A 144179-nucleotide genomic window follows, 5' to 3' on the forward strand; every position below is an offset into this window, starting at 1 on the left:
ACTCCAGCCTGGGGAACAGAGGAAAAAAAAAGTTTGTCTAATTGATATTTCAATTGGACCCATATGTCCCAGGCCTCACCAGACCATGACTTTGGCTAATAATGCTTTTCCTTTTTATATCAGATGATTCCATCGCAAGCTTCTAATAGCTGGAAATGAGCCCACCTCAATGTGGCATTTTCTCTCCCCCACCCCCATCTTCTGTTTTTTGGAGACATTCTCAGGGAATGCTTTGAGTGTTCCATGCACTCTACAATATCTCTTGGGTTTTCTCATCTTCCTCAGCTATTGTTGCCCCTCAAGACCAGCACACAGCAGCCCCCCGCTGCTGACCGCCAACTGCCAGGGGCTCCCCACCTGCTCTGCCTTCCACCATGGGTCTTCCCCACAAAGCAGGGCACAGGCCCTCGGCAGACCCTGGAAATGGCTCCGTGTGAGACTACAGGCCATGCCTAACCCGAGGGTTCCCCACCCCTAGCCCCCATTCATGTAGGCCTTCATGGCTCAGGGCCAGCCCTCTTTCCCTCCACCAGGAATCTCCAAGTACCCAAGAAGCCAGACCTGATGGATTCCACTGGGCCCAAGTCTTTTCTCAAGAACTTAACTTACATCTCCTTTCCCAAAGAGCCCAACACAGCTGGCCCTCCCAAAGAGAGGCAACTCAAGTCTTCACCCTTAAAGTCAGAAAATATTTCAGGCCAGGCAAGGTGGCTCATGCCTGTAATCCCAGCACTTTGGAAGGCTGAGGCGGGAAGATCACTTGAGGTCCGGAATTTGAGACCAGCCTGGGCAACATAGTGAGACCCTGTTTCTATAAAAACTACTCAGGTATGGTGGCCCAGGTATGGTGGCTCACACCCATAGTCCCAGCTACCAGAGAGGTTGAGGTGGGAGGATAGCTAGAGCCCAGGAGTTGGAGATAAAGTGAGCTATGATTACACCCCTGCACTCCAGCCTGGGCAACAGAGTGAGACTGTGTCTCAAAGAAAAAGAAAAAGAAAAAAAAAACATTTCAAATGGTAGATTATTTTCAGCCTCAGATTTTTTTTTGAGACAAAGTCCTGCTCCATTGCCCAGATTGGAGTGCAGTGATGCAATCGCAGCTCACTGCAACCTCTAACTCCTGGGCTCAAGCGATCCTCTAGAGTAGATAGGTGCTCAGCACCTTGCCTGCTAATTCTTAAATAATTTTAAACATTTTTTGTATAGGTGAGGTCTCCCTATGTTGCCCAGGCTGGTCTCAAACTCCTGGCCTCAAGTGATCTTCCCACAAAAGTGCTGGGATTACAGGTCTGAGCCATCACGCCCAGTCCAGAATTTTTATTCAGGTCTTCACCAAGTACCGCATTACCGTCGGAAAGGATGATGTCAATCCAGCCCCCCAAGCCACAGCAACATCAAGGCAAACGCTGGCAGCATTTGAAAACACTCAAGGGGCTGCATGTATTGCAGCAGGACCATTCACCATGATCTCTGGTTTGATGGCTTAGGTGGGCTTTCAGCATCATCTAGATCTTTTGGGATGCTGTCAGCAGCATAGGTGGAAGGAAGACCACGTGGCCTGTCAAATCAGAAGCACAGGGCAGGACACTGGGAGGCAGCACAGCATCATGGGAAAGGGAGCCAGGCTCTGGCGCTCACTCTGTGATAACCTTGAGAAAGTACATAACCCCTCCAGGCTTCTGTTTCCTCATTTGTAAAACTGGGATAGTAATACTGCCTTCCTTGTAGGTGTTTATAAGGACTGAATATAGAACAATCCCTGGCACATGGTAAGGCCTCAATAATGTTAGCTGTTAACTGTTTTTTGTTTGTTTGTTTGTTTGAGATGGTATCTTGCACTGTTGCCTGGACTGGAGTGCAGTGGTGTGATCTTGGCTCACTGCAACCTCCACTTCCCTTGTTCAAGCGATTCTCCTTGCCTCAGCCTCCCAAGTAACTGGGATTACAGGCGCCTGCCACCACACCCAGCTAATTTTTTGTTTGTTTTGTGTTTTGTTTTTTGTTTTTGAGATGCAGTCTCGCTCTGTCACCAGGTTGGAATGCAGTTGTGCTATCTCGACTCACTGCAACCTCCGCCTCCCAGGTTCAAGTGATTCTCCTTGCCTCAGCCTCCCAAAAGCTGAGATTACAGGCGCCCACCATCACACTTGGCTAATTTTTTTGTAATTCTGTAGAGACGGGGTTTCACTATGTTGGTCAGGTTGGTCTCGAACTCTTGACCTTGTGATCCACCCACCTCGTGATCCACTCACCTCAGCCTCCCAAAGTGCTGTGATTACAGGCGTGAGCCACTGTGCTCAGCCAATAAAGTTAGCTGTTGTTACCATGTTTCTTTAAGCCATGGAGCAGTGTAAGTACAGACGCAGCCACCAGGCCCAAGGCAAAGAGCATCATGCCTCCCTTGTAGCTTTCTGCATTTCATGTGGGTCTTGGGGCTACATTTTGAACACAACAGGGAGGGAGGGGGACTATGATTCCAAAGATATTGATCCACTTTTCGATGGCCATTTACAAGTTTAACTGTACCTCCAAATTGGTGGGTATTTTTTGAAGACCCCCTTGGGGCCTCTGAGATTACAAAACCAGTCTGATTCCTGCTGAAGGATAAAGCCTTCTTAGTTGCCAAGATGTTCATGTTCTCAAGCTGTTTTCTCTCAGCTCCAAACCTGCTGTTGACTTTGGGATGCTGGAGCTGGAACTCTCCATACCATCTCTCTGCTTTACCAGTTGCTCCCTGTTAGGGGCCTGTGGGGGAAACTGAGGCTGGAGGAGGAAGAAAGGACTTGCTCTTTCTTATCTACTTCCTGTTCCTACACACATCACCCCAGAAAGGCAACTTTGCTCTGGCGTAGCAGCAGCTGAATCTGGTTTTGCGGTTCTTTCGAATTCTTGCACAACCAGCTTCACAGAACCTCCCCCGACCCGAGACAACAGCTCTCCTTCCTCAGAGGTCTCTGTCCCAGCTCCACAGGGCCCCCTCCTCTTATCTTTCTTAAAAAAAAAACTGTTTTCTATGCATAATTCACATACTATACAATTCATTCATTTAAAGTGTGCAATCCAATGGTTTTAGCATGTCATAAATATATGCATCACCACAGCCAATTTTAGAATATTTTCATCACCTCAAAAGAATTCAGGAACAGAAAATAATGAGTGTTAGAGAAGATGAGCAGAAGCTGGGAGCTCTCCCACCGCTGGTGGGAACGAAATGATGCGGCCGCTGTGGAAAACAGTATGGTGGTTTCTTTAAAAATTAAAATTAGTCCGGACCCGGTGGCTCACGCCTGTAATCCGAGCACTTTGGGAGGCAGAGGCAGGCGGATCATGAGGTCAAGAGATCGAGACCATCCTAGACAACGTGGTGAAACCCCATCTCTACTAAAAATACAAAAATTAGCTGGGTGTGGTGGTGTGTGCCTGTAGTTGCAGCTATTCGGGAGGCTGAGGTAGGAGAATCGCTTGAACCTAGGAGGCGGAGGTTGCAGTGAGCTGAGATCAGGCCACTGCACTCCAGCCTGGGCAACAGAGTGAGACTCTGTCTATATATAAAAAAAAAAAAAATTAAAAATAGGCCAGTCGAGGTGGATCATGCCTGTAATTCCAGCACTTTGGGAGACCGAGGTGGGCAGATCACTCGAGGTCAAGAGTTCAAGACCAGCCTGGTCGACATGTTACACCCTGGCTCTACTAAAAAATACAAAAATTAGCCGGGCATGGTGGCACATGCCTGTAGTCCCAGCTACCCAGGAGGCTGAGACACAAGAATTACTTGAACCTGGAAGGCTGCAGTGAGCTGAGATTGCACCACTGCACTCCAGCCTGGGCAACAGAGCAAGACTCCATCTCAAAAATAATAAATAAATAAGTGCAAGTGTAAAAAAAAGTTAAAAATAGAATTTATCACATGATCCAGCAATTCTTCTTCTGAGTTATACACACACACACAAAAAGTGAAAGCAGGTGTTATCCGTCTGTTCTCGTGCTCTAATAAAGACATACCTGAGACTGGGTAATTTATAAAGGAAAGAGGTTTAATTGACTCACAGTTCCACATGGCTGGGGAGACCTCACAGTCATGGCAGAAGGCCAATGAAGAGCAAAGTCACATCTTACATGGTGGCAGGCAGGAGAGAGCGTGTGCAGGGAACTCTCATTTATAAAACCATCAGATCTCATGAGACTTATTCATTACCAGGAGAATGGCATGGGAAAGACCTGCCCCCATGATTCAATTACCTCCCACTGGGTCCCTCCCACGACACGTGGGAATTATGGGAGCTACAGTTCAAGATGAGATTTGGGTGGGGTCACAGCCAAACCATACCAGCAGGATCTCAAACAGATATTTGTACACCCACATTCGAAGCAGCATTATTCACGATTGCCAAAAGACAGAAGCAAGCTAAGTGCCCATCAGCTGATAAACAGAATGTGGTCTCTCCATACAATGGAATATCATTCAGCCTTAAGAATGAGGGAAATTCTGACACATGCTACCGCATAGATGAACCTTGACGATATTAAGCCAGTCCAATCAGCCAGTGTCAAGAGGACAAATATTATATGACTTCTTTTCTATGAGGTACCTAGAGTATCCAATTTATACAGACAGAAAGTAGAATAGCAGCTGCCAGAGGCTGGGGGAGAGGGAAGGGAAGTTAATGGGTCCAGGGTTTAATGGGTACAGAGTTAAAGGGTACAGTTTCATGGGTACAGTTTCTGTTTTGCAAGATGAAAAACGTTCTGGAGATGGATTGAGCTTGAGGTTGCAGTGACCTGTAATTGCACCACTGCACTGCAGCCTGGGCAACAGAGACCTCCTCTCAAAAAAGAAAACTGTTACCTAGACATAAAGTATTACCTAGGTAACTGAAGGGGTAAAAGCTCTAAAGAGTCCTGGAGGTAGCAACTATAGAGAGCTACGTCCATTCCTAGGACCAAGGGAACCAAGAAAGAGGCTGTAATTATTACATCAGGGCACATTGGTGAAAATGTACCTAATGCCACTGAATTGTGGGCTTAAAACTAGTGAAAATACGAGGTCAGGAGTTTGAGACCAGGCTGACCAACACGGTGAAACCCTGTCTCTACTAAAAATACAAAAAGTAGCGAGGTGTGGTGGTGCGTGCCTGTAATCCCAGCTACTCAGAGGCTGAGGCAGGAGAATCGCTTGAACCCGGGAGGTGGAGGTTGCGGTGAGCTGAGATTGCGCCACTGCACTCCAGCCTGGGTGACAGAGAGAAACTCCATCTCAAAAAAAAAAAAATAGTGAAAATAGTAAATTTGATGTTAGGGGTATTTAACCACAATTAAAAAAGAAACTCTGTGTGCTTTGTCACTTACCAGTACCCCCTAACTCCTAGCCCCTGGCAACCACCAATCTACCTTCTGTCTCTATAAAGTCACCTATTCTGGATTTTTCTATGAGTGAAATAATATTTGGGCTTTGGTGATTGGCTTTTTTGACTTAGCATAACACTTTCAAGGTTCATCCAAGTTGTAGCGTGTACTTCCTTTTCGTGTCTGAATCACCTCTTCTAAAGGTTAAATAGTTACAGCTGGGCGTGGTGGCTCACGCCTGTAATCCAAGCACTTTGGGAGGCTGAGGTGGGTGGATCACGAGGTCAGGAGTTGAAGACCAGCCTGGCCAAGATGGTGAAACCCATCTCTACTAAAAATACAAAAATTAGCTGAGCATGGTGATGGGCACCTGTAATCCAGCTACTCGGGAGGCTGAAGCAGAAAATTGCCTGAACCTGGGAGGCGGAAGTTGCAGTGAGCCAAGATCGCACCACTCTACTCCAGCCAGGACACAGAGTGAGACTCTGTCTCAAAAAATAATAACAAAAAAATAATAATTACAGCCTCTTCCTTTGGTTCCCTCATCCTAGGAATGGACATAGCTCTCTATAATTGCTACCTCCGTGATTCTTTAGAGCTTTTACCCACTCAGTTACTTAGGTAATAATTTTATGTGTAGGTAACAATTTCTTTTTTTTTCTTTTTTGAGAGGAGGTCTCACTTTGTTGCCCAGGCTGCATCGCAGTGGTACAATCACAGCTCACTGCAACTTCGAACTCCTAGGTTTACGAAATCCTCCTACCTCAGCCTACCGAATAGCCAGGACTAACAACACACGTCACCACAACCACACCCGGCTAATTAAAATTTTTTTTTCCATAGAGACAGAGTCTCTCTATGTTGCTGAGGCTGGTCTCAAACTCTTGGCCTTGAGGTATCCTTTTGCCTCAGTCTCCCAAAGTTCTGGGAGTACAGGCACAAGCTACTCCTTGCACAGTAGGGTGGGAGAGGGCCTGGGCCTGGAAGTACAGGCCTGGAAGCCGACAGTTCTTTATATTAAATTCTTTTTTTTTTGAGATGGAGTCTCACTCTGTCTCCAGGCTGGAGTGCAGTGGCACAATTTCAGCTCACTCCAACCTCTGCCTCCTGGGTTCAAGTGATTCTTCTGCCTTAGACTCCCGAGTAGCTGGGACTACAGGCATGCGCCACCATGCCCAGTTAATGTTTTTGTATTTTTAGTTGAGACGGGGTTTCACCATGTTGGCCAGGATGGTCCCGATCTCTTGACCTTGTGATCCGCCCACCTTGGCCTCCCAAAGTGCTGGGATTACAGGTGTGAGCCACTGCACCTGGCCTATATTAAATTCTTTCTGTTTAAGTCACTGATGTCATTTCTGTCTCTTGAGCAAACCCTGATGGATACTTAAGAAAACTCAGACTCATTTGGATCCCTGGGCTGCTCAAGCTGCGCCCATTTTTAATCTTCCATTTTCTCCTTTGCTCTCTGCCTGCCCCTTCTTCCTTCTGACTATAGCCATCTAGTTTTTATTTTTCACCATCTGCAGCTCAACTTAATCAGGAAATAATATCTCCTCCCCCTACATTCCAGGATTGCAACATTTAAAGAGCAGCTCCTTCCAGTGTGGAGGCATAGGTACTGGTGCCCTTGAAGGTAACAGAGCTGCAGTTAATTCAGCAGCTTCCAAATCTTCCGGCAAATGCAATCAATTCTTTCTAATTTAGAGCAACACTGCAAGATGAAACCTTCCCCAGCCTCGAGGCTTCCAAAGGTGCTGAAGACATATTTCCATACCCAATCCTCAAAATTATGCAGGAGTGTTTTTTTTTAAGATATGTTTCTTTTTATTTATTTATTTTGAGACAGAGTCTTGCTCTGCCACCCAGGCTGGCGTGTAGTGGCATGATCTTGGCTCACTGCAACTTCTGCCTCCCAAGTTCAAGCAGTTCTCCTGCCTCAGCCTCCTGAGCAGCTGGGACTACAGATGATGCATGCCACCACACCCAGCTAATTTTTGTATATTTAGTAGAGACAGAGTTTCACCATATTGGCCAGGTTGGTCTTGAACTCCTAACCTCGTGATCCACCTGCCTCAGCCTCCCAAAGTGCTGGGATTATAGCCACCGCACCCAGCCTCTTTTTAATAAAAATGCAATAGTTATTGATTGCCAACCTTGTTACTGAGAGTTTATACTTTCTTAGATGCTGTCGTAAACAGTTCATTTGAGCCTCCAAACCATCTTAGAAGGGCAGTACTTATTTCCACTGAGCTGAAGAGGAGCCAGGCTTAAAGAATGTGAGGTTTGCTCAGTGTTAAACAGCTACTTGTTAGTAGTGCAAGCAGGATGGGAGCCCAAGTGTTCTGAAGATGTGAAGACTTTTAAGTAAAATGCCTGCAGCTCTGGTGAGATTCTGGAAAAATGGGGCAGAGTGGGGCCGGGGGCGGGGGGCAGGAGAAGGCAGGTAGAAATTGGTATAACCTTCCTGAAAAGTATTTGGAAAGATGTGTACCAACATTCCCTTTCAGATAATAAAAACTACAATGATCGCCAGACGCGATGGCTCACGCTTATAATTCCAGCAGTTTAAGAGGCCCAGGTGGGCGGATCACTTGAGGTCAGGAGTTGAGACCAGCCTGACCAACATGGAGAAACCCCGTCTCTACTAAAAATACAAAATTAGCCAGATATGGTGGCACGCGCCTATAATCCCAGCTACTCAGGGGTCTGAGTCAGGAGAATCGTTTGAACCCAGGAGGCAGAAGTTGCAGTGAACTAAGATGGTGCCATTGCACTCCAGCCTAGGCAACAGAGCAAAACTCCATCTAAAAAAAAAAAATACCTAAAATGATCAAAACAGTTTCTATTAACAGCTTGATCAATGCAACGGAAGAAATCATCTGGAAATATATATGTAGTATGTTCTCATATATTAAGACAGTCCTCAATTTTCTTTTTTTTTAATTGAGACAGGGTCTCACTCCATCACCCAGGCTGGAGTGCAGTGGCACGATATCGGCTCCCTGCAACCCTCGCCTCCCCAGTCATCCTCCCACCTCAGCCTCCTAAGTAGCTGGGACCACAGGCACATGCTACCACGCCTGACTAGTTTTGTGTGTGTGTATTTTTGGTAGAGATGGGGTTTCACCATGTTACCCAAGTTGGTCTCAAACTCCTGGACTCAAGCAATCTGCCTGCCTCGGCCTCCCAAATTGCTGGGATTATAGGTGGGAGCCACCATGCCCTGCACGGGTCCCTAATTTTTGATAGTTCAACCTAACGATTTTCCACTTTGCGATGATGCGAAAGTGATACACATTCAGTAGAAACTGTACTTTGAGTACCCACACAAACATTCTGCTTTTACGTTCAGTACTGTCACCAATAAATTCCATGAGGTATCCAACACTTTATAAAATAAGCTTTGTGTTAGATGATTTTGCCCAACTGTGGGCTAATGTAAGCGCTGTGAGCATGCTTTGGGGTTGGCTATGCTATGCTATGATGTTCAGTAGGTTACATGTATGGTATTAAATACACTTATGGGTTGGGTGCGGTGGCTCACACCTGCAATCCCAGCACTTTGGGAGGCTGAGGCGGGTGGATCGCTTGAGGTCAGGAGTTCAAGGCCAGCTCGGCCAACATGGTGAAACCCCGTCTCTACCAAAAATACAAAAATTAGCCAGGTGTGATGGTATGAACCTGTAGTCCCAGCTACTCAGGAGGCTGAGTCAGGAGAATCACTCAGGAGGCGGAGGTTGCAGTGAGCCAAGATCGTGCCACTGCACTCCAGCCTGGGCAACAGAGCAAGACTCTGTCTCAAAACAAACAAACAGACAAACAAACAAACAAACAAACTTATGACTTAACAATATTTTCAACTTACAATGGCTTTATCAGGACATAACCCATCATAAATAAAGGAGCTTCTGTACTAAACTGTATATATATGAAGCAGTGGGTTCTTTAATTATAAATGTTAGAACCACTGGAAATAGTACTTAAGTTTGAGGCTTACCTCGACTTATGTTGGTGTTACATCTTGATAAACCCTGTCCCCAAAAAAAGAAAATAAAAGTCATGATTAATCAGACTTCAGCAAGCTAAGAGATCATAAAGCACAAGATCAATAAACTGCATATAAATAACCTTTTTTTTGAGGCAGGGTCTCACCCTGTCACCCAGGCTGGAGTGCAGGTGTGTGATCACAGCTCACTGCAGCCTCAACCTCCCTGGGCTCAAGTGATCCTCCTAGCTCAGCCTCTTGAGTAGCTGGGACCGCAGATGCCTGCCACTATACCCAGGTTAATTCTTTTTTTTTTTCTGTAGAGATGGGGTGTTGTCATGTTGCCCAGACTGGTCTTGAACCCCTGGGCTCAAGTGATCCTCCCTCCTGGACCTCCTAAACTGCTAGGATTACATGGGGTTTTTGTTTGGTTGTTTTGAGACAAGGTCGCACTCTGTCACCCAGGCTGGAGTACAGTGGTACAATCATGGCTCACTGCAGCCTTTACCTCCTGGGCTCAAGTGATGTTCCCACCTCAGCCTCCCGAGTAGCTGGGAACAAGGGTGCATGCCACCACACCCAGCTAATTTTTTTATTTTTTGTAGAAACAAGATTTCACTGTGTTTACCCAGGCTGATCTTGAACTCCTGGGCCCAAGCAGTCCTCTTGCCTCGGGCCCCCAAATTGTTGGGATTACAGGCATGAGCCACCACACCTGGCCAAATAAAATTTTAAAAACATCTTTATATATAAAAAAAGAAAATCTTCAAAAGGGAAATTATGAAGAGAAGTTTTTCAACAAATATAATCACAGGGTTACTATCCACCATGTATAAAATGCTCTTACAAACAATTAATGCTAATAACTCAGTGGAAAAAGGGACAGAGGACTTAGGCAGATCTCAAATGAAGCACATGTGAAAAATCACGATGTCACGTTTGGGGAGGTTTTTTTTTTTGTTGCCTATCAAACAGGAAAGGCATTTATAATTAAATATAGTAACAACCTTTTTGAAATGTATTTTGTCATTTTCCAATAAGAATTTTTTAAAATGTTCATGCCCCCTTTGCCTAGTAACCACTTCTGGGAATCTGTGCTGAGGAAATAATCATAAATGCAATAGCATATTTTACATATAAAGGTATTCATTGTATGGTTAATTATGTAAGAGAAAATTGGAATGAAACTTTGATTACAGTAAGTAAATGATTAGATAAATAACAGAACACACAATGCAATATTATGTAGTCATTAGAAATTTTTTAAAACAGTATTTTAAAGTACAAGATAATGTTAAGTAAAATAGATAGGAGATCCAAATTGGCTGATTCTAATGGTATACTAATCTTACCCAAAAGATTGGAGAGAAATACTGTACACTAAAATGTTGAATAGTGTCTGTAGACTCCAAAAGTCTAAGACAGGTCTCAGTTAATTTAGGAAGTTTATTTTGCCAAGGTTGAAACTGCATGCCCAAGACACAGCCCCAGGGGGTCCTGACAACATGTACCCAAGGCGGTCAGACAACAGTTTGGTTTTATACATTTTAGGGAGATATGAGACATCAATCAACATATGTAAGATGAACATCGGTTGGTCTGGAAAGGCGGGGCAACTTGAAGCAGGGAGGGGGCTTCCAGGTCATAGGTAGATAAGAGACAAATGGTGGCATTCTTTTAAGTTTCTGATTAGCCTCTCCAAAGCAGGCAATCAGATATGTATTTATCTCTGTAAGCAGAGGAGTGACTTTGAGTAGAATGGGGAGCAGGTTTGTTCTGAGCAGTCCCCAGCTTTATTTTTCCCTTTAGCTTAATGATTTGGGGGAATCAAGGTATTTTTCTTGCACATGACTATCTTTGGATCCTGGGATTGGATGTGATTTGAATTTTTTTTATTTATCTTTTTGTTTTCAAATTTCCATAAAGGCCGAGTCCAATTTTTATAATGAGAAATTTTTAAATATCAAAAATCGACATGACTCATCTCCCAACCAATCTTGGATGTGGTGCTGATAAGAAGTTTCACTCCTCCAGCAAGCTATTGGATCGTGTTGCAACTCTCTTCTTGGGGGAACGGCTGACTTGCCAGGAATGGGAGACAAATGAGGGTGTTACCAGGGAGGCAGGTTAATTTAAGGCTCTTCAGGAAAAGGTACCATCTGCGATGCAAATCCCATAGGAGATGTAGAGTGTGTGGCAGAACAAGAATTGAAATAGCCAGCACACCCAGATGCATATTAATGAGGCTGAGACAGGAGAGATCAATCGATTACTAGAGTTAAAGCAGGCAGGCTTCCAGCTTCCCCTTCTTTCTTTCTCACTGCGTGCTCTCTTATCTGGTGATTTCTCTCCTCATCAGAAACAGCTCCGTTTCTTCTCTCCCCTTCACTCCGCTACATTTATTGTGCACTTACTACCTACCAGAACTAGATGTTGTTATAGGAGCTGGGAATACATCTGTGAACAGACTAATCCCTGCCCCCATGGAACTGATATTCTACTTGGGCATTCACTCAGGCATTAAACAGGAATTGCATAATTATTAATTACAATTGTGATAGATGCTTTGAAAAATACTACAGGGAGCCATGGACTCATTTACAGTGAGTATCAGTTGGGATTATGTTTGGCTGCAACAGACACCTAACAAGATACAAGAATATTTCTTTACTATATGAAGGCATTATAGGTGGTGGAACCCAGGGCTGATATAGCTCTGGTGTCACAAGGGATACGGGTTTTTCGTCTTTTGGATTCACCATTCTGATATGTGGCTTCCATCTTCAAGGTTACCTCCTAGTCCAGAATGGCTGCTAGAGCTCCAGCCTTCATGTTCACTTTGCAGGCTAGAAGAAAGAACAGCAAAAGGCCAAGGGTACCTCTGCCAGCCAAGTCAGCCTCCCTCTGCTCATATTTCACTGGGCAAAAGTAAAATTTTACTTGTAAACTGATTATAAACCAGCTAATGTTTCCTGAGCATCTGCAATGTGTCTGGCACTTTACAAAACAACCTTGCAAGGCAGCTTGGGGAGGCTGAGATGGGAGGATCGCTTGAGCCTAGCAGTTTGAGACCAGCCTGGGGCAACAAAGTGAGATCTTGCTTGTAAATTATAAAAATAATAATAAAAAAATTCTGTTTAACAGATGAGAAAAGTAAGGCTTCATAGGGTTAAAGCACTTGTCCAAAAGTCACACAACCAGTCAGTGGTGGAGCTGACTTCCTGGAAGCCATTCTCTTTCCATTGTACGATTCTGCCTTCCCATCAGCAACTAAAAATGAAGCAAGAGCGTTCCTCAGATTTGTCATCGACTATATTTAAAGAAAGGCCACTTTTTTTTCCTATTTGAAAATGCATTAAACAATGCAACCAATTAAAAGAACTGAGATGGATTTGTATAAAAGCAGGGACTTGGTCTGTTTTGTCCACTGCTATATTCCCAACGTCTAGAACCGTGTCTGACAAACATACTGGCATGGAATGAACATTTCCGTAACCCTTGAATGTTCCTTTGTGCTCCTTTCCAATTAATCCCTACCCTCAGAAGCAACCACTATTCTGATGCTTCTTACCATACACTAGTTTTACCGCCTCTTGACTTTCCTATAAATGAAATCATACATCTATGCTCTTAGACTTTTTTTTTTTTTTGAGACAGAGTCTCACTCTGTCGCCAGGCTGGAGTGCAGTGGCGCCATCTCAGCTCACTGCAACCTCCACCTCCCGGGTTCAAGCGATTCTCCTGCCTCAGCCTCCAGAGTAGCTAGGATTACAGGCGCATGCCACCATGTCCAGCTAATTTTTGCATTTTTAGTAGAGACCGGGTTTCACCACCTTGGTCAGGCTGGTCTTGAACTCCTGACCTCGTGATCCACCTGCCTCAGCCTCCCAAAGTGCTGGGATTGCAGGTGTGAGCCACCGCGCCCAGCCGAGTTCTTTTGCTCAACAATTGTTTCTGAGATTTATCCGTTGTGTATGTGTATCAGTATTTCATGATTTTTTATTGCTGTGTAGTATTACATTGTTTGAATATACCGTGATTTTCGTATCCATTCCTTTTATGGGCCTTTGGGATATTCATGACTGGAGAATAGTATGAGTAAAAATTTTTGGCTTTGTTTTGTTTTGTTTGAGATGGAGTCTCACTGCGTTGTCCAGGCTTGAACGCAGTGGCATGATCTTGGCTCACCGCAACCTTTGCCTCTTGAGTTCAAGCCATTCTCCCACCTCAGCCTCCCAGGTAGCGGGGATTACAGGTGCCTGTCACCACGCCCAGCTAGTTTTTGTGTTTTTAGTAGAGACAGTTTTCATCATGTTGCTCAGGCTGGTCTCAAACCCCTGAGCTCAACTGATCCACCCACCTTGGTGTCCCAGTGCTGCGATTATAGGTGTGAGCCACCATGCCAGGCCAAGATGTTGAGCACATTCTTGTACCAGCTCCTTTTGGTAGACATTTTCCTACATTTCTCTTGAGTCTACATCTAGGAGTGGAATTTCGGGTCATAGGGTAGGTGTATGTTTAACTAGATAAACTGGCAGTTTCCAAAAACAGCTGCATCCTTTTACATTCCACCAGCAATGTATGAGTGTGAGATGGAGACCTTTTGCCGTTTGTATTATTTTCATAGCACAGACCCAATACAAACCTAATAAGGATTTGTTAGGATATTTACTGTTAAATCTACTCAAATAAGAATAAGAAAATCTGAAATGAAATCGCAGGTCTGGAAATTCTCCTGAAAGGCAAGAGCTGTGCTACTCGGGATCTGTGGCATCGTCGGAGAGGTTCTACTTAAGTTTTCCAGGACAATGAAACGCTTAGCAACCTTGGCATAGGTTTCAGCGGATTGAGCCATGGGGATCAATTTCTCTCTCTTTTTCGCGGCCTGTAACTCAAACCTTATGTGAGAAGGAGAGGGAGGGAGTGTTAGAAATGTGAAACTGTGTCAAGTTCATTCATAACAAGCATTTATTACCCCCGTGTGGCCATCACCTCGCTAGACAGGATGGTAAAGAGGAAGGATGTTGAAGAGTCCACTGCTGTTCTCAAGTTATCAAGTCATTCACAATCTAGACGATAGATACAAGATGGCAACTCTTCCTCTGTTCACTACGGAAAGGCTGGTGTTTGTTCTTCTAGATTCTGCTCTTTGTCCTTTTTGTGTTCTATTCTACATTTGCTCACTGGGTCATTTCATCTGAGCTTGTGGTTTCAGCTAACCACCGCGCCTCCCTCCCAAATCACTACAGCTGGTCTGAGCTCACTCCTAGGCTCCAGATGCATGTTTTCCAACTGCTTCCAACCTCCACTCCTCCCTACTGCTCGCAACTTACACACAATTCCTCAGTAAATTGTGTTACCGTTGCCTCTGAGATACAGCCAGAATCCTGCCATTTCTCATTGCTTCCCCCTTCACGACCCTGTCCAAGCCACAGTCGCCTCCTCTGCACGATGGTAATACTTCTTCCAAATCACTATCACTGCCTTAGTGCTGTTGCCTGCTCTTTATTCATTCTCCTTTCTTTTGGTAATAGCAACTTGAATCTCCTTTGGTGAATGTAACTATCGGCATCCCAGCAGATGATTAATCTAAGGAGGGTTTAGTTAAGGTTACATACAGATGTGTGGGCAGGGTTGAGGGAGAAAGCAGGACTGATGATGTGATACACTGTGGCAAGCAACAGAGGGGAGCCATTATCACCTCGAGGGTGAGAGAAGGGAGAATTTACTAGAACTAGGAGAGAGTACTTGTGTGAAGAAGGCCAGTTGACAGAAGCTTCAGTAAATACATGTAGCCAACCTGCAGCAACCTAGAAAGGCAGGGGCCAGAAGAATAATACCCTTACCTTCCTCCTCCTCCAACCCTCTGGTCTCATTTCCAGCGTCTTCTACTTGGTGAATTCAACTGTAAGTCAGAGGACAAGGGACCTGTGGCAGCGGTACCATGCAGGTTGGCCTCTTGAGGCTCATTAGGAAGGAAAAGGGTGGAGGTCAGGAAAGGCCAACAGAAATTATCTAGGACAGGACACCACCTCTCCCCGAACTTCAGTCCATGCGATTTGAGAGGAGATGTCAGAATGTTCCACGCCCCTTCTCAAGAGAGAGGTTTAGTGATGCACAAATAACACAGGTTAGACCAACGAGATGTAGTCTTGGGATTTTTTCGACAGCGTCAGGGAAAACTCTTTCTGCTGGTAAGGGTGTGATTTAAAGTTGTAAGCAGCCATTCTGCCATCTCATGGGGAAAAGGAAGCCTAAGAATGAAAAGTCAACAGGAAATAGAGTCAAGAAATGGAGAGAAAATACTTCATCCTGATGTCATAGGTTAAGCCTCTGGATCCAGACATGCCTGAAGCCCCAAACTTTTCTGTTATGTGAGTCGGCGCGTTCCATTTGCTGCTTAACCCAGTCTGATTGATGTATTCCATGAAAAAATAAAGATAATCTTGGATAATACTTGATAATGCTTACCCCAAAGACCTACCCAAAGATACAGCTATGTCTCTAAATATGCTGTTACTCGTATGGAATGCTCTTTTTCATCTTCTCCCCCTAAAAAACTCTTATGTAAATATCCTCTTAACTGCAAAGGCTTCCCTGACCCTTGCATGTCGGATTGCTCACTTCTTCTCCTTTGTCAGCACTTCGCAAATGTCTCAATTAGTGCACATCTACAATTGTATCACAGTCACTGTCTCCCCTACCTGTGAGCTCCTCAGGTGGCAGAGCTGTGTGGGCCTTACCCTTGCAAGCCCAGCACCTGCACAGGGCCTAATAACTAAGTTAAACAAGCTAACCTGGTTGTTTTTGACTTAGGATCTCTCAGGACCATTTTTGTGCAAACGTGCATCACACATCTCCAAGCAGGGCTATGGAATGAGGCCGTTTCCAAACTCATCTGATGTGAAAACTCAATTTTTTGGCCAGGTGCAGTGGCTCACGCCTATAACCCCAGCACTCTGGAGGCCGAGGCAGGAGGATTGCTCGAATTCAGTAGTCGAGACCAGCCTGGGCAACACAGTGAGACCTTGTCTCTACAAAAACAGAAAAATTAGCCAGGCATGGTGGCATGGGCTTGTAGTCCCAGCTATTCAGGAGGCTGAGATGGGAGGATCGCTTGAGCCTGGGTGGCTGAGGCTGTAATGGGCTATGATTGTGCCTCTGCATTCTAGCCTAGGCAACAGAGTGGATCCTATCTCAAAACAAACAAACACCAAAACAAACAAACAAACAAAAAAACCCTAAATTTTTGCAAAAGTTTCTGTGTTAGACGAATTTAGAGAAAAAAAAATTACTGCAGTTCTTAGGGTAACCTTGACAAAAGAAGCAGCTTGCAATCAATATTTATTAAATTAATGAAAGTGAAGAACTTAGTTAAGTCAAGAGCAATGGAGAGAGATCCAAGATGGCTGATGATTAGCAGCTCGGGCACGTACCTCCCAGTGAAAGAGCAAAGAACGAGAGGACGCCACACTTTCAGACGAATATTAGTTGCTCACGGACCACGAGATTCCCAGTGGAGGAGCTCCACGGGTCGCCAGGGCGACTCTTGTGGCCGGCGTGGCGGTTTTGCTGGTGCCTTAGCACGCCAGTTCTTGGTGCAGAGTCCGGATATTCCCGGGCAGAAAAGCACCATCAATCTTAACACCGCTCTTTTGGCCGGCTCAGTGGATTGCTCAGATTTCGGCGCAGGGAATCAACAAGTTGGACGTCAGAGACCCAGTTAGAAAGTCGGTAATTATAAAGACGACAGACGGACAAATATATAATGAAGGGAAGAAACCAGCGTAAAAAGGTAGAGAATACTCAAAATCAGAATGCCTCTCCCTCTATAGGGGATTGCAATTCCTCATCAGTAACGGAACAAGGCTTAATAGATTACACCGGTATTCCAATAACAGAAGCAGGTTTCCAAACGTGGGTGATAAGAAACTTCTGTGAATTAAAAGAACTTATTCTAACCCAATGCAAAGAAACTAAGAACCTTGAAAAAAGGTTTAACGAAATGTTAATGAGAATGGACAATTTAGAGAAGAATATAAGTGAATTGATGGAGCTGAAAAACACAACACGAGAACTTCGCGAAGCATGCACAAGTTTAAACAGTCGAATTGATCAAGCGGAAGGAAGGATATCAGAAGTCGAGGACCAGCTCAGTGAAATGAAACGAGAAGACAAAAATGCAGAAAAAAGGATGAAAAGGAATGAGCAAAGTCTCCAGGAAATATGGGACTATGTGAAAAGACCTAATTTACGTTTGATAGGTGTACCTGAATGTGATGAAGAGAATGAATCCAAGTTGGAAAATACTCTTCAGGATATCATTCAGGAAAATTTTCCCAACCTGGCAAGGCAGGGTAATATTCAACTCCAGGTAATACAGAGAACACCACAAAGATATTCTTCAAGAAGACCAACCCCAAGGCACATAATTGCCAGATTTATTAGGGTTGAAATGAAGGAGAAAATACTAAGGGCAGCTAGAGAGAAAGTTCAGGTTACCCATAAAGGGAAACCTATCAGACTTACAGCAGATCTCTCAGCAGAAACCCTACAAGCCAGAAAAGAGTGGGGACCAATATTTAACATCCTTAAAGAAAAGAACTTTCAACCCAGAATTTCCTATCCAGCCAAACTAAGCTTTATGTGCGAAGGAAAAATTAAATCTTTTGCGAACAAACAAGTACTTAGAGAGTTCACCACCACCAGGCCTGCTTTACAAGAGCTTCTGAAAGAAGCACTATACATATAAAGGAACAACCAATATCAGCCTTTCCAAAAATATATCAAAAAGCAAAGAACTTTAACACAATAAAAAATTCACATCAACTAATGGGCAAAACAGCCAGCTAGCATCAAATGCTGGTATTAAACTTACATATATTTTAATTGGATAAAAAGCCAAAACCCATCGGTATGCTGCATCCGGGCCCATCTTACATGAAACAATACACAAAGACTCAGAGAGAAGGAGGAAGATTTACCAATTGAACAGAGAGTAAAAATAAACTAATAAACAAAAAGCAGCAGATGCAATTCTCACCTCTGATAAAGTAGACTTTAAAGCAACAAAGATCAAAAGAGGCGAGGAATGACATTACATAATGGCAAAAGGATCAATGCAACAAGAAGAGCTAACGATTCTATAGATCAACGAGATAGAAAATTAACAAGGATATTCAGAACTTGAACTCAGACCCGGAACAAGTAAACTTAATAAATATTTATAGTACTCTCCACTTCAAATACACAAAACATACATTACCACCTCACACCTATTCCAAAGGTGACTATATAATTGGAAGTAAATCACTCCTCAGTAATCGCATAGCATTTCATAGGTTTAAATTAAATATTGGTTGGCTGTTTGTTTGTTATCTTCTTCCCTTACTCCTTCCTGATTACATCATTAAGTATAATTATCAGTATAAAAGAGGTTTTCAATACCCATTACTAAATTGCATTCTAGCCTGGGCAAGAAAGCAATACTCCCATTCTCTCTCCCTCTTTCTTTTCCTTCTCCCTCCTCCCCATTCTCTCTCTCTCTTTCTCTTCCTTTTTTCTCCTTCCTATTCTCTCTCTCTCTTTAAAAAAATAAAAAATAAAAAAAAAATAAAAAAAAAAAGTCAAGAGCAGGAGGAGCAGGGTTGGAGGCAGCAAGAACAGAAGCATCGAGCAGGAAGCAGAAGGGGTGATCTGCTGGACGTTCGTCTGTGCCGGTGTTGGGCTCAACTGCTGGAGAGCCCTTGGGGTCATTATCCAATCCCAATTCCTCAGTTTACATCTAGCAGGGATTAGATGTGCTGTACACATTTTAGTCTATCTTTCTGCCCCATGATGCAGGCACTGGGTACCTTTGATGTTAACCTTCACTGTGCTAACTTTGCCTCTGAAAGGCCTTGAGTGGGTGATCAGAGCTGATTTTCTTCTTCTTCTGTTTGTTTGGTTTTTTTTTTCCTTTTTTTTTTGAGCTCTTGTGGCCCAGGCTGGAGTGCAGTGGCATGATCTCGGCTCACCGCAACCTCTGCCTCCTGGGTTTAAGCGATTCTCCTGCCTCAGCTTCCCGAGTAGCTGGGATTACAGGCATGCGCCACCACACCCGGCTCATTCTGTATTTTTAGTAGAGATGGGGTTTCTCCATGTTGGTCAGGCTGGTCAGGCTCCCGACCTCAGGTGATCCGCCCGCCTTGGCCTCCCAAAGTGCTGAGATTATAGGCGTGAGCCACCGCCCCCAGCCAGAGCTGATCTTCTTCTAACTGCACATTCCTTTTTTCTTGCTATGTTGTCCAGGCTGGTCTCAGACTCCTGGCCTCAACCGATCCTCCCGCCTCAGCCTCCTGAGTAGCTGGGACTACAGGTGCGCACCACCAGGCGGCTGCACATCCTTGCAAGTGGGAACTGAGCCAAGTTATTTTCCCTGCTCTGTGACCCTGCTTCCCTCTCTGCCGGCTAAGGGAAGAGATGCCTGCTGCCTTCCAAGTTGGGCTCTTGAGCTTTGTCATCATAATTATTGGTAATAATAATAACTGCCAATGTAAGCCCCAGTCCTACCACTGAAACTCGCTGAACAGCTTAGACTCCGGCTCTTCCCTTTGAGACATAGGCGTAATCATGTCCCGTGGTCTCCTAGGGCGTCAGAGACAGGCAAGCAAGACTGCGTGCAAGGGTTTTTACACGAAAAAGAAAAGCATTAAACGTGTGACTTGTATGACAATGGTAGACAGGGCATGGGGTGAAGAGGAGTGAGAGGAGGAGGGAGAGCGGGAGGAGGGAAGAGGGAGGAGAGGGGAGGGAAAGGCGTCGGGAGGGAAAGAGGGCTGTACCCGCCAGGGCTGGACCCAGCCTGGGCTGTCCCACACCTGGTGCTCGCGGCAGCTCAGCTACTTGCGGCCGCCTCTCCCAGGGCAACGAGGCGCCGGGAAGACCCCCGCATCACTGCATCTGAGAATATCCGGGCCGCCGGTTGCCGGGAGGTGAACCGAGGTAAACTCGCCGCGTGCGGGGCACAGTGTACATAGTAACTGGCCCTGAGTAAACGTTCGTCATAGTCTCTTGAGCTGTTCTGGGGACTGTCCTACTGGGCTAGCAGGAAAAGGAGATAGGCTCTCTCTGCTCCCTGTGGAAAACGAGAAGGTCGCCAGACGTCCTGCTTTCGGGGGAACTAAAGCCCCCGCGCCAGCCACAGCCCAGGCCACCCACAAGGCTGGGGACGAGGGACCGGAGGAGCTGGAGAAAGGCGCGCGCGCGCGCGCGGCGAGTCACCCCCCACCACCCCCGCCCCGGCCCCCGCGCGCCCCCGCCCCGGCCCCCGCCTCGTCCCGGCCTCGGGCGCCTGCGCCGCCGTGCGCGCGCCCTGCCAGAGCAGGAGGGTGCGAGGCGGGGCGCGCGGGGCCGGAAGCACGCGCGGCACCGGCAGCCTCCCCGGGCCCGGACACCGCCCTCGTCCCCGCCTAGGCGGCCGCTCTCGCCGGCGTCGAGGGCGTGGCGGCGAGACTGTTGCCGCCGACCGCTCCTGGCTCTGCCCTCTGCCCCCTGCCCCACCCGCCGCCCACCAGGCTCCTGGAGGCCCCGCAGCTCTCCGCGCCCGGCTCCCCGCAGCCCCGTCGAGCCTCCCGGGCCCGTCCGTCGCCCTCCCCGCTCCGGTCCTGCGGCGCCGGGGCGTGCAGGTGAGGCCCCTGGGCGCCTGGCCTCTCTGGCAGGATTGCACCCAGCGCGGGGCGGGGGTGGGGCTCGGGGCGGGAGCGGGGGCGTGAAAAGTTTAAAAAAAAAAAGGAAGAAGCCGCCTAGAGAAGCCCGGGAGGGAGGGCGCCCAGAGTCGCGGCACCCGGAGATGCTGCCGCGCGCGACCTCGCCTCCTGCCGCACCCGTCTCGCGCTCGGAGTCTAGTCTGGCAGCCTCGGGGGTGGTGTCCTGGAAAACAAAACAAAAATGTTTTCTCTTCTCCACCAACGATTTTCTCTCAGCAAGTGTTGAACTTTTTGAAAAGGCGACAGGCCCAGCCTGTCCCTGAAGGCAGGAGCGGTGCAGGGGCGCCCGGAAGGTGGAAGCCCCCCTGTCTTTCCCCCTCTCCTCGCTTCCCCCGCGGTGTCTGGGTCACCATCGCTTTAGTGACTCCCTAACTTCTTGAAACTTGTCTGTCTGCTTCTGTCCGCCGCCTGGACAGGTAGGGCAGCAGTGATCTGTGCCAGGGTGATTCGTCCAGCTTCCGTGCAAAATCTGATCATCTCCTGTAGAGATTAGTATTCCAGTGTAGGAAGCAATCCAGATCCGTGTTTCAGATACAAACAAGGATTATTTAAAGTGATGTTTTCCTGTAGTGCTGAAAGCCAGACATATTCGCTTCCACTTGTTGGAAGCCACCGAGTACACCACATTTATTTTAACTTTTCATAGAAGTCTCTGATGTACTATTTGGCAAAAGAAGCAATTGACTTATCTGTAGCTGTGATTACATATGATGTAATTTGTTTTAAGAATATTTCACTGGCTTTGGTTCAATATCTTAAACTCTGTAAACACATAATACAGGAGCTAGATGTGCATCACACAGATGTGTTCTTTTTGGTGGAGATTTAAATTGATCTTCTAGAAATGGGCTTTCCATGGAGAAAGACTGTGAAAAGCCTGAAAAGTCTCTTCTTTAGCCAGGTCATCAGCTTTACATTTTACTGCCTTGGAAAACCTTGCCTTTTCTTCTTCTCTTTTTTCTTTTCTTCTTTTTGAGACAAGGTCTCACTCTGTCACCCAGGCTGGGGTGCTGTGGTACAAACACAGCTCACTGCAGCCTCAGCTTCCCAGAATCAAGCGATCCTCCCACCTCTCTGCCTCCCGAGTAGCTGGGACTGCAGGTGCTGGCTAATTTTTTGTAGAGATTAGGTCTCATTGTGTTGCCCAGGCTGTTCTTGAACTCTGAACTCCTGGGCTCAAGCCATCTGCCCACCTGTGCCTCCCAAAGTGCTGGGATTACAGGCATGAGCCACTGCGCCTGACCCAAACCCTTTCTTTCTTAGCCTGGAAACAGATTTCAGTGCTTTTCGGGGAAACAAGATTTTTCCTGCTATTGAAATACAACGTTATGTTTGTAAAAGTTTAAAGCATTGTGAACATTAGGGTAACAGTCGAGAGCAGATTTTGTATGGTGTTAGAGTTGTTGGTTGAAAGACTTAAAACATGGAAAATAGTGTAACTTAGAAATCCATTAGCCTGAACCCTGTGAAATAATGGAAGCTCTGAAGTTCAACACCATTTGTTACTGAGAAAAAACACAGAAGGTGGAGGTCGGATGGCGATCTCCACTTTTCCCCTAGAATGTAGAGTTCTATCCAGGGAAAATGAATTATACACAGCAAAACAAATAGCATCAGTCTTGTATATCTTGACTTCAATTATCTTTAAAGCCTCTTGTTTTCCTATGTTCTGTAGGCTGGTTTTTGTTGTTATTTCTGTCTCTTGCTAACAAATTTCTGGTGGAGTGGAACCTCAGTTATAACAGGACCAATTCTAGGTTATCTGTGAAAACAGGACATGGGTCATTGAAACATACAAAATACAAAAATCAAATTTTCACCTATTTTTTTTTTTTTTTTTTTTTTTTTTGAGACGGAGTCTCGCTCTTGTTACCCAGGCTGGAGTGCAATGGCGCGATCTCGGCTCACCGCAACCTCCGCCTCCTGGGTTCAGGCAATTCTCCTGCCTCAGCCTCCTGAGTAGCTGGGATTACAGGCACGCGCCACCGTGCCCAGCTAATTTTTTTGTATTAGTAGAGACGGGGTTTCACAATGTTGACCAGGATGGTCTCGATCTCTTGACCTCGTGATCCACCCGCCTCGGCCTCCCAAAGTGCTGGGATTACATCACCTATTTTACTTTTCTGTTGCACCAAATTTTTCTTACCACAGCTACTAAAAAATAGTACCGTTGTACCTGAAAGTGGTAAATGAGTAGAGAATAGAAGGCAGGGCTTTGTGATAGCCGTTCAGAACCTCCCGTTGACAGTCTTAAGTGGCTTTTCGTGGTTATTGTTTTTGTTTTCTTTTCCTTTTTTTTTTTTTTTTTGGACATAAGGTCATCTGTTGTCCAGGCTGGAGTGCAGTGGTACAAACAGGTTCACAGCAGCCTTGGCCTCCCAGACTCAAGTATTCATCCCACCACAGCCTCCCCAGGAGCTGGGACTACAGGAGTGCACCATGTATTACCATGTATTTTTTTGTAGAGGGGGTTTCGCCATGTTGCCCAGGCTGGCCTCGAACTCTGGAGCTCTGGCAGTCTGCCTGCCTCCGCCTCCCAAAGTGCTGGGATTACAGGCATGAGCCACCGCACCAGTCCAAGTGTTCTTTGTTTTTTTTAACTTAGTTGAAATTTATAATTTAGAAGTTTAAAAAAGGAACTTAGTTGCCCAAAGCACCTGTGAGTGTTTATTTTCTATATTTTATGCATTTTATTTTGTTTATTTTATAAATACAAAAAAGCCAAGTGATTTGTCCCAAGGTTATTCAGCAGGGTACTTGTAGAGCTGAAAATGGAGCACTTATTTACTTCCAGTTTGTCTGGTAGCATTTTGAACACATAAAAAAAGTAAAAAGTGCATCTAGCTAAGATATTGAAATGTTTCACCAAGCTGGGAAGCCTATTAATTTGAAAAAAGTACTATTATTTTAATCCTGGAGGAGAAATAATTTACCTTTTCCTGATCAGAACGAAAAATGCAAGATCAATTCCATGTGCTTGACATTTTGCCTTGATAGATGACTTTTGTCACAGGCTTGTTGTGGCAGAGCAGATGGCCATGCTCCCTGGAGTTTTTCCACTTATTTGATATTTCCATGAAGAAACAATTTGCCAGAAGCCAGCTGCAGTTACAGTTGTGCTGGAGATGATGGGAAACCTGGATTAGCATAGACCTTTGCTTACAGGAGCTGGAGGATTTTGGTTCAGCCCTTTCTGCTAGGCCAGTCAAGATTTCCCTGGACTGGCAAACTGAGAAACGGTATAGTCTTGTGATAGTTGGAGCGGCACAAAGTTAGCAACACCTCCAGTTACACCACGTAGAACGAACGTACTTGTGTAATTTTTTTCTTTGCCGTAGTGAAACTGAGTTTACCTTTTAAGTACAAGCTGAGCTACTTTATAAAATCTCCTTACCTATATCTTTCTATTCAGATTTAACTGCACTTAACGATTTAACAGCTTCTGTTAAAAAGAAAATTATAAAATGGTTGACAATGTTAATTCAAACTCTATTTAAAAAACCCTCGTGGGCCGGGCGCGGTGGCTCAAGCCTGTAATCCCAGCACTTTGGGAGGCCGAGGCGGGTGGATCACGAGGTCAAGAGATCGAGACCATCCTGGTCAACATGGTGAAACCCTGTCTCTACTAAAAATACAAAAAATTAGCTGGGCATGGTGGCGCGTGCCTGTAATCCCAGCTACCCAGGAGGCTGAGGCAGGAGAATTGCCTGAACCCAGGAGGCGGAGGTTGCGGTGAGCCGAGATCGCGCCATTGCACTCCAGCCTGGGTATCAGGAGCGAAACTCCGTCTCAAAAAAAAAAAAAAAAAACCCTCCTGGCTTGTCTTTAGCAAGAGAACCATCCTCAGAATGATAATGTCTTTGCTACTGTATGCTTTGCATGACAGCATAACATTCTGTAAGGTTTATAAAAAGGCACCACAACCTTTTTACGTCTGGACGCACTTTTATTCTGGAGCCATATTACTGCCTCTAGTGGTTGCTCTGTAGCACACTTTTTAAAAATTATTTTCTTTTCCCTTTTCACAGGGAAAAGAAAAAATTCTGTTGTTGTAGCTCACTTTATTGACTCGTCTGCTACTGAATAGTTTTCATGAAATGATACAAAGTGTTTGTTTTATTTTTGTTGCCTTTCTGTTGCTTGGAACTAGATCCTTTGGGAATGAGTTTTTCTCATTTTATTATTTTAGTATCAGTTCCACCAATGGTTCTGATACTGTTGGGGTCCTTTCAACTCAACAATGCATTGACATAGATCGTGCCTATGTAAAAATAGTTATTGAGCACTAACTATATGCAAAGCATTCTTCTGAGCTCTTAGCATGGATTTCCTAATTTAATCCTCCTAACATCCTTTTGGGTAAGGATCGTTATTAGCCCTATTTTACAGTTGAGGAAATAGAAGCAAAGAGACAACATAATTTACATAAAGTACTGGAGGAACCAGAGTTCAGATCTAAAGTCTGATTATGGAGCTTGAATCTTTCTGGGGTATATGTAAGGACTGTTCAGACGCATTTACAGTTGCCGTGGTATTTCAGCAATCCATCCTTTTTAAGCTTATCAGATATACAGTGATGTGTAAGTGAAGAAAATATAGCAGTACTATAAAGATTATTAAAATATCTTGGGTCAGGCGTCACTACTCCCAGTGATTTGTGAAGCTGAGGCAGGAGGATTTGAGACTAGGAGTTCAAGACCAGCCTGGGCAACATAGGGAAGATGACTTGAGGCCAGGAATTTGAGATCAGCCTGGGGAATATAGTGAAATCCCATCTCTACAAAAAATTAGCCAGGCATGGCAGCGTGTACCCATTGTCTTACCTACTTGGAAGGCTGAGGCAGGAAGATCACTTGAGCCCAAGAGTTTGAGGTTGCAGTGAGCTATGACCATACCACTGCATACTAGCCTGGGTGACAGAGACCCTGTCTCTAAAATAGAAAAAAGAAAGAAACAAATATAGATATCTTGGGACAAAAGACAAATAATTTAACAATAAAAAAAATTGAAGGACTGGGCGCAGTGACTCACGCCTGTGATCCCAGCACTTTGGGAGGCCAAGGCAGGTGGATCATGAGGTCAGGAGTTCAAGACCAGCCTGGCCAAGATGGTGAAACACCATCCCTACTAAAAATACAAAAAAAATTAGCCAGGCATGGTGGTGGGTGCCCTCAGCTCCTTGGGAGGCTGAGGCAGAGAATTGCTTGAACCTGGGAGGTGGAGGTTGTAGTGAGCCGAGGTTGCTCCACTGCACTCCAGCCTGGGTGACAGGGTAATACTCTGTCTCAAAAAAAGAAGGAAAATAGCTAAGACATTATTAGGAAAATAGCTAAGACATTATTAGGATAACTGACAAAATTTGAATCCAGATTATGCATTTGATAAATTATGCATTAGATAATAGTGTTATATGGATGTTAAATTTTCTGTTTATGGTAATTATTCTGTGGGTTATGTAAGAAAATGATCTTGTTCTTATACACTGAAGTATTTGGAAGTAAAGAGGGTATGCTCCATCTTTCAATGGCTCAAGAAAATACACATCTATAAAAATAGAGAAAGATAAAGCAGATGGGCAAAACCGAAGGAATTGGTGACTCTGGGTAAAGGATATAGTGTACCCGAGTTCCTTGTGCTATTCTTATAACTTCTGTTTGAAGTTATATATACATATATATATAAACGGTACTCAAAATTGAAGGTAGAAAACAGGAAATGAAGGTGTAACATTCTAAGAATTTTTTTTTTAAGTCAAGTGAAGGATTATTTCCTGTGCTCTGTTTTTTAAAATCTTTTTATGAGTTAGACGGGGGAACTTGAAACAAAGAAAAAATCTTATCCAGAGTACGTTGACTTTCTCAAATTTCAAAATCTAGTCAGTCAGAGCTCCCCAACTTGCCAGCCACCAAAAAAGTGGGCACAGTATTTTCTTTACCTCTTTTTAATGGGTTGAGAATAGGGATAAAAACATTAGTGCCTCTGAGAGATAAGATATAAAGACAGCCCACTTTTAGAGATACTAAAAGTTAAAATGCATTTGGTTTTATAATTTCCCTGCCTAAAAACCCACAACGGCATGCTGATATTGACATGCCATTGACATGATTTTTATGGCAAAACTCTGTACCTCTACTTTCTTTGCAACCTGGCTCATACCTGCCTTTCTGACTGTCTCATGCGACCCCCACCAAACACCTTGCACCCCAGCGAGGCCAGATAACGTGACCTTTGTGCATGCTGGTCCTATTGTCTTCCTGCCTTTGTTCATGTCCTGCTGGCTTTGCATGGAATGCTCCCCATTCTTTTCCTGCTGAAATTCTGTTCATCCTTGAAGTCTCATCATCACCTCCTTTGGGAAGCTGTCTCCAGCCCTATGCAGAATTCAGTGTACATTTGTCTGTGCTGATATATCAGTGGGGAAACCACAATGCTACCTGCTTTTATTTAGCCACCCTTATTAAGCATACACTGTGAGCAGGAAACTGTGCCAGGACCTGGGACTTCACAGATACACACTGGTAGCTAGAAGTGATTTGTCAATAAATTATCACAATACAAGTGTATAACAGAAAAATGAATCAGGTGCTGTAAGAGCTACAAAGTCTATCCAACAACTTTGTCTTGAAGAAAAGACTGTAATGAAAGCCACAGTGAGGTACAGTATCACTCCCTGCCTCACACCCCCAGGGCCCGGTTTCAGATTGGAGATTTCTGGCACAATAAATGAATAAGTTAAAAACAGTTGTTGTACCTGTGGGCCACCTAGACAGATATATTCAATAGAAAGTGAAAAATATGGCTGGACACAGTGGCCTGTAATCCAAACACTTTGGGAGGCCGAGGTGGGTGGATCACCTGAGGTCAGGAGTTTGAGACCAGCCTGACCAACATGATGAAACCCCATCTCTGCTAAAAATACAAAAAATAATTTACAGACAATGGTGACTTAGGAAAAAAAATTACAGTGGTGACTTAGAAAAAAATACAAAAAATTAGTTGGGTGTGGTAGTGCGTGCCTACAGTCTCAGCTACTTAGGAGGCTGAGGCAGGAGAATCACCTGCACCCAGGAGGCAGAGGTTGCAGTGAGCTGAGATTGCGCCACTGCACTTTAGCCTGGGCAACAAGAGTGAAACTCTGTCTCAAAAAAAAACTAGAACTCGGGAGAGAGAGTGAATCTTGGTATATAAATTTGAACGTAGCCGTATAAGTCAGTGATTTTCAGGGGTATAAGTGGGAAAGACCAGCAGGCTGATCAGAGTCTCTTGGGGACATGGTACTTTTCCAAACTGCCCATCCTCCTTACTGCCCAAGGTTCTGCTCTGGCTTCCCTCCCAACTTTGGTGACATTCATCCTGTCTCAAAGTCATTGCATGAAACGAGAACCAGTATTGACACAGGTGTGTGTGACCCACAGGGAGGCAGGAACTTAGTTGAGAACCTCTGGTGGTTAAGTGGATAAAATCACCCAGGAGAGGAAGATGAAAAGAGGATGAGGATGTGGAGAAAAAAGAGGCAGTGAAAAAGACAGCGTTGTTAAGGAAGAAGGGCCAGGAAGAGCCAAGACCCAGAAGGCAGGGACACAGGGAGTTCAAGAATGAATGGAACAGGCAGCCCGGTCATGTGCTCCAGAGATAGGCTGAGACCTGAAACTGGGTTTCAACTACAGGCTTCTTTGGGGATATCATGGGTTTGGTTACAGACCACTGTAATAAAACCGGTCACACGAAGTTTGGTTTCCCAGTGCATATAAAAGTCTTGTTTATACTATTCTATAGTCTATTAAGTGTACCATAGCATATGTCATAAAACAATGTATATACCTTAATTTTAAAAATATTTTGTTGCTAAAAAATGCTAATGATTGGCTGGTGTGGTGGTTCACACCTATAGTCCCAGCACTTTAGGAGGATGAGGCGAGTAGATCACTTCAGACCACGAATTTAAGACCAGCCTGGGCAACATGGCGAAACCCTCTCTCTACAAAAATTACAAAAATTAACCAGGCGTGGTGGCGTGCGCTTGTAGTCCCAGATACTTGGAATGCTGAGGTGGGAGGATCACCTGAGCCTGGGAAAGTCAAGACTACAGCAAGCCATGATCACGCCACTGTACTAGAGTCTGGGCAACAGAGTGAGACCCCCATCTCAAAAAATAATGCTAACAATTGAGTCGTAATCTTTTTGTTGGTGGAAGGTCTTGCCTTGAGGTTGATGGCTGCTGGCTGATCAGGGTGGTGGTGCTGTAGTTTGGGGTGGCTGTGGCAATTATTAAAATAAGAACAGCATTTCACAAAAGATTCTCTGTAGCATGTGATGCTGTTTGATAGCATTTTATCTACAATAGAAGTTCTTTCAAAATTGCAGCCAATCCTCTAAACCTGCCATTGCTTTATCAACTACATTTATGGAATATTCTAAATCCTTTGTTGTCATTTCAACAATGTGTACAGCATCTTCCCCAGGAATAGGTCTTATCTCAAGAGACCACCTTCTTTGCTCATTCACAGGAAGCCAACTCCATCCATTCAAGTTTTGTTTGGGATTGCAGGAATCCAATTACATCTTTAGGCTCTTCTAATTCTAATTCTCTTGCTGTTTCTACCACATCTGCAGTTACGTCCTCCACTGATGTCTTGACTACCTCAGAGTCATCCAGGAGGGCTGGAATTAACTTCTTCCCAACTCTTGTTGCTGTTGTGATTTTGACCTCCTCCCATGAATCACGAATGTTCTGAATGGCATCTAGAATGGTGACTTCTTTCCAGATAGTTTTCCATTTACTTTGCCCAGATCCATCTGAGGAGTTGCTATCTCTGGCAGCTGTATACTTATGAAATGTGTTTCTTAAAATAGTAAGACTTGAAAGTCAAAGTAACTCCTTGATCATGGGCCACAGAATGGATATTGTGTTAGCAGCCATGAAAAAAACAATCATCTCTGTATTTATTTCTGTCAGAGCTCCTGGGTGACCAAGTGCATTGTCAGTGAGCAGTAGTAATATTTTGAAAAGAATCTTGTCTTTTTTCTTAGCAGTAGGTCTCAAGAATGGGCTTAAAACATACAGCACACCATGCTATTAACAGATGTGCTGTCAGCCAGGCTTTATTGTTCCATTCACAGAGCAGAGGCAGAGTAGATTGAGTACAATTCTTAAGAGCCATAGGATTTTTAGAATGGTGAATGAGCATTGGCTTCAACTGAGTCACCAGCTCTGTTTGCCCCTAACAAAAGAGCCAGCCTGTCCTTCGAAGCTTTGAAGCCAGGCATTGACTTCTAGCTATGAAAGTCGTAGATGGCATCTTCTTCTAATAGAAGGCTGTTTCGTCTATATTGAAAATCTGTTGTTGAGGGTAGCCACCGTCCAGACCAATGACCTTAGGTAGATCGTCTGGATAACTTGCTGCAGCTTCCACATCAGCGCTTGCTGCTTCATCTTGCGCTTCTATGTTACAGAGACAGTTCCTTTCCTTCAGTCTCATAAACCAGCCTCTGCTAGCGTCAGACTTTTCTTCTGCAGCTTCCTCACCTCTCTCATCTTTCATAGAAGTGAAGAGAGCCAGGGCCTTGCTCTGGATTAGAATTTGGTTTAAGGGAATGTTGTGGCTGGTTTTATCTTATATCTAGACCACTCAAAGTTCCCATATCAGAAATAAGGCTATTTTGGCCTCTTTTAACATTTGTGTGTTCACTGGAGTAGCACTTTTAATTTCTTTTGGGAACTTTTTGTTTGCCTTCACACCATGACTGATTGGTGCAAGAGACTTAGCTTTTGGCCTCTCAGGACATACCTTCCTCACTAGGCTTAATCATTGCTGGCTTTTGATTTAAAGCGAGAGACTGATGATGCTTCCTTTCACTTGAACACTTAGAGGCCATTGTAGGGTTATTAATTGGCATAATTTCAATATTGTCGTGTCTCAGGGAGTAGGGAGGCCCGAGAGAGGGAGAGAGTTGGGGGAATGACCCCAGTCAGTGGAGCAGTTAGAACACCCACAACGGGTACTGATTAAGGACACCTACAACACGTATTGATTAAGAACACTCACAACAGGTATTGATTAAGAACACCCACATAGGCTAGGCGCAATGGCTCATGCCTATAATCCCAGCACTTTGGGAGGACAAGGCAGGCGCATCACCTGAGGTCAGGAGTTCAAGATCAGCCTGACCAACATGGAGAAACCCCGTCTCTACTAAAAATACAAAATTAGCTGGATATGGTGGTACATGCCTGTAATTGCAGCTACTCAGGAGGCTCAGGCGGGAGAATCGCTTGAACCCAGGAGGTTCAGTGAGCTGAGATCGCACCATTGCACTCCAGCCTGGGCAACAAGAGCGAAACTCTGTCTAAAAAAAAAAAAAAACACCCATAACATGTATTGATTAAGTCCACCATCTTATACAAGTGCAGTTCGTGGTGCCCCAAAACAATTATAATGGTAACACCAAAGATCATTGATCACAGATCACCATAACAGATAAAATAATAATGAAAAAGTTTGAAATACTGTGAGAATTACCAGAACGTGACCCACACGAAGTGAGCACATGCTGTTGGAAAATGGCACTGATAGACTTGCTCAATCAGGGTTGCCACAGACCTTCACTTCGGAAAAAATGCAGTACAGTTGTGAGACAGTGACGCACGATAAAGTGCGAGGTGCCTGTTAGGAAGCCGTTGCTGTCCACGAGGAGGGCAGCTGCAGCCAAAAGGTAGTGCGGAGGCCAAACCGCACCGAACTCAGGAGTGACTAGAGCAGAGGGAGCCCAGCAAGAGGAGATCACGTTTCCCAGGAGCGGGTAGGAAGGTGAAGGAGAATCAGGGGCAGGGTGAGGGGAGGGTAGAATCCAGATCGTAGGGCTCCCAGGAACACACATGTTTGCTGAGAAAGAGGAACAAGTGGAGAAGGAGAAATTGAAAGTATAGCTGACACTTTTGGAGGTCAAGGTGGGCGAATAACTTAAGGTCAGAAGTTCGAGACCAGCCTGGCTAACACGCTGAAACCCTGTCTCTACTAAAAATACAAAAATTAGCCAGGCATGGTGGCACATGCCTGTAGTCCTAGCTACCTGGGAGGCTGAGGCAGGAGAATCACTTGAACCCAGGAGGTTGCAGTGAGCCGACGTTGCGATACTGCACTCTGGCCTTGGTGACAGTGAAATTCCATCTCAAAAAGGAAAAAAAAAAAGTATAGCTGAAAGCTGGTGGAATGGGGTTCTTTAGGAGAATGGGTGCTTAGCATTGTTGAGGAAGAGAAAGTCTGGCTCTGCTGGGAGTTGCCTTGAGGGCAGGAACCACGTCTTCTTCACTCCCCAGCATCAAGCAATAGGCCCTCAGAAAATGTTCATACAAATGAGTTAAGATTTTACTTCTTAGAAGTAGTCTTGACTGATATTGTAGAATACCAAAAAGCCTCACTATTTTTATTCCAGAATTACCTCCTGTATGGTACTGTATGTAAGCAATGTATTTGTGACCAGCACTGTGGGAGGCCGAGGTGGCAGATCACCTGAGGTCAGGAGTTTGAGACCAGCCTGGCCAACATGGTGAAATCCCATCTCTACCAAAAAATACAAAAAATTAGCTGGGCGTGGTGGTTCATGCCTGTAGTGGAGGCTGAGGCATGAAAATCACTTGAACCAGGGAGGCGGAGGTTGCAGTGAGCCAAGATCGCGCCACTGCACTCCAGCCTGGGTGACGAGACTCCATCTCAAAAACAAAAAACAAAAACCAAAAAACTCCACAAAAGTTCAGTGATTATAAGTATGAGCCACTGTACCTGGCCCTCTTTTTGATTTTCTGTGTTAAATTTTGCCTACTGCAAATATTTCTAATATTAACAAAGACTGAATTTGTAGACAACTTTTGATTCTGTATAACTTAATTCTTTCAGAGTATATTCAAAAAGAACAAATTGGTTAGGAGAGGTAGAGTCAGCTCATCACAGACCATATTTCAGGGTGCAGATGGTGAGGGAATTAGCGTGGGTTGTATCCTGCTGTGCCAGTTACAATGTTGTAGATGGAAAACCCCAAACAAATATGTGGAGACTCTTCTGGTTCACATTTTTCTTTCTACTGCTTGTAAACCGGAGCACATATTGATGAGATCTCATTTTATATTATCCTTTTTACCCCTAAGTTCACTAGAAAACATTTTGCCTTTTTTTCTTAATAAATCATTGCCAGTGAAATATGTTACATAAAATATGCTAAGCAAATCAAATGAGCATATCTAGAATTCACTTAGGACTGTAATGCGTTGTTTTAAATACTGATTTATCTTTCTAATCAAAATTGCTTCATTTGATGAATTGCTGCCTGGAGACATTGATTGATTGGAACATTATTTGGCCTCCAGAGTTTTATCTCTGCATCTTCTTTTTTTTTAACAGTGGGTGCCTGATAGACATCCTAGGATTATTCAGACGGAAAAGACCGGCTTTTGCAAAGCAATGCTGAGGGACACTATGAAATCCTGGAATGATAGCCAGTCAGATCTGTGTAGCACTGACCAAGAAGAGGAAGAAGAGATGATTTTTGGTGAAAATGAAGATGATTTGGATGAGATGATGGATTTCAGTGATCTGCCTACCTCACTTTTTGCTTGCAGCGTCCATGAAGCAGTGTTTGAGGCACAAGAGCAGAAGGTAGGCATCTGTCCTCCCTTTCCCTGCATCTGTTATCATGTTGAATGTGTGTGGATTTGGAAAAACAGCTTGACTGGTCCCTGACAAATAAGTACAGAAAGTGTATGCCCCCTTTTAGGCCGGGCTCGGTGCCTTATGCCTGTAATCCCAGCACTTGGGGAGGCTGAGGCAGGCAGATCACCTGAGGTCAGGAGTTCGAGACCAGCCTGGGCAACATGGAGAAACCTGTCTCTACTAAAAATACAAAAATTAGCTGGGTGTGGTGGTAACGTGCCTATAATCCCAGCTACTGACGGGGCTAAGGCAGGAGAATCACTTGAACCTGGGAGGCAGAGGTTGCAGTGAGCCAAGACCTCACCACTACACTGAGTGAGATTCTGTCTCAAAAAAAAAAAAAAAAAAAAGTGTATGTCCACTTTTAGATGTTACCACCAAGTTTTTATTGTATTTTCAGATGAGTATCAGTCTGCAACAGATAGGATATGTTTCAGAACCAGTCCTTCTCCATGGATACTTTGAGAAGCACTGGCATTAAGTATACTCTGAGTCAAGTCTTATTTAATCCATTCACTTATTTATTCATTTATTTATATTCAGAGACTGTAATTAAAGAAAACCTTGGGTTCTTTAGCCGGGGTTCCTATTACTTGGGAGTGCATTCACAAAAGCAGGAATTTTTCCTGGGGCTAATTTATATAAAACCTATTAGAGCCATTTATAATTTTGTTGTAATAAAATTGTTCATGTGGCTTATGCCTATAATCCTAGCACTTTGGGAGGCTGAGGTGGGCAGATCACTTGAGCCCAAGGGTTCGAGACCAGCCTGGACAACATAGTAAGACCCTCATCTCCATAAAATAAGAAAAATAATATTAAATTTAAAAGTGCATTGAGGTAAGAAAGGAGGAAGGATCACAGCCAGTGGAATAAAAGATCTCACAGGGAGGTGGCATTGGAGAAGGGCTGTTGAGAGCTGGGTAGGATTCTAGCAGGGAAGGGAAAGGGAATTTTGGCCAGAGGAAACAGAATGAGAAAAACTGCATCGGGAGAGTGTGGGCAATTTCAGGAGTGGCAAGCCATTCTGTGTGCTTAGCACATAGCTGATATGTGGCCAGAGTCAGGAGAAATCTGGCTCGAAGGGCGAGTATGGGGCCGCCCAGCAAAACGCCATGAATGTCCAGCTCAGGAGCTTGTTCTTTTGTGGGAAATGGTCTAGAGGGCTTCTGAGCAGAGCGGCCGTCATATCAGGAAGCTCAGCCCGCAGCACTTGGATGGCGGAGCGATGGGAGCAGAGGGCAGAGCAGAGAGGGAGCTCTCAGAGCACTCCGGCCTGGAGATGACCCACTCCGAAGCGGAGCAGGGAAGGGGGCTGTGGCCGCCACCTTTGTGTCTTTCAGGGTTGTTCTCATTTACAAATGCTATTTGCTTTCCCAAGTTCAGTCATAATTTAGACATTTTGAAATCATCCTTTTTTCTCATACTAAGAGCTCTAAGTTTTTACATTATAAATAAGTTAACCTTGTTTATTTGTTGTAAAAAACCACATGTATTGCCAATTTATTTTAAAACTATATACGGGCTGCGCGCAGTGGCTCACACCTGTAATCCCACCACTTTGGGAGGCAGAAGTGGGCGGATCGGGAGGTCAAGAGATAGAGACCATCCCACTCAACATGGTGAAACCCCGTCTCTACCAAAAGTACAAAAAGTAGCTGGGCATGGTGGCGCGCGCCTGTAGTCCCAGCTACTCGGGAGGCTGAGGCAGGAGAACTGCTTAAACCCCGGAGGCGGAGGTTGCGGTGAGCCGAGATCGCGCCGTTGCACTCCAGCCTGGGCAACAAGAGCGAAACTCCATCTCAAAAACAGACAAACAAACAAACAAACAAACAAAAAACACTGTATACGTAGGAATGCTCTCAGAAATCTCACAGTCTTTTCTATTTCAACCTTTTCTTTTTAACTGTAGCTTGGGAAATTTTTAACCTGCAAAAAGGGTGGGCTCTTGTTGGTTTTCATTTTTCAAACCATTTGGGGGTTACGTCTAACCTAAATTTATACCTGAAATCATCCTAGCAGAAATTCTAGTAAGAGCAGTTCAGCAGACTTCCTAGTAAATTTTATTTAATATGCCTAACAGTAATATCTGAAATGACAAAATATAAAATGTTTATATTATAGTTATCTATAGATTATCAATTGGATTTAAAATGTGGACAGAATCAAGGCCAGGCATGATGGCTCATGCTTGTAATCCCAGCACTTTGGGAGGCCAAGGCGAGAGGATCACTTAAAGCCAGGAGGTTGAGGCCAGCCTGGGCAACATAGTGAGACCCTATTTCTATTAAAGAAATATTTTTTTAAAATATGGGCAGAATCAAATGTTTCCTTTACATTTTTTTTCTATCAGTGTCTTATTTTGTTTTAATTTTTTCCTGAAATCACCTGTTTGTTCAGGTCATCTCTGTGCAAAAAACAGTTGCTTCTGTTGGATTATAGACAGAATAATCCTGTTTGCAATTATACACTTTAATTTCAAAAAATAATTTCTGGCTGGGCGCAGTGGCTCACACCTGTAGTCCCAGCACTTTGGGAGGCTGAGGCAGGTGGATCTCTTCAACCCAGGAGTTCGAGACCAGCCTGACCAACATAGTAAGACCCCATCTCTATTAAAACAATTTTTTTTTCTCACTTGAAAAAGTTTTTGTCTTTCTAAGTTTCTAACTATTGGAGTAAGCGTTTACATTCTTCTGAATAGTAGAATAAATAACACAGGTGCAATTATCATGTAAAGGTAAATCTTCACTTTAGATCATTGGATTTTGGCTCTGTGTTTTCATCAATATTTCTTAAGAATAGTGTCGGGGGGATAATAAATCATAGGAAAATAAACTATAAGAAAAATAAATGGAGAAAAAGACTTATCTTTCAATGTATATTCCTCAGCTGTAGGGTTGCTAATTTTATGCATGTGCTCTGCTGATGAGTAGCTCCATCAGGAGTGTGACAGGCAGTGCTTCGTTTTTCTTTGACGGATTTGGATTTGTCCCAATGTGATTGTGTTTGCTTGCTTGTTGTTTTTAACCCTAGTTTTTCCTCTCTCTCTTTTTTAAAAGTGACAGGGTCTTGCTCTGTCATCTAGGTTGGATTGTGGTGGCACGATCATAGGTCACTGTAACCTTGACCTCCTGGGCTTAAGCAATCCTCCTACCTCAGCCTCTCAAGTAGCTGGGACTGCAGGCATGCACCAACACACCTGGCTAATTTTTTTTTTTTTTTTTTTTGAGATGGTGTCTCTGTCACCCAGGCTTGAGTGCAGTGGTGCAGTCTCAGCTCACTGCAATCTCTGCCTCCTGGGTTCAAGCGATCCTCCCACCTCAGCCTCCCAAATAGCTAGGATTACAGGTGTGCACCACCATGCCTGGCTCATTTGTTTGTATTTTTAGTAGGGACAGGGTTTCACCATGTTGGCCAGGCTAGTTTTGAACTCCTGACCTCAGATGGTCTGCCTGCTTTGGTCTTCCAAAATGCTGGGACTACAGGTGCATGCCACCACACCCAGCTAATTTTTGTACTTTTAGTAGAGACAGGGTTTCACCATGTTGGCCAGGTTAGTCTCAAACTTCTGACTTCAAGTGATCTGCTGTCTCGGTCTCCCAAAGTGCTAGGATTACAGGTGAGCCACTGTGCCTGGCCTGTTTTTTGTTTGTTTCTTTGTTTGTTTTAAGAGGCAAGGTCTTGCTATATTATCCAGACTGGTTTCAAACTCCTGCGCTCAAGCGATCCTCCTACCTCTGCTTCCAAAAGTGCTGGGATTATAGGTGTGATCCACCATGCCTGGCCCCTCAAGAAGCAAATTAATCTTGCTTTTGAACATGAGCAGTTTTCAAAATATAGTTTAGATTTTTATAACATGAGAAATGGGACTGTTTTTTCTTCCTTAGGTCTTGATGTCTGAGGGGACTCGGTAGATGTTAGTGTCAGCAGTCTTCTCAACAGGACTTCCCATACAAAGAAATGCAGTGTTGCTTTTAGAATGTAGTCCCTTGCAAAGTACTGCCCTTTGTATATAAAACTGTTTCTGGCAGGTCGCAGTGGCTCAGCCTGCAATCCCAGCACTCTGGGAGGCCGAGGCAGGGGGATCACGAGGTCAGGAGGTCGAGACCATCCTGGTTAACACAGTGAAACCCTATCTACTAAAAATACAAAAGAAAATTTGGCCAGGCATGGTGACATGCACCTGTAGTCCCAGCTACTGGGGAGGCTGAGGCAGGAGAATCACTTGAACCCAGGAGGTGGAGGTTGCAGTGAGCCAAGATTGCACTACTGCACTCAGCCTGAGTGACAGAGTGAGACTGTCAAAAAAAAAAAAAAAAAAAACTGTCTGACCTCCTCACCGTAGAACATTTGATTTATGTTTCTGATTATGGTGGTTCGGGGATATTAAGACATCACTACTTGCTTTGCTGTCCTGCTCTTTAATGGGTGACACTGATCATCTCATTGAGTTCCCAGTCCAGAGCAGCACCTATTAAGTGCTTGTTGAATAAATGGATTCTGTAAGATGGTTGTTGAGGATTAGTGATATAGTACTATGATCAAGAAACAGAACTGTGAACTGAGTGAGGTAAAATAGTACATAGGAGATTTCATCTGAAATTATGCACAATTTAAATATTTCAAGCATTGATTCTGCACCTTCGATTTAAAGAAGAATCAAAAATATTATTTAAGAAAAGTAAATGATATTTGGAAGCTGAGTGAAGTGATCTTACGATTTTTAGACTAAATCAATTGCTTGTGTATTCTAGCATAGCCTTTAACTCAGAAAAAGTAGAATCCTTGGAGGAAAATGATGTTTTAACTTTGGGAATTAAAAAAGAGGATTCGAAGGAAGAATACCTCTGTTATAGTGGACTGTTTTTAACAGAGCATGAAACATCATAAGGTTTCAGTAAATGTTTGTTTAATTGGTTTTATATTGCTGTTCTGGCCAAGAATTAGTAATTTAGTTAGCTGCAAGGCTCAATTAAATACTAGAGAATCATAGAAGTTTAGAATTAAGAAATCCTGGGCCAGGTACGGTGGCTCACACCTGTAGTTCCAGCACTTTGGGAGGCTGAGGTGGGTGGATCACGAGGTCAGGAGATAGAGACCATCCTGGCCAACATGGTGAAACCCCATCTCTACTAAATATGCAGCAATTGACTGGGCATGGTGGCGCGCACCTGTGGTCCTGGCTACTCAGGAGGCTGAGGCAGGAGAGTTGCTTGAGCCTGGGAGGTGAAGGTTGTAGTGAGCCGAAATTGCACCACTGTACTCCAGCCTGGTGACAGAGCGAAACTCCATCTCAAAAAAAAAAAGAAAAACAACAAAAAACAACCTAGTCAAGTCTCTCAATCTTATGCAGTATAATCTGTATAATCTTACAGAGATTTAGAGTTATAGACATTGTTACTAAACGTTGTTGAAAGAAATTTAAAGAAGGCACAAATAAAGGGGAAGACATTTGTGTCTGTGGACTGGAAAACTTAATAACATTAAGATGTCAGTACTACCCAAAGTGCTCTACAGATTCAATTCAGTCCCTACCAAAATCCCAATGATGTTTTTTCCAGAAATAGAAAAGCTACTTTGAAATTCATATGGAACCTAAAGAATCCCAAATAGTCAAAACAATCTTGAAAACAAAGAACAAATTTGGACTCACACTTCCTAATTCCAAAAGTTAGTATAAAGCCATGGTAATCAAAACAGTGTGGTTTTGGCATAAAGACAAACATAGAGATCGATGGAATTGAATAGAGATCCCAGAAATGAACCTTTGTATATAAAACAGTGTGGTTTTGGCATAAAGACAAACATAGAGATCGATGGAATTGAATAGAGATCCCAGAAATGAACTTTGGTATATATGATCAAATTGTTTTCAACAAAGTTACCTAGACTGTTCTATAGGGGAAAGGACAGTTTCTTTTTAACAAAAGTTGTTGGGAAAACTGGAAATCCACATGCAGAAGAATGAAATTGCATCCTTATTTTATATCAGATAAAAAATTAACTCAAAATGGATCAAGCTACTCAGGAGGCTGAGGTTGCTTGAGCCCAGGAGTTTGAGGCCAACCTAGACAACGTAATGAGACCCCATCTCCTTAAAAAAAAAAAAAAAAAAAGACCAAAGACCTAAATGTTATAATTAAAACTATAAAACTCTTAGAAGAGGCTGGGCATCGTGGCTCACACCTGTAATCCCAGCACTTTGGGAGGCCGAGGCGGGTGGATCACTTGAGGTCAGGAGTTCGAGACCAACCTGACCAACATGGCAAAACCCCATCTCTACTAAAAATACAAAACATTAGCTGGGCGTGGTGGTGTGCGCCTGTAATCCCAGCTACTCGGGAGGCTGAAGCAGGAGAATCTCTTGAACCCAGGAGGCGAAGCCTGCAGTGAGCCGAGATTGTGCCACTGTGCTCCAGCCTGGGTGACAGAGTGAGAGTCTACCTCAACAACAACAACAAAAAATATATCCAGAATATATAAAGAACTCCTAAATAACGACAAAAAAACTCAAACAACCCAATTGAAAAATGGGTTAAGGACTTGATCAAAGCAGATATATAAATGGCCAGTAAGCTCAACATCAATAATTAGGGAAATGCAAATCAAAATCACAATGAGACACTACTTCACATCCATTGGGATGGCTTTTAGCATAAAAACAGAAACAAGTGTTGGCAGGGAGTGGAAAAAATAGAACCCATATGCATTGCAGTGAAAATGTGAAATGACACTGCTGCTGTGGAAAACAGTGTGACAGTTCTCAAAAAATTAAATGTAGCATTACAATATGATCCACCAATTCTACTTCTGGGTACAAAACAATTGAAATCAGGGGTTTGAACAGATATTTGTACAGCTGTGTTCATAGCAGCGTAATTCACAATAGCCAAAGATGGAAACAGACCAGATATTCTGCAGTTGTTGAATGGATGGAAACAGACCAGATATTCAGCAGTTGTTGAATGGATGGATAAAATGTGTTATATACATACAGTGGAATATCATTCAGCTTTCAAAAGGAGTACATTATGACACATGCTGCTACAGCATGGATGAATCTTGAAGACATTATATTAAGCCAGACACAAGAGGACAAATACTGTATGATTCCACTTTATATGGGATACATAGAATTGTCAAATTCATAGAGATAGAAAATAGAACAGGCCAGGTACAGTGGCTCACACTTGTAATCCCAGCACTTTGGGAGGCCGAGGCGGGTGGATCACTTGAGGTCAGGAGTTCGAGCCCAGCCTGGCCAACAGGATGAAACCCCATCACTACTAAAAATACAAAAACTAGCTGGTGTGGTGGTGTACGCCTGTAGTCCCAGCTACTCAGGAGGTTGAGACAGGAGAATCGCTTGAACCCAGAAAGTGGAGGTTACAGTGAGCCGAGATCGTACCATTGCACTCCAGCCTGGGTAACAAAGTTAGACTATTCAAACAAACAAAAAAATTAGAATATTGGTTTCTCAGGGGGTGGGGAAAAAGATTTATGGTTTAATGTATCGAGAGCTTGTTTGGGATGATGGAAAAGTTTGGGAGATGGATAGTGGTAATGGTCACACAGTATGACTGTACTTAATACCATTGACTTGTCATCTAAAAATGGTTAAAATGATATATTTTGTGTTTTGTATATTTGACCACAATAAAAATCATGCCAAAAAAAAGAAAAACAAAACTATTTTTCTTGAGTCTAGTGTCCTTGGTAATATGTTTTTATGTATTTAAATACATGCATACATATATTTATACACATCTGTGTGTGTGGCATGTATGTATTGGACACCTCTTTTGCCTCACTTTAATCCTCTTTTCACCCAGTTGTTGCTGGAGCAGCCAGCTATGTGCAGTGTGACCTCACACCTGGCCTGAGCTGCCCTGTCTTCCCGTCCCAGCATTTCTGTGCTGCCTGTACAAGGTTGCTCAGCCATATTGATGCATGTACAGACTCGAAAGCTTGAGGGAGTTAAAGTCCCATGTGGTAGCTCTCAAACCAGTGGGGAACTAAACCCAGTGAATAAGCTCCTCTGTGTTCTGACACCGAAGCCAGCAGTTCTCAGGTGGGTTCTTATTGGCTCCTCAGCAGATCAAGCCCCAGTTGTCCATAGAGGTGACCAGCTTGAAAATGTGACCTGGAAGGACAGAGAATGAGCTTGTCCTCCTTCCCTGTGCCACTCTTAGCATAAAAACAGACATGGTGGCACACACACTCGTAATCCCAGCTACTCGGGAGGCTGAGGCAGGAGAATTGCTTGAACCTGGGAGGCGGAGGTTGCAGTGAGCCGAGATCGTGCCACTGCACTCCAGCCTGGTGACAGAGCAAGACTCCGTCTAAAAAAAAAAAAAAGCTAGGTTACCCATATGTATATGTTCCTAATCTTTCCAAAGCAGATTGTTCCCATGGGTGGGGATGGGCTCATTCAGGAGTGAGGGAGCTCGGAATAGGCATGTGTTTCGCCTCCGCACTGCCTGCCACAGAGCCTGGCTTGTGAGCCTTGCTGTTCATTAAATAGGTGCCAGAAAAACAACTGGGAAAGTAATCTACGTGCCCCAACATTTGTGTTGAACCCTCATAAATTAGTTTCAGTAACCGTGTCTTTTCTATTTTTTTATTTCCTTACCCGATTTACATTTTTATTTTTGTAAGTTTTATGTCATATTTAGGACAGTACAACATGTTCATAATATATTTATATGTGTGTATAAATAAGTAAATAAGCCAGGCGTGGTGGCTCATACCTGTCATCCTAGCACTTTGGGAGGCTGAGGCAGGAGGATTTCTTGAGCCAAGGAATTAAAGGCAGCAGTAAGCTATGATATCACCACCATATCCCAGTCTGGGCAACAAAATGAGATCCCATCTCAAAAAAGAAAAACAAGATACTTTTAGTGGTTAGGTATACAGAGCACTTTGCTTTTCCTGAACCATTTTAAAACCTGAATTGCCAGCAATGATGGCGGTCACTCCTCAGTACTTAATACAATATGCATTTTCCTGGGAGAAAAAAAACAAACACCAGGAAATTAACGTTGTTACATTTCTGCTTCCTAATCCTCAGATCCCATTCAGGATTTGCCAGTGGTCCCAGTAATGTCCTTTATAGTGAAAATATGCAGCTGTTCATCACACATTGCATTTAGTCATCAGATGTCTTGAGTCCCTTTCAGTCTGAAGGAAGTCCGTGTCCCCTCACTGTTCATAGCGTCCCCACACTCTTGAAGATACAGCCCGGTTATTCTGTAGCATGGCTCTCACTTTGAGTTTGTGTGAGGTTTCCTCGGGATTCGATTCAGTGCATCTTTGGCCAGAACATTGCAGAAGTGACGCTGTTCTCCCTCTTCAGTTCCTGTCGGATGGTTCGGTTTCAATTTGTCCCTTTCTGCTCAGAGCCCTTGGTTAAGGTGGTGTCTGCCAGACTCCTCTGCGGTCAAGTTGCTCTTTTTCTCCTTGTAATTAATTAATAATTTGTGGGAGGTACTTTGAAACTGCAAATGGCCTGTTTCCTCATCCAACTTTCAGTGTATTCAGCTTATTTATACAGTAAGTTTCATGGTTTCCTATTTTATTCATTCATTATAATCTGTTCCTGTGATTATTTTGTTGCCCCAATGTGTCCAGATTTGGCCAGTGGTTGTCCCTTCAAGGTGGCTTCTGTATCTTTTTGACATGTGCCCGCCATTCTTTGAGTACTTCCTTACTTTCTAGCACAGGATGTTCCAGAATTATTTGGTACTTTCGCTGCCTTAGCCCTAGCAGTTGGGCTCCAACATACAGTTTTGATCTAGGAGTCAGCCTTGTTCCAAGGAGCCCTGATTGCTTTCAGTGAAGAGTGTATAGAAACCAGGATGTGAGAGTTGGCTGTGTCCATTGCTCTCAGAGTGCCCCTTTTCCTAGGCCCTTCAGTGGACAGGGCTAGGAAATATGCAGATACTTACATGTGTCTACATACATGCACATGCATACATGTATCTGCATGCATGCACATGCATACATGTATCTGCATGCATGCACATGCATGTATTTACACTTAACACATCCAGCTCCAGTCCAGTACTAAAGAGTTTTCTCCCTTCCCCTGTCTGTGGCTGGCACCACCTTTTTCCTGTGTGTGCTGGGCTGCCCCCTATACAGACACCCCCTCACCCCACAGGGCTCCACTGCCCCCTACTGAGTTCCCACACAACACCCCCTCACCTTCCCACTCTGCCTGGGCTCCGGCCCCCAGTCCATGTGCTCTGAAACTGGAATACCCTTCCCCTTAGCCTGTGTTAGGCAGCTCCTCATTGGGCACGCTGTCCTCATCCCTGTTGGGCTTCAACACCCCATCCTAGGTCACTCCAAGTGACTACCTGCCCTGCCCTACCTGGACCCCACACCTGGCTCCGGGCTGCTGCGGAGCCCCCACTGCCCAGCTGGGTGCACAGCTACCTACATGGCTCCATCCAACAGCTTCTGGACTCAACGTTCAGGAATAGAAAGGATGCCTTATTCATTATTATTAGTATTATTTTTGAGACAAGGTCTGGCTCTGTTGCCCAGGCTGGAGTGCAGTAGAGCAATCTCAGCTCATTGCAGCCTCTGCCGCCTGGGCTCAAATGATCCTCCCACTTCAACTTTCTGAGTACCTGGGACTACAGGCACACACCACCACACCCAGGCAGTTTTTGTACTTTTTTGTAGCGACAGAGTTTTGCCATCTTACCCAGGCTGGTTCAAATTTTTCTTTCTTTTTTTTTTTTTTGAGATGGAGTTTCACTCTTGTTTCCCAGGCTGGAGTGCAATGGCACGATCTCGGCTCACTGCAACCTCCGCCTCCTGGTTTCAGGCAGTTCTGCCTCAGCCTCCTGAGTAGCTGAGATTACAGGCACGTGCCACCATGCCCAGCTAATTTTTTGTATTTTTAGTAGAGACGAGGTTTCACCATGTTGACCAGGATGGTCTCGATCTCTTGACCTCGTGATCCACCTGCCACAGCCTCCCAGAGTGCTTGGATTACAGGCGTGAGCCACTGTGCCTGGCCAGGATGCCTTATTCTTTAAAACAACAACATAATACACTTCAGTTCCTTACCATGGTTGTCTCTATGTATATTCAGGTTTATGTGCCCGCAGAAAGATGGCCAGCACATAAAAATCTCCTCCACCCTCTAATGTCCATGAAGAAGGCACCACCAGGAGGAAAACAGACTTTTAGTCTGGAATAAACCCTGTCTGGCAGTGCAATTTGGATTTGTTCTTTGCTGTGAGCCCTTGGTTAATCAGCACCTAGGATGGTACCTGGGCTTCATGAGTGAGTGAGTGGAGGGACATTCAGAAAGGCTTGAACAAGGCACACACTGACCTCTAGATGGAGACCAGAGAAACAGTCCTCCAAGTCAATGTCAGTCACTAGGCACATGGGCAAGTCCAAGCATGAAGCTTTTTTTTTGTTTAATCTTTGTGTATAACTGACCTTCATGAAGAATCCTGTCTTGCTGCCCCACGTTTCCCTTACATACTTTGGTGACTTCCTGTCAGCCCCTTCCCTTCGTTTTAGGTGGCTCTTCATTCTCCCGTGCTAACTTGGCACCATCGATAACCTGCATAGCAAAGCATTGAAGGCCGTCACCAACAGTTGATTTTTAACGAGTAGGAAACAAAACAAAAAAAGTTAATAAGCAAGATTAAAAGTGAAGTGAAAGCTGCCGGGCACGGTGGCTCACGTCTGTAATCCTAGCACTTTGGGAGGCCGAGGCGGGCAAATCACGAGGTCAAGAGCTCGAGACCATCCTGGCCAACATGATGAAACCCCATCTCTACTAAAAATGCAAAAATTAGCCAGGCATGGTGGCGCGTGCCTGTAGTCCCAGCTACTCGAGAGACTGAGGAAGGAGAATCACTTGAACCCAGAAGGAAGAGGTTGCAGTGAGCTGAGATCACGTCACTGCTCTCCAGCCTGGCGACGGAGACTCTGTCTCAAAAAAAAAAAAAAAAAAAAGAGGGCCGGGCGCGGTGGTTCAAGCCTGTAATCCCAGCACTTTGGGAGGCCGAGGTGGGTGGATCACGAGGTCAAGAGATCGAGACCATCCTGGTCAACATGGTGAAACCCCATCTCTACTAATACAAAAAATTAGCTGGGCATGGTGGCGCGTGCCTGTAATCCCAGCTACTCAGGAGGCTGAGGCAGGAGAATTGCCTGAACCCAGGAGGCGGAGGTTGCAGTGAGCCGAGATCGCGCCATTGCACTCCAGCCTGGGTAACAAGAGCGAAACTCCGTCTCAAAAAAAAAGAAGTGAAAGCAGTGTGTGTGTGTGTGTGTGTGTGCACGCATGCACGTGCGCACACACACACGCGCGCGCACACTACGTAGGATTTGACTACAGCTACAGTTGAAAAAAAAAAAAATCCCTGTTCTCCTCTCCCTCAGTTCAAGTCAGAGTTCATAGCAGATTGAATCCCCAGTGTCAACCCAGAAGTAGTGTTCTCTTCTCCAGCTGTTGTGGGTCATAGGGCAGGTTCTGAGGAATGCTGCGTCACTGATTCCATTTCATTCTCACTCCCCATCCCCGATTGTCCTGGGGGGCGTGTCTCCTAGGGGACCACTCTAGCAGCGGGGCTGTTGGGAGGGGCAGGTGCTAACTTTTCACCAGCGCCCTCTGTAGAACCTGCTGTGTAGTGAATATTGTGTCATTGCCATGCATTCCCCTCCTTTCTGGGGATTTCACATTGTACAGAAGAGCAACTACTTTCATGCCCACAGAATAGAGAGTGGACGCTTGCAAAAGCTCTCCCCTGTTTGTGTTAGCTCTCTGTATTACAGCTGTCCTAGGAGCATTAAATATTCACTCTTTTTTTTTCTTTTGGAGACAGAGTTTCACTCTTGCTGCCCAGGCTGGAGCACAATGGCGTGATCTCAGCTCACCACAACCCCCACCTCCTGGGTTCAAGCAATTCCCCTGCCTCCGCCTCCTGAGTAGCTGGGATTACAGGCATGCACCACCACACCTGGCTAATTTTGTATTTTTAGTAGAGACATGGTTTCTCCATGTTGGTCAGGCTGGTCTCGAACTCTCGACCTCAGGTGATCCACCTGCCTTGGCCTCCCAAAGTGCTAGGATTACAGGCGTGAGCCACTGTGCCCAGCCATATTCACTCTTTATCCTCACAGCAGCCCAAAGAAGTGGGTCCATGTATTACCCTCCTCTAACAGGTAAGGTAACAATAGTCACAGCAATGGTAAGTAACTTGCCCGAGGCCACACAGTTATATGATAGAGGCAGGAGTCACACCCACCTCCAGAGTTCTGTTACTTGAGAAGATAAATAGCTGGTAGAAGCCATCAGGCCTTCCTGAAGCTACTTGCCCAGGTTGTGGATCCCTCTCAGGTCTCTTGTGGTCTCATGTGAAGAGGTGAACAGCCTCTGTTACTGGGTGCAGATAAGAGCATTTCATGGATGCTAAAGGCCTATGAATGGGGCCTCTGGTCCTCCTGGAATAGAAAACATCCATGTTCCCCTTCTCAGAGGCAGAGCGGCGTTTGTTGCTTTTTCATCACAGCCAGTGCTCACTCACAGAAGTCACGGAAGAGATCACCCGATAGACATTGTCTCTGATGGGGCCGTCGGAGCATCTGCACCTGGCCCATGCCATTCTGCTTCTGGCTGTAATGGAGCCCAAGGCCAGATGTGGAATTCAAGCTGAATTTGGACTTTCCAAATCTTTCGTACCTCCTGGACTGGGAGGACACGAAAGAGGGAGGGAAGATTCCAGTGGACGTCCCAGAGAGCAGTCATCAGTTTTCTCCAGCAGCTGGCATGGACCTGCTAATATACCGACCTTGAAAATGGAACCCGAAGTGCTTGAACAGCAGCCTGGGCAACAGAAACACTTTCCCTTGTTCCTAGGAAAATTTGCATGGTTTGCAGGGGAAGAACTCACCATGGTTTTTCTCGACTATGATGTCTTAGATCAAAACTGTATGTTTGAGCCCAAGTCCCTGGATAGGTTCGCAAACCTGAAGAGTTTTGTGGGCTACTTTCAGGCTTTGGGTTAGGTAATCACCTGCTTGAAATTTGACTACCTCTTTGAGATGCCCATCAACAGCAGAATAGCTCAGTGGGTTGCAAAGGACAGAAATCTCTGCGTTTCACAATTTGTGTGCTGTCTCCCTAGTTTGGGTCAATTTGCTGTTTCCTTCAGGGGGTCTAATAATCTGCTCCTCTATCTTCTTTATTCAGTAAATAACCAGACAACCTGTAGGCTTAAGGGTAAAAAGGCCAACGCTGCTGTCACAAGCTGGGATCCCGTCAGAAGTTCTCCCATTTGTGGTTTTGAAGATCGCACTTCTCCGATAGATGTTCCCCAAAAAAGCGAAATAAAAGTACTTTTCTTTACTGATAGGCTACAGGGTTTGAGTGTCATTGATTGAGTGGAATACATTCATATCTTGAAAGTGTGTGTGTGTGTGTGTGTGTGTGTGTGTGTAGACTGTTTCCGTAGAAACCCTGACAGCTGCCTAATCAGCTTAACTGTTAATGTTGTTGTAATTGGGTGGTAGCTGTGGCTATACATCTGTTCCTCTCCTTAGGTGGCAACCTGCATTTTTCTAGCTGTTTTGAGGCTAGCAACTGGCCACCAAACTGCTTGAAAATGATTTCTACATTGTGCACACATCTTCAGTATAAGCACAATTATAGATCTTTTCCAACTTAACTACAGAAGAGAGAAATTTTTATTTTTATTTTATTTTTTAATGTTTTTTAAGATAAGGTCTCCCTCTGTCACCCAGGCTGGAGTACACTGAACGATCTTGGCTCACTGCAGCTTCAACTTCCTGGGCTCAAGCAATCCTCCCACCTCAGCCTCCTGAGTAGCTGGGGCTACAGGCACACACCACCACAAATGCCTATTTGTTTTTTGTAGAGACAAGGTCTCGTTATGTTACTCAAGCTGGTCTCAGACTCCTGGCCTCAAGTGATCCTCCTGCATCAGCCTCCCATAGTGCTGAGATTACAGGCATAAGCCACTGTGCCCAGCTGGAGAAGTTTTTATAACCAGAATTACTCTTAACAACTAAGGATGTGTTGCTCTAATTAAAGATGGAAAATAGTTGTCGGCCAAAACCAGCCTTTTTGGGCCCACAGCCAGGTCCATGACAGACACTCATGAAGTAGGGCTCTGGCCCCCAACACCTGTGCTCAGTGATGGTGAGACCCAGGAGCTACCTCTGCCCTGGCAGCCACCTGCTATAGCCACTTCACCCTATTCTTTATCTTGTTTCCCCTTATACATTTTTTTTTTAATTTTGGTAAAACTCATAGTGAAATATACAGATCTTCCAAGTGTACAGTTTGGTGAGTTTTGATAGTATCTACCCTTGTAACTAACACAGCAATTAAAATATTTTAATGATCCCATCCTTATGCCAATCCATAGTTGGTTCAGATCAAAAATGATTAATCATCATGCTGACCACTTTTCTTGTACATGGTTTAAGGAATATTACAGATTTGAAAAAAAAAATCCTAGCCCTTTAAGAATTTATGTTCCAGAGTTGGGCACAGTGTGGCTCACGCCTGTAGTCCCAGCACTGTGGGAGACTGAGGCAGGCAGATCATTTGAGGTCAGAAGTTCAAGACTAGCCTGGCCAACATGGTGAAACCTCATCTCTACTAAAAATACAAAAATTAGTTAGACATGGTGGTGTGTGCCTGTAATTGCAGTTACTCAGGATGCAGGAGAATTACGTGAACCTGGGAGGCAGAGGTTTCAGCGAGCTGAGATTGCACCACTGCACTCCAGCCTAGGCAACAGAGTGAGACTCCATCTCAAAAAAAAACAAAAAACAAAAAAGAATTTATGTTGCAGTAAGTCAGAATGTGTTTATAAATACTTTAGCCATTAAAACATAAAAACCAGTCTTGAATATCTAGCATTCCATATTTTCTTGAATTTTAATTCAGTAACATGATTCTTTCTGATCTGAAAAAGTAATGATGGCAACATAAATAATAAAGGTTATCAAAGGTCTTTGCATTTTTTATATATTCTGCTCCCCTCTAGCACTTCTGACTTTAGGTTCCAGAATTTTACAAGTACTCAGATTATCAAAGTCAAGTTTTTAAATTCACCATGCCTAACTATATGTGTGCTTTTTTTTCTGGTTAGTAAAGTCCATTTCTCTGGCTCTTTTAGTCAGCAGTGATTGAGAACCAAGAGCACTTTGCCCAGGCAGAAATGGAGGGCTTGTCTTTGATATTAGTGGACCTGCAGGCTTTGGACACTGGAGAAATGGAATTTTCCATATTAGATTTACAGAAAGACGTAGAATAGAAATCTTTTGCCTTAGGACGCCAAAGATAATTTCACTGCTGAGTGGATCAAGCCATTACTTCTCAAGAGTGAAATCGTTCCTCCTACTCTTTTTTGTTTTGTTTTGTTTTGTTTAGTTTTTTGAGACGGGGTCTTGTTCTGTCGCCCAGGCTGGAGTGCAGTGGCACAATCACGGCTCTCTGCAACCTCTGCCTCCCAGGTTCAGGCAATCCTTGTGCCTCAGCCTCCCATCCTCCTACTGTATAACGTTCAGAAGTGGCGGGCTTCTTTTTTTTTTTCAGTCCAAAGCAAAGGGTTGTGGCAAAATCATGTTCCCAGTTTGTTCTTCAGTGAAACAGCTAAACCTTGCCTTCTGTGAGTTGGGATAGGGCAACGGAACAGAGCCGTGGTAGATCCAGAAAGGTCGGGAAATACACACTTGGCTGCCATCCTCATCTGTTGCTCCTTGAAACCTTCCTGGATGACTTTTCCACTTTTCTCCTTTACTGATGCCTGTTATCCCGCTACCAAGCACACTTTCTTCTGTTCCCAAGAAAGTCATTGGTTGCATGTTGTTTTTAGCTGTTTTAGCTACAAGGTGTGTGTTGCCATTGTGATAGCTGACTAATTGCACAGGTGATTTTAGCATAGGAAGGCAGCTTCTGGTCTGTTTTGTGGAAAACCTACTTACATAATGGGAGAAAGCCTCAGGCGTTGGTTTTTAGGCTGCATTATTTGTGTTATGCCTTTAGACGTTGTACTGCCAGAGGGGGATGCTAAGTGACTACAGAAAGAGTAAAGCGGTTAATGATGATTTTTTATTTTAATGGAATCCCCATTATCTGATCTGAAATAAATATGCAGCAATCACCCAAAAGGATGATGTTAATTTTATGTCATTAGAGAATTCAGAAATTTATAAACATAAGCTATTTCGGAAACAATTCTAAGGAGAAAAATAGTAATTTGGTTTTTGGATGAACAGCTGCACATCCTTCATGTTTATCAAACAAGTCATTTTCAGTCCATTTTCATAGATTATATCCTTCCCCTGCTGTCTGCAATCTTCTAAATCCCTTTCATGCTAATGTCAGGCTATCAGGGGCAGCCTCAGGAATCTACATGTGGATGTCTGTGGACTCATAGAAGGGCAAAGCTACCAGCTGAGGGCTCATAACCTTTTTTCTCAAATAGGAAACGGATGGTTTTGCCTCCAAGTTAATTCTTCATGCTTCTAAAGCACCTCCCAGCTAGAATCCAAAAATTTCGTAACAGTTTTTATACTACTTCAAGGAGAAAGTGGGTGTGAAGGAGATAGAAGGAACTCAAAACTCAGAAAAAGCTTACTAATCAGCTCTTGAATGGCTTCATCTTTGTGTAATTCTTTTTTTTAGAGAGAGAGTGACAGGGTCTCACCCTGTTGCCCAGGCTGGAGTACAGTGGTACAATAGTGGCCCACTGCAGCCTCGAACTCCTGGTTTCAAGCAATCTTCTCACCTTAGCCAGAAGAGTAGATAAGACTACAAGCGTGTGCCACCATGCCTAGCCAATTATTTAATTTGTTTTTAGAGATGGGGTCTTGCAGTGTTGCCCAGGCTGGTCTCAAGTTCCTGGCATCCCAAATTGCTGGGATTACAAGAATGAGCTACTGTGCCTGGCCATTTCATTATAATTCTTATCACAGGTATTGGAATTTAGAAGAGAGAGAGATAGAGAGGGCCATATGACCCATTGCTGTCATCTGCTGTTACATTCAGTTACAATGTATTTCTGGAATTTGAAAAAAAAATTATCTTGAAGGGAAATAGGAAGAAGGATATGATTATCAAGTAACTGTTTGCAAGATAGCTTCTGCCATACAATATATTGGTACAAGGAGAAAATTGTTGTGGGGGGCTAGGGATAATACATGGTCCTTTTACCTTGGGCAAGGAAAATGTTTAATGTACAGAATAATAATTATTATTATTTTTGAGATGGAGTCTCTCTCTGTTGCCCAGGCTGGAGTGCAGTGGCAAGATCTCAGCTCACTGTAACCTCCACCTCCCCGGTGTAAGCAGTTCTCTGCCTCAGCCTCCCGAGTAGCTGGGATTACAGGCGTGTGCCGCCACATCCTGCTAATCTTTGTATTTTTAGTAGAGACGGGTTTCACCATCTTGGACAGGCTGGTCTTGGACTTCTGACCTCATAGACACCCGCCTTGGCCTCCCAAAGTGCTGGGATTACAGGCGTGAGCCACTGCGCCCAACCTGCACAGAATTATTTTATAAGCTATTCTTCGTTCTTCCTTAATTTCCATTGTGTTCAGTGTTGATATTTCTTAACTGTCTCACTTAGGAATTTTAATATTTTCTTAGTGTTTAAAATACTTTTAAAATAACCTAATACCAAGAACTAAATGGGATGTGATTTTGCAAAATCTCAATTCTAATTCTCTTTAAAAGTGACAAAGCTAGCCAGCTTTGAAATGGATGCTGAAAAAACTTTGAAATGCATCTAGAAGCAATAATAATTATCAGCATTTAACATATTTACATATTCACCCTCCCTTTTAAGAACTGATATGCTATTTTAAAATTCTCACTGTATCTATATAATATTTTGTTATTTGTCCATATTACTTTTTTTTTTTTTGAGACAGAGTCTTGCTCTGTTGCTCAGAATGGAGTGTAGTGGCACAATTTTGGCTCGCTGCAGCCTCTGCCTCCCAGGCTCTACAAATTCTCATGTCTCAGCCTCTCGAGTAACTGGGACTACAGGTATGTAATTTTGTATTTTTAGTAGAGACGGGGTTTCACCACATTGGCCAGGCTGGTGTCAGACTCCTTGACTCAAGTCAGTCCTCCCACCTCAGACTCCCAGGCATGAGCTACCGTGCCTGGCTTTCTGTATTACTTTAATATATGGAAAATAGTAAATGAGAATAGGATTGATCTTAAAACTGCCCCCTGCTGGAAGAAGCTTGCAGTTCACTGAAAATCCAGACTGAATGCAAGGTCTGGGATGATACATATATTTTAAATAAATCGACAAAAAATTTAAAAAAGGTTGTGAGCCCTCAGCTTGTAGCTTTGCTCTTCTGTGAGTCCACAGACATCCACATGTAGCTTCCTGAGGCTGCCCCTGATAACCTGACATTAGCACGAATAGTTTTTAGGATAAATGACGTTTCCTCAATAATGAGGGTTATTTAAACACTGAAAGAATAAATATCAGAGCACAAATTATTTTGTATTTTATCCAATTGAAGAAATATTGCAAAGTGGCAGGTAAATGTTCAAATTGAGAGAAGTTAATAAATGAGGGAGTGTATAATTTGTACTTCATTGTCAACAGATCATTAGAAGATCTTTATGTAGGCCAAGCAAGAACAAAGCTAAGTTGTAGGTTCCATTTATTGTGCTACCATTGCCAGGCCTAAGGAATATTTCTAAAGGTACTGAGAAGTTTCTTAGATCTGTTTTATTGCATTTCACTTATTAAACCATTGCCTAAATTTCTGTAAAGAAGATTTAATATTGCTTTTCTTCTGGTGACTGAAATTAGGCTTTTCATTATCCCAATTCGTTAATAAATGGGAAAATAACAATTTTTTTCTCAGTCTCATGAATGACTCATATATTGCTCTTTCTTTTTCTCTAGTCCATCTCAAAATACTTAGGAGATATACACATATTACAAATTATATAAAATAATTTGTGCTCAGATATTCTTCCAGTGCTCTTTATCCCAAAATGCTATTTTTGTGGAATTACATAGTTCCAATAAGAATGTTAAGAAAAAGATTTGATTGTTTTGCCTTTGTGAAAGAGAAACTGTGGCTATAGGGAGTTAGGCATCTTTAAAAAAGTTGCTAAACGTATATTAGCATCTTTCATAGGAATTTCATTTGGGGAGGAAAATAGAGAAAGAGAAAAAATAGTTGGAAAGAAAGAAAAAAAAAAGAAAATGAACACAGGGAATCTAAAACAAACAGATAAAATAAGGTAGTAGACATCCCCAAATATCAGTAACCAACAATGGACTAGCTCCTCCAGTTAAAAGACACTGAGTGTCACGCTGCATTTATTTACATACAGGCACATACATGCATTATACACACACATACTCCTTTTTTTTTGAGATGGAGTCTCACTCTGTCGCTAGGCTGGAGTACAGTGGCACAATCTCAGTTCATTGCAACCTCCACCTCCCGGGTTCAAGCAATTCTCCTGCCTCAGCCTCTCAAGTAGCTGGGACTACAGGCACGTGCCACCACACCCAGCTAATTTTTGTATTTTTAGTAGAGACAGGGTTTCACCATGTTGGCCAGGATGGTCTCAATCTCTTGACCTCGTGATCCACCTGCCTTGGCCTCCCAAAGTGCTTGATTACAAGCGTGAGCCACTGCGCCCGGCCACACGCACATATTCTTTTTATGAGACATATCTAAAACGTAAGGATACATAAAGGTTAGAAGGCTGAAAATTGATTTCCATGCAGTACATAATCAAAAGAAAGCTACACCAGCGGTATTAATACCAGACAAAATAGGCTTTAAGGCGAAGGGCATTCCTCTATCTGGGAGATGAAGAGGGTCACTACCTAATGATTAAAAGTTCCATTCACCAGGAAGAGAAAAAAATGTATAAGCTTGTACACACATGATAGCCTTAAAATGTAGGAAGTGAAAGTGACCAAATTATACAGAAAAATAACACATCCACCTAATAGTGGGAGAATCTAACAGATCTCTCCTGATAATAGTTAAAACAGGCCATGCACAGTGGCTCATGCCTGTAATCCTAGCTCTTTGGGAGGCTGAGGCAGGCGGATCACCTGAGGTTGGAAGTTCAAGAGCAGCCTGAGCAACATAGTGAAACTCTGTCTCTACTAAAAATACAAAATTAGCCAGGCATGGGTGGCACATGCCTGTAATCCCAGCTACGCGGGAGACTGAGGCAGGAGAATCGCTTGAACTGGGGAGGCGGAGGTTGCAGTGAGCCGAGGTCACACCATTGCACTCCAACCTGGGCAACAAGAGTGAAACAAAATAAAGTTTTTAAAAAAGTTAAAACAAGCCTGTAATCCCAGCACTTTGGGAGGCCGAGGCGGGTGGATCACGAGGTCAGGAGATCGAGACCATCCTGGTCAACATGGTAAAACCCCGTCTCTACTAAAAATACAAAAAAATTAGCTGGGCATAGTGGCGCATGCCTGTAATCCCAGCTACTCAGGAGGCTGAGGCAAGAGAATTGCCTAAACCCAGGAGGCGGCGGTTACGGTGAGCCGAGATCGCGCCATTGCACTCCAGCCTGGGTAACAAGAGCGAAACTCCGTCTCAAAGAAAAAAAAAAAAAAGTTAAAACAGACCCCCAAAAAATCAGGATCTAGAACTTGTAAAGAACAGGAGCTGGATATACTGAACATGTTTATAATACTATACCAAACAGCTGCACAAACACATTCTTTTCAAGCACACGTCCAGATTTATGAAATTTGATGACATTGAACCAAAAGCAAGTCTCAAACTGTCAAAGGATTACTATCACTATGGACAGCCTACTCCGATCAGTGTGAAAATGAGTTAGACATTAAAAAGATTTAAAAAAACCCCTCTCATCTGTTTGCAATTTAAGAAACATACATCTAAACAATTCATGAGACAAGGAAGAGGTCAGACAGCAATTAGAAGGTATTTAGAATCAACTGGCAGTAACTCACATCTTTAATCCCAGCACTTTGGGAGGCTCAGGCAGAAGGACTGCTTGAACCGAGGATTTCCAGACCAGCCTGGGCAAGATAGTGAAACTCTGTACAAAAATAAAATAAAGATAGCCAGGTGTGGCCAGGCATGGTGCCTCATGCCTGTAATCCCAGCATGTTGGGAGGCCAAGGTAAGAGGATTACTTGAACTCAGGAGTTTGAGACCAGCCTGCAGAACATAGCAAGATCTCATCTCATTTAAAAAAAAAAAAATAGCCAGGTGTGGTGGTGCATGCTACTCAGGCAGCTGAAGTAGGAGGGTCGCTTGAGCCCAGGAGCTATGATAGCACCACTGCACTCCAGCCTGGGTGACAGACTGTCTTTTTTTTTTTTTTTTTTTTTTAAAGACAGCCTTGCTCTGTTGCTCAGGCTAGAGTGACTGCAACCTCCACCTCCCAGGTTCAAGCAATTCTCCTGCCTCAGTCGCCCGAGTAGGTAGGATTACAGGCGCCCACCACCATGCCCAGCTAATTTTTATATTTTTAGTAGAGACAGGGTTTCACCATGTTGGCCATGCTGGTCTCAAACTTCTGACCTCAAAGGATCCGCCTACTGCAGCCTCCCAAAGTGCTGGGATTATAGGCGTGAGCCACTGTGCCCGGCCCTCTATGTTAAAAAATAAATAAAAATAATAAAACATGTCAAAACTGTTCAAGTGCTGGGTGTGGTGGCAGATGCCTGTAGTCCCAGCTACTTGGGTAGGAGGATCACTTCAGCCTAACTTGGGAAATATAGCAAGACCGCATCTCAAAAAAAACACAAAAAACAAAATTAAACAAACTGGTGGGGAACAGCTGAAATAATACTTAGAAATGGATGTCTTGCTGGGTGCAGTGGCTCATACTTGTAATCCCAGCACTTCGGGAAGTCAAGGCGGGTGGATCACCTGAGCCCAAAAAGTTTGAGACCAGCTTGGGCAATGTGGTAAAACCCCATCTCTACAAAAAATACAAAACATTATCTGGATGTGGTGGCATGTGCCTTTAGTCCCAGCTACTCAAGAGGCCAAGGCAGGAGGATTGCCTGAACCCTAGAGGTTGGGGCTGCAGTGAGCCAAGATTGCACTACTGCACTCCATTCTGGGCGACAGAGTGAGACTCTGTCTCAAAAAAAAAAAAGACACACACAGCTGCAAGAGAGAATTTCAGGAGCAAGATCTAAGCAAAAAAAGCAAGGTGTGAAAGAATACATAGAACATGATAATATTTTTAGAGATATAAATAAATATTCTACACAATAAAGAAAAACAAGGGGCGGGCGAGGTGGCTCACGCCTATAATCCCAACACTTTGGGAGGCCAAAGCAGGGGGCGGATCACGAGGTGAGGAGTTTGAGACCAGCCTGGCCAGTATGGTGAAACCCTGTCTCTAATAAAAATACAAAAGTTAGCCGGGTGTGGTGGCACACCCCTGTAGTCCCAGCTACTCAGGAGGCTGAGGCAGAAGAATCGCTTGAACCTGGGAGACAGAGGTTGCAGTGAGCTGAGATCGAGCCATTGCGCTCCACTCCAGCCTGGGTGACAGAGCGAGACTTCATCTCAAAAAAGAAAGAAAAGAAAAATAAGGGAATGATAAAACTCCAGAAATGACAACTTTGAAGGAGGAAAGGAATGTGACAGAGGGAAAAACCAACCCTGTTGCACTGAAGACATCAGACAATAGCAGTGTTCTAGAATTGGGGATGTTTGTATCATTCTCTTATATCTTGCATTCATCTTATAACCTTTGAATGTGGACAATATTTAATAAAGTTAATTACATTTAAAATAAGTGCACAGCCCGGCATAGTGGCCCATGCCTGTAATCCTAGCACTTGGGGAGGCTGAGGTGGATGAATCACTTGAGGTCAGGAGTTCAAGACAATCCTGGCCAACATGGTGAAAACCCATCTCTACTAAAAATATAAAAATTAGCTGGGCTTGGTGGTGGGTGGCTATAATCCCAGCTACTTTGGAGGCTGAGGCAGGAAAATCGCTTGAACCCGCGAGGTGGAGGTTGCAGTGAGCTGAGACCACGCCACTGCACTCCAGCCTGGATGGGAGAGTGAGACTCCATCTCAAAAAAATATAAAAAATAAATGCAGTTGCTAAATTACAGGATACCTGTTCCTGTATATGTGCAAGAAAAGTATTAATTTTTTGGAGAAAAGGTTAACTTATAATGAGTTCTTAATTACTTAGGTTTCATGATTTAAATTTTCTCTTCTATAAAGGTGTTTCTTCCCCCACCCCCATTCTCTTTGCCTTGCTGCTCCTTAATTGCAGGAAAGATTTGAAGCACTCTTCACCATCTATGATGACCAAGTTACTTTTCAGCTGTTTAAAAGCTTTAGAAGAGTCAGAATAAATTTCAGCAAACCTGAAGCGGCAGCAAGGGCGCGAATAGAACTCCACGAAACAGACTTCAATGGGAAGAAGCTAAAGCTGTATTTTGCACAGGTACTTCTCAGTGAAAGAACGCTGTTCTCCAAACTTGTCTTTCTCCATCCAAAAATATTTTTAGTTCACCATTTTCTATTATTATTGTAGTAGAGGTGTGTGGAATGAACCATCTCAATCAGCGAATAATATAAAAATATTTTCCCTTCATTTTATAGATACATAATTTTATTTATTTATTTATTTATTTAACTTTTTTTGTGTTTTTTATTTTTTATTTTTTAATTAAAAAAAATTTTTTTAAAGACAGGGTTTCACCATGTTGGTCAGGCTGGTCTTGAACTCCTGACCTCAGATGATCCGCCCGCCTTGGCCTCCAAAGTGCTTGGATTACAGGCGTGAGCCACCACACCCGGCTTTATTTATTTATTAAGCACCTTTGCCTTCCTAACTTTATTTTGCTGAGAATAGTAGTTAATGGAGTTTATTTTTCTGGCAGCTTTGCTCAACTGGGATTCTGTGTGGGTACACCCCCTAGTGTTAGGGAACTAACTTCTCTCCTGTGCATCTAGAATGGCACATAGGAAATAGGACATTAAATCCTTGGGAAAATTGAGAAAATGGTTTCTTAAATCATTTTCTGTGTTCTGAATTCATATGAGGAACGAGGGAGGTGACATAGAACTGTACAAAAAGGCTTCTTTGACTCTGAAGTTGCTGAGGATCCTGTAGGGAACCAAAAATTGGCTGTGCTGAGTAGATTCTAATCCTGCATTGGTGTGACTCTCTGGGAATCCGATTTCTTCTGAGAAGAATTGGCAAAATAAAGGGATTACTTGTGTATTAAGTACACTGTTTTATTTTCAAAAAAGTAATTTTTTCAGTCTCACTTTCAAATTTTAATAAAAGATTTGTTGCCTTGTATTGCAAGTAAAAACCTAAATGAAAGAGATGTCTTGGCATTTCTTGATAGAGTCTCTTGAGATGGAGTACAAAATAAGTCATTAAAACCTAATCTCTTCTAAGGCTGGAATTTAGTAATTACTAAATTCCAGAGAAATGTCATTCATTTCTCTGTTCATCCATTATTTATTTATTTATTTTCTTTTTTTCTTTTTTAAAAATTATTTATTTATTTTTTTGAGATGGAGTCTCGCTCTGTCACCCAGGCTGGAGTGCAGTGGTGCAATCTCAGCTCGCCACAACTTCTGCCTCCCAGGTTCAAGTGATTCTCCTGTCTCAGCCTCACTAGTAGCTGGGACTACAGGCATGTGCCACCACATCTGGCTAATTTTTGTATTTTCAGTAGAGACAGAGTTTCACTATGTTTGTTGGCCAGGCTGGTCTTGAACTCCTGACCTCAGGTGATCCACTCTCCTCGGCCTCCCAAAGTGCTAGGAGTACAGGCGTGAGCCACTGCACCCAGCCCATCCATTTGTTTTTTATTTAGTTAATATTGATGAAGCACCTACCATGTGTGGCCATGTGCTGTGCACTGAGTGACCAGTGGTGAGCCAAACAGACCCAGTCCTACCCTCTTGGAGATTATAGACTGTTTAAGAGAAATTTTAATTTTCTACAAAAAGATGGAACAGTAAACATAAAGGTGAAAAATGAAGAAAACAGCCCAGTTTGCAAACTGGCTTTGAGCGTCTCGCTCCCTGCAGGTGCAGACGTCCAGCGAAGTGCGGGACAAGTCGTATCTCCTGCCGCCGCAGCCGGTCAAGCAGTTCCTCATCTCCCCTCCAGCCTCTCCCCCGGTGGGGTGGAAGCAGAGTGAAGATGCAATGCCTGTTATAAATTATGATTTACTCTGTGCTGTTTCCAAACTGGGACCAGGTAATATACTTCTCTTTTTCCTCTTTTCTTCCCCAAGAAACTTTTGTATTGAAGATCATATTCAGCAGTGCGCGTTGTGGCAGTATGGTTAGAGCAGAGGATGAAGTCACACACACCCGGGTTCAAATTCCAGCTGTGGCATCTGCTTGCTCTGTGATCTTGAGCAAGTTACTTAGCCTCCATTTTCTGAGCCTCTGCTTTTCCATCTATAAAGTGAGGAGAATCATATCCACCATTCACTGTGGTTATAAGTATTAAATGAGGGCCGGGTGTGATGGCTCATGCCTGTAATCCTAGCACTTTGGGAGGCTACAGCGGCCAGATTGCTTGAGGTCAGGAGTTCGAGACCAGCCTGGCCAACATGATGAAACCCCATCTCTACTAAAATACAAAAAATCAGTTAGGAGTGGTGGTGTGTGCAGTGCCTATAGTCCCACCTACTCCAGAGGCTGAGGCAGGAGAATTGCTTGAACCCAGGAGGCAGAGGTTGTGGTGAGCCGAAATTGTGCCACTGCACTCCAGCCTGGATGATGGAGTGAGACTCCATCTCCAAAAAAATAAAAATAAAAGGCTGGGCACAGTGGCTTATGCCTGTAATTCCAACACTTTGGGAGGCCTAGGTGGGCAGATTACGAAGTCAGGAGATGGAGACCATCCTGGCCAACATGGTGAAACCCTGTCTCTACTAAAAATACAAAAATTAGCTGGGCATGTTGGCATATGCCTGTAGTCCCCAGCTCGGGAGGCTGAGGCAGGAGAATTGCTTGGACCCAGGAGGCAGAGGTTGCAGAGAGCTGAGGTTGTACCACTGAACTCCAGCCTGGAGACAGAGCGAGACTGCGTCTCAAAAAAAAAAAAAAAAAAAGTAAATAAAAAATAAGTAGGAAATGACGTATATAATAATAAATGTAACTGCAATTTTTACTACTACAAATTTTGCTAGTACTTGATAGGCAGTTAGTGACTATTAGGTGCCACCAAGTATCAGATAGACAACTACTACTTTGAATATATTTCAAGGAATTGGTGGTGATATCATCTCATTCCTTCAATATTTTTGTCATTTCTTTTTCATTTCCTCTGTTCCTTCTGTTTACTTTCTCTACCTCTCTGATCCTTTTAAAATCATATAAGAAGCTGATGCGATGCTGGTTCAGACAGCTGTCTATCCAAGACAGAGCTATGTGTCTGATGGGGAATAAAAGAGGCATTTTGAGGAAGAAGTGACTCAGTACTGTTTTTAAACGTTGGAGCGGTATCTTGGATATCCAAGGTCCTATAATCAAGGGATTGCCTGTGCTGCCTGGAGCCTTACAATTATTTCCCAAAGGAAAACTGAAACCATTATGAAGTTAAACAGATTTACTTGGCCAGGCGTGGTGGCTCACACCTCCACTTTGGGAGGCCAAAGCAGGCAGATCACCTGGGGTCAGGAGTTCGAGACCAGCCTGGGCAACATGATAAAACCCCATCTCGACTAAAAATACAAAACTTAGCTGGGCCTAGTGGCACACACCTGGAGTCCAAACCACTAGGTGAGGCTGAGGCAGGAGAATCCCTTGAACCTGGGAGGAGGTTGCAGTGAGCTGAGATCACACCACTGCACTCTAGCCTGGGCAACAGAGTGAGACTCCATCTCAAATAAATAAACAAATAAAAAGAATAAACAGATTTACTCATATTATTCATAAAACAATAATTAGCATTTGCATTTTAGCTCCCAAGACCTCAGTACTGAAATAACTTAAGAGCCTTAAAGTATCAAATCTCTAACAACAAAACAAGATAAAATACTCTGACATAGGATTTAAAGATTTAAAAAGCAAGGATCACCCATTAAAATAGGGTAGAACAAAATATTGCAAGAAACAAAAGAGTTCTTTTTGCTGGAAGTGATGCTTTTGTCATGGTTCTCACTTGGTTTGCCTCCGCAGGAGAGAAGTACGAACTTCACGCGGGAACGGAGTCGACACCCAGCGTGGTGGTTCATGTCTGTGAAAGTGAAACTGAAGAGGAAGAAGAAACCAAAAACCCCAAACAGAAAATTACCCAGACGAGGCGCCCCGACCCTCCAACCGCAGCACTGAATGAGCCCCACACCTTCAATTGTGCGCTGTGAGGCCCTTGCTTGTGGTGCGAGGCGGCTGCCTTGGTGGGCTCCGGCCATGGTGATCTCTGCCCCGAGGCCGATGTGTTGCTGTGAACAGCGTAGGTGAGACTTTGCAGAGTGAGGTTTAGGTCTTCTCACCACACCTGGTGTAGAGTAGCAGCTGATTTGACCCGTCCCAGATTGTAAGTGATATTCCAGATGGCACTTTACATTAAAGGAAAAGCCCCCAAGATGTGGCCACCCTGAACCATTTTTAAATAGTGACAAATTAGGAAAACAGCTTCCCACCCCTCCAGCTGGGTAATTCCTCCTGCTTCTGTATCCCATGGGGTACCACAAACTGGAACTCTAGCCACACCCAGTACAGTACCATTTTTATGAATTTAAAAATAGTCACAATTTTAATCATCGTTTGTGGGTATTTTTGTACTGGTATAAATAGCTTCTAATTAATAAATCGATCAAAGTTGTTATTCTGTATACATGAAATTTTTTGCAGGAAAAGAAACCTGAAATACAGAATAATTTGTAGAAATCATGGTTCTTAAGTATTTGTTTCACTAGCTTTGGGTAAGAAATGCCAAATCCACTTTGAGGATCAGTGTTACGACACAGATCCACCCACGTGTTGCCCTTACCTGGAATTTGGGACAAAGCAATGGACAGGCCCCCATTCCTGATGCGGCGCCCTCCAGACATGGCTGCGGGGGAAGGATGGCCACTTTGGAAGTGGGACATATCACCAGTGAGCCTGAATGATTAGGATTGCAGGTGGCTACTGCATTGTGCTGTTCATGACCGTGTTCTAGCCTGTAGACCACCCAACTAACTTCATTCACCAGTTTTTATCCTTCACCTTTGCCAATGTCTGTCGTGTTAACCACTAGTTCTTGAGTTTTTGCTATGATGTGTATACTTATGTATGTCATTCATAGACTTTCAACTAGAAAAGGTAATGATAAGGTTTTCTGAAGACCATTTGTAAATTGTCCACTTAACCATTTTTCAGCTTGCCTTGAAAGAAGTCACACCTACTATTTTTCTATTAATCAGGCAATGAGAGGGAGATCATTCCGTTTTACTTTTCTTTTTGTTGAAATTTTTTACTCTGGATTGCATTTGGCGCTTTTCCTAAAACCGAATTGTTTCTCACTTCTGTGTCAGAATGTATATTTGAAGCTCTCTAAGAAGCAGCAGGATCTTTTTTACTCTTTCCGGTGTGTTTTGACTTTGAAGTCTCTTTTGTAGAAAAGTCTTGTAACTGAGAAGGCTTTGCCTTGGGCCGGGTGGGTCTGCTGGCCTCTCCTCACTGTGCTGTTTCCTTTGTGTGGCACACGTGGGAAGCTGCCTGGCATGTGAAGGAGCTGCAAACGTGAGAACTAGTGAACCCAGGTGGCTGCCACCACGAAGGAGCAGGACGCAGGCATTCAGTGATGATGTCCACACCGTGTGGTAACATGTCATTGCGGTTTAGTTCTCACTATGGTAAAATTTATTTCTGAGCACTTACACTGTGTTGCATACCCCTGAATTTTTGTTTCTATATTTTCCTTGCCCTCAAATACTCTGAGGTGATAAACCTTTCCATTTGTAGCCAACTGCCATTGCTAAGCCTCCATGTAAATTCAGTTGAAATTTGCAATTCTATCAGCAGTTAATGTATTGAATGCAGATCATCATTTGTCATCTTAATAAATGTACTTTGCAGTTCTGGACTCAGCTTTGTGCCTATTTTTTGTTGCAAGGTGGACCCTATATGTCAGGAGACATGTATTGTCAACAATTGGGAATTTTTAAAATTTCCTTTTAGGTAATAGTTATTCACTGTAATTTTCTAAGTGATCACACTCCATGATGTTTTCTTATTTGGTTTGGCTTTCCTTCTCTGCCTGCCAATTAAACAATATTCTATTCCTGGCCGGGCATGGTGGTTCAAGCCTGTAATCCTAGCACTGTGGGAGACCGAGGAGGGCGGATCACCAGAGGTCAGAAGTTTGAGGTCAGCCTGGCTAACATGGTGAAACCCTGTCTCTACTAAATATACAAAATCAGCTGGGTGTGGTGGCACGCGCCTGTAATCCCAGCTACTTAGGAGGCTAAGGCAGAAGAATCCTTTGAACCTGGGAGGCGGAGGTCGCAGTGAGCCGGGACCATGCCACTGCACTCCAGCCTGGGTGACAAAGTGAGACTTGGTCTCAAAAAAAAAAAGAATTCTATTATTTCTAACACATAAGACTTTACACTCAAGCAGTGCAAATTACCCAGTGCTTTTCTATTTTTCTGTTTTTGAGGGCATTGAATAAACTGAAGAAAACTTTAAACCAAAATTAGAGAGAGTCATTTAAACTTTTCTGAATGGAAAACATTAATATTTTCATTTTTCTAGTATAATGTAATAAAGTGAATTCTAAAAAAAGAAGCTACTAAGTACCCATCAACTTTTTCATGTTGTGAAATGAACCAGGATCTTAGCAGGTACTATCATCTCTGGTTTTTGGCTGTTTAATATCTAGGTCATGTAACCAGTTTACAAGAGATAAATCTCATGTTTTTTTTGTTGTTGTTGTTCTTTTAATAAGCTTTTCTACATTTTTAATTGAGTTATTTATTTAGTCCTGATAGGCCAGGCGTGGTGGCTCACACCATAATCCCAGCACTGTGGGAGGCCGAGGCAGGTGGATCACCTGAGGTCAGGAGTTCGAGGCCAGCGACCAACAAGGAAAAACCCTGTCTCTACTAAAAAAATACAAAATTAGCCAGGCGTGGTGGCGCATGCCTGTAATCTCACCTACTTGGGAGGCTGAGGCAGGAGAATTGCTTGAACCCAGGAGACGGAGGTTACAGTGAGCCAAGATCATGCCAGTGCACTCCAGCCTGGGCAACAAGAGCGAAACACTGTCTCAAAAAAAAAAATTTGACTGTGATAGTATAGTAGCCATGTTTTCTTTAGAAATTATAACCTCTTCATGGGAATCAAACTATGTAGAAAATTGTGAGGAAAGATAATGGTGTTTTATGTTGGGAAAAAACATTTGTGAAGGATGAGAAAACTCTAACACTTAACAAGGATAGTCAAAGAACCTGCACTGCATTGGCTCTTATGTTCTGATTTTTTTTAGTCTATCCACCTGATGAAACCTAAGATAAATCCATGTAAAAACTGTACCGGTGAGCATCTCTGAGGTTTAAGGTACTATGAGGCAGAAATGGATAAAACAGTTCCATTGCCTTCGAGAACTAAAAATCATCTGGAAAGCAAATTAATCTTTTCACATTCTGCTTCTTCAAAATGTTATGCTCAAAAACATATCAGTAAGGAAGAACCAAAGCAAAGCTTCAAGAAGTTCAACATAAGGGTTTAAATAAAACATTGTAGTCATTTATGGAGTGTTTGAATTGAAGAGATACCAGGAGATAGAGGTGAAATGCAATACTTTTATTCTTTAAGAATATAGTCTTTAGCCAGGTGCAGTGGTGCGTGCCTGTAGTCTCAGCTATTTAGGAGGCTGAGATGAGAGGATCATTTGAGTTTAGGAGTTCAAGACCAGCCGGGGCAACATAGCAAGTCCCTGGCTTTGAAAAAAAAAATTGTTTCCCATTCATATTACTAATTCCATCTTGCGGTGGCTCACACCTGTAATCATAACACTTTGGGAGGCCAAGGAGGGCAGATTGCCTGAGCTCAGGAGTTCGAGACCAGCCTAACATGGTGAAACCTCATCTCTGCTAAAATACAAAAGAAATTAGCCGGCTGTGGTGGCGTGTACCTGTAGTCACAGCTACTCAGGAGGCTGAGGCAGGAGAATTGCTTAAACCCAGGAGGTGGAGGTTGCGGTGAGCCAAGATCGTGCCACTGCACTCCAGCGTGGGCAAGAGAGTGAGACTCTTGGGGAAAAAAAAAAAAAATGTCATGATTACAAAGTGAAAAGGTTTGCCTTTCTTAGAGGCTCAGTCATAGAGGTGAAAGTGCCTTTGGAAATCATATACTCTATTCCTGTGTTTCACAGATTAGAAAACCTGAGGTTATGGTACTGACTTAAGCACCCTAGCAAGGCAACCCAGGGACTAGAACTGGTGATCCCCACTCCTGGGCTAGTGCTTTTTCTACCTTTTTTTTTTTTTGCATTGGCCTCTTAAAGAGGCAGTGAATACTAATTCCTGTCATCGGGGGGGAAAAAAGGCATGAAGTGGGAGGATTCTTTTTTCCCCAATGGGAAACAATGAATAAGACAAATCTCATCATGTGATGGAAGAGGTGACTTAGTAATATTAGTTAATGAATTTGATGTCCCATAGTTTGTGGTTTGTTATCATTGAAACATTGGGGTTGGAATCTGCCTAAATAACTTTATCTTGAGAGCCAGCAATTACATTGGCATTTTATGTGGCCTTTCCTAGATTTTCATATTAATGAAATTATTATTAATAGTCGTACTTAAGATGTAACTCTACTGAAGTAGAATGAGATCTGATATGATGTGGAAATAAAAGAGTTTGCAGTGGGATGATACTCTCACTCGTTGCTTGTCAAATTGAGTTCCATTCAAGACTGACCTGCTATGAGTGACCTATCCAAGGCTTCATGTTTTTATATGGACTATTTCACAGACCATAGATTTATTTTAAGAGGGAATATCTTAGACATAATTAAGCAATGGAAAATGCACTCAGTCCTGTGGTGCCTCAGGTCCTCTGCCTACTGGGTTTCTCCCCTTCCTACAGAGCTGTGGGCCTTGTACGTACCTTACGGGTGAACTTGGTCCATCTTTCCTTCTTCCTTTTTTGTACATTTGCATTTATATCTTCCTGTACTAAAAGACACAAATTATTTGTAATTGGGATAACAACATAAAGGAACAAAAGATGGGGAAATAGGCTGGGCGCGGTGGCCCACGCCTGTAATCCCAGCACTTTAGGAGGCTGAGGTGGGGGGATTATGAAGTCAGGAGTTTGAGACCAGCCTAACTAACGTGGTGAAACCCCGTCTCTACTAAAAAATACAAAAATTAGCCAGGCATGATGGCACGTGCCTTTAATCCCAGCTACTCAGGAGACGGAAGCAGGAGAAACACTTGAACCTGGGAGGCAGAGATGGCAGTGATCTGAGATCATGCCATTGCACTCCAGCCTGGGTGACAGAGCGAGACTCCATCTCAAAAAAAAAAAAAAATAGGGAAATAGTTGCTTCCGAGCCGGGACAGTAAGTCTATGTTACAGAAAACCACTATTTAAAAAGTTAAAAAACTTTAAAGAATAAGATTGATGAACGTCCTCCTACAATTCACTAAATACTTCTTTGTCTTTTAAACTTCCCTCGGTGGGTGGATCAGCCCGAACATCTTCGTCAGAATGCCATTGTTTAATTGTGAATCAGGGGAAAATGTGAATCATTCGGAGACTTTCTTATGACCAAATGTACAATCAATAAGACAACTGAAAGCAACAACCGCTGGGTTCACTGACAAAGATCATAAAAATCACCATGTTCGAAGTAGAGATTTTAGCCGAGGTTAAGAATAACTAACCTGGGGCTGAGTCAGTGTCTCTACGCGCTTCGGTAACAGTTTAAACGTCTTTCCCTAAATTCGTTATGTGGTCTGTCGTCTTGACGGAAGTCTGTATTTCCTTTTGAAACAGAATCATATCCTGCAAATGTTGGCACTCCTGCGTAGCTTTGACTGACTGAATGGTCACGCCCATCATAATGGAAGATTTCTATCTATGCAGATAATATGTGTTTTTTAATATTGTTTTCTGAGTCCCCAATTTTCCTAACTCAAACTGGGGACTGAGGAGAGAGAAAGGGGGCTATCCCTGTAAATGTGCCATATTCTTCATGCTGGTTTTCAACCCCACATGAGTATTAATGGACAGTTCTGCTATAATGTATGTGTCCTTCAAGTTTCAGAAAACTTTCCCAATAATCTCACTTCAATCTTACTTGAACCCAAGAGTTGAAGTTATTATTTTCTCTGAATGTGTTTGTGATCTGTTATAATTGGGGCATGTTATCTTTATGGTACTATAAGCTGTAGTGCATACTCTTTGTATTGCAAAAAACTGGTCAGTAATTTGTGTACATGTATTCCATATTTTAGTGTGTTTGGAGTGAGAATCTGTAGTTCGTAGTAGTTATTTGTCAACTCTAACTCCCCTGTGTTTTAAGGACATTTAAACATTCCTTGTCTTCTCAAGGTGACAAAAGCAGAATGTAATTTTTCTTTTTGGAAGCTTCGTGATGACCTATAACAAGTTCTGTTTTTAAAACAAATACAAATAAAGTTACTTTTTTAAATCGCTCCATTGAATTGAGTTTTTGTGTGTGTAGTGTTTTCAATGTGTATCATTGACATTTAGCTAATAAGGCAACACAGAGAAGTGCGATATTATGTCTGTTCCTTTAACAAGAGTCCTGTTAAATATTAATGCCGTGCAGTGCCAGAGTTCAAGGTGGTGAGTCACTGCCCATTCTGTAAATAACCGCTGCAGTTTCATCTCTTCCCCAAGAAATGTTTTTACCCTGGTTTCTTCTTTGGTTAAAAAAGATTTATTCCTGGTAAAGACTTACTTTTTGTCTTGCTTAAAAAAAAAAGAATATATCTCCAAAATGGAAAACTAAATGACACAGAAGTTATCGAGCACAGTGGGATTTTGAAGACTTACTTTTAAGTCATGGGACTGTGCTCTTTGTTCAAATGAAATCTGACACAAAGCCAATGTAAAACTGATAACAAAAAATACAGGTAAACAAAGCTGCTCCTTTTCAAGGGGCTGAGGGAGGAGTAGGGACCTTGTGAGAGCTCAGCAGAGCAGACCCAGACACACCCCTCTATTTCCCCTGCCTGCCTCCCTCCACTTCCTCCTCCATCCCCATCCCACCCCCAAAACACCTTTACAAGAAAGTGGCCCAGAGGCATTGCCAAATGCACACATCTGGATGGTCGTGGACCTGGGACTAGAACCCATTTCTTGACATTCTACCACACTCCACTACTTTGTTACACCAAAATCTTTAATTTTTCTGGATCAATGTATTTGGCTTCAAAGATTCTTGATATTGTTCTGTTTTTGAGACAAGGTCTTGCTCTATCGCCCAGGCTGGAGTGCAGTGGTTGGTGTGAACACAGCTCACTGCGGCCCTAACCTCCCGGGCTCAAGTGATCCTCCCAGTCTCTGAAGTAGCTGGGACCACAGGTGTGCGCCACCACACCCGGCTAATTTTCATATTTTCTGTAGAGACAGGGTTTCCCTATGTCGCCCAGGCTGGTCTGTTAACTCCTGATCTCAGGTGAGCTAACTGCCTAGGCCTCCCAAAGTGCTACTACAGGCATGCGCCACGGCACCTGGCCTTTGTTTTTAAAATACTAAAGTGGAGTCTCTGGGGACATTTCCACTTTAATAAATGCTTTTCCACGCTGTGTTCTGTAGGGCTCCCTCCAGGGGGCGCCATGATTCCAGGTTCCTGGGGCCTTGCACTCACTCCCGCTTCAACTTGCCTATTATTTGCTGTACCTGAAGGTCCTAGCATCAGGTTTCACTTGAGCTCAGGATTCCTTGGCTAAAACAGAAAATTGGAAAACCACCGCAAACAATTTAAGGCAAAAAAAAAAATTTTTTTTTTTTTTGAGACCAAGTTTCACTCTGTTGCCCAGGCTGGAGGGCAGTAATCTTGCCTCACTGCAGCCTCTGCCTCCTGAGTTCAAGCGATTCTCCTACCTCAGCCTCCCAAGTAGCTGGGACTACAGGCGCAGGCCACCATGCCTGGCTAATTTTTGTACTTTTAGTAGAGACAGGTTTCTACCATGTTTGCCAGGCTGGTCTCGAGCTCCTGACCTCAGGTGATCTGCCCACCTTGGCCTCCCAAAGGGCTGAGATTACAGACATGAGCCACTGCGCCCAGCCAAAAAGCAAAATTTTTAATGCAGAATAGAAAATACAAGAATCAAGATTTAAGTAATTCACCTAATAGACAGGCTTAAAGCTAAATGCATGCAATGTATGTATCAGATGTGTCCGAGTTCTGTCATCACTGAGAAGTATGTTAAAGGGGCGGGAGTGAGCAACCACTGTATTCCTGCCCTCAATGAGCACATTAAAATGTGGTTCTAATCTGGAAGAAGAAAATATTAAAATTCTTACACACATAGGAAAGATCCCATCTTGCAAGCTTCCCTGGGTCTTCTGAGACATAGAAGGTGTAAATGTAAGTGATTTGTAGATTAGATAGATATTTCAGTAAGGTATTTCAAAGTACATTACTTGGGAAAAGTTTGTGATCCAAAATGTTTGAGAAAGTTAAAAGTTAAAGACCTAAATCTAGAATGTAAAATTACTAACAGAACAAATCGTAGGAGAATATTATTGTGACCTAGAGACAGGGAAAGACTTGATAAAACTTTAAAAGCATAAGCTATAAAGTAAAAATTCTAATTGGTTACATCCAAAGTAATGACTAATGTTCAATGAAGAATGCCATGAAAATGTTGACACCGGGAGAAATATTTGCAGCCCTGATGTTACCACAAAGGGGCCCTGATTCGGACCCCTACGGAGTGTTTTTAGATCTCATGCAAGAAAGTATTCGGGATGAGCCCACAGAGTAGAGTGAAAGCAAGTTTATTAAGAAAGTAAAAAAAAATGAGCCGGTCACAGTGGCTTACACCTGTAATTCCAGCACTTTGGGAGGCTAAATTGGGTGGATCATTTGAGGTCGAGTTCGAGACCAGCCTGGCCAACATGGTGAAACTCCATCTCTACTAAAAAATACAAAACTTTGTCAGGCATGGTAGTGCGCACCTGTAGTCTTAGCTACTTGGGAGGCTGAAGCAGGAGAATCGCTTGAACCCAAGAGGCGGAGGTTGCAGGTGAGCCGAGATTGTGCCACTGCACTCCAGCCTGGGTGACAGAGTGAAACTGTGTCTTAAGAAAAAAAAAAGAAAGTAAAGGAATCAAAGAATAGATATTCCATAGAGTAGGGTATTCCTAAAAGCACAAGGGGGAACGTGCCTGCCTAAGGTACGATGCCTGTTTACACAGAAGCTAAAGCAAAAATCATGGCAGAGATGTGCTCTACTACAAAGGTTTGTGACAAAAGGTTGTTAATCTTTGTGTAACTACTGTCTTCCACAAGTATCTATATTATTATCTTTAAAGTGAAACATATTCTTAAACTAAAAATGCTTTTCTTCTTAAGATATTGGGACATCCGGACATTTCCTGGGTCTATTATTTCCCATTACTAACATGAACGTTATTAACTTGTTCCCTTAACTGTAAACATCCTGTGACTGGGACGCCTAACCTCCAAGGAATGCAGCCTGGTAGGTCTCAGCCTCATTTTACCCAGCCCCTATTCAAGATGGAGTCATTCTGGTTTGACACTAACACAGGGTAAATAACTATAAAATGCAAAGAGATTTTGCCATTGACAAGGAAAAGCAGCCCAATAGAAAAATAGGCTAAAAGAGATGAACAGTAATCGACAGAAAAGCAAAAAATGAGCCCATGAAGAAATACTAAAACCCAGTAAGCAGATAAAGTGCAAATTAAAATGACAAGATGCCATTTACACCTATTGGAGTCTTGAAAATGTAAAAGCAATTAATGCCAAGTATAGCCAGAGGGCAGGAATATAGAAAATCAGATATACAACTAGTAGAATAGACTAGTTTCGTCATTCTGAACAACAAACTGGCAGTCCTTGGTCATATAAATAAGAACAGTCTCTGACTCTGCAGTTCTGCTCCTGGAGATAGATGAGACAGAGAGAGAGAGAGATGTTCCAAGAATATCCCAAAGGAATTCTCACACCGGGCCATAACGCGATCTACTGAGGATGTTCGTTGCACCATAATTTATGGAGACAAACTGGTGTTTGCAACTGGAATATACACAGCCACATGGATATATCTTGAAAACAGCTGAGTGGCAAAAGGAGTAAGATGTATCTAACATTTGCATTATGTAAAGTAACACACAAAGATAGTAATGCACTTTGCAAGAATACATACAAATAAAAAGATACGCATTAGACATATACCTCCAGCCATAAGAGGCATCTTGCACGGATCAAGGATAACATGCCACGAACTGAGAAGTCTGATTTCCTATGAGACTTTATATCACCTTTTGATAGACTTTAAAGTTACATAGATTCTTTCTTTTTTATCTTATTACAATATGTAGATAAAGATTCTATATTAAATATATTCCCATATGGATGGAAAAAAATATACTGTATTATTTATTCTTCTCTGAACTACAAATGAAGAAGTGTTGTATGTGGTTTGACTCTAGATTCACCATTTCCTTTCGGTTCAAAGAAGTAATGAGATTAATTTGCGTCCTGGTGCTATCTTTCTTCAATATCTTTTGAATAATTGAGATCTTTAATGGGAAATTACACAGTCTTCTGTCCTGAGAGATTTGACTAGGCCCCTTCCCCTAAAGGAGGAAATTAAACAGAAAATGATTTCTCAGAAATTGCTTGAGTTAGCCCCTGTGAACGAAAGGTCTTTTATGGACCAAATGGACTCGTCTCCTCTGACTTATTTCCTTGATAACTTTAGTCACTTGGCAGGCTATTTATTCTATCCCATTAGACATTTCTAACAACTGTTGGAAAGTCTAGAATGGAGATTTGTCTCCATTCAAATGAGAAGCAGTCCTTGGGCGTCCTGCTCATTCTAGATGCCGTATACTAATGCGTTCTGTGAGAGGGCACAGAGCTGTCCTCCAGCTCAGCTCCTGTCTCCAGACTTCTCCAACTGTATGAATTGAACTCTTTAAGATGTGTTTTCCTGGAGAGAAGTTTACTAATTGTTCATGCTAGAGAAAAAGGAGACAATTAAACCGCAGGTTTAATACAAATCCATTGAGGGGTGTATTAGTTATCTTATCTCAAAATTTAGCAGCCTATAACAACAAAACATTTATTATCTCACAGTTTCTGAGGGTCAGGAATCTGGGAGTGGCTAAGTTGGACAGTGGTGGCTCAGGGTCGCTCAGAGGTTGCCATCAAGTTATTAGCAAGATTGTGATCAGGACAGGAGGCAGAGAAATTCTAGGCAGAAAAGGACAGGGACCCTGGCAAAGCCTCACCCTCAAGCCTGGAACCATGGCCCAAAGTGAGAGCACCCCCGTTTTCCCATTCAAATGTTGTCCTTTCCAAAACCAACCCTGGCTCACCCCACCCCACATCCTGTACCCATAAAAACCCCAGGCTCCCTTGGCAGAGAGCAGAGAAGGGGAGAAGAGAAGAAGCAGCTGGATGACAGAGAGAAGCAACTTGACTTCAGAGGGGCAGCTTGACAGTAGGACTTTGGAGAAAAATCCAGTCGGAGATGGTCGGACGTCAGGGGAAGACCGTTTTCCCACTCCAACTCCTTTCCAGCTTTCCTTTCCTCTGAGAGCCACTTCCATCAGCAATAAAATCCCCCATATTTACTATCCTTCAATTCATTCATGCAACTTGATTTTTCTAGATGCCAGACAAGAGCTCGGGATACAGAAGGCTGTCACACTGACCCTCTGCCCTCGCTGGTGGAAAGCAACCACCTCATGTGAAAAGGCAAAAGGCCCACTGAACTGTTTAACACTTAAGTTGTCGGTGTACAGCAAAAGCTAACAGAGTGTTCACTGTAACATGCCTCCAGTCTCTTGGGGAATCGCAGGTACTCCCCTCTAGATGCTGCCATAGGAGTTTTTCTCCTACCACTGCCCGAAAGCACACGCCCCTGCTCCTGCACCTGCTCACCTGTGCTCCCCCTCCCACGAGAGGTTGAGAGCTGCAGGTTGAGTAAGCGAGGCACCCCTGTCACAAGGCCCACAAAGGGGTCAAGGGAAATTTCCTGTTTCAGTTGGACAGTGTGCTTCCCTGCTCACTCACATACATGGCTGTTGGCAGGAGGCTTCAGTTCCTCACCACAGGAGCCTCTCCAGAAGTCTGCTCAGAGGACATGGATGCTGGCTTCCCCCAAGCAAGTGAGCAGAGAGACAGAAAGAGAGAGAGCCCAAGATGAAGTATTTTTATAACCTAATCTCAGAAATGACATACCATCACTTCTGTCATATGGTATTGGTCATAGACCAACCTGCTACAATGTGGGGGGAGAGAAAGGGGCTACAGGAGAAAGGAGAATGTATAGCTCTAAATGCCAATATTAAGAGCTCGGAAGGGCATGGGGTAAGAACTCTTTCCTCATCTCTCAGCTGTCTTTGTCTCTACCTCTCTTTGCGTGTCCACCAAATTCCTTCTTAATGCAAAGAGGATGTCCCCTCACAGCAGAGAACATGGTAGCCAACAACTCAGGTGGAAGGAGAGCTTCTTCTTCCTTTTTTTTTTTAAAAAAAAGATGGAGTTTCACCATGTTGGTCAGGCTGGTCTTGAACTCCCAGCCTCAGGTGATCCACCCGCCTCAGCCTCCCAGAATGCTGGGATTACAGGTGTGAGCCACCACGCCCGGCCCAGGAGAGCTTCTTTCTATGATTCCATATTACGGTAGGATTCTCATTGGCCAGATTGGTAATAGTTAAGTCAAGGTAGTTCCTTAAATTTTTTTTATTTTATAATTTGAACTTTTAGATTAGATTCGGGGGCACATGTGCAGGTCTGTCACATGGGTATATTGTGTGATGGGGAGGTTTGGGGCACAACTGATCCCCCCACCCAGGTAATGAGCATGGAACCCAATAGTTAGTTGCCTCTCTCCCTGCCTCCCCCTCCTATCAGTCCCCAGTGTCTGTTGTAATTCTCATTTACTTACAGGTCAGGCTTTACTACTGGATGGCAAACCTTTTAGAAGACATTAGTGGCCAGGCGTGGTGCCTCACGCCTGTAATCCTAGCACTTTGGGAAGCTGAGGCAGGTGGATCACTTGACAGAAGTGAAACTCACTTCTTTGTTTGAATACTTTATAAATACAGCAGTGCTAGTTATTAAGTTATTGTCTCTCAGCTCCAAAGTCACCCACATGTTCTCTACAGTGAGATACTGGAGCTGGGGCTTTGAAAATCACATTTTTGCTTTGACAGGCTCTGTGTTTGACTTTCCTAATAGGGGCCACGAGAGGGAGATAGTGAGGCCAGAGGAAGAAGAAGAGACTTTTTTTTTTTTTTTTTTTTTTTTGATACAGCGTTTCGCTCTCATCACCCAGGCTGGAATGCAGTGGTGCCCGATCTCGCCTGTCCCGTTCAAGCGATTCTCCTGCCTCAGCCTCCCAAGTACCTGAGACTACACGCGTTTGCCACCATGCCTGGCTAATTTTTGTAAGAGTCGGGGTTTCCGCCGCGTTGGCAAGGCTGGTCTCAAACTCCTGACCTCAGGTGATCCACCTGCCTCCGCCTCCCAAAGTGCTGGGATTACAGGCGTGAACCACCATGCCGGTCTCAGCCCATATTTCGTTATGATTGTTTTAAACACTTGTCCTCCTATCCTTGGAATGCTTTTAAACACACATTATTATATTTGATAGGAAAAGCCATACAATTTGTAAGGGAAGGTGTGGGCGAAGAGACAGAAGATGCAAGTGGCTGAGCTCCTTTCAATAAACGCCTTACCCTTTCCTGGCTTACCTTCGTTCATTTGTTCATTCATATAACAAGCGTCTTATGTGCCTTCTCCTTGGCATGGACTCTGTCCTTGAGCATGAATTCTAGTGGAGGAAGCAAGACCTGCAAACAGATGTTTCATTCTCAGACTAAGTTACTTCCCCCCTTTTTTAGGTCTCTTTACTAACACTAATGCATTAAGATCCCCACTAAGCTTTTTGTTTGTTTGTTGCTGTTTTGAGATGAAGTCTCACTCACCCTGTTGCCCAGGCTGGAGTGCGGTGGCACAATCTCGGCTCACTGCTATTTCTACCTCCTGGGTTCCAGCGATTCTCCTGCCTCAGCCTCCCGAGTAGCTGGGAGACAGGCACACACCGCCATGCCTGGCTAGTTTGTGTATTTTTTATAGAGAGGGTGTTTTTCCATGTTGACCAGGCTGGTCGCAAACTCCTGACCTCAGGTGATCCTCTCACCTCGGCTTCCCAAATTGCTGGGATTGCAGGCATGAGCTACCATGCCTGGCCCATGCTAAGCTTTAAAGCAAGTATAGTTATCTTAATAGCCTTTGGAAAAACTGATAAACATTATTTTTAGAGCAGTTTTAGGTTTATAGAAAAAATAAGCAGAAAGTAAGGAGTTTTCATATATTCTCTTCCCCTTTCCCCCAGTTTCCCTTATTATTGTTTCTTTAAAAATCTTATTTACCTACATGTCTATTCTACAAAATAAACATAAAGATATTCATAATTCTCATATTCATATATAACTATTAAAAACCTCTTAATATATGTATGCCCTTCCAATCTTTGCTCTCTCTGTAAATATGGCTGGTTTCTTTTATAAAAATGAAATCATACCTTCATATAATATTGTCATTTAAAGCTATTTCTATTGCACTGTTCGGTGTTTTTCTCTTATTACTGGAATTCTAATCTCTAATGTCTTGTATTTCTTTCAGACAGAGTCTCACTCTGTCACCCAGGCTGGCATGCAGTGGCACAGTCTCAGCTCACTGCAACCTCTGCCTTCCGGGTTCAAGCAAGTCTTGTGCCTCAGCCTCCCGAGTAGCTGGGATTACAGGTATGCACCACTACACTGGCTAATTTTTCTATATTTTTAGTAGACGTGGGATTTCACCATGTTGGCCAGGCTGGTCTCAAACTCCTGACCTCAAGTGATCCACCTGCCTCAGCTTCCCAAAGTGCTAGGATTACAGGCGTGAGGCACGACGCCTGGCCACTAATGTCTTCTAAAAGGTTTGCCATCCAGTAGTAAAGCCTGACCTGTAAGTAAATGAGAATTACAACAGACACTGGGGACTGATAGGAGGGGGAGGCAGGGAGAGAGGCAACTAACTATTGGGTTCAATGCTCATTACCTGGGTGGGGGGATCAGTTGTGCCCCAAACCTCCCCATCACACAATATACCCATGTGACAGACCTGCACATGTGCCCCCGAATCTAATCTAAAAGTTCAAATTATAAAATAAAAAAATTTAAGGGACTACCTTAACTATTACCAAATCAAAATGCAAAATATCATTTTTCCTGGATAAGAATGTCTTTCAAACAGAAATAGTCCATTGTTTTGTTGTCAGGCACCTTGGAGGGACCCTGACTTTAGTGTCAGCCGGCTCTGGTCAGCAGGTGCCCCGCGCTTGCAGGCTCTTTAGCGGAAGCGTGGGAAATGCAGCGGTTTATGGGATCCAAGCAGGTTAAAAGACAGCGTATTATAATACTTAGGCCATTCTTGCCTTGCTAGAAAGAAATACCTAAGACTGGGTCATTTATAAAGAAAAGAGGTTTAATTGGCTCATGGTTCTGCAGGCTTTACGGGAAGTGCGGTGCTGGCATCTGCTCGGTTTCTGGGGAAGCCTCGGGGAGCTTTCACTTACGGAAGAAGGTGAAGCAGGAGCTTCTCACACGGTGAGAGCAGGAGCAAGAGAGAGATGAGGAGGCTGCCACACACTTCAAACCAGCAAATGCCTCGAGAACTCACTCACTACGGAAGACAGCACCAAGACGAAGGCGCTAAACCATTCGTGAGAAATCCACCTCCAAGACCCAGTCACCTCCTACCAGGCCCCACCTCCAATAATTGGGATTGCAATTCAACATGAGGCTTGGGTGAGGACAAACATCCCAACTACATCCAACAGGCTCGCCAACTGGAACCTTGCTTTTTACCATTATATATTTTCTGATTATATTTTGGCCGTAAGACAGAAAATAAAGAATCAAGAAGTAAAAATACAAACCAATCTAAACTAAAAGAATTTTCACAGTGGGCGCAGTGGCTCATGCCTGTAATCCCAGCACTTTGAAGCCAAGGGGGCGCCAATCACTTGAGGCCAGGAGTTTGAGACCAGCCTGGACAACATGGCGAAACTCTGTCTCTACTAAAAATACAAAAATTAGCCAGGCATGGTGGCGGGTGCTTGTAATCCCAGCTACTTGGAAGGTTGAGGCATAAGAATTGCTTGAACTCAGGAAGCAGAGGTTGCAGTGAGCGGAGATCACACCATTGCACTCCAGCTTGGGTGACAGAGCAAAACCATCTCAAGAAAACAAACAAAAATCAGTGGAAGGAATTCTGTGTTTAAAAATGTAGTTTTCACATAGTTTAGAAAATAGAAAACATACAGTGGAAATCTCACAGTGGATAAAACACACGGAAGACTGTGGAACCTGGCAGGATGAGGAGAGAGGCCTGGTAAGGGAGCAAACACCTAAGAAAAAGCAGAGAATGCAGCCTCTGTGTCTCTCACAGAGCCCAGCTCAGCACCTTGCCCACTTAAGCTCTCAGGAAGTGTTTACTCAAATGAACTCACACGTGGCTAACTGAGGGAGCACCTGTATGTGCCAGAAAAAAGGTAACTTCCAGTCCCCATAGAATAAGTTTAATAAAAGTCAATCCTACAGCTCAGGAAGAACTTTCTAAAAGCAGGATGGTGGTTTTCCAAATGCCAGATATTTTCACAGAAATTGTGTTTTACTTTTCAGAATCGTAATCATTTGTTAGAAAAACCTAATCAGAGTGGTTTTTTTTTTTTTTTTTTTTTTTTTGAGACAGGGTCTTGCTCTGGCACCCAGGCTAGACGGAATGCAGTGGTGTGAACTCGGCTCACTGCAACCTCTGTCTCCTGGTTCCATGTGTCAGTCTCCCAAGTAGCTGGGATTACAGGCATATGTCACCATGCCCAGCTAATCTTTGTGTTTTTAGCAGAGATGGGGTTTCATCATGTTGGCCAGGCTGATCTCAAACTCCTGGCATTAAGTGATCCACCCAGTCAGCGTCCAAAAGTGCTGGGATTACAGGTGTGAGCCACTGCACCTGGCCATGTGATCAGAGATTTTTAATTGCCAGAGATGGCCCACTGGCCCCTTGTGGTTTTTTTCTTTTTCTTTTTTTTTTTTGTCTTAAACTAGCCTCAAAGCCCTTGCTGTTCTCCTGAAATCAACTGAGATGAGGAATCTACTTCCTAAGGCAAATGGCCAGAGCAGAGGATGCGATTAACTGGCTTTCCATCACTTTGACATATGATTATCTTTCATAACTGAGATTCTTTTGGATCATTAACAGTAGCCATGAGGTAGGAGGTGGGACTGGACTCTGGAGGTGGGGCTTGGACACCAGGCCAATCTGAGGAGTCATTAAAATAAGGACAGGGCAGAAGCAGCTTTCCCTGAGACACACCCACCAGTGTTCCACGTCAGCTTACGCAACACACAGGAGTTACCTCCCCTATCCATGGCAATGACCCAGTGACCCAGAAGTTACTAATCTTTTCCTAGAAACTTCTCATAAACCATCCCGTAATCTGCATGCAATTAAAAGTAGGTGTAAATGGCTGGGTGCAGTGGTTCACGCCTGTAATCCCAGCACTTTGGGAGGCCGAGAGGAGGGCGGATCACCTGAGGTCAGGAGTTTGAGACCAGTCTGGCCAACATGGTGAAACCCCATCTCTACTAAAAATACAAAATTAGCTGGGCATGGTAGCATGCACTGCAATCCCAGCTACTTGGGAGGCTGAGGCAGGAGAATCATTTGAACCCAGGAGGCAGAGGTTGGAGTGAGCCAAGATCGCACCACTGCACTCCAGCCTGGGTGACAGAGGATGACTCCGTCTCAAAAAAAAAACCAACAAAGTAGGTATAAACATGACTGCAGAATGCCCTGAGCTGCTACTCTCAGCGGCTGCCTGTCAGGGAGCCTTGCTCTGCAGGAAGAGCTGTAACACTGCTGGAACTGTGACACTGCCACTTCAGTAAAGATGCTTTCTTCTGCCACTGGCTAGCCCTTAAATTTGTTCCCAGGCAAAGTCAAGAACCCTCCTGGGCTAAGCCCCAACCTACGGCTTGCCTGCCCTGCATCAACCACAACACCCAATGCAGAGTCGTTGGAAATAAGGTCACTGGAGATGTCATTAGGTAGGACGAGCTCATTAGGGTGGGCTTCAATATAGTATGACTGGTGTCCAAAAGGAGAACTTTGGACACCAACACACACACACACATACACACATACATACACACACACATACACACACATACACACATACATACACATAAACATATACACACACATACATACACACACATACATAGACACACATACACACACACACATACACACACACACACGATAGAGAGAGAGGGAGGGAGGGAGAGAGAATGCCAGGTAAAGATAAAGACAGAGATAAAGGTGATGTTTCTACAGGCCGAGGAGCACTAAAGATTGCTAGCAAACCACTAGAAGCTGGTGTGAGGCATGAAACAGATCTTTCTCTCAGCCTTCTGGAGGATCCAGCTCTGCTGACACCTCGGTCTCAAACTTTGGGCCTCCAGAACTATGAGACAATACATTTCTATTGTTTGAGCCACCCAGATCATGTGACTTTGTTACAGTAGCCCTAGTATAGTCAACAGCACCCATTCACAGTCTGGAAGATGCAGAAGTCAGCCAGTCATACTTCTCACTCCATATGAAGATCTCCTGATGTCTGTACCATCTCTGGTCTTTCCTTTCTAGTCACTGCCTGGGCTTCCAGTGCAGCCTTCATGCCTTCACACGCTCTCTTTCCCTCTCTACCCCTGTGCCTCTTCCACCTTGCCACCAAAGGTACTGGAGCACTCCACCTCCCCACCAGGCCATGAGCTCCCCAGACCAGTGATCATGTTTCTGTTGTTTATTGCCATATTCCCATGGTGCTGGGCACACTGTCATCTCTTGAAATGGCCCAAGGCTGTTGAGTTGGATTGTAAGTATCTGTTCATAATTATGGAATTAGAACGCTGCCTATATCCCCAGATTCTGCACTGTGCCTGATAAAGATCAGCTCTGGATGATGAATGAATGGATGGATGGATGGATGGATGGATGGACAGATGGACAGCCAAGTGGATGATAGATGGATGGATGGATAGATGGATGGATGGAAAGATGAACGGACAGATAGATCATGGATGGATGGATGGATGGATGGATGAACAGACAGATGGATCATGGATGGATGGATGTCATAGATATTCTGAGTGTACAGTAATCACTTAGAGCTGAAATCAGCAAGAAGGTCCTCATGAAAGAGAAGGAGTGAAATGGGCTGTAAGGAAAGAGTAAGCCGCAGGGAAGCAGAGATAAAGGGGAAAGAGCCTGCAGAGAAGATGAAGAGCCTGAGCCAAGGAGCAGCAAAGAACAGCCATTGGATTGGCCCAGTGTAGAGTGTGCACAATTAATGAGTAGGAAATGAGGCTGGAGATAGGTGTTTGTGAAGGACAGGCAAGGCAGGGGAGTTTGGACTTTATCCTGTGAATGACTGTGGTTGGCAGGAAGGGTGAAAGTGAAGGTGGATTGAGCAGGTGGGGCCTCGGGACAATTGATCTGGCAGAAGTGGGTGGGATGCCTTGCAGCAGGGAGAGGGGGAGGCCAGAAGCCCAGGTAGCGGACTTCTCATAGATTGCAGGTGGTGAGGAGCTCTGCAGGAGGTCAATAGTGTCACTGGAAAAAAGTCCCGTTCCAGATCCCAGGAGAGGGTTCTTGGATCTGGAGCAAGAAAGAATTCTAGGCAAATCCATAGAGTCAAGTAAAAGCAAGTTTATTAAGAAAGTAAAGAAAGGCTGCTCCATAGACAGAGCAGTCCCAAGAGTTGCTGGTTGGCTATTTTTAGGATGATTTCTTGATTATATGCTAAACGAGGGGTGAATTATTCATGAGTTTTCCAGGAAAGGGGTGGGGAATTCCCAGAACTGAGAGTTCCTCCCCTTTTCAGACTATGTAAGGTAACTTCTGGGCATTGTCATGGTATTTGCAAACTGTCATGGTGCTGGTGGGAGTGTCTTTTAGTATGCTAATGAATTATAATTTGTGTATAATGAGCAGTGAGGACGTTCAGAGGTCACTTTCATCACCATCTTGATTTTGGTGGAGTTTGGCTGGCTTCTTTATTACATCCTGTTTTATCAGTGGCGTCTTTATGATCTATATCTTGTGATACCAGTCCTGTCAACCTCCTCTCCCACGCTGTGACTACGAATGCCTAACCTCCTGGGAATGCAGCCCAGCAGATCTCAGTCTTATTTTACCCAGCCCCTATTCAAGATGGAGTCACTCTTGTTCAAATGCCTCTGACGATAGAACCCAGGTTTTGAAGTCAGACAGACCCAGGGTCAGATGCTGACTCACCATTGTGTGACTTGGGGCAGTATTTCTAAATCTAACCTCTGTGAACCTCAGTATCTTCATCTGTAAAATGGAAATAAAACACCTTGCAGTAAGGGTTAGTGATAACATTTATAAATCACATAGCAGAGTTCAGTCATATAATATGCTCTAAATAAGCAATAACATTATGATGATGAATATTTTATGGCTGATTTGGTGGGAAGCAAAAAAACAGACCAACATTTTTTGGTTTTGTTTTTTTGAGTCAGAGTCTAGCTCTGTTGCCCATGCCCAGGCTGGAGTGCAGTGGCGTGATCTTGGCTCACCACAACTTCTGCCTCCCGGGCTCAAGTGATTCTCTGGCCTCAGCCTCCCCAGTAGCTGGGATTACAGGCATGTGCCACCACACTCAGCTAATTTTTGAATTTTTTAGTAAAGATGGGGTTTCACCATATTTGTCAGGCTAGTCTTGAATTCCTGACCTCAGGTGATCCACCCACCTCAGCCTCCCAAAGTCCTGGGATTATAGCATGAGCCACCGCACCGGTCCAGACCAACATTTTTATGTACTGCTTAGGGAGGATTACTCTCTCTGCCCCTTAAGATGGAAAGAAATGGCTTTTCCGGCTGGCTCGGCGGTTCATGCCTATAATCCCAGCACTTTGGGAGGCCAAGGCGGGTAGATCATGAGGTCAAGAGATCGAGACTGTCTTGGTCTTGGTCAATATGGTGAAACTCCATCTCTACTAAAAATACAAAAATTAGCTGGGCATGGTGGCACGTGCCTGTAGTCCCAGCTACTCAGGAGGCTGAGGCAGGAGAACTGCTTGAACCCAGGAGGTGGAGGTTGCGGTGAGCCGAGATCGCGCCATTGCACTCCAGCCTGGGTAACAAGAGCGAAACTCCGTCTCAATAAATAAATAAATAAATAAATGGCTTTTCCATGATGGGTTTATATTTCCTCACAATATAGAAACATTGAGGGTACCCATGAGGAAAATAATATCTTTGGTTGAAATCTAAACAAAGAGTCAGCAAGTTTTACAGACGAGAAGTAAAACCTTGAGAAATCTTCCAAAGGTTGCTTCTAGGAAGAGTTTCTGATTTCAAAATGCCATTCCACGATCAGTTGTATTAAAAAAGCTCCAAAGGATGTTTTGCTTTGTTTTTCTTTTCTTTTCTTTATCTTTTTCTTCTTCTTCTTTTTTTTTTTTTTTTTTAGAGAAAGGTTCTTGCTCTGTCACCCAGGCTGGAGTGCAACCCTGCAATCACAGCTCACTGCAGTCTTGACCTCCCAGGCCCAAGTGATCCTCACACCTCAGCCTCTTCAGTAGCTGGGACCACACAGGCATGCACCACCATGCCCCGCTAATTTATTTTTGTAGAGATGGCCTCTCGCTATGTTGCTCAGGCTGGTCTCAAACTCCAGCAATCCTCCTGCCTCAGCCTCCCAAAGTCCTGGGATTACCGACATGAGCCACCGTGCCTGGCCTGCTTTGTTTCTCAAGCAATCTGCAACCCTGACTTACAGTCACCTCTCCATTGCTGTTATTGGTTTCTGATAGTATTGCCCTATTCCCTACCGCAGATTCCATGGCATAGCACAATCTTGATGTTTTCTGTTCCAATCACCATAGATTTAATTGTTAATTTTTGTAATGAATTTGATATTTGTACCTCACCATTTTTAAAACATTTTCACATTCAGTATCTCCTTTGGATCTTCATAGACCTGAAGCAACCAGCTGAGTTTGCCAAGTAACCCAGGAGGTAAGTCAGGCATATATTATTACTATTTTATAGATAAAACCACAGTTGTCAAGTGCAATAGGAAGCCAAGGATGTACCAGAGGAAGGCATGAGGGAAAAGAAGAAGGCAACGTGGACCTCGGAGAACAGGTGGGCACCTGAGGATGGACGTGGGGAGCAATGGTGCTCCCTGCGTGAAGGGAAAGAGACACAGGAAGACAAAGCCACGTTTAAGACACTGTTGACTCAGAAAGCGCTCATCTTAGAGACAGCAGGCAGCTTTGAAGCAAAACCCGTCTGGAGCATATGGAGAAAGTTCATGGAGTAGATGGAACATGCGCAGGAAGGGGAGGTTTTAGTATATATCTTAAGAGACTATATAGACAAGAAATGAGCACAGATAGTAGAAATTTAAATAATAAACTAATCAAAGCAGGCACAGGGGCATGTGCCTATAATCCCAGCTACTTGGGAAGCTGAGGGAGGAGGATCACTTGGGTCTAGGAGTTCGAGTACAGCCTGGGCAACATAGCAAGACCATATCTTATTGAAAAAAAAAAAAAAAAAAAACCTGGCCAGGCACAGTGGCTCGTGCCTGTAATCCCAGGACTTTGGGAGGCTGAGGTGGGTGAATCACAAAGTCAGGAGTTCAAGACCAGCCTGTCCAACATAGTGAAACCCTGTCTCTACTAAAAATACAAAAATTAGCCAGGCATGGTGGCACATGCCTGTAGTTCCAACTACTTGGGAGGCTGAGGCAGGAGAATCGCTTGAACCCAGGAGGCGGAGGTTGTGGTGAGCCAAGATCGCGCCACTGCACTCCAGCGTGGGCAATGGAGCGAGACTCTGTCCCCTCCAAAAAAACCCCACAAAAACCTGACAGCTTAATTATATATTTTATATATACCATATTACATTATATTACACATATCTTATTATATAAAATATATAACACCATAATCTAATATCATGATACATAACTATATGATCTATTATATATAATAGATTAACTGTGTGTATATATACACACAAGCATCTATGTATATATATGTAAATAAATAAAACTGTTTCAGTTCATTTGGACTGTTATAACAGAATACCATAAACTGGGTGGCTTATAAACAACAGAAATGTATTTCTCACAGTTCTGGAGGCTGGGGAAGACCAAGATCAAGACACCAATAGATTCACTGATTGGTGAGCACCCACTTCCTGGTTCATAGTTGGTGTCTTCTGTGTCTTCACATGGTAGAAGAACTCTGGCCTCTTTAGCCCTTCATAAGGCCACTAATCCCGTCATGAGGTTCCACCCTCATGACCTAGTCACCTCCCAAAGGGCCCCACCTCCTAATACCAACATATTAAGGATTTGTTTTCAATATACGAATTTGAAGGGGAAATCTAAATAATGAATTAAGTAAGCACAGGCACAGGGCATGTTCCTATAGTCCCGGCTACTTGGGAAGCTGAGACAGGAGGATCACTTGAACCCAGGAGTTCGAGTACAGTCTGGGCAACATAGCAAGACCCTATCTCTTTAAAAAAACCATAATACGTATTGAGGATTCGTTTTCAATAAATGAATTTGAGGGGGACATAAACATTCAGACCATAACAAAAACTGTACCCTAAAAACAGCATTACATGTGATTTTTAAAGAATATATTAAACATCCCTAAAAGTCGTCAAGTATTAGATTACAAGGAAATTTGCAACAAATTACAAAAAAGCAGAAATCCTGTATGCCACATCCATTGACAACGATTTCATAAATTAGAAAATTACCAGAAAAGGATAGAAAAACAATCTAACCACTGGGAAATACAAAACGACTCTTCAAAATATCTCTTAAAGAGGAAAGCAAAACTGTTTCTGGAAAGCCTGGTTTGGGGAAGTGAGCATGAGCGCTCCCTATTGAGACCTGGGATCTGACCACAGCAGGGTCCACAGGGAAATATGTAGTAGCCTTAAACACATGTATCGGAAAACAGAAAGGACTGGCTGGGTACAGCGGCTCATGACTAAAATCCCAGGACTTTGGGAGGCCACGGCACGAGGATCACTTGAGGCCAAGAGTCTGAGGCTGTAAGCTATAATTGTACCACTTACTCCAGCCTGGGCCTGAGCAACAGAGCGAGACCCTGTCTCTAAAAAAAACAAAGAGGCCGGGAGTGGTGGCTCACGCCTGTAATCCCAGCACTGGGAGGCCAAGGCAGGTGGATGACCTGAGGTCAGGAGTTCAAGACTAGCCTGACCAACATGAAGAAACCCTGTCTCTACTAAAAATACAAAATTAGCCGGGCGTCGTGGTGCCTGCCTGTATTCCCAGCTACTTGGGAGGCTGAGGAAGGAGAACTGTTTGAACCCAGGAGGCGGAGGTTGTGATGAGCTGAGATCGCGCCATTGCACTCCAGCCTGGGCAATGAGAGCGAAACTCCATCTCAAAAAAAAAGGAACTCAGTCTAAATAATTAACACATTCCACTCAAGAAGCTAGAAAAAAAAAAAATATGAACCAGGGCTGCAGGAGGAATAGAATTCTGACAAAGCAGATTTGGAAGGGAATGGCTTTTTAGGCAGAAGAAACAAAAGTCTAAAGATAGAAAAGTATTCAACATTTTGGGGAACAAGTATAGTTTGGTTGAAGAATGGGCATAAATAGGCGCACAGCAGGAGATGATGCTGGAAGGACAGACTCATACCAACCCAAGGTGGGGCCTGAATCTGACCTGAGCATGCACTTGGTCCTGACAGTGGTGGCACGCACGGAGGTTGAAAAGTGATCCCATCAGCTGTGAGTTACATGATTTGGAATTACTCTGATTTTGTGCCAGGGCCTCTGAATTGAATCATTATAAATTCGACTGTGCTTTGCATTTGACAAATAGCAAAAGGAAAGGCACAGTCTTGAAAATAATTGTTAGTGTATTTCCTGTTTATGACCAGTGTTATGTTTGGGGCACCGCCACCAACTTCTCAGAGCTGGCTGCTTCTCTGGGACCCCAGCAGCTGTCCTCTCACAAGGCCACTCATTTGCTATCAGCCCCTTACTCTGTGAAATTATTTTTCTCTGCAGCAGGCTCTGGTTCCACTTGCCATAGGCTTTACACCTGATCCATGTAGGAAAGAGGCAGCCGGAAGTCCAAATCTTGACTCCTCCTAGCTCCACAGGTGACTGTGAGCAAGTCCTTTCCTTTCTCTGAAGAAGGACCCTTTCCCACCTGTGAAGCCAGAAGAGTGGAAATGACCAAGTCTGAGAAGACCCCTAGAAGGACGGCTGGCTCTCCTGAAACTCAGATGGCCTGTATTTTAAGGGGATTCTGGAGTCGGGGTGAGGAAGCAGCCTGGAGAATTTGTGTGTTTAAAATTTGGAATAAATTGGGATTTGCAGTTAAATTGCCGTGCTTAAAGACTCACCTCCAGCCGGGCACGGTGGCTCCCACCTGTAATCCCAGCACTTTGGGGGGCTGAGGCAGGTAGATCACCAGGTCAATAGATTGAGACCATCCTGGCCAACATGGTGAAACCCCTCCTCTACTAAAAAAAAAATACAAAAATTAGTTGGATGTGGTGGTGCACACCTGTAGTCTCAGTTACTGGGGAGGCTGAGGCAGGAGAATCGCTTGAAACCAGGAGGTGGAGGTTGCGGTGAGCCGAGATCTTGCCACTGCACTCCAGCCTGGTGACAGAGCAAGACTCTGTCTTCAAAAAAAAAAAAAAGACTCGCCTCCACATGACATCTTGGTGAATCATTTTGTATGTAAAACAAGAGCAATGATCCTGTTTTGAAGACTGCTTGTAAGAGTAAATGGCACAAGAAGTGAGAAAACACTTGGCAAGCTCAGCTGGTTGCTATCTGAGATGCTGAACCCAGCCCCACCTCCCGAATCCTCCACCTTTCCTGAGGACAGATGCAAGTCGTGTGAGCCTACAAGTGCCATAGAAGCAAAGCATATTGTCATTTTTTTTTCTTTTTTGAGAGAGAGTCTCGCTCTGTTGCCCAGGCTGGAGTGCAATGGTGCGATCTCAGCTCACCGCAACCTCCACCTCCCAGGTTCAAGTGATTCTCCTGCCTCAACCTCTCAAGTAGCTGGGATTACAGGTATATGCCACCATGCCTGACTAATTGTTGGATTTTTAGCAGAGACGGGGTTTCGCCATGTTGGCCAGGCTGGTCTCGAACCCCTGGTCTCAGGTGATTCACCTGCCTTGTCCTCCCAAAGTGCTGGGATTACAGGAATGAGCCACCGCTCCCAGCCACAAAGCATATTGTCATTTGAGCCATACCAGGCTGCACAGACATTGCTTTCCCTGCATCTGAACTCAGTTCACCTTGTAAGAGGGATTAAAAGGAAGATGAGTTGCCCAACCCTAACCTCCACACCCTGAAAACAGATCCCTGGTTACGCTAGTCTTTCCAGAAAAATCAGTGTCAGCCGGGTGTGGTGGCTCAAGCCTGTAATCCCAGCATTTTGGGAGGCTGAGGCGGGTAGATCACCTGAAGTCAGGAATTTGAAACAAGCCTGGCCAACATAGTGAAACCCGGTCTCTACTAAAAATACAAAACATTAGCTAGGCATGGTGGTGGGTGCCTGTAATCCCAACTACTAGGGAGGTTGAGGCAGGAGAATTGCTGGAACCTGGGAAGCGGAGGTTGCAGTGAGCCGAGATTACATCATTGCACTCCAGCCTGGGCAACAAGAGCAAAACTTTGTCTCAAGAAAAAAAGAAAGAAAGAAAGAAAAATCAGTGTCCAGGCTGGCAGGCAGCCAAGATTCTGTGTGCTTTAACAGCCTTAAGTGACAAAGGTGGGGGGACTCAGTCACTTCCACCTCAAATGTCTCAGGGTGCCTAAGTAGATCCCATAATAAAAAGCAAAGTCTTGGATTCTGGGAGCATTTAACCATAGACGTGGCTCCTCTCACTCCAGTGATGCTTTGGTATCCCTAGACAAAGCAACTGTAGGCAAAAAGACAGCCATTGGCAACTTCAGGAGTGGCCCTGGACATCCTACCCCTAACCTGCACCCTGGGTGAGCGGCTGTTCTGTATCGTCCACAGCTGGAAAGAAAGGCAGAGTCTGCCAAAGTAGGGGGCGCTATAAGGCAAATGAGCTCATTTTGCAAATCCAACAGTTTAAAACTTATTTAAATTAAGCACTCCAAGAAATAAAGTCCAGCCCTTGCCCTCCCAAAACAGGAGAGACGAATCAGCAAACACCTTGCCACAGTACAAGACAAAGAATCATAGCTATGATTCCGATGCAGGAGCAGTACAAGCGTTCCCCAAGAACAGGGACATTACTTTTGATGCGGGGGGGCATGTCAAAGGGCTTTATGTTTTCATGGCAGAATGTGGGATCCTGAAGGAGGCTATTTGTGGATGGGAGGGGTGGGAGAGCATGGGTGCCTCTCTCTGGAAGGAATGGCCTGGGCCCTGACACAGACACACGACGTTTGTTTGAGGAACAGGAGTCACCCACAGAGCTGTGGTGGTAGGGGTGAGAAGGGCGGAGGTCAGATACGGCTGGCTGGGAAGGATGGATAGGCCAGAGTGATTCCCAGGGCAGGAGTTGGACGAATGATCCAATGACAAGTGTTGGTGAAGTTGCTGCCCAGAGCCTGCAGCCCCTGAGGACCCAGCGCCATCTGGATCTCCAGACTCAGAAGCCTCTCTGGTTCAACTCCTGCCACAGTGCTACAGCCTTATAGTGGGTAAGCCCCAAAGCCCCGGGGCCAGGCTAGGTGACCTCGGGCAAGTTATAAGACCAAGCCAAACCTCAGTTTCTTTATGTATGAAATGCTGTAAGTAACAGTACTTATCTCCTAGAATTATCCAGACATTAAGGGAATTGTATGTAACACATGCTCCCTAAATATGACTCGTAATTTTAACTTGTATTATGCACTCACCCATATCTGAAGATCCAAGAAACCATGGCCGTGGAATTTATTTCATCTATTTATTCATGATCATTTGCTGGATATCTATTACGTTTAGGGAATTGTGCTTAATGCTATGGAAGATGCAAAGATGAATAGGACATGAGAAGCTCCCAACCTATTAGGAGAGGAAAAATAACCTCAACCGTATCTATAATATAAGGAAGTGAAAGGTAAGTCCTATTTAGGGTGTAAAATTACCCTGGATATATTCGTGCTTAGTCTTTGCTATGGTTCGAAGATGTACCCCAAAGTTCATGTGTTAGAAACTTAATCTTTAATGCAACAGCATTAAGAGGTGGGGCCTTATAAGAAGTGATTAGGTCTTATTAATACTATTATTTATTAAGAGATGAATGTCATTACTGAGGGAGTGAGTTAGTTATCCTGAGAGTGGGCTCCTGATAAAGCCAGTTTGGTCCCCGCTTGCTTTCTCTCACCCTCTTTTGCCCTGCCTCCTTTCACCACGTGATAATCAGCTAGCAGGCCCTCACCAGATGCCAGCACCTTGCTATTGGACTTGCCAGCCTCCAGATCTGTGAGAAATAAATTCCTTTTCTTCATACGTTACCCAGTTGGTGGCATTCTGTTATAACTACACAAATGTGCTAAGACAGAAAAATTGGTGCAGACATGTGGGGCTGTTTCCATAACAAATATCTGAACATGTGGAAGTGGCTTTGGAACTGGGTAATGGATAGAGGCTGGGAGAATTTGAAGGAGCAGGCTAGAAAAAGCCTAGGTTGTGGTGAATGGAGCATTAAGGGCAATTCTGGAGAAGGTTTAGAAGACAAAAACTGTTAAGGAAAGCCTAAATCTTGTTAGGGATTACTTAAGCGGTCATGACCCGAATGCTGGTAGAAATATGGTCAGTAAAGGCCGTTCTGATGGGTTCTCTGATGGAAATAAGAAACAACATATTGGAAACTGAAATAAAGGCATCCTTGTTACAAAGTCACAAAGAACTTGGCTGAATGGTGTCTATGCCTGAGGACCGTATGGAAGGCAGAATTTAAGGGTGATAAACTAGAATATCTGGCAGAAGAGATTTCTAAGCAAAAATGTTGAAGGAGCTGTGTGGCTACTTGAACCACATATAGTGAGATGAAAGTGGAGAGAAATTATTTAAAGATAGACTTTATAATTAAAGAGAAACGGAAGGTAGAAATTCGGAAAATTCGCAGGCTGGCCATGTAAAGAACTAAGAGGCATCTTTAGGAAAGCAAACTCAGAGTGTGGCCACGCAGCCTTTGTTTGCTAAAAAGATTAATACGACTAGAAGGGAGCCAGATGCTGTTCATCAAGACAGCGGGAGAATGAACCTAAGGGCATTCCCGAGATCTCTGAAGCTGCCCTCTCCATCATACACCCAGGACTGGTTTCCAGGTATGCCCAGGGGTGCCCTCCACTGGCTTAGTGCCAAGAGATACCTCAGGGCTTTGCTCCCCAAATTTCAACACGGCTCTCCTTGGGCACCTCAGCCGTGGCTCAAGTAGGCCCAGGTATGGGTTGGTCCATTACTCTGGTGGGCACAAGTTAGTCTTGGCAACGTCCACATGGCATTGACTCTGCAGACGCAGAATGCAAGAGATGTGGGGCCGTGGCAGCCTCTGCCTGGATTCTAAAGGAAGTTGCTGACAGCCTGGGGGCTAAGACAGAAACTTGAGGCAAGGGTAGAGCTGCCACAGAGAGCCCCCACTAGGGTAATGCTCGGTGAAACTATGAAAGGGGGGCCACCACTGAGACCCCAGAACTGTAGAGCTACCAGCATACAATGCCAGCTTGAGAAAGCTGCAGACACAAGACTCCAACCTGAGAGAGCTGAATCTCGAGCTGAGACCAGCAAAGCCATGGGGACAGGGCTGCCTGAGGCCGTGGGGGCCCAACCCCTGCCCCAGTATGCCCAGGATGTGGGACATGGAGTCAAAGGAGATTATTCTGGCATTTTAAGGGTTAACATTGTTTCCCTCTTGGGCTTTAGACTTACTCAGGGCCTGCTGCTCCATTCTTCTTGCCCATTTCTCCCTTTTGGAATGGGAATGTCTACTCTATGCCTGTCCCACCACTGTATTTTGGAAGCACTAACTTGCTAATTTCACAGGCTCATAACTGAAGGGAAATTTGCCTCAGAATCATGCCTTGAGTTTCACCTACATCTGATCTAAATGAATTTTTGGACTTTGAATTTTCAAGTTGGTGCTGAAATGAGGTAAGACTTTGGGGCTATTGGGGTAAAATGAATGTATTTTGCAAGTGAGAAGGACGTGGATTTTGGGGGCCATGAGCAGAATGCTACAGCTTGAATGTGACCCCTGAAGTTCATATGTTGGAAACTTAATCCCCAGTGCAAGCGTTGGGAGGTACAGCCTAATAATAAGTGACTTGGCCATAAGGCCTCTACCCCTATAACAGGTCAATGTTTTATTGTGGGAGTGGGTTAGTTATCCTGAGAGTGGGTTCCCTATCGAAGCGATTTTGGCCCCCTTCTTGCTCTCTCACATGTTTGATTGCCCTTCCACCTTCTGCCATTGGATAATGCAGCTAGAAGGTCCTTCCCAGACACCCGCACCTTGTCATTGGACTTCCCAGCCTCCAGAACTGTAAGAAATAAATGTCTTGTCTTTATAAATTACTCGGTGTGTGGTATTCTATAACAGTAACACAAAAAGGACCAGGACACTCATGAACCTTGAAGGTTGCATAAAGTTTACAGGCTACAAGGGGAATCAAATCAAGATGGCTTTAGGAGACCAGAAGCCCTGTGAAGTGACCAATTACAGGGCTATATTGCTTTGCTAAGGCTGCCATCACAAAATACCATAGACTGGTTGGCTTCAATGACAGCAATGTATTTCCTCATAAGTTCTGGAGAGTCTGAGATCAAAGTGCTGGCAAGGTTGGTTTCTTCTGAGGACCTCCCTTCTTGGCTTGAGATAGCTGTTTTCTTCCAGGGTCTTTGCGTGGTCTCCCTTCTGTGCCTGTCCTAATCCCCTCTTCCTATGAAAACACCATCCATACTGGACAAGGGTGCACTCAGATGACCTCATTTTACCTCCTTAAAGGCCTTATCTGCAAATACAGTTGCATACTGAAGTATTGGGGGTTAGCACTTTAATATATGTATTTGGGGGTGGGGAGAAGACAGTCCAACCCATACCAGAGGTGGAATGTGGCATGACCTGGTCAACACTGAAAAGAGTCACACCTCTGTTTGTCAAACACAGCCATCGACAGTTTTTTAGCTTTCAGATAAGAGAGACATCCCAGCCCGCAAGAAGGTGGGAGAGGGCACAATGCCATGACATCCTGGCGGGGGCTTCCAGCACTGAGGGGAATAATGTGCTGAGTGGCACACAGTGACACATTCTGCCGAGAGTGGAAAGACTTTAGGTCTAGGTGCCAAAAGCCCTGGGTGCCCACCCTGGAGCAAGTCACTCCCCCTCTCTGATCTTGGGCTCCTCAGTGGCTCCTAACGCTGGTCACACATTAGCATCCCCTGGGCACCTCATAAAAATCCATGACTGGTCTGGCCCCACTGCAGAGCCTCCAGCTCTATGGCTGTAAAATGTAACCTTAGCAGGAGTTTTCCAAAGCCTCCAAGGGATTCTGAGGGACACCAGGACTGAGACACCCAGGGCTGGGGGATGACCAAGTTCACCCAAACTGGCTTCTCACTCCCTAGACCACCACGTTTCCTGGGCCTTTAGAATGACTGTAAATGCTTTCATTTAACAAAATGTCCATCTATAATACTATAATTATTCTTGATATTTGCATAAGAGTGTGTGCAAATATCAAGAGTAATTACTCTTTGTGTGTGTGCATGTGTATGTTGTTGTTGTTGTTGAGACAGTCTCGCTCTGTTACACAGGCTGGAGTGCAATGGTGCAATCCCCACTCACTACAACCTCCGCCTCTCAAGTTCAAGCAATTCTCCTGCCTCAGCCTCCCAAATAGCTGGGATGGCAGGCACCCGCCACCACGCCTGGCTAATTTTTGTATTTTTAGTAGAGATGGGGTTTTAGTATGTTGCCTAGGCTGATCTCGAACTCCTGGGCTCAAGTGATCCTCCAGCCTCGGCCCCACAAAGTGCTGGGATTACAAATGTGAGCCCTTATGCCCAGCCTACTCTTTGAAAGTAAGGTTATAAACTCATTCATACTCTACACCTTTTGGGGTGGGCTGTAGGCAAATATCACTCTCCCAGCTTCCTTTTATTTTTCTCCAGAGCACGTCCTACTCTCCAACATGCCATATCATTGGCTTGCTTATTTCTTTATTTGAGACAGGGTCTCACCCTGTCACCCAGGCTGGAGAGCAGTGGCACAATCACAGGTCACTGTTGCCTTAAACTCCCAGACTCCCAGGCTCAGGTGATCCTTCCACCTCAGCCTCCGAGCAGTTGAGACTATAGGCGTGTGTCACTATGTCAGGCTAATTTTTGCATATTTTGTAGAGACGAGGTCTCTCAATGTTGCCCAGGCTGGTCTTGAACTCCTGGACTCAAGCAATCCACCCTCCTCGGCCTCCCAGATTGCTGGGATTACAGGTATGAGCTACCACGCCCAACCTGCCTTCTTCATTTTTGTTTTTCTCCCATCAGAATGCATGCTTCATCAGAGCAGGGATTGTCATCTCTTATTCATCACTGGCACATAGCAGGTTCTTGGTAAATATTCACTGAATGAATATAGAAGAGGAACTCATGTCCAGAGAGGTTAAGAGACCTGCCTGAAGTCACAGCACAAGTAAATGGCATAGCCATTGGATTGCATCTTTCCTCGCTGTGTTTTCTCTGCTCTCGCCCTGGGATTCCTAGAGTGACTGTGATTTTTAGTAGAGACGGGGTTTCACTGCTGAGGACTCAGCAGCTGAGAGCTGCGAATGGGCTGACTGCCACCAGGAGAGCACAGGTTCCCTGTCAACGTGAGGAGCAGTGGCTTCTGCTGATGGCAGAAGGACTTAAATTAATTTACAGCTTCCTATTTTCATTCTGGGAATAGAAGTTTTTCCCTTGTAATTGCCAACAAATGGTTTGTGCTAAAGCACATTTAAAAAAGCATAGCATAAAAAATGAGGAAGCTGTCAGGTAATTATGTGGGCTAGCTGTTTAAAGGTACACTCACGATGATCAGACTTACCATGGAACTGGGTGAGGTCTCAGAGACTAAGCCATCCAACCCGTCATTTCACAGATGAGAACACAGCAGCCCAGGGAGATCAGGTGGCTTGCAGAGAGACCAGTCATTGTCAGTCTTTTGTCTCCTCATCCTCTGTCGCCAAATGCTCCTAGAGGTAAGATGGGAATCAGCCCACATTCAGGACAGTGGCGCATGGGAAGAGGCACTGGCCCTCATCTGGACTTCACGTCCACCCAGCACACGTCCCTCTGGGGAACGGCCACATGACACACTGCACTGTGTGCCCTCTAGGTAATTTAGAACCTTGGCCTCTGTCTGTGGCTTTGCTGCTCCCTCTACCCCCTTAGTTGAGAGACAGGGAATTGTTTCAAAATCAACTGGCCTAGGTGTCTTTGTGCTCCCTCCCTCCCTTTCCCTCTCCCTCTCCCTCTCTCTCTCTCTCTCTCTCTCTCTCTCTCTCTGTGTCTGTACTAGGTTAAACAATGTAGACTTGGGGTTCTCTGGACTCATAATTCTCTGTGTCTCCTCCCCTGAGATTGCATTCTAATCCCACATGACATTTGACTGGTTTCCCCAGCAACCATCTCAAAAGCCATAAACAGCAGACTAAGGCTTTGAGGGGAGACATGAAAGACTGGACAACCCTGGCTGGGAGATGAAAACAGCCGCTCAAAGGCTAGTTTGTAGTTACATCTTCTGCTAATAAGAAAGGGAAGGATAACTGGTTGCATCTGAGTATTTTCCACGTGGAAGCAGCTGTTTTTTGTTATTTTAAAATCCCCAGCACCTGAGACTCCATATGGTACCAACTGAAACAGGAGTGGTTCGAAACAGAGTCTCATTCTGTCACAGGCTGGAGTGCAGCAGCTCAGTCTTGGCTCACTGCAACCTCCACCTCCTGGGTTTAAGTGATTCTCCTGCTTCAGCTTCCCGAGTAGCTGGGATCACAGGTGCATGCCACCACACTTAGCTAATTTTTTTTGTATTTTTAGTAGAGACAGGGTTTTGCTGTGTTGGCCAGACTGGTCTCAAACTCCTGATCTCAGGTGATCTTCCCGCCTCGGCCTCCCAAAGTGCTGGATGTTGGGTAATTTTACAAGCAATTTTCATTGACTTATAAAACTGATTTATATATACATCATCTTTATTTTAAAAATGGAAAATCACCACACTTGTTTTTTACATTCCATTAAATTTATTTCAAAACCTTTTTCTTTCCCTTTTATCTTTTTTTTTTTTTTTTTCTATTTTTGGAGAAAGGGTCTAGCTCTGTCCCCCAGGCTGGAGTGCAGTGGTGCAATCTCAGCTCACTGCATCCTCTACCTCCCAGGCCCAAGTGACCCTCCTACCTCAGCCTCTTAAGCAGCTGGGACTACAGGCATGCACCACTATGGCCAGCTAATTTTTAAAATTTGTTTTGTAGAGATGGGACCTTGCCATGTTGCCCAGGTTCATCTTGAACTCCTGGATTCAAGTAATCTTCCTGCCTCAGCCTCTCAAAGTTCTGGAATCACAAGCATGTGCCACCTCCCCCAGCCTGTTGCTTTTCTTAGTGGCAAGGGGGAACCCTCCATGGCTTTCCCAGTCCTTGGACTAAAATCCTTACTCTGACCTGAAGACCTCACATCTGACCTCTGTCTGCCTCTGACCTCATTCTGTCCTCTCTCCCGGAAACCAATTCTTGTGGTGGCCATACTGGTCCTAGGATCTTTGCAAAAACTAACCTTCTGCTTCCCCAACCCTGTCCCACCCTGTCCTCTTCTAGAATGCTCCCCAGCCCCAGCTCCAGCCCCTCCTCCCCTGCCTGCTTGTCCTTTGGGTCTCAGCTCCCGTGTCCTCCCCTGGCAGATGGGTTTTACCTTCTTCTCTGTTTCTGAGGGAGCCCCTGACCTCCCACCCATAATAATCAATGACACCATATTGTTCTTTCCGTTAGAACTTGTCAGATGGTCTTATTATCTTGTTACCATCTTTTGTGCTTGGGTCATCTGTCCCCCCAACCCCAGCCCTACTAAAAGGTGAGGTCTATAGGGCAGGGAGGGGACACCACTGACTCTGCCCCACCTTGCAAAGTGCCTGGCCTGTGTCCGTAGCACGTAATGAGTGAATACACTAAGTGGTGAAGGGCCTTTTCATGCTTCTGTCTCCTGGGCTCGGCTGGTGTGGCTGCCCCTGGTTATGGGAGGGCTGGTGAAGGAAGAGCTCCCTTCCCAAACCCCTAACTGTGGGTATGCACAAACTCATTCTGACATGGCAGGCATCCTGTAGCTTAGCTAGCCTGGATTAAGGGACAAAGCACAAGGTGGGCTTGAGCCGTGGTAACAGAAGGCTGAAGATCACCAAACCCCACAGAGAAGGAACTACCGGAGACCCCAAGGCCCCCCCTTCCCAGTTCCTGCCACTTGGCATAATCATTCTCCCACTCGCCTGGCAATTCACGAGCCTGACCTCATTTCTAATCCTTACCACAACTATACTGAAGTACATTATCTTCATTTTAGAGAAAGAAACAGTCTCAGAGAGTTTTAAAAACCGCTCCCATCTTGCAAGTAGTAAGCAGTGGAGCCAGGATTTGAATCTCAGACCATGCACTGGGGGTCCTTGCCTCCACAAACAAACCTGGAAGAGCTTCCAGAAGCATCCTGAAGTGGCCTCCAGTGCAGTTTACCGTGGAACTCAGGCCTCAGGGCCAGAGCAGGCTCCCACTGGGCTCCTCTGCCCCCATTGTGGCCTCTCCCTGTAACCAGGTCTGCCTCCCCTCCACTGGGAAGCTCTTGAAGCCACAGATTGGCGCCATGCTGCTTAAAGACCCTACTCAGGTGTCTCAAGTCTTTGGTGAGAAGGTCGAATTACAGAATTATACTCTCAATCAATATTTGTTAATAAATACCACCTTGCAGCTGGGCATGGTGGTTCATGCTTGTAATTCCGGTACTTGGGGAGACTGAGGTGGGAGAATCGCTAGACCCCAGGAGTTAGGGGCTGCAGTGAGCCAAGATCTTGCCAGTGCACTCCAGCTGGGGCAAGAGAGCAAGACCCTGTCTCCATAAAATAAAGTAGGTTGGGAGCGGTGGCTCATGCCTGTGATCCCAGCACTTTGGGGGGCCAAGGCTGGCAGATCACTTGAGGTCAAGAGTTCAAGATTGGCCTGGTGAAACCCATCCCTGCCAAAAAAAAAAAAACAGAAAAATTAGCCAGGTTTGGTGGCATGTGCCTGTAATCCCAGTTACTTGGGAGGCTAAGGCAGGAGAATTGCTTGAACCAGGAGGTGGAGGTTGTAGTGAGCCGAGATTGCACCACTGCACTCCAGCCTGGGTGACAGAGTGAGACCCTGTCTCAAAAATAAATAAATAACTACTACCTTGGAGTTTCCTATAAAAAATACCTTTTTTTCCCTATAAAAATCTCAGTTCTTAGTCAGCTGGGGAGGATTTGAAAGCATCTCACAGGCACCAAGCCGCAATCACTTTCTGGAAATCATTTGAAAACAGAACCGGGAAACCTGCCTTTACTCCTGATTCTGTCACTAACCTGCTGTAAGACTTCATGCTCACCTCTGCTTCCTGGGCCCCAGTTTCCCTGTTTCTGAAAGGAGAGATCCCCTCTCGAGGTCTCTTCTAGCTTTCCATGATATTGATTGCCTGCTGCCTGCTAGGGATACCGCCCTGGGCTCCCGGGATACGGCTGGAAGCCGGACAGCCTGGGGAGGACGGAGCCTTTGATCCTACAGGGGCCGAGTTCTTGACACTTGCCGGCTGCCAAGCCTCCGTTTCTTCCGGGTCTAACGTTCTGAGCTTGTCTAAATCCCCACCTGCACCCCGCAAATCCTTTCATCAGACTAGCGCCACGCTCCTTTAAAAGACCCTACTCAGAGTGCCTGGAGTTCCCCTCGTGTTTGCGAGGCCCCTTCCCTCTCTCCTGGAAGCCTCCTGCTGGACTTCTCCACTGGACGGAGTGCCCGGGAATGCCAGAGCCAGTCCCAGAAAGGACCCAGGCACCGGGACACCACGGGGAGGCGCCGCCACTCCAGTGTGCGGGACCCTGGCGCCCCCGGCGCGGCCCCCGGACTCCCCGGGATCACCTGCGCGGGGCGGGGCCGGGCCGGGGGCGGGACCCCTGGGCGGGGGCGGGATCCGCAGGCTGGCAGCCCGGGCGGCGGCGGGGACCCAGGCAGGGAGCGCGGTGGGGCCGGCGGGAGGCCGAGCGGGGCACGACAGACCAGGTAGGAGGCGCCTGGTCGCCGGGGCGCCCAGGGCTACGGGGAGCGAGGAGGAGCCCGGCCCAGGTGCGGTGGCTTCCTGTCCACCTGCCGGCCGCGCTGGGCGAAGGAGGACCCGGGGGTGAGGACCAGGGGTCCCCCGTCTCGCCCCACCTCTGTTGGAGGAAGTGCCTGAGGTCTGCGCGGGAGGGCGTTGGTCCGGGGTGGTGGGAGGGAGGCCGATCATCTCCAGTGCGTTTTGGAGACGAGGTCGTTTCCTTGTCCGCTCCCCACCCAAACGTCTGGCGAGGGGCCGAGGCTCGCTGAAAGAAAAGGGAGTCGACCTTGACCCGGGCTGGAGGTAAAGGGAGCTTTTACTCACTTGGAGCCTTGACCGCCTCATCTGTTAGATGGACACCTTGATGGGTCGGCCCTATGCAGAGGCCCCTTCTGAAGATCTGAGATCCCGTGAGTTGAAAACCCAAGGCAGAGAAAACCCGGGGTACTAGTTCAGATCAGCAAATTCAGCCGCATGTTTGGAGGGGCTCGAGGGTCGCTCATCCAACAGCGCTTCCGAGGAAGGATACAGAAGGGATGCACACACGCCTCCAGTTCTCTGGGTGTCTTTGTGGGAGGAGGAGATGGCTGTGTCAAATACGAAGGCTGGATTAGAGAGACCAAGGAAGGTCTTGAGCCTGAGAGGAAGATTCCAGAAGGCTCCTTGGAGGAGGTGGAATTTTAGTGGGTCTGGGAAAGGATATCCCAGTGGTTAGAGCAGTGCTTTGGAGTCCCTGCTTCCCTCAGCCACGGCTGTCCAACTGTCTTAGACCTAAGTCCACACTTTTCTCTATGGTTCAGTTTGACGTGCTCCTTAAATGAAACAATTTCTCTGACAGATTAAATCAGATCATTCATAAAGTGCTTAATACAGGGTGGATATCTAGTAGGCACTTAATAAACATGAGCTATTAATGTCTGCGAGACTGCAGCTCCTTGGGGGCAGGGATGACGCCTATTTGGTTCACCCTTGTATCCCCAGCACCGGCACGGTGCCCGGCATGCAGTAGGTCTCAATACATATTTATCCAATGAATGAATGAATGAGTATGAAGTACAATGCTTGGCACAAATAGTGAATTTACAGATGACTGGTTCTAAGAGGTGGGTGTGGATACCGGAGTGTGGATACCAAGTGGATGGAACAGTTAAAAGCATAATCCCAGAACAACAGATTATAGGCACCCCCTCTTATGGTGCATGTGTGTATGTGTGTGTGTGCTTGTGTGCGTGTGTGTGCACATGTCTGTGTGTGTGTTGGCAGTGGTAGTAGAAAGTGACAGGCACAGCTGGAGCACCAGGCACGTGACACCCTGGAATCCTGAGTCCCAGCAGCCCATGGGAGTGGATGTCAATACCTTTCTCATGTCCTCTAAGTAGGGAGAGGGGATGAAGGGCAGCGAAGAGACAGCAAAGGACCATGAATGCCTGGTGGGAGGGGAGGAGGAGAAGGGAAGGGGGTTCCCATGACCCATTCATGGCATGGAGCATTCTTCACCTCGTCCCTGCTGGGCTCTGTGCTGGCTGAAGCCAAGGTGAGCTGCAGGGAGGCAGCATGGTGACCTGCCAGCCACCCACAGCGTGTGCGATGAGCTGGGCATATTGTGAGCTGGGCATATAGTGAGCTGGGCTTGAGGAACTGGCTGGGCTCTGTGGGAATCTGGTGTAGTGGTTTCCTATCAACAACATATCCCCCGGGCCAGTTCCTGGGCTCCATATCACCATGTGGACTGTGGCCATTCCTGCCTCGAGCCAGGAAGGAGCTGTGTCCTTGAGGTAGAGTCACTCTAAGCACAGCTAGTTTTAGTTTTGTGACGTCCTGGCAGGCAGCTGCACTGGGTTTCCATCTCCCTGGGTTGACCAGGAATAGGTGAGAAGCAAAGGTCTAAAGTGGAGGTGGAGCCTGCAGGAGTACATCAACAGCCGGGAGGCGTGGGGCCCCTAAGGGCCAAGTTCGAGCTTCTCCTTGTGGCACCTTCCATAGTTGCCAGCAACCCTTGTTTAATATCTGTGTTTTGCCCTAAGCTCTAGCAACACAGGGAGCAAGCCTGCCTTGCTTCTCACTGTGTCCCCACCTAGCATGGCATCTGGCTCACAGGAGGTGCTCAAGGAATCTTTGTGAAATGCATCAGCCCGGGCTGAGGACAGGGCTCTCGGCTTTGAGAGAGGAGATTCTGATGAAACTGACCATGAGCTTTTTGTTTCATTGTGCGGTCCCCACCCGTCCCCATCCCCTCTCTCACATTTGGTACCTCCACCCTCTCTCCTACCATCATCAATGCCTTTTCTCAGAGAAGGATCTAGTGCTAGACATTTACACCTGAGGGGGAGGCCTCACACTATGTCGCTGTCCTGGGGCTCCCAGCGGAGAAAGTGACGTCCAAGCTGACCCCCATCCTGCTGCTCCTGGGACACGGGGTCATGGTGTGTTAGAGGCGACAGAATCTCTACAGGTAGTGGAACGCACCCTCACTCTCAGGGTTTGCAAACCAGGGTCTGGACATACCGTTCAGGGTCACGTAGAGTTGGGGGAGACCATCGTCTCCTAATTCCAAATGCTTTCGAGACTCAGTGAGCGGTGAAATTCTCTGGGAATTGTAAATGCAGCAGCACTTCCCTTTATTTTTCAGTCTTCCAATAAATTGGGATGAAAGAAAAAGAAAGGTAAAGTGGATTTTAAGTTGCCCAATAAACTCTTTTAATTTCTTAAAAAAAAAAAAAAAAAAAGGGCCGGGCGCAGTGGCTCATGCCTGTAATCCCAGCACTTTTGGGAGGCCGAGGCGGGTGGATCATGAGGTCAAGAGATCAAGACCATCCTGGTCAACATGGTGAAACCCCGTCTCTACTAAAAATACAAAAAATTAGCTGGGCATGGTGGTGCGTGCCTGTAATCCCAGCTACTCAGGAGGCTGAGGTAGGAGAATTGCCTGAACCCAGGAGGTGGAGGTTGCGGTGAACCGAGATCATGCCATTGCACTCCAGCCTGGGTAACAAGAGTGAAACTTCGTCTCAAAAAAAAAAAAAAAAAAAATACCCTGCACGTATAATGAAAGAAAGAAACGAAAGATCCAAAATTACATCTATTCACCTGACTTTTAAAAAGCTATATATTTGATATTGAAGATAAATGTCCAAAATAGAACTTCTGTAACTTGGGCTAAACCTGTTGCTGGCCAGAAGTGCCTGTGTCGAGATGTCCACTTTGCATGCTGCTTGTCCAGGGGCCTCTGAAGTCAGCCCGGAAGCAGCGGCTGGTTTGTTTCTCTTGGATAACTTCCAAGCTCTGTGCTATTTCCCTTATCGGTTTTCCCATCTCCAGCCAGCCAGCCTCCTGAGGCAGTTGTTGGCATCTTGGCCCCTGGAGTCCCACTCTTTTCTTTGAGACCTAGCAGGATGGATTTCTTGCTGGTTACACTGAAATGAATTCATAATCAGAAGTATAGATGCTAGGTGGGCAGGAGGAGGCAGAAAGAAGGAAGGGGAATGAGCCCCCAAAAAAAGAGCCAGCAGTGAGTCTCTGTGGATTCCTGAGCAAGGCAGGGGTGGAGGTGAAGCTGAGGAGGTGGAGCCAGAGCCTGAGCTGGATGGTGGGACTGGACCTTCTCATGTGGTTTGAAATTCCCCAGGGTAGTGGCTGCAGTTTAGCCTAAGGAAGGAACAGAGGGCGTGCCAACCTCTAAGACGGAGAGGTCTGTTCTCCAGCTGGATTCAGGCCTGTTCCGAGGGGCCTCCTGCCTGGGCTGGACACACCTGAACTGTGGGGGCCCTCATGGGGCTGGTACCTGCTTGGGGCCTCTGGGCTTGGAAGGCTTAGCTCCAAGTAATAGCCCCGAGGAAGCGGAGAAGAGCAGGGCATTAACCCCTCTACTCTGCCTCAAGCCACATCATCTCCCTGAACCTCAGTTTCTGAATTTAACCAGAGACAATAGTAGCCTCTGCAATCACTTATTAAGAATTTGTTTCCCGGCCAAGCGTAGTGGCTCATGCCTGTAATCCCAGCACTTTGGGAGACTGAGGCGGGAGAATTGCTTGAGCCCAGGAGTTTGAACCCAGCCTAGGAAACATAGTGAGATCCCATCTCTATAAGAAAATTTTTAAAGAATTTGTGACTGGGCATGGTGGCTGACACCTGTAATCCCAGCACTTTGGGAGGCCAAGGCAGGTGGATCACCTGAGGTCAGGTGATCGAGACCATCCTGACCAACATGGCAAAACCCCATCTCTACTAAAAATACAAAAATTACCTGGGTGTGGTGGTGAATGCCTGCAATCCCAGTTACTCAAGAGGCTGAGGCAGGAGAATCGATTGAACTTGGGAGGTGGAGGTTGCAGTGAGCCAAGATCACGCCATTGCACTCCAGCCTGGGCAACAAGAGCGAAATTTCGTCTCAAAAAGAAAGAAAGAAAGAAAGAAAGAAAAAACAAACAAACAAAAAACACAAGAATTTGTTTCCCTTTGCCTCTGAAGAAACTTGTGTCTGGGGAGCTACCTTTTGGGGCAAACAACTCAGGATTTAAAAATTCCTCCCGCGGTTCTCTCATCATTGGTTCATGCACTTGTTCGTTCACTCAGCCCACCTCTTCAGTGCTTGCCAACACCTGCACTGGGAATCCAGCAAGAGCTCTTTTTGCTGCCTGTCTGGTTTCTTGCAGACCAGAACACAGTAGCCTCGCTTTGAAGTTTTGATCTGTTCCTTTACCTGGTGTATTTCCTCAGTCTGTCGTGTAATAAAAAACAAATGTGGGCCTGGAGTGTGCCTCACACCTATAATCCCAGCACTTCAGCAGGCCAAAGCGGGAAGATTACTTGAGTCCAAGAGTTTGAGACCAGTCTGGGCAACATAGAGAGACTCTGTCTCTACGATTAACAAAAACTTCAGCAGGAGTGGTGGTGTGCACCTGTAGTCCAAGCTACTGAGGAAGCTGAGGTGAGAGAATCACATGAGCCCAGGAGGTTGAGGCTGTTATGAGCCATGATGGCACCACTGCATTCCATCCCGGGTGACAGAGCAAGACCCTACCTCATAAAAAAAAAATAGCAATTGTGTGACTTTTCCCATCACTGCTGTGCCCAACCCCATGACCCTCCTAGTGGTTTCCTAACGTTTCAACTTGCAGTTGGTAGAGGAAGATAAATGGTTAACTTGCTTGCTGAGAGCTTCTTAGGTGCCCACATAGTGCTGAATGCAATGGAGCCCTGGCCCTTTAACATCCCCAGAGATGAGTATTATTGTTCCATGGTGCCCTTGGGATGCGTTCTCACTTCCCTTGAGCCTGGGGCAATTTTGCCTTCATGGGCCACATGCTCCATAAGAAATATTTAAAATTGTCTGGGCACAGTGACTCATGCCTGTAATCCCAGCATTTTGGGAGGCCAAGGCGGGCAGATCTCCTGAGGTCAGGAGTTCGAGACCAGCCTGGCCAACATGGTGAAACCTCATCTCTACTAAAAATACAAAAATTAGCCGGGCATGGTGGCAGGCACTTGTAATCCCAGTTACTCAGGAGGCTGAGGCGGGAGAATCACTTGAATGGGGAAGGCGGAGGTTGCAGTGAGCTGAGATCCCACCATTGCACTCCAGCCTGGGTGACGAGTGAAACTCTTTCAAAAAAAGAAAAAGAAATATTTACAATTATATTTATGACTGCATGGGTATATCAAAACATCTTCTTCAACCTGAAAGTCACTTTTCCTCTGGATTTTAAAAGAAATGAAAATATTTTTTGTGGGACCCTGAAAGTACTCTGGGCATCATGCCACCTGCACCTAATGGAGACACGGGTCCTCCAGCCAACAAGCAAAGGGACAAAACTCCCGCCAGGCCCATTGCTGTGGAAGCTCTAACCTCACAGTATTGCCTTGAGCAAGAAGGGAGGGAGGGATGAAGAACTGGAGAAGGGGACCCGTTATCTGAAATCTAAACACTTTTCATGATATTAATAGTTCTTCCCGGAAAGTGAAGCTTGGTTTGTTGGTTAGTTTGTTTCTTTGCCTTGCTGCTTTTTACTTCAACTTTTTAAGAGCCACACCTACTCAATCCTCTTTCTTTGATGTTCTGTCTCCTAAGGGTAAATGGTTTGCCCAGAGGATGAAAAGCCAATTCATTTATCTTTTTTTTTTTTTCTGAGACAGAGTCTTGCTCTGTCATCCAAGCTGGAGTGCAGTGGCACTATCTCAGCTCACTGCAACATCTGTTTCCCAGGTTCAAGCGATTCTCCTGCCTCAGCCTCCTGAGTAGCTGAGATTACAGGCATGTGCCACCACGTGGCTAATTTTTATATTTTTAGTAGAGACAGGTTTCACTATATTGATCAGGCTGGTCTCGAACTCCTGACCTCATGAATTCCTGCCTTGACCTCCTCAAGTGCTGGGATTACAGGCGTGAGCCACCGCACGCAGCCCCATTTATCTTTTTTCTAAGCAGCTCCAAGTTCCTACCTAATCCCCAGTAACAGCATCATTAGTCACAATAATAACAACATTTAACGTTTTTGAGAGCTTTCAGCATGCCAGGCTTTCTATGAATCACTTCCCAGCCTTGTCTCCTGAAAGCCCCAGGAATCCTATAAATGAGTGCTATTATCATCTCCATCTTGCAGATGAAGAAACTGAGGCTTGGAAAGATGAAGTGAGTTGCCCAGCTGACAGTGCCAAGATGGATCCATGTCTGTCAGTTTGTTGCAGAGTGTAACCTCCCTGAGGGTGAGGACTGTGCCCTGCTTCCCACCATCTCCCTATCACCTGACACAATGCCTGCCACATACCAGCTTTCCATGTGAAATGAATGAATGTTGGACAGACCCCAGAGCCTGAACTCTTACCCTTTCCACTGTCCTGCCCTTCAGGGAAGCTTACCTGCTTTGTGTCCCCTGCTCTTTGTCTTGAAACAATCACTGCCTGTCACTTTAGTGCAGATATTGGCAGCTACAGCCCGGGTGGGCTAGGACAGCTCAAAGCCCTGCTGGAGTGAGGAATTATAAAAGCAGGCAAGGGATCAGGCATTGATTCTCCCACTAATGCCCCTACAGTCCCACCCCCACCCCCAGGTAGGGAATCTCCCAAGCAGAGTCTATCTCCTGCTGAGCCTGCTTCTCTCTGGGAAGTAACTTAAAAATGAAGCTGGCAGAGTGCCAGGCAGAAACGCCAAGGATGCTCACATGGCTTCCTGCCCTGGGGCTCATCCCTTCCCTCTCCTTATGCCCTTTCTCCAGGGCACATTACCAGACAGAGAGCTGGCATCCCCTGGGGACCGTGAACTCACCTCCCAAACAATGAGGCACTTGAGAAGTGCAGCTACTACAAAAGAAAGAGAAATCCACCACATACGCCATTCAAAGCGGCACTCTTGAAGCAGATGGACCAAGATTTTAAAGTAAAGCGTGATGATACTTCAGGAGATAAAGGAAGAAATTCATGAAATAATGCAAGAACAAGAAGTCACAGGTGCTTCCCTTTCTCAGCATCACTGAAGCGACAGTGGCCAAAATGAAATTCAGTGACTTCTGAAAGTCAAGAAATCATTGTGACTCTCACAAGAACCATAAGCAGTATTTTTATTTTTTTGGAGACGGAGTCTCGCTCCGTCGCTCAGGCTGGAGTGCAGTGGCACAATCTTGGCTCACTGCAACCTCTGCCTCCCGGGTTCAAGCAGTTCTCCTGCCTCAGCCTTCCGAGTAGCTGGGCCTACAGGCACACGCCACCATATGTGGCCAATTTTTGTATTTTTAGTAGAGATGGGGCTTCACCATGTTGGTCAGGCTGGTCTTGAACTCCTGACCTCAGGTGATCCACCTGCCTTGGCCTTTCAAAATACTGGGATTATAGGTGTGAGCCACAGCACCCGGCCCATAAGCAGTATTTTAATATACTTTCCCATATTTACAGGAAGATTTTGTCTTCTCCTCTTTCCAAAGAGCTGAGACAGAAATATAATGTTCAGTCCATGCCCATCTGAAAGGAGGAAGAAGCTCAGTTTGCACAAGGACACTATAGAGGTCGGCAAATTAGCAAAGTGATCCAAGTTTATGGGAAGAAATATGTTATCTACATTGGACATGTGCCGGGGGAGAAGGCTGGCCATTTGCCCTAGCAGGGCGCTTAACCCTGAACAAAGACTACAGGAAGATCCCTGAGCAGAAAGCTAAATCTCACCAAGTGGGAACGGAAAAGGGCAAATATAAGGAAAATGCATTTAAGAAGATGTAGGAATAACGTAATCTTACATACAGCTTTCATTAAAAAAAAACTGCAATGAACAGAAAAAAAAAAAAAGAAAAGAGAACCAAGCCAAAATATTTAGCTATGAAAAATTTAAGATTTAAAATAAAAGACATAATAGATGACCTCAATATCAGGATGGATACAACTGAAAAATCTGCAAGTAGATAGAATGATCAGATTGATAATTATCCCCAAAAGCAGCAGGTAAAGAAACACAGACAACAAATAGAAAAGAAAAGCTGAGAGAGACCAGGCGCACTGGCTCATGCCTGTAATCCCAGCACTTGGGAGGCTGAGGCACATGGATCATTTGAGGTCAGGAGTTCGAGACCAGCCTGGCAAACATGGTGAAACCCCATCTCTACTAAAAATACAAAAATTAGCCAGGTGTGATGACAGGCACCTGTAATGCCAGCTACTTGGGAGGCTGAGGCAGGAGAATCACTTGAACCTGGGAGGCAGGGGTTGCAGTGACCTGAAATCATGCCGCTTGCACTGCAGCCTGGGCAACAGAGTGAGATGCTCTCTAAAAAAAAAAAAAAAAAAGTGCTGAGAGAGATGGAGAGTGCAGATGAGAAAATAAATAATTATTGAAGAAATAATGGAGATTTAAATATTCCAAATTCTTTTTTTAAATGAAAGGTCTCATAGAGTAACCAATAGTAGAGAAGAATAAGGAAAAATTCACACATAGGTATCATGGCAAAAATAAGAATATGAAAGACCAGGAAGAAGAGCAGGGAGAAATAACAGATGATGTACAAAGGAACAAGAATCAGGCTGGCATCATACTTCTCAACAGCAATACCCGATAAAGGAAGTCAAAGAAGTGATGTCATTAATAATTTTAAAAAAAGAACTCTTTCAATCTAGAATTTTAAAGCCAGCCAATTTTTCATTCAAACATGAGGTCATAATAAAAATATGCTTAGGCAAATAAAGCCTCAGAAGGTAGAATACACAAAGACCCACACTGAAAATACTCTTGCAGGAAATAAATAATAAAAGAAATGTTCAGGAGATGCTGCAAGAGCTGGGGAAGTCAGGCTTCAGTGCAAGAAATAGAAACAGTACTTGGCATTTTAGGCAGAAGTGGATTTTATACACCTTTTTTTTTTTTTTTTTTTAATATCGGAAATGCTAGAGGCTCCCAAAATGCTGCAGGACTGGCCAGACTAGGGAGCTACAGCATCTACCATAACCAGTAAAGTGGAGGAACCTCAAGGCTGCCCTGGAGATTGAAGCTGAACTTGACAGGAAACTGTTGAATTCAAGGACATATACATCCTGGATCCAGGGACCTGGAAGCTGATACACTGTAACTACCCAGATATTGGAACCCAGAGTCTGGGTACCAATGTCACTGAAACACTTGTTCATCTTTTCAACAAGGAGAGAGTGAGCCCTGGGGGCTTGGACATTTTGGGAGGTGACACTGTCCACCTAGAATTTAATGACACTGATCTAGTTTATCTAATTTATGTCATTGTTACCTTCTATTAATGCCAAGTGACACTGCTTTTCCATTTTAGAAGTGATAGAAGATTGTGTGTGTGTGTGTGTGTGTGTGTGTGTGTGTGTGTGTGTTTGAGACAGAATCTCACTCTGTCACCCAGGCTGGAGTGCAGTGGTGTGATCATGGCTCACTGCAACCTCCACCTCCTGGCTCAATCAATCCACCCACCTCAGCCTCTCAAGTAGCTGAGACCACAGGTGCACACAACCATGCCTGACTAATTTTTTTTTTTTGGTAGAGATGGGGTCTTAGTATGTTGCCCGGTGATAATGGTTAGGCTTTGCATCCCCACCCAAATTTCATCTTGAATTGTAATCCCCTTAATCCCCACTTGTCAAGGGAGAGACCGGGTGGAGGTAATTGAACCATTGTGGTAGTTTCCCCCATGCTGTTCTCATGACAGTGAGTGAGTTCTCACCAGATCTGATGGTTTTCTAAGGGGCTCTTCCCGCTTCGCTCAGCACTTCTCCCACCTGCCGCCTTGTGAAGAAGTCACTTTGCTTCCCCTTCTCATTCCTCCATGATTGTAAGTTTCCTGAGGCTTCCACAGCCATGCTGGACTTGGAGTCAGTTAAACCTCTTTCCTTTATAAATTACCCAGTCTCGGGCAGTTCTTTATAGCAGTGTGAAAATGGACTAACACTCTCAGGCTGGTCTCTGACTCCTGGGCTCAAGATCCTTCCACTTCAGCCTCTCAAAATGCTGGGTATGAGCAACTGTGCCTGGCCATTTCTGACATAGTCTAGTGGTCTAAGCAGTCACAGGGCCCACCCAGATTCAAGAGAGTGGAGAAATAGACTCTGCCTCTTGGTGTGGGCAGTGTTTGGGTCACATGGCAGGAGAGAACGTGGCATGGGAGATATCATGAGGCCGTCTTTGGACACTGCAATTTGCATAGCTGGGAAGCACTGGTGAGTTTTGGAGGCAGGAAGTTGCTCATTCTGCCTTGTGGGGGAAGGGAGGAGGAGATAGGTGCTGGTGGAATAAGACGGAGGCAAGTTCATGGAAGACCTTGATTGCCACAACAGATAATTAGAACTTTATTCTGTAGCAGGTGGGAAATGATCCTTGATATTGGAACAATGGAGAAGCCATGCAGAAAGCAAAGGTCTGTAATTCTGATTCCTCAGCAAGTGGCTCCCCAGGAAGAGGCTGGAGGCTTCTATTCCTTCACAGTAACATATCCCAGCCCCACAGTGGTGTAGGAAACCTACCGCCTCAAATCTACTAAGCATTTATTATACAATTGTTGTATGCTGGGTACAAGACCAGGCCAGGCACTGCGGAGGTGCATCTATGATTCATAAACCTGACTGGAAATTCCAGTCCACAGCTTCTAGATCCCCTCTTGGATTCCTCGTGGCCCAAAAACCCTTTGCCGGGACAAATATCCTGATTTTTGACTAGAAAAATATCCAAGTCCAAGCAATGTAAAAGTACCAAGGAGGCTGTGACTAGTCCCTTGAGTCCTGATGGAGCTGAGGGGGCTGTGATGGCCCAGGCCCTGAGCTCAGGGAGTCAGACCCCAGAGAGTTAAGTGTATGTTTGACCTATCCTCAGATACCTGCTTACGCCTGTTTCTTCCATGCAGCCTACATGCACGCATGCATTCACTCATTTGCTCATTCAAGTGCCTTCTAAATGGCAGGCCTCGTGGTGCGTGCTGGCAGGATAGCTATAACTAAGGCAGGTCTGTCCCCAGGAAGCACCTAGAACAGAAGGAAGCCAGAACTGGCTACTGATGACAACACTTTCATGGGGTAAGTGCTGTAACTAAGACACCTATGAGATGCTGTGAAGATTCTCAGAGGAGCCTGGCCTCCCTGAGATAGGAGGAGAAGCTTTGGGCAGGTCTTGGAGAGAAAGGAAACTGACATTATCAGTTCCCACTATGGCCCAGGCATTCTGTTAGGGGATAGTGTGCACTGCTCAGCGACTTATGCACATAAAACCCTTCACAGGCCTGTCTATAAGGTAAGGCTACGTGATTGACACTTACTATTAACAGTTATCATCTCCTTTGAGTGTCACAACAAGGAACTAGAGAGGAGTCGTGGAGCCTCCTTTACAGTTGAAGGAACAGGCTTGGAGGCTAAGTTGTGAGCCGAGGAGGACACAAGTAAGCTGGAATTCAATCCCCAGTTTAATTCTAAAGCCCGTATCTCTGTCTGCTCTACCACCTTTCTAGTTCATGGAGGAGGGAAGGAGTGGAGGACATTCCCAGAGAGGGGATACATCTCAAGGAGCCAGGGTGTGAAGTATGTGGGTGCCCAGATGGGGTGGGAGAGGCGGCAGGAGAGAGGTGACGGGGGCTGAATACCAGGTGGGGTAGGAGAATGGGCTTGATTCTGTTCATAGGGAGAATTGACTGAGGGTTCTGTGACGCCCTGGCCACACCAGAATCTCTCCTTTCAGGTCACACTCCCATGACCACTTGTCACCTAATTAGGCACCAGCTTCCAGGCAGGGCTGCGCCTGGAACACGAGGCAACTCGCAACCCAGAGCTTCCTCCTTGTCACGGCCTCCTTCTCAGGCTGTGGTGTTTGCTCAGAATCTGAGCCCCGGGGCAGAGAGCACAGAAATATTTATTTATGTCACTGCCAACCCTGCCTCCTGGAGGCCCCCCGGGGCACCTCACGGAGAAGCTGAGTTATATAAATCAGAGTTGACACAGCAGCAAAGAGAAGGAAACAAGTTCTCGTTATTCCTTTTTCCCCATCTTAGACACATTCGGGAACTGGATGGCTTGACATTCCCCTCTCTTCTTCCTCCCCCGCCTTACTGGCCCGGGGTCCCCAGGGACCTCGGTGGTGCTAGATCCATTGCTGATTTTCACTTCGATTCTGGTGTGGCTGGGCGTTTGAGGAGATCTTCCTAGAGGTGGAGGAGGGGAAAGAAGGAAATATATGAAAGGGCCGCTTTGTGCCAAACACTGCCAGAGGCTTTATATTTATTATTACTATTATTATTATTAAACAGCAACCCCATGAAGAGGGTCCTGTTCTTACCTCCACTTTACAGAAAAGGAGATGTAGGCACAGAGAGGTTAAGTAAGTTCCTGAAGGTCACCCAGCCGAGCCAGGTCGGTCTGGCTCTGACCACTACTGGTTCATTTTCAAACCTCTCAAACTGAGTCCATAACATAGGGATCCTTGTTGTTGTTGTTAGAGATGGGGGTCTCGTTATATTGCCCAGACTGGACTCAAACTCCTGGGCTCAAGAGATCCTCCTGCCTCAGCCTCCAAGTAGCTCCGAATGAGCCTTCCAAGTAGCTAGGACTACAGGTGTGTGTTACCAGACCCAGCTCATAACATAGGGGTTCTTGAAAGCCCACTGTGTGCTAGTTTCTTACTGTGGAGGAAGTTCTTCTACAGTTTAATTCTCAGTGTATTTTTTTTCTTTTGGAGACAGAGTCTCAATCTGTCGACAAGGCTGGAGTGCAATAGTGAGATCTTGGCTCACTGCAACCTCCGGATTCAAACGATTCTCCTGCCTCAGCCTCCCAAGTAGCTGGGATTACAGGCATCTGCCACCATGCCCGGCTGATTTCTGTATTTTTAGTAGAGACGAGGTTTCACCATGTTGGTCAGGCTGGTCTCAAACTCCTGGACCTCAGGTGATCCACCCGCCTCGGCCTCCCTAAGTGCGGGGTTACAGGCATGAGCCACCATGCCTGGCCCCAATATATTTCTTGAGTCTAGGCTCCACTCCGGCCCTCCCTGGGCACTGGACTTCACTGTGCTGAGACCTTCACTCTCCCACCCACTCACCGAATCTGGCACTTTCCTTCCCTAACGTGCCCATTCCCACCCCCTACTCCCCAGACTTCACTCCCCTTGTTCTTCCCAGCTAGACTGGCATTCTTCCTTCCCACCTCAGAAAGTCCCAGGAAAATAATAATAGCAACAATGTTCATTGATTGAGCAGCAGCAGTAAAGTGAAGTGGTCAAAAGCATGAACTCTGGTGTACTTGAACTAAGTTCCACCTAGTTCTGCCGCTTTCAGTGGCTATGTGACCTCAGGATACTTAGTCTCTCTGGGCCTCAGTTTCTCTACCTGTAAAATGGAGATAATGATGCCCACCTCCTAGAGCTGACATGGAATGAAATTCGTTATACAAATAAAAATTTAAACTATACAAATAAAAACTTATTTATTAAGTTTTTAGAAAAGTGCTTGGCACATAATAAGTGTTCATTAAATGCTCCTCTTATCTTCAAGCCCTAAGTACATGGAGCAGACTCTGAAGTCAGATTCTCTGGGGTCATGTCCTTCCTTAGTTGGTGACCTTTAATAGGTTAGTTAACCTCCTTGGACCTCAGTTTCCTCACTTAAAGAAATTTTTTTGAGACAGGGTCTTGCTCTGTGACCCAGGCTGGAGTACAGTGGCACAATCACTGCTCACTGCAACCTTGAACTCCTGGTCTCAAGTGATCCTCCCTCCTCAACCTCTAGCTGGGACTGCAGGTGTGAGCCACCACACCTGACTAATGTGTGTGTGTGTGTGTGTGTGTGTGTGTGTATGTGTGTGTGTAGAGACAGGGTCTCCCTATGTTGCCCAGTCTGCTCCTGAGCTCAAGCAGTCTGCCTACCTTGGACTCACAAACTGCTGGGATTACAGGCGTGAGTCACCGTGCCCAGCCTAGAAATTTTAACAAACAGTATACTTTTTGCTTAGAGTAGAGAGACAATCAAATACACAAAGTTAGACCCCGTCTCTACCAAAAAAATATTTTAAAATTAGCCAAGTGCAGTGGCATGCCCCTGTAGTCCCAGCTGCTTGGGTGGTTTAGATGGGAGGATCCCTTGAGCTGGGGAAGTCAAGGCTGCAGTAAGCCATGACTGCGCCACTGCACTCCAGCCTGGGCAACACAGCAAGACCTCATCTCAAAAAATAAATGCATACATAAATAAACAAATAAACAAGCATAAAGTACTTAGCAGGGGGCTTAGCACTTGAAACTAAGTACATACAATCTATTATTGTACTCCTGGGATTCAGATCCAGGTCACTCTGACCCCACAGCCACAGAGTTTAATGACCACATGGTGCCACTCAAATTCCACTGTTCCAGGCAGCCTGCCCTCCCCTGACCCCTGCCCGGCACCCTCAGCCACTGAGCTCACAGCACCTGTGTGTTAGTGTCACATCTGCCTCCTGGGGATGCAGACCACGCATTGGGGGGAAGGCACATGCCAGATGTCCTGTGCCCAATCCTTGCTCAGTGCCACAGTCTCTAGCTCATAATATATGATTGATGAATATTTCCTGAATGAATGGATTAATTAATGTACTAACAAATGAATGAGTTGGTATTGGTAGTAGAGGGGTGTGGGTGGCGGACACTTACCACCCAGTCATAACTGCTCCTTCTGGGTGCCTCGTCTGTGCCCACACTGGGCATGGGCTTCATGTTCACAGTCCCGTTGGATCCTCATCAAACCGCATTCTGCTTCACACCCAGGGACACTGAGACTTATCTTGGAGTTCTCAGCATCCTTGGGCATAAAGCAAAGAGAGAAGGACAGAGTATGATTTGGTGTTGTCCAATATAATGTGAGCCATATATGTAATTATAAATGTCCTGGTAGCCACAGTAAAAAAGTAAAAAGAGGGCCGGGCACGGTGGCTCATGCCTGTAATCCCAGCACTTTGGGAGGCTGAGGCAGGTGGATCACGAGGTCAGGAGTTTGAGACCAGCCTGGCAAACACGGTGAAACCCTGTCTCTACTAAAAATCCAAAAAATTAGCCGGATGTGGTGGCATGCACCTGTAGTTTCAGCTACTCAGGAGGCTGAGGCAGGAGAATCACTTCAACCCAGGAGGCAGAGGTTTCGGTGAGCAGAGATTGTGCCATTGCACTCTAGCCTGGGTGACAGAACAAGACTTTGTCTCAAAAAATAAAAAGAAATGGGCTAAATTTTGATATTTTATGTAACCCAGTATATTCCAAATATGAGCATTTCCACATGTAATCAATAGAAAAAATATATATGGCGTAAGCCACCGTGCCTGGCAGAAAAAAATTATTAATGAGCTGTTTTATAGCCTTTTATTTTGTCCTAAATCTTTGTAATCCCATGGGCATTTTGCACTTAAAATACATCATAACTCACAGCAGCTACATTTCAGAGGCTCAGATAGCCACATGTAGCCAGGGACCACCACACTGGATAGCAGAGATTTAGATGCTGGCGGGTGGTGAAAGCCTGGCTGAGGATCGGGACTTCGTTCACCTTAGCTGATGAGCAGCAGTCCAAGGTCAGGGCAGTGGTGAGCATGGTCAGATGTATTTCTAGAAAGTCCTCTGAGGTGGCTGTGTAGCTGATGGATTTTGAGGGGAGAGGGCTTTTCCATCCTTTCCACCCTAAGGTGGACGGATCACACTGAGGGCATCCCTCCCAGCCACCAGGATGTGACTCGAAGGTGGAGATGGGCTCCGTATACCCAAGAAGGACCCACCCATCCAAGGTGAATGTCAGGTCTGAGGCTCCAACCCCTATCAGCCCCTTCCTTCCTGTGCCTCGGGCCTGCTCTTTCCAGAGGCAGTCAGTGGTCATCGAATGCGGCAGGTTTGGGCTGATCTCGGCACCTGCTGTGGTTTGTAGGTAACAGATATGGTTCTGGGCAGCTCGGCAAGGAAGTGAAGAACCTGCTAGCCCTGCCTGGCCAAGCTCCCCCTGCCAGGGCCAGCTCAGGACACACCAGCCCCCAGAGGCACACTCACTCGCACACTTGCTCACATACTCGCCACCCCTCCCCACTGCTCAGCTCCCTCCCCCAAGTACACAGGCACCCTGGAGAGCGCCACGCCCCAGCACACCCACCACATCCCTTCCTGAACCTCTTTCCTGCGCATGTTTGCATTTCCTGGACCCCTGGCTCACACTCACTTCACACATTCGGCACGTCCTAAAAGTCTCTTCCACATTTCCTCTGACAGTTCAAGGAGTGGGGAGGATGGGTGCTGCGATACCCTGGTTTGGGAAACAGAAAACTGAGTCCCAATCCTGCCCCAGTAGCTCTGTGATTTTGGACGATTTATTCAGTCTCTCAGAGCCTCAGTGTCCCTGGGTGTGAAGCAGAATGGAGTTTGGTGAGGATCCAATGGGACTGTGAACATGAGCCCATGCCCAGTGTAAGCATAGAAGAGGTGCCCAGAAGGAGCAACCATGACTGGGTAGTAAGTGTCCACCACCCACACCCCAGGTTGAGGAAAGCCAGCCCTGTTCATACACTTCTGTGCCTGTCTACGGGGCAGACCTGGGTCCTCCCAGCCTCCACACCTGAGGTTCCCCTGGGCCCCATCAGCCTTCAGGGACAGGACTTGCATCACATTGAAACCAGGAAGTTTGGCACGAACATGAACTCCTGAGCTCAGCTCTGCAGGGGGCAAGGCATCGGTGTCTATGATGGTTAATTTCAGACGTCAGCTTGACTGGGGCTGGGCATGGTGGCTCACGCCTATAATACCAGCACTTTGGGAGGCCAAGGTGGGTGGATCATGAGGTCAGAAGTTCGAGATCAACCTGGCCAATATGGTGAAACCCCATCTCTACTGAAAATACAAAAATTAGCCAGGCATGGTGGTGTGTGCCTATAATCCCAGCTACTCAGGAGGCTGAAGCAGGAGAATCATTTGAAACTGGGAGGCAGAGGTTGCAGTGAGCTGAGATTTCACCACTGCATTCCAGCCTGGGCGATATAGCAAGGCTCTACCCTCCCCACCCCACACACAAAAGGAAATGGAAACAAAAACTTGACTGGACTGAGAAACCTAGAAACTGGTCAGGCAGGGCAGCTCACGCCTATAATCCCAGCACTTTGGGAAGCCAAAGCAGGAGGCTCTCTTGAGCCCAGGAGTTCCAGACCAGCCTGGGCAACATAGTGAAACCATTTCCACAAAAAATATAATTAAATTTAGAAAAGAACCCTGGAAACCTAGTAAAGCATTATTTTGGGGCATGTCTGTCATGGTCTTTCCAGAGGAGATTAGCAAGCATGTCTGAGTGGACTTTGGGGAAGATCTGCTCTCAATGTGGGGGCACCGTGCACTCAGCTGGGGACCCAGAGATGACAAGAACAGAAAAAAGGAGGAATGTGTCGGTCTAGCTCCTGGAGCTGGGATATGCTCGTCTCCTGCGTTGGACAGCAGAACTCCAGGCCCCAGGCGCTTGGACTCCAGGACTCACACAGCAGCCCCCAGGTGCTCAAGCCTTCAGCCTGGGACTGAGAGTTTGCTTTCTTGTGTGTTTGTTTTTTGTTTTTGTTTTTTTTGAGGTGGCGTCTCACTCTGTCGCCTAGGCTGGAGTGCAGTAGCACAATCTTGGCTCACTGCAACCTCCACCTCCTGGGTTGAAGTGATTCTCCTGCCTCAGCCTCCTGAGTAGCTAGAATTATAGGTGCATGCCACTATGCCCAGCTAATTTTTCTATTTTTAGTAGAGATGGGGTTTCACCGTGTTGGCCAGGCTGGTCTCGAACTCCTGACCTCAAGTGATCCACCCACCTTGACCTCCCAAAGTGCTGGGATTACAGGCATGAGCCACCGTGCCTGGCCAATGGGATTGAGAGTTATATCATCAGCGTCCCTGGCGCTGAGGCCTTCAGGCTTGGAGTGAGCCACACTCCCGACGTCCCAGGGTCTCCATCTTGCAGATGGCCTGTCACAGGACTTCTTAGCCTCCACAATCGCATGAGCCCGTTCCCCTCGTAAGTCCCCTCTTCCGTATCTGTGTATCCTATTGATTCTGTCTCTCTAGAGAACCCTGACATGTACCATGTCCCAGGACTCAGCTCCACGGCAGATTCTTCAGAGACAACATCAGGGGCCTGGTAGACACTGGAGACAGTGTCCAGGACAGGTTGGCTCTGAGAGAACCCTGAACCAGTAGTACCAGGACCACTAGGCACAGTAGACAAAGCCCATAATACCTTTTTTTTTTTTTTTTTGAGACTTGCTCTCAGAGTCTTGCTCTGTCACCCAGGCTGGAGTGCAATGGCCTGATCTCAGCTCATTGCAACCTCTCCCTCCCAGGTTCAAGAGGCCTCGGCCTCTCAAGTAGTTGGGATTACAAGCATCCACCATCATGCCCAGCTAATTTTTGTATTTTTAGTAGAGATGGAGTTTCACCATGTTGGCCAGGCTGGTCTTGAACTCCTGACCTCAGGTGGTCTGCCTGCCTCAGCCTCCCAAAGTGCTGGGATTACAGGTGTGAGCCACCACACTCAGCCCCAATTACCCCATTTTAAAACTGAGAAAACTGAGGCCTGGAGAGAAGGAAGTGCCTTGCCCACAGTCACTTGGCTAGTTAGAGAAGGAGTCGAAACGAGCCCCCTCATCCTGATCCTCTCTGTACAGCCACACTGCCCTGTCCAGAGCTTCTCCTGCCCTCCCTCACTGTCCCCACCATCCACCCTCGCCAGTGCCACCCTGCACACATGGCTCCCCTGCCTGTCCTCTCACCTCCCTTTCTGGGTCCAGTTTCCAGCCACAGAAAGGCCACTTAGGTCCATGCGGCATCCACATCCCACCTCCCAACAAAGCTGGGGGCTGGCACTGCTGCTCGAGAGGGTGGGAAGAAAAGAGGCGGATGCTGTTCGAGAGGGTGGGAAGAAAAGAGGTGGCGGGCTAAGGCAAGAGTGTAAGTTTAAATGACACTGCAGGTCCCCCAGACAAACACCCCTCTGTATCTTGGGGCCTATTGTGACTGGCCACTGGCCAGCTCACACCGCGGGCAACTTGAACGGCTGGGATTGTTTCCCCAACTCCTGTCCTCTCTGGAGTCCAGCAGCTGCCAGGCCCGGGCTTGGCAGGAAAGGGGAGGGGTGTTCCTTCTGGAATGGAGGGTGTGGAGGCAAACAAGCCTCAGGGACGGGGAGGGATCACGTCCTGAACCAAGCGAGAGGCTGAAAGAGTAACAAGAAGGAAGGGGCCTGGGAGGGAGGACCCTGGTCCCCAGGGCAGAGGAAGAGAAAGAGAATCAGAAGCATGACCACCGAAAGATCCATTAGGGATAAACTCAGATTTTTGGAGTTTCTAAGGTCTTGTTTTCTTTGTGTGTTGGAGTCAGGAGTTCAAGACCAGCCCAGCTGGCCAAATGACCCGACTGAGAGCTTAGTTTCCTATCATAAACTCATCCCCTAAACTCTCCAACAGAAGAGAATAGTAGATCTCCTTCCATCTAGACAAACACATCAGAAAATCTAAAGGTTCCTTTTTTCTTTGGACTACAGAATCTCCCCCACCCCAGTCAGGCTGGTTACCCCCAGACTGTGCCCAGCAGCTCGGACCTGGGCATCTTCTTGCTCCTTCCTGCTGGAGGCTGGAGCCCCTGGTCCCTGGTCCCTGGAATCCCTGCCCTCCTCTTGCTCCACCACCCCTCACTTTAGTGGTGCATCCTCCAGGAGCTTCCTGGGAAAAGGTGCATGGGGTAGGGTGGGTTTTTGGTTTTGTTTTTTTTAAAAAAAGACTTGCATGCCCAAAAGTGTCCTTTGTCATAACATCCTGCTCTTGTTTTTTGTTTGTTTGGTTGGTTGATTGGTTTTTGTTTTTGTTTGTTTTTGGTTTTTTGAGACGGAGTCTCACTCTGTCACCAGGCTGGAGTGCAGTGGCGGGATCGCGGCTCACTGCAACTTCCGCCCCCCGGGTTCAAGCGATTCTTCTGCCTCAGCCTCCCGAGTAGCTGAAACTACAGGCATGTACCACCACGCCCAGCTAATTTTTCTGTATTTTTAGTAGAGACGGGTTTCACCGTGTTAGCCAGGATGGTCTCAATCTCCTGACCTTGTGATCCGTCCACCTCGGCTTCCCAAAGTGCTGGGATGATAGGTGTGAGCTACCATGCCCGGCCCCTGTTCTTGTTTTATAGATGCAACATCTTAGCTGTCTGGGTATACCGATGTTTTCTTCTGCTCTGTGCATCATCCCTCCTTGCCTTAAATGCCTCCATCTGTTCCTTTGTTTTGTTTGCTGTTTTTCATGTTTGGGGCTTTTCTCCTCTCAAAGTTCTGTTGATTGTCCTCGGCTATCTCTTCCTTGTTAAGAGTAAGACACATGCTGGGGGTAGTGGCTCATGCCTGTAATCCCAGCGATTTGGGAGGCTGAGGCCAGAGGATCCCTTGAATCTAGGAGTTCAAGACCCCATCTCTACAAAAGTAAAAATTAGCCAGATATGGAGGTGTGCACCTATAGTCCCAGCTACTCGGGAAGCTGAGGTGGGAGGATCACTTGGGCCTAGGAGTTCAAGGCTGCATTGAGCTATGATTTGCACCACTGCACACCAGCCTGACCAACAGAACAAGACAAAACAAAAACAAAAACAAAAAACAAAAAACGAAGGAAACAAAAACCCATTCAAAACTCTAGGTGTGGTGGGCGGAGCTTGTCAACTAGCAGCCTCTCTATAGGCCGTTGTATTTGAGGATTCTCTAGCCAGTTAGTATCTGTAGGTCTACCCCCTTTGGCTGGTCAGTTTCCCAGAGCCGAGGCTGCTTCCCATTTTCAGCCAGAGATTAGCCTTTGGCAGAGCTGAGCTTCCCAGACAAATGTGCCTATGAATCGCCTGGGGTCTGGCCCAAGGGCAGGTTCTGGCCAGCAGGCCTGAGTGAGATTCTGCACTCCTAACAAAGCGCCCAGGGCTGCTGGTGCTGCTGATCCGTGGACCACCGTGTGAAGGACAGAGCCTGCGGCAGCACTGCCCAAAATGACTTGACACAGTCCTGTGCTGCCCTATGTGGGAGCCACCAGCCACAGCGGATACTGAGCAGTTGAAATGTGGCTAATACGATGCAGGTGCTACATTTTGTGTTATATTTAAATGTAATTAATTTTTCTTTAACTCGCCATGGCTACATGTGGCTATCATGTTGGGCAGTGCAGGTCTACCTCCTCCTGGCTGTCTCTGCAGAGGGGGCAGAACTCACTCTTATCTACAGGGTGGAGAAGGCCCACAGTGGTAAGGATGGAGGGAAGGGGTAGAGCGGGGCAGAGTGGAGCTACGCCTTAACTTTCATCTTCCTTTTTTTTTTTGAGATGGAATCTTGCTCTGTCACCCAAGTTGGAGTGCAGTGGTGCAATCTTGGCTCACTGCAACCTCCGCCTCCCATGTTCAAGAGATTCTCCTGCCTCAGCCTCCTGAGTAGCTGGGACTATAGGCATGTACCACCATACCTGGCTAATTTTTGTATTTTTAGAAGAGACGGGGTTTTGTCATGTTTTGTCAAGTTCCAGCCTGGTCTCGAACTCCTAACCTCAGGTGATCCACCCACCTCAGCCTCCCAAAGTGCTGGGATGACAGGGACGAGTGCTGCCTACAGAGGTGGCAGCCATCCCCTCCTCGGCATCATGGCCGCCCTCAGACCCCTTGTGAAGCCCAAGATCGTCAAAAAGGAAAACAAGAAGTTCATCCGGCACCAGTCTGATGGATATGTCAAATTAAGCGTAACTGACAGAAAACCAGAGGTATTGACAACAGGGTTCACAGAAGGTTCAAGGGCCAGATTTTGATGCCTGGGCCCATCTTCCTCTTTTTAGCCTCACCTGGCACCCTGACTTCTGGTGATCTCTGTCACCACACACTCCTGGGTCTTTTGGGGGTTTCTTCAGTGCAATCAGCTTTAAATGGTTCGCCCAGTCTGTAGGTCTGGGCCTTGGCCTTTTCCAGGCTGTAAGTCATACTCAGCCATCGGCTTTTCCAGCTTTCAAACCTGGATTGAACTCTCTCCAGAGTGGTTGTTTTCTCTTCTGTTCCCTTTGGCCTTGAGAGTTGATGCCTCTTGATTCTTGATTCCTTTGCTGTCATGTGTGTGGGCGTTCAGGATGAAGCTGAGATGAATACTCATGCTCCATCTGGTTTGTTTAACTAGCCAGAAGTCCTTCCTTTCTTTTATTTTTCTTTTTTTTTTTTTGAGATGGGGTCTCGCTGTGATGCCCAGTCTGGAGAACAATGTTGCAATCTCAGCTCACAGCAACCTCTACTTCCCAGGTTCAAGCAATTCTCCTGCCTCAGCCTCCCAAGTAGCTGGGATTACAGGTGCCTGCCACCACGTCTGGCTAATTTTTGTATTTTAAGTAGAGGGTTTCACTGTATTGACCAGGCTGGTCTCAAACTCCTGGCCTCAAGTAATCGACCCGCCTTGACCTCCCAAAGTGCTGGGATTACAGGCGTGAGTGCCTGGGCCCTGCTTTCTTTTGTTTAAAAGATATATCCCAAACTTTGTTCTCAAGATACGGCCATCCAGAATTCATCCGTCTTACCTGTAAGTTTCCTGCAGGCAGGAAATTCGTTGTGTTCGGTAGCCTAGAGAAACCACCCTAAGTTCCTGCACGGCCTGAGAGTCGCTGGGAGAAGTCCAAGGCTCTGCCTATCTGGGAAAGAGAGCCCAGCTAACCCACCCAGTGCACTTCCTCGAGTCTATAAAGGGATTGATGAGGCTCAGGGCGGGGCCAGACAGCTGAAAGACATCTTTGCAAATCAGAATTGGCCAGGGAGTGGACTCAAGCAGACAGTCTCCTTTAGTAGACATTTACAAGACTAAAGTCCTCACAAGACAAAAGACCTTCTAAGCCCTTGGCAGGACGGAGCTTTGGAAAGGAAGATTTGAGAATGGTTATGAGTTAACTAAGCAAATAAATCCCCCAGATGGGATAAAATTCTGGCTGGCAGGGGTGGGGCTGGAGTGGTCCTTCAGGACAGGATGAACTGAAGTTGCCTTTGGAGTTAGGTTGGATGTAGGTTGGTGCTAGACTTACATGAAATCAGCTTGCTCAGCAGGGAAGGAATCAGGCCTGCCCAGTTGCCTCTTGAGCCCACTCCCTATTCCCCAACCCCAGCTGGCCCGGTGGCTCCAGGACTCTTTCTCTCTCCGTCTCTCACAGCCCTTCTCATGTCATCCTTCCTGATGTGTTGCTGGTGCCGACCACCTCACACACATCTGATCCACGTCACTGCCTCCCACAGTGCTTGGCCTACGTGTCCACGTGTAAAGGCAGTGTAGACGAAGCAGGAGTGGATTCAGAGTGCAAACCTTGGGATCAGATAGATAAGAGCCCAACTCCTATGTAGGAAGCGGAATAATGGCCTCCCAAAAAATGTCCTCATCCCAATCCCTCAAACCTGAGAATATGTTAGCTTACATAACAAAAGGAACTTTGGCTGGGACACACCTGTAATCCCAGCATTTTGGGAGGCTGAGGCAGGTGGATCACCTGAGATTGGGAGTTCAAGACCAGGCTGACCAACATGGAGAAAACCCATCTCTACTAAAAATACAAAATTAGCCAGGCTTGGTGGCACATGCCTGTAATCTCAGCTACTTGGGAGGCTGGGGCAGGAGAATTGCTTGAACCTGGGAGGCAGAAGTTGCAGTGAGCCAAGATGGTGCCGTTGCACTCCAGCCTGTGCAACAAGAAAACTCCATTTCAAAAAAAAAAAAAAAAGGAACTTTGCAGAGGTAATTAAGGACCTTGAGGTGGGGAGATTATCCTGGATTAGCTGAATGGTCCCAATGTCATCATAAGGGTCAGAGAGAGAGGAGGAGAAGTGATGATGGACACAGAGATGAGAGGGAGAGAGGTAAGAAGATGCTGGTCTAAAGATGGTGGAAGAAGCCATGAGCCAAGGAATGCAGGCAGCTTGCAGAAGCAAGAAAAGGTCTGGAAACAAATTCTCCCCAAGAGCTTCCCGAAGCAATGCAGCTCTGCTGACACTTTGATTTTAGCCCACTAAGACCAACTTTAGACTTCTGACCTCCTGAACTGAAAGAAAATTCATGTGTGTTGTTTTAATCCACTAAATTTGCAATGATTTGTTAGAGCAGCAATAGGAAACAAATCAATCGTAGCTTTGCCATGTATCAGCACAGAGGCTGAGGGGTCCAAACCACGAGGTCAGGAGTTCCAGCCTAGCCAACATGGTGAAACCCTGTCTCTACTAAAAATACAAAAAAATGAGCCAGGTGTGGTGGTGGGTACCTGTAATCCCAGCTACTAAGGAGGCTGATGCAGGAGATTTGCTTGAAAACAGGAGGCGGAGGTTGCAGTGAGCTGAGATTGCACCACTGTATTCCAGCCTGGGCGACAGGATGAGACTCTGTCTCAGAAAAAAAAAAAAAAAAAGTGAGCAGAGTCCTTCCCTAGCAGGGCCACTGACCCTGAGTGTCCCCAAGAATACTGCTTACCTCCTGGGGGCCAGGGTCGCTGAGGACAATTTGAAGTAGGTCTGAGTTTGAGACTTAGCTCCTCCATTGATCTGCTGCTAGATTTTAGGCAAGTCTCTTAACCTCTCTGAGCCTCCGTTTCCTTTCAGCACAGTGGAGATGAAAAGCGCCGCCTTGTTGTGTGGGTTAAATGGGGAGCATGTGAAAGCACAGTGCCTGGTGCTTGGGTAGCGTCTGCTTGAGTGCTGGCTTCCTCCTCTCCCGGCCTAGGAATGTCAAGGTGGCATTATTATCCTGTGACATATTTACTGAGGGGCATAAACTCATGAACCCTGTGTCTCCCCACTGCCGCGCAGGGACAGTGGGACACCTGGAGATTTATGTGGGAGCAACTACGGAGGTAGAGGACTCTCAAGAGCTGGATCTTTGGCTTCAGCCCAAAGACTGAGGGGCAGATGGAAGCTGTAAGGTCTGTTCTCGCCGAGGATAAAATGAAGAAACTGAGGCCAGCATGAATAGATCCAACGCGAAGGAATTTATTCAGGCTCCCAGGAGAGGTTCTGCAGTCCAACAGGAGGAGCAGAGAAGTCACGCGGACTCCTCTCAGACGTGGGGTTTTTATAGGGAGTGGAGGCATTCGATTGGTTGTGGGAGAGCAAGACTGTCACTGGGTAAGTTACAAGCCTTGACCTAGGACTTGGTTTGTTGTTGGTTGGAATTACTCGGCTGCTATTGGTTGTTAAGACTCGGCTGCTATTGGTTGTTAAGACTCAACTGCTATTGGTCAATAAGGCTTGACTGCTATTGGTTGACAAGAGGCTATGGTTGCAGCATCTTGTTTGCATACTGGGCTTTTTAAAGGAAGGTCAGGCTGTGCGGGCATGGGAGAAGGGAACATGCCTGAGCATGTCTGAGCTTGCCCGAGCTCGTCGGAGCTTGCCTGTGGCGGGGGAGGTGCGTCCAAGCTCCTGGCGAGGCAACCGGCCTTACAGAAGCCACAGGTCACATTTCAGCTCTGTCAGTCTCCACCACCATGCCCACGGGTCTCTTCCTCCCACTGACTTCTGGCACTGTGTGTGCCACCCTTTTGGCACCAGCAAAATGTGCCTTGTGACCACTTTCAGCTGGAGTTTCTATTTATAGCTCTCAGCCCATAGAGCTGATCATATCTGCAGGTCTTGGGTTAGAGAAGCTCCTGGAGTCCCCTTTCCTTATAATGCGGGCCACAAAAATCAGAGGAACAAAGGTCATCTGAGCCCCCATTTGACAGGGTGGAGAAGTCAGACTTTACAGGTGTGGTGGGCCTGAAGCCCAGACTTCCGAAGCCACAGACTGCGGCTTTTGCCATATGACTGCAGTAGGACATTGATTGGGCACCTTTCTGAGGGCAGTGCTGGGCTAAGCCTGGGGTGGGTTGATGCCTGGTACGGGGTTGAAAAAAAGATTCTGAAAGGAAACAATTCCATTTCTCATCCTTTCAGTGTGAGTTCCTCAGGACATAATCCCCATGGCCCCTCTGGTTTTTGTGTTTTTATTTTATTTATTTCTGTACTGTTCTTTGGTTTCAAGCAGACCCACGGCCCTCTTTGAGTCTTCTCAGTCCTATGCACAGGGTGGGCGCTGGTTGAATGGATGGGAGGATGGATGCACAGAAGAACGGGTGGAAGGAGGATTGTGTTCCCAGTGAGTGTTCTGGTGGATAGGGGCATGAGTGGATGGGAGGATGAAAGAATGGGTGGGTACATGGAGCAGAAAATGTGCTTCCTTATTTCTGGGAACCAGCTACAAGGGACACATGTTCAATATGTAATTGTGTGTGGCCTCCAGTTCAGGGGAACACTTGGCAGAATTCCTACTCCATCTTCAGGAGCTGTGACACACAGAGCCATGAACAGACAGGGCAGACAGGGTGGGGAGCTTATGACATGGGACCCAATAGGAATGGAGGGTGAAGGAAATGGTCATGCAAGAATCAGGCGGCCTGGGTGGCTATGTGCCCTACAGAGTACTGGGAAGTTCATCCCCAGGTTTCCTTTCCTGTGCACTGCCGTTGCCAAATCAAAGCCCCTTCATGGAATCCGCTTCAGTTTGTTCCAGTCTCAAGTGCCTTCTAGGAAGGATCGCTGCCTTCCAGAGTGACCTGCTAAGGCTGACTTCCCTCTCCTCACATTCCCTAAGTCCGTATCTACAAAGAAGAATAAACTTTTGGAAGACACTGGTTTTTGAGTGAAGCTATCAACAGTTTCATGTAATAGCACTGCTGGTTGGAAAACCCTTAGAGATAATCTCCAAACTGGGCCATTTTACAGGCAGGAAAACCAAGGTCCAGGGAAGGAAGAGGACTTTGCAGGATCATGTAGCAAGTGAGTGGCGAGGAAAATCCTGGTCTTCTGAGTCTCAGGTTATGAACCTACAGCTTGTTCTTCCTCTGCCCAGCCACAGCCCCTATGCCCCACCGGTCCTATCAGGACTTTTTTTCTCTTTGGGGGAGGTCTCACTGTTTCCTCTCTCTCTGCTTTCGATGGAGATGGAGAAGAAGATCAGGTCTTTCAGAGGTCCTGGTGAAGCCCTGCTCAGATACCCTCCTTGGGACACCAGGTTTCACAGTCTGGCCCCCTGACCTGTTTAGACCTGAGTTTGACCAATGCAGCCAACACTTGACCAGACAGAGAACAGGGTGTTCAAGCTCCAAAGAGAGCAGGGAGAACACAGACTGGAGCCAGGGAGAGGAAAAGCTCTGGGAACTGGCATGAGCACTCCAGGCACTCAGTTGGGCAATTATGGCATCTCACTTATTCTCACAACCCCACAAGATAGGAGGTGTTAGCCCTGTTTTACAAATGAAAAAGCAGCTCAGCTTATCAAGTTGGTCAGTGATAAGGCAAAAGATTAAAATCCAGGTCTACCCAACCCCAAAGCCGTTGCTGGGTCATGAGCCCCTGGACAATGTGCTGTGTCACAGCATCGTCGAGTGTTCTCAGCAGCCATCCAGGAGGAACTGAAGTTTCTCTCCTGAGGGTCCAAACCAATAAGGTCAAGGCTAGCAGGGATCAGTGCAAAGTCCTGATTGTCAAAAAGTCATTTGCACAAGTGCAGAATGGGATCCTGGCAACTGGACAGCAGATGGTCATAATGTTGTCGCTACTCATCATGCGGCTGTCATTGCCCCTCTCTTTCCACTTTACAGTTTATAAAGCCCCTTCATTTGCGTTGACTCACACCTGTAATCCCGGCACTTTGGGAGGCTGAGGTGGGCAGATCACAAGGTCAGGAGTTTGAGACCAGCCTGGCCAACATGGTGAAACCCTGTCTCTACTAAGAAATACAAAAATTAGCTGGGTGTGATTGCCGGCACCTGTAATCCCAGCTACTCAGGAGGCTGAGGCAGGAGAATCCCTTGAACCTGGGAGGCAGAGGTTGCAGTGAGCCGAGATTGTGCCACTGCACTCCAGCCTGGGCAACAGAGCAAGACTCCATTTCAAAAAAAAAAAAAAAAAGCCCCTTCACTTGCTAATCTTAGGGCTTTGATTAACCATAAATGAATATAAGGATAAGTCTGAAAAAGGGCTGAGGGGGCGGGCATCTGTTAGCAGGTGCGTATGAGCAGTGCACTGTGGCAGCCTGTAAGGCCAGTGAGCTATTTGTTTGCATCGATCTAGGGTGATATCAATAGATATTGTATACAGCGCTGCACTGAATACATGACATGTTTCATCTCCATTAGTTCTCATAACAACCCTATGGAGTTCTGACTATTGTAATTCGTATTTCACACACCAGAAAACCAAGAGGTGAAGAAAGCTGGCCAAGGTCACACAGCTAGTAAATAGCAGAATTCAGGTCACGTCTGATAAGTATCAAGAAAACTGTCATTCTGAACATGTCAGCTCCCCTCTGGAGTCATGTGTCCAGTTTTGAGGTCATTCTTAAGGGAGTCCTTGACACAGAGGAATGAGGAACCCATGAGGGACACTATCACCCGAAGGCTTGTCTGAAGGAGCTGAGAATCTTTAACCCAGAGAAGAATATCATCAGAAAACATACAGTTGCTGTTTTCAAGAGCAGAAAGCTCCGCTGCTTAAAAACAGATTGGCTTCAGCAGGATGTTTACCAACCTACAGCCAACTGCTATCGCCACCTATTGGTGGGAGGTAACATTGATGTGCTGATACCAGCTACCCTAACTGCTCTGTTCCAGCCCTGGAAGTTGGACCCTTTCATACACAATGGTTAAATGTGCCTTTTTTCTTTTCTTTTCTGTTTTGTTTGTTTGTTTGTTTGTTTGTTTGTTTGTTTGATACAGGGTCTCACTCTGTCTCCCAGGCTGGAGCACAGTGGTGTGACCTTGGCTCACTGCAGCCTCCACATCCTGGGCTCAAGCGATCCTCCAGCCTCAGCCTCCCAAGTAACTGGGACTACACGTGCACAGCACCATGCCAGGCTAATTTTTGTTTTTTTGTAGAGAAGAGCTTTCGCCATGTCCAGGCTGGTCTTGAATTTCTGGGCTCAAGCAATCCATCTACCTCAGCCTCCCAAAATGCTGGGATTATAGGCATAAACCACCACTCCCCGCCACAAAAGTGCTTTTAATCCTGAAAGGCTTTCACTTAGAAGAGGTAGCAGATTTACCTTTGTGGGAAGATAATTAGCACCAGTAAGTAAAAATTACAAGGTGCCAATATGAAGGTCAATTTTCTTTTTCTTTTATCTTTTATTTTTATTATTATTTTTAGAAGTTTAGGAGTAGAGGTTTAGTAGGCAAAAGAAAGAGAAAAAAAACAAAGGAAAACAGCTCTGTCTTTGGTGAGAAAGAGAGGACTTCAGAGAGGAAAATACCCAATTTTCTTTTTATTTTAATTAAATTTTTTGAGATGGTGTCTTGCTCTGTCACCCAGGCTGAAGTGCAGTGGCTCAGTCACAGTTCACTGCAGCCTCAAACTCCTGGGCTCAAGCGAATCTCCCACCTCAGCCTACCAAGTAGCTGCGATTTCAGGGTCACTTCACCATACTTGGCCTGAAGGTCAATTTGCTGACAATTAAAACATCCCAATATCTCCAGGAGCTGCTTGGAAGTAGTAAGCTGCTTGTCTGTGGAGGAGATCAAGTCCTGCTGAATCTCCCGTCTCTCCGGGAATTGGGAAAAATCAATCCCAATGTTGTGGGGGATCAAGGGCTTTTGTGGGTTACCTGCTCTGAGGGACAGGAGGTCATTGGAGGAGAGGTCTGCCAGGCTTGGCAGTATCTTTATTGTCTTATCCAGGGAGGAGCTTGTAAGCCAGGCCAAAGAGAGAAGGGGTACCCCTAGGGCAGAGCTTCAGGGGAGATACTTTGGACAGGGGAGGACTGACAGCATTTGTCTTCCAGATTCAGCTCTTACACTTGGTCAAGAGCTAGTCAGACAGCAATGGATCTGTAAGTGGTTATGACCCTCCATCACTTCCCAAACTGACCTCCCACACAGGCCATTTGTAAACAACCCGAGAAAACAATAGTCCCTTGTAGATTCCATAAATGTGATTGAGGCTCTGCTGAAGAGGAAGGCTCAGAGTGTGGCCAAGGACAGGAGAAGTTGGGTAGAAGTCAGGGTCAGGGTCAGGGTCAGGTTCAGGGTCAGGGGCCTGGGGCAAGGACCCTCTCTCTGTCTGCTGTACCCTAGCCTGTATGGAATTTTTTGTCAAAGCCCCACATTGATTTGGGCCCTGGATGCTGGGCTACCTATGCCTTGTGCATTTGCTAGGAGGGTTTTTGAAGAAGGGGCTGTGAAATCGGACAGACCCTGGCTTGAATCCTGGCATGGTTTTCATATTAGCCTTGTGAAGTTAAGGCAGTTTCTTCTTTGCTCCGAGCCTCAGTTTCCTCATCTGTAGAGGACAAAGTGCCTGTGCCCTCCTTACTGGATTGGGATGAGGATTAAATGAGATCTCAAACATAAAGCACAAAACGCAGTGCCTGACACATAGTGCATTATTATTATTATTAAATTAACCTCTGCCAGTGAAAACTGGCCTCCCTTTCCCCGTCCTCTCCCTGTTTTCTAGGGCCATGGCCCCTGCTCAGAGGCACGTTTGATACTGAAGGGCCCTGCTGGCCCTCACTTGGTTAACAGCAGTTGCTGGGGCCCCACACATGAAAACACCCACATCCTTGGCCATGGCTGTCCTACCACCCTCCCTCCCACCTTCTCTGATGCAGCAGGAACAGAGATGCAATTGAGAGCCCTCCCTCCCTGACAAGGCAAGATACGCTCTGAGATTCCTCACTGTTCTCTGAGAGAGAAGAGCAACTGGGCCCATCCAAAAGACAGTCTGCACCTGGAACTCGGCACCCAGGAGGTCACCCCTGCAGGACCTGTGGAGGAGCCTGCGCCCTGGTGGCCTTAGGTGGCTGCATTACTGGTCAGTGTGTGTATGTGTGTGCATGCATGTGTTCCTGCAGTCATCGGTCATAGACCCCACTAGTGTGTGTCAGAGACAGGGCGGCGCAGTAGGAAGGGTGCAGGCATTGCCATTCGCAACACCCAGGTTCACACACCAGTTCTGTCACTTCAGGGTGCCGTGAGCACGGAGAGTTCGCTTTATGTTTTTATTTTATTTTATTTTTAGACAGAGTCTCACTTCGTCGCCCAGGCTGGTGTGCAATTGCACGATCTCAGCTCACTGGTTTTTATTTTTATTCTTATTTTGAGACAGAGTCTTGTTCTGTCACCCAGGATGGAGCTCAATGGTGCAGTCTCGGCTGACTGCAACCTCTGCCTCCTGGGTTCAAGCAATTCTGCCTAAGCCTCCCTGGAGAGTAGCTGGGATTACAGGTGCCTGCCATGACACCCAGCTAATTTTCCATGTTGGCCAGGCTGGCATCAAACTCCTGACCTCAAATGATCCACCTGCCTCAGCCTCCCAAAGTGTTGGGATTACAGGTGTGAGCCACTGCGTCCAGCCAAAGTTAGCTTTATATTATCAAGTCTTGGGGTCTTCATTTGAGAGAAGGAGAAAGGAAAACTTATCTTACATGGCATGTTGCTAGTTAAATCGGGGCACGGACAGAAAACATCTGGCGCAAGATCTTGGCACATGCCAAACAAACACTCAGATGGTGGCTTCTGTCATTTTGTGCATGTTGGTTTCACAGCGAATATGTCCATGGGTTTGGGTTTGCCAGTGATTGTTCCATGTCTCTCTCACTAAGCAAAGCTTGATCAGCAGCCATCTATTTGCATCTCCTTTCTGTTTTTAAAAGAAATTGTAAGAAAACTTCACTTTTGGCCGGGCTCGGTGGCTCACCCCTGTAATCCCAGCACTTTGGGAGGCAAGGCGGGGAGATCATCTGAGGTCAGGAGTTCGAGACCAGCCTGACCAACATGGAGAAACCCTGTCTCTAATAAAAATACAAAATTAGCCAGGTGTGGTGGTGCATGCCTGTAATCCCGGCTACTCAGGAAGCTGGAGGCTGAGGCAGAAGAATCGCTTGAACCCAGGAGGCAGAGTTTGCAGTGAGCCGAGATCATGCCACTGCACTCCAGACTGGGCAGCAAGAGCAAAACTTTGTCTCTAAATAAATAAATCAATAAATAGAAAGCCCCACTTTCTTTTGGTGAGTCTTCTTAGCTTGATATTGGTGGGGCTAGAAGGAGAAGGTTTAGGGAAATGCATACTAATACCCTTCACATGCTGAGATGGGGCAGGCATATCCCCTTGAGGGTAGAGGTGGGCAGTGCTGGGTGGGAAGGCTTTCATTCCAAATTCTCATATTTGTCTGTCCTTTTAAAATGTTATTTTATTTATTTAGTTTTAGATACAGGGTCTTGCTCTGTCACCCAGCTGGAGCGCAATGGTGCCATCATGGCTCATTGCAGCCTCAAATTCCTGGATTCAAGTGATCCTTCCTCCTTAGCCTCCCAAATAGAGAGGAGACCACCACCAGGCACAGACCACCACCAGGCCAGCTAATTTGTGCTTGTTTTTATAGAGAGAATGTCTCCAAGTTTTCAGCTCCAGATTCCCGTCTCTAATTTAGTTCAGCAAATATTTACTAATACTCACTATAATAATTAGAGTTACAATTTAGTGAGCACTTTAAAACACTTTCCAGGGAGGGAGGGGCGAGGGCATAAAAAAAATTTAAAAAAAAACCCACTTTCCATACCTCACCTCTCATTCTCAGCTCCCTTAGGGAAAGGGAAAGGCAGCTCATCTTACAGATGAGCAGATGAAGCTGGGATAAATTCAGTTACTCACTCCAGCCCTTGCACTGGCAAAGGAGAAAAGACCCAGACACTTTATCTGAGGGACGTAGAAGGATATGAGAAGGAATGAGAAATAGTCTCTATCCTCAAGGACCTGGCAATGAGCATGCAGCATTAATGGCAGACAAAGCAATGGACACATGCCTCGGTGGTGTTTCTTTGCAGGGCGTTGCTGTGGGAGGGTAGGGGACAGCATTGCTATTTCTGTCTGAGTGGGAGTCTTCCTGGGGGGCGACTGGGGACTGGGCTGTGTCTTTTTGCTGAGACGGAGTCTCGCTCTGTCACCCAGGCTGAAGTGCAGTGGCGCGATCTTGGCTCACCACAACCTCCACCTCCTAGGTTCAAGTGATTCTCCTGCCTTGGCCTCCCAAGTAGCTGGGACTACAGGGCTAGTTTTTTATTTTTAGTAGAGATGTGGTTTCACCATGATGGCCAGGGTGGTCTCGAACTTCTGACCTCAGGTAATCTGCCAGCCTTAGCTTCCCAAAGTTCTAGGATTACAGGCATGAGTCACCATGCCTGGCCTGGGCTGTGTCTTGAAGACTGTGCTCTTTTTCTTGGGGAGCGATAGTGCATAGCCAGCCTGAGCCTGTTTCAGGTGTTGGGAGACAGAAAGCCCAGGCAGGGAGACAGAGTGGCAGGACTGGGGAGGTCAGGCGGAGCCACACAGGGTTCCTGTTGGGAGCCTGAGTCTGGGAGTCTGGAGGGTCTGGTCTTTGGAAGGGTAGACAAGAGCTAGGGAGGGTTAGGCAGGGCCCCGGATTAAGGGAGCTCAGAGAAGGCAGAGGCAGAGCCCACCCTATAGATGAACAGGGCCAGGCCACAGAGGCCATTCTGACCCTGTGAAGCCCCCGGGGCAGGCCACTGCCACCAGAGCCGAGTCAGGCTGCAGATACCTTGACCCTAGTTTGTATGTTTCAAGTCTGCTTCCATCAGAGCTGGGAGGGCAGGGAAGCTGCAGCTCATAGATGAGGACTCTCTGGAGAGACCCTGGGTGGGGACTGGGGAGGCCAGTGCCTGGGGCAGCCAGCCCACAGGCAGCAAAGACCAAGTATGATGGGGGAGGATGGGGTGCCTTGTTGTCACAGCAGTTTGGCAGAGGGTGGTGTGAGTAGCTGAGAGGCTGGAAACAGAGGGTGGAACCAGCTGGTGAAGGACTTTCACTGCCAGATATTGAAGGGTCGACAGGGGAAGTGATTGTTTTTTGAGCCCCAGGATCATATGATCAAATCTATAGTCTGTTGTGCTCACTAGAACGTGAGCTTCCCAAGGCAAGGAGTTTGTCTCGTATTCCCTGTGTTCCCAGCACTGAGCACAGCATCAGTCACTTAGCAGGTGCCGGGTTGATATTTAATAGACGTGTTTCATAGATATGTACAGCCACAATATATACAGTGTTTATAGATATGTATGTTATATAGTAAACATTTTAAAACTTTGATGAGAATACACACTAATGGTCAAGGGAGTGGTTACTTTGGGGAAGGGAGGAAATGGGATTGAGATAGACTACAAAGGGATTTCAGCTATGTCTGACTTTTTTTCTTATAAAGAAGAACCGGGACCAGCACAGTGGCTCATGCCTGTAATCCCAGCACTTTGGGAGGCCGAGGCGGGTGGATCACTTGAGGTCAGGAGTTTGAGACCAGCCTGGTCAACATGGTAAAACCCCGTCTCTATTAAAATATAAAATAGCTGGATGTGGTGATGGGCACTTGTAATCCCGGTTACGCAGGAGGATCACTTGAACCCAGCAGGCAGAGGTTGCAGTGAGCCAAGATTGCACCACTGCACTCCAGCTTGGGTTACAGAGTGAGACTCTTCAAAAAAAAAAAAAAGAAGAAGAAGAAGAAGAAGAAAAACTTGGCGGGGCTTGGTGGATCCTGCTTATAATCCCAGCACTTTGGGAGACCGAGGCGGGAAGATCACTTTGCATCTAGGAGTTTGAGACCAGCCTGGGCAACATAGTGACACCTAGCCTCTACAAAAAAAGTTTTTTTAGGCTGGGCACGGTGGCTCACGCCTGTAATCCCTGCACTTTGGGAGGCTGAGACGGGCAGATCGCCTGAGGTCAGGACATCGAGACCAGCCTGGCCAACACGGTAAAACCCCGTCTCTACTAAAAATACAAAAATTAGCCAGGCATGGTGGAGGGCGCCTGTAATCCCAGCTACTTGGGAGGCTGAGGCAGTAAAATCGCTTGAACCCGTGAGGTGGAGGTTTCAGTGAGCGGAGGTGGTATCACTCTATTCCAAGCTGGGCGACAGAGTGAGATTCTGTATTAAAAAAAAAAAAAAGTTTTTAAAATTACCCAGGCATGGTAGTGAATGGCTGTAGTCCCAGCTACTCTGGAGGCTGATATGGAAGGATTACTTGAACCTGGGAGGTTGGGGCTGCAGTGAGCTATGATCACATCACTGCACTCCAGTCTAGGCAACAGAGTGAACTTTGTCAGAAAGAAAGAGAGAGAGAGAGAATGAAAAAGGAGAAAGAAAGGAAAGAAAAGAGAGAGAGAGAAAGAAAAAGAAGAGAAAGAGAGAAGAAAGAAAGAAAGAAAAAGGAAGGAAGAAAGAAGAAAGAGAAAGAAAGAAGGAAAGGTGGGCTGAAGAAAACATGACTGTAAACATTTGTTAAATCTGAGTGGTCAGGCTGGGTGCAGTGGCTCACATCTGTAATCACAGCACTTTGGAAGGCTGAGGCAGGCAGATCACGAGGTCAGGAGTTCAAGACCAGCCTGGCAAACATAGTGAAACCTCATCTCCACTAAAAATACCAAAAAAATTAGCCAGGCATGGTGGTGTGCTCCTGTAATCCCAGCTACTTGAGAGGCTGAGGCAGGAGAATCGCTTGAACCCAGAAGGTGAAGGTTGTGGTGAGCGGAGATCATGCCACTGCACTCCAGCCTGGGCAACACAGCAAGACTCCATTTAAAAAAAAAATCTGAGTGGTCAGTATGTGGGCTCCTATAATATTCATCTTCATAACATAAAAAAACATTTCTTACTTTTAAAAAGAAAATAAATTTATACACCTTTTTTTTTAACGTCCAGAATACCTCTTTCTCCAGTAGATGGTGTATTGAAGCCTATGGCTTCTTAAGATTACAAATAGTCCTAGGTAATTCTCTTGATGTAGACTCTTTGTGGGCTTCCAAATTGCCAGCAGCTGGAGTAAAAGTGTCACTCTGAAATAATGAGGCCAAACGTGGTTTGCTTCCCTCTTTTCTTGACCCCTATAGTTCAGAGTGATTATTTATTTATTTATTTATTTAGAGACAGAGTCACTCTGTCGCCCAGGCTGGAGTGCAGTGGTGCAATCTCTGCTCACTGCAACCTCTACCTCCCGGGTTCAAGCGATCCTCCTGCCTCAGCCTCCCGAGTAGCTGGGATTATAGGCTTGATAATCATAGTAGCTTGATAATCATACTTCAATCATACCCACCACCTCGCCTGGCTAATTTTTGTATTTTTAGTAGAGATGGGGTTTCACCATGTTGACCAGGCTGGTCTCAAACTCCTGACCTCAGGCAATATGCTCACCTCAGCCTCCCAAAGTGCTGAGATTACAGGTGTGAGCCACCAGGCTGGCCCAGAACAATTATTTATGTCATTGTGCAATGGTTCTTGATGGAGGATCTCAACACTTCTTTCCAGGGGTGACATCGTATTCACTGTAACTCCTGGTTCACTCCTCAAATGGAACATCATAGCCTTGTGCATTTTGATTCTTAGTGGCCTCAGGGGAAAAAAATACATTGTACACTAGAGAGTGTTTGAGTCCAAGCTCCACCTCCTCCTACTTGTATGACTGGTTGAATCACTCAAACACTCTGAGTCCCAGCTTCTCAATAGGAGGGCGTGGATGACAGCCACTTCTCAGTGACTGAGAGGATTAAATGAGAAGATAAGGTGTGTGAAGGCTCCTGAGACAGAGCCTGGTACGTGGTAGATTCCCAAACTGCATTAACTCTTTCGATTGAGGGCTTTGTTTGAACCAGGCCTTGCTCTCTTTCCCCTTACACCCCAACCACGCCCATTCTTCAAGACCTATTCAACTATATCTCTTCCATGAAATTGTTCCTCACAGCCCAATGGCTCATGTCACTGACTGCTTGATAATCATACTTCAGAATTAGCCCAGGTATGGTGGCACATGCCTGTAGTCCCAGCTACTCAGGAGGCTGAGGTGGGAAGATCACCTGAGCCCAGGGTGGTCGAGGCTGCAGAGAGCCGTGGTTGCACCTGGCACCCTAGCCTGGGCGACAGAGCAAGACCTTGTCTCAAAAACATTTTTTTAAACATAGTTAATTCTTCATCTGTTCATTTATTTATTTTTGCATCCTCAGATAATAAAGCCTTTGAAAGTAGGAATACCAGTTCAAGTGTCATTGCAGCATGGAGGAAAGCTCACTAGAGTGGGAGGTTGACATCTTGGGTTAAATTCTGTTGGGTAGCCAGGGCGCGGTGGCTCACGCCTGTAATCCCAGCACTTTGGGAGGCCAAGGTGGATGGATCAGGAGGTCTGGAGTTCAATACCAGCCTGGTCAATTTGGTGAAACCTTGTCTCTACTAAAAATACAAAAATTTGTCTGGGTGTGATGGCTCACACCTATAATCCCAGCACTTTAGGCGGCCAAAACAGGTGGATCACGAGGTCAGGAGTTCGAGACCAGCCTAACCAACATGGTGAAACCCTGTCTCTACTAAAAATACAAAAATTAGCTGGGCATGGTGGCTGGCATGCATAATCCCAGCTACTCAGGAGGCTAAGGCAGAAGAATTGCTTGAACCCTGGAGGCAGAGGCTGCAGTGAGCAGAGACTGCACCACTGCACTCAGCCTGGGCAAGAAAGAGTGAAACTCTGTCTCAAAAAAAAAAAAAAAAATTCTGTTGGGTAAACTTGGGACTCCAGATAGCTTTGGGGACTTTGGTTTCACCAGTAAAATGGCAACAATAACTCACCTTACATAGTTTCAAGAGATTGATCTAGATATTTGAAGTTGAATACATATTGTTGAATAAATTTAAACCGCTTTGAAAAACAAAGTTCCTTACAAGTGTCAGGTGTTATTATTAAATCCCCCACGGTGTCTGATCATGAGTTTTGTGTTTACTTGCTGCCAAGAGAAACTGCATGCTTGAATATTCTACAGTCATCCAGATAAAGACCAAAAGAGGCATCAAGTAGCAATAATACGGATTTATCTAATTTTAAACAAAATTTCTTCTTCTTTCTCATCAGGATCGAGATGACCACAGCCACTCCTCTGGGGGATACCACCTTCTTCTCATTGAACATGACCACGAGGGGAGAAGACTTCCTGTATAAGAGTAAGGTCAACTTGGCTTGAGGCTGGGGGAGGGATGGCAGGACCAGTGTTGTGGTCATGGTGCAGAGGTTAAGAGTGTGGGCTCCAGAGGTGGCGAACCTGGGTCTCAGGCCCAGTTCTGCCACCTGCCAACTGTATAGCCCTGAGCACACAATTTTACTGCTCTGTGCCTCCACTTCCTCATCTATACAATGGGGATATTAACGAAGCTATCACATAAGGCAGTTGTGGTGACTGAAGGGGATAATCCAAATAGACAGCTTAGCACAGCGTCTGGTACATACCAAGTACCTAATGATGATGATGATGATTGTTAATTACTGATGGCTGGGTGTGGTAGCTCACATCTGTAATCCCAGGACTTTTGGAGGCTGAGGCAGGTGGATCACTTGAGGTCAGGAGTTTGAGACCAGCTTGACCAACATGGTGAAATCTCATCTCTACTGAAAATACAATGTGTTAAAACTCGAATGCTGAATGAAGAGAACCCTCAAACAGGCTTTGTGTGAGCAACATGGCCGTATATTCACCTGGGTGTGGGAGGGCTGAGTCCAAAAAAAGAGTCAGCGAAGGATGGTGGGATAGGAGTTGGTTTTATAGGTTTGGGCAGTTTTTTACAAACAGGGAGGGGTTCGTAGTGTCTGGAGTCACGAGGCTGACCAAGGTCGGTTACAAAGTCCAATTGCCTCATCAATTGGGGCAGGAATAAGGAAAGATAGAGAATGTCTCAAAGTTAATGAGGTGCCACAGGGGTTAATCATTTCTTCCTCTTTTCATGGTCTTCCAGTTACTTCAGATTTTCCAGGAATTCATCTGAAGTGTCCATGCAGGTCACAAAGGTTAATATGGCATCCACGGCACCGTCAGTCAGCCTAAAAGACCTCACACAAAGATTATGGGCATGGTGATGTGCACCTGTAGCCCCAGTTACTCAGGAGGCTGAGGCAGGAGAATCACTTGAACCTAGAAAGCACAGGTTGCAGTGAGCCAAGATCGTGCCACTGCACTCCAGCCTGGGCCACAGAGTGATACTCCAAAACGAGCAAACGAATATTACTAGTACTACAATTACTATTATTTGTGTTAAAAAGTCCTGGGGTCTAGAGGGCACTGAAATTTGGATCTCTTGTAAAATGGCTGTAAATGGGTCACCTTAAAATGTAGCTAATGCCTGGGCATGGTGGCTCATGCCTGTGATCCCAACAATCTGGGAGGCCAAGGCAGGCAGACTCTTTGAGCTTAGGAGTTCAAGACCAGCCTGGGCAACATGGTGAAACCCCATGTCTACAACAAATACCAAAATTAGCCAGGCGTGGTGGTGTTACACCTGGAGTCCCAGCCACATGAACGGTGCTGAGGCAGGAGGATCTCTTGAGCCTGGGAGGTCGAGGCTGCAGTGAGCCGAGATTGCACCACTGCATTCCAGCCTGGGTAACACAGCGAGACCTTTTCTCCAAACAAACAAACAAACTAATAAAAATCCCAAGTAGCTATTTTTATACCATTTCTGCAAGGCAAAAAACATCCCATCAGTTGACGAAGGAGTAAATGAATGTAGGTGAGTTCTGGGGAGGCATTTGCCATGAACAAGTGGCCCCTGGAAGGAAACATTCAGGATGACTCTTCAGAAAATCAATTGATTGTATAAGGAGAAGTTTGGGTGCATGTCAGCCATTTCAGCTGGCTACACAGATACCTCTGGGCATGGGACAGACTTCCCCACACATAGGGTGGGTGTTCCACAGTGACGAACAGCTTCAGGCTGTGGTTCTGGCAGGTGGCTGGATGAATGGCAGGATATGTCTCTTCCGTGAAGACTCAGAAGGGGTTGCTCCCAGGATGGGGTCCTATGGGTATTCTGCTCCTTGCTGGGTGGGCAGACCTACAGAGGCTGAGGGAGGTGTGTCTCCAAACAGTTCTGAGGGAAACGCAGGGTAGAGAGAATCACTATCAGGAAGACAAGAATCATTCTGTTTTATTGAACTGAAGTGGTTCTTGGCTGGACTGAGTGGCTCATGCCCTGTAATCCCAGCACTTTCGAAGGCCAAAGTGAGTGGATTACCCGAGATTGGGAGTTTGAGACCGGCCAACATGGTAAAACCCCATCTCTACTAAAAATGCAAAAATTAACCAGGTGTGGTGATGCACACTTGTAATCCCAGCTACTTGGGAGGCTGAGGCAGGAGAATCGCTTGAACCTGGGAAGTGGAGGTTGCAGTAAGCCAAGATTGCACCACTGCACTCCAGGCTGGGTGACAGAGAAAGGAAAGAAAGAAAGAGAGAAAGAGAGAGAGAGACAGAGACAGAGAAAGAGAGAGAGGGAGGGAGGGAGAGAAAGGAAGGGAGGGAGGGAAAGGGGAAAGGAAAGAAAAGAAAGCCGTTGTTCTCAGCTAGGCGATTTTGCCTTCCTAGAGAGGGTTACCAGATTTAACAAATTAAAATATAGAATTCCCAGTTAAATTTGAATTTAAGATAAACAATGAATACTTATTTAGTTTGTATCATGCAATATTTGAGATGTACTTATACTAAAATGTTATCCGTTGTTTGTTGGAAATTCTGATTTTTTCTGGCAGCCTTACCTCCACGGACCGTTTGGCGTTGTCTGGAGATACCTTGGTTGTCCCAGTTTGGTCGGGGTGGAGGGAGCTTGGGGGGATTGCAACTGGCATCTGTAGACAGAGGCAAGAGATGAGGTTAAACGTCCTGCTATGCACAGGACAGCCTCCTCAGCAAAGAATTAGCTAGCTGAGGTTGAAAAACCTGGAACTAAAGTCCCCAAGAAGAAAAAAAAGCTAAGTTGCCCACGATGGATTTCCTTCCCTCTGTTTTTTCCCTTCCAGCATTTCTTCCTATGAATATTTGCACATGGTTGTTTGCTTTCTAAGCAAACTTTTTATAAAGGCATTGCTTACATTCAAAATGTGCACAAATCACAAGTGCACAGCTGGGTAAATTGCCACAAAGTGAACATACCTGTGCAACCAACCCCCATCTCAAAAAACAGAGCCACCACCAGAATCCCGGAGGTCCTGGTGCCCCTTCTAATCACCATCCTCCACCTGCCCAAGAGACCCGCTATTCTGACTTCTACCACCATAGATTAGATCTGCTTGGTTCTGAGCTTTATATAAATGGCTCATAGATAGACCATATGCACTCCTTTGTATCTGGCTTCTTTCGTTCTACATTATGCTTGTATGCACATATTTTAGTGGTTGTAACGTATGGTATATAAATACATATTGAGTGGATGTATATAATCTCTTTTCTTCTTTTCTTTTCTTTTTCTTTTTTGAGACAGAGTCTCACTCTGTTGCCCAGGCTGGAGTGCAGTGATACCATCTCGGCTCACTGCCTCACTGCAGCCTCTGCTTCCCAGGGTCAAGCAATTCTCATGCCCCAGCCTCCTGAGTAGCTGGGATTACAGGCATGTACCACCACGGCCAGCTAATTTTTGTATTTTTAGTAGAGATGGGGTTTCGCCGTGTTGGCCAGGCTGGTCTTGAACTTCTGACCTCAGGTGATCTGCCTGCCTCAGCCTCCCAAAGTGCTGGGATTACAGGCATGAGCCACTGCATCCAATCTGTTTTCTATACTTAACATCATCAAAAGCGTTCCCAGGTTACCTTAGTCTTCATAATCATCATTTAAATTATTTTATAGACAGGAGTGGTGGCTCATACCTGTAATCCCAACACTTTGGAAGGCTAAGGCAGAGAGATTGCTTGAGGCCAAGAGTTTGAGACCAGCCTAGGCAACATAGCAGGATCCTGCCTTTACAAAAATTGTTTTAAACATTAGCTTGCATGGGGTGGTCCCGTCTACTCAAGTGGCTGAAAATGGAAGATCACTTGAGCTTGGGAGTTCAAGGCTGTAATGAGCTATGATTGTGCCACTGCACTCCAGCCTGGGGGCAGAGCAAGAGCCCATCTCTAATAAACAAATAAATAAATGATAGTATAATATTTTATTATATTGGTTACCATACCTTATTTAACCATTCTCATATTTAGAATATGAATATTGTCATAATAAACATCTTGATTCACTCAACTTTTTCTGTATTTAGGATTATTCCCTTAAGATAAATTCTCCAGAATCAAATAGATTGCTTTAAAGTATAAACATGCTTATGGTTCTTGATTTTTTTCTTTTTTTCTGAGACAAAGTTTTGCTCTTGTTGCCCAGGCTGGAGTGCAATGGTATGATCTTGGCTCACTGCCACCTCTGCCTCCCGGGTTCAAGCGATTCTCTTGCCTCAACCTCCTGAGTAGCTGGAATTACAGGAGCCTGCCACCATGCCCAGTTAAATTTTGTATATTTAGTAGAGATGGGATTTCACCATGTTGGGCAGGCTGGTATCAAACCTCAGGTGATCCGCCTGCCTTGGCCTCCCAGAGTGCTGGGATTATAGGCATGAGCCACCGTACCCAGGGGTTCTTGATATTTTCAATATCAATTCTGACAAGGATATTGATCTTGAAACTAAGATTGGAGGCCAGGCGTGGCGGCCTCCAGCCTGGCCAACATGGTGAAACCCTGTCTCTATTTAAAAAAAAACAAAATTAGCCAGGCATAGTGGCAGACACCTGTAATCCCAGCTACTTGGGAGGCTGAGGCAGGAGAATCAATTGAACCCAGAAGGCGGAAGACGCAGTGAGCCAAGATTGCACCACTGCACTCCAGCCTGGGCAATAAGAGCAAAACTCCCTCTCAAAAAAAAAAAAAAAAAAAAAAAAACCATACTAAAATTGGAGTATGACATTGGAACTGGGAACTAATATTGAAATTAGAGTCTAAGACACTAAGCAGTAAGGACATTGTCACAGCCTTGTTTTGTTTTTAATGGTGAAAAACTGTAAACAACATAAGTATTCTCAACAGAGAATTGGTGAACAGATTCTGGCACATCCCAACAATGGAGTACTATGCAACTATGGAAAGTCATGAAGAAAAATATCTAATTCAACAGAAGAATGATTATGATATTGTTATAAAACAGTATATGAGGCTGGGCGCGGTGGCTCACACCTGTAATCCCAGCACTTTGGGAGGCCGAGGTGGGTGGATCATGAGGTCAAGAGATCGAGACCAGCCTGGCCAACATAGTGAAACCCCATCTCTACTAAAAATACAAAAATTAGCCAGGCATGGTGGCACGGGCCTGTAGTCCCAGCTACTCTGGAGGCTGAGACAGAAGAATTACTTGAACCCAGGAGGCGGAGGTTACAGTGAGCTAAGATTGCACCACTGCACTCTGGCAGAGTGACAGAGCGAGACTCCGTCTCAAAAAAAAAAAAAAAAAACAGTATATGAAACATGGTTCTATTTTTACCAAGTGAATATTTTTCCATACTTAGGAATATTTCCTTTAGGATCAATATTCAAACATATAATCATTAAATTATTTTAAAACTGATAGATTTTTTTTTAAAAAAAATGTATAGAAATGGAGTCTTGTTATCTTGCCCAGGCTGGTCTGGAATTCCTGGGCTCAAGTAATCCTAACCCCCAGCCTCACAAAGTACTGGGATTACAGACGTGAGCCACTGCACCTAGCCAGATATTTATTTATGTATTTGTTTTTATTTTTTGAGACAGGGTCTTGCTCTGTCACCCAGGCTGGAGTGCAGTGGCACAATCTTGGCTCACTGCAGCCTCAACCTCCCAGTCTCAAAAGTCCTTCCTTCTCAGCCTCCCAAGTGGCTGGGACTACAGGTGCATGCCACCACACCTGGCTAATTTTTTATTTTTTATTTCTAGAAACAGGATCTTGCTATGTTGCCCAGGCTGGTCTTGAACTCCCAGACTCAAGCGAGCCTCCCACCTCATCCTCTCAAAGTACTGAGATTGCAGGCATGAGCCATTGGGCCTCGCTGATAGATATTTACTATGCATCAACATGATCATGTTGGTAAATGTAGGTATGCAGATAATCAGCAGTTGTTGGGCCAATGAGTTCTTCAACTTCCCCCTCTTTTTTGTACTTATTTATATTTCCAAAATTATTATCTACAAAAATCACATGCTACTTTTGCATTACCAAAAAGAAGGGAGGGTATTTTGCTTATTTATTTCCCAGAAGCTGGAGGCTGTGTTTTGGCAGATGGTGTGCCGAGGACGGGGTCCTTCAAGCCCAGCTCAGGGCAGGGGTGCACAGCCACTCCAGATGTGACTGTCCTGGGGTCAACTGGGAGTGTCCCAGGACATTACCCTCTCTCCTGCTTCCCTTGACCCGGTGAGGATGTCAGGTGCCACAG

General features: G+C 45.6%; 2 protein-coding genes and 1 long non-coding RNA gene across 6 annotated transcripts in view; 2 read left to right on the forward strand and 1 right to left on the reverse strand.

Annotated features, from left to right (window-relative positions):
* Nucleotides 1-11846: 11846 nt before the first annotated feature.
* Nucleotides 11847-20225, reverse strand: LOC135269518 (uncharacterized). The gene is made up of 3 exons (XR_010337783.1): nt 20191-20225; nt 15178-15289; nt 11847-12177 (listed from the first exon to the last, which is right to left on the reverse strand). It is a non-coding gene; the product is annotated as an uncharacterized LOC135269518 (long non-coding RNA).
* Nucleotides 20226-33395: 13170 nt separating this feature from the next.
* Nucleotides 33396-63869, forward strand: RCAN3 (RCAN family member 3). Of its 2 annotated transcripts, XM_021668387.2 has the most exons (4): nt 33406-33728; nt 58092-58265; nt 59873-60044; nt 61979-63869. In XM_021668387.2, the coding sequence occupies exons 1-4, from the start codon at nt 33534-33536 to the stop codon at nt 62161-62163; spliced, it is 726 nt and encodes a 241-aa protein (XP_021524062.1). In that variant the 5' UTR covers nt 33406-33533; the 3' UTR covers nt 62164-63869. The 2 variants fall into 2 exon arrangements, with proteins under 2 accessions (XP_064219540.1, XP_021524062.1); XM_064363470.1 differs by lacking the exon at nt 59873-60044 and having other exon boundaries at nt 33396-33728.
* Nucleotides 63870-99379: 35510 nt separating this feature from the next.
* NCMAP (non-compact myelin associated protein) overlaps nt 99380-144179 on the forward strand; it is a 52689-nt gene continuing 7889 nt past the window's right edge. Inside the window, exons 1-3 of one of the 3 annotated variants that reach the window (XM_012439748.2) lie at nt 128952-128999; nt 130538-130740; nt 137829-137917. In XM_012439748.2, coding sequence (XP_012295171.1) covers nt 137836-137917 — 82 coding nt within the window. In that variant the 5' untranslated portion in view covers nt 128952-128999; nt 130538-130740; nt 137829-137835. Of the gene's footprint in view, nt 99416-128951; nt 129000-130537; nt 130741-137825; nt 137918-144179 lie in introns of those variants that run through there. The other 2 variants (XM_064363743.1, XM_064363742.1) reach the window with 2 other exon arrangements.

The sequence above is a fragment of the Aotus nancymaae genome, unplaced genomic scaffold (genome assembly GCF_030222135.1).
Source record: "Aotus nancymaae isolate 86718 unplaced genomic scaffold, 86718_ANA_hifiasm-v0.15.2.pri h1tg000053l, whole genome shotgun sequence".
Lineage (NCBI taxonomy): Eukaryota > Metazoa > Chordata > Mammalia > Primates > Aotidae > Aotus > Aotus nancymaae.

Coding starts and splice junctions, on each gene's coding strand:
- RCAN3 (XM_021668387.2), top strand. CDS start 33,534: ATGCTGAGGGACACTATGAAATCCTGGAATGATAGCCAGTCAGATCTG. Junction 33,729..58,091: donor TTGAGGCACAAGAGCAGAAG/GTAGGCATCTGT, acceptor CCTTAATTGCAG/GAAAGATTTGAAGCACTCTT. Junction 58,266..59,872: donor TAAAGCTGTATTTTGCACAG/GTACTTCTCAGT, acceptor CGCTCCCTGCAG/GTGCAGACGTCCAGCGAAGT.